The following is a 143,707-nucleotide window of genomic DNA, read 5'->3' as shown; positions in this document are numbered from 1 at the left end:
GGGGTGCTGGGACTGGGGTAGCTCAGAGGAGGCACCTGGACCCCTGTCCCCTTCCTGTGCTGCAGCACACACAGGCCCTCACCCACACCCACCCCCTCACACACACACTGGGGCTGTCCAGAGTGAGTTTAGAACAGAAATATGGTGGGTGTTTGCACTCGGAGCCTCTCACCACCCTCCAGCTCTGAGGCAGAGCTTTGCACCAAGCCCCAGTCTCCTCCCGGGAAGAATGGGGAAATAAGTACTTTATCAGCCAAAGGTAGTGGAGGGTGGTGGGAAGAACATGGTGCCTGGAATCAGGGGCTGGCAGTTTGAGTTCCACTCTGTCACTCACACTCCGTGGAACCTCCATACATTTCTTCCTGGTGTTTTTTTTTTTGTTTTTTTTTTTTATCCTCACCCAAGGATATTTTTCCTTTTTTTTTTGTTTGTTTGTTTAGAGAGAGGGAAAGACAGATAAATATCGACGTGAGAGAAACACATTGATTGGTTGCCTCCTGCACGCTTCCCGACCAGGGCCCAGGCCGGGGAGGAACCTGCAACCGAGGTATGTACCCTTGACCAGAATCAAACCCGGGACCCTTTGGTTCCCAGGCTGACGCTCTATCCCAGGGGTCCTCAAACTTTTTAAACAGGGGGCCAGTTCACTGTCCCTCAGACCGTTGGAGGGCCAAACTATAGTTAAAAAAAAAACTATGAACAAATTCCTATGCGCACTGCAGGCCCGGGCCGAGTCGGCTGCTAAGCAGGACAAGCAGCGGCACCTGGCAGGCCGGATAAATGTCCTCGGCGGGCCGCATGTGGCCTGCGGGCCGTAGTTTGAGGACGCCTGCTTTATCCACAAGCCAAACCAGCTGGGGCCTCCATACATTTTTTTACAGGCCTCAGGTTTCTCTCTGTAAAACAGGATCATTAATCCCTGCTTGCTTGTGGAGCACCTGGCTCTGGGAGCCCATCAGGCCTGACGCTGGGCACCCTGTGGTGCCTGGCAAATCCCAAGAAAGGCCAGACGCTGGGCCTGAGAGGTCACTTCAGCAGCCTGGGCTGGGGAAGCAGCTGTCGGAGACCCAGACAAACTGCCTGGGAGGCTCCAGGCCTATTCCCAGAGTTGGGCAGGCGCCAAGCCTGACCGGCTGCCTCAGGAAATGCTTCTCATGGCTTGGCTCAGAGCCACACTTTCACTGGGATCGGAGGTCTGGAAGCAGGCAGGCCTGCCCCACCCCACCTGCCGAGTAGGTACTTGAAAGAGCAGTGAGCTTGGCCCCCCTGCAGTGCTGCTGGGAGCATCCCACCCCATCTGAAATGTGTGCCAGGCAGAGCAACACTCTGCCAGGTTCTAACCAGCAGGACTCGGCCCTGACTGTACATTGGAACTCAATGCCCAGGTGGCACAGGTCTAATAACATGGTGATCTCTGAAGGGGGCCCAGGCATCAGTATTTTGAAATCTCCGGGGAGGGTCCAATCTGACCAGGATTGGGGACCAGTGGGTGAGATTGGGAATCTGCATTTTGCCCAGACATCCAGGTGAAGCCAGGAAATCCTGCTCTGAGCAGGCCACAGCCTGGAAAGCGAAATCACCGCCCAGGCCCGGTGTTGGGCAGAATGTAACCCAGAGGCCCCCTGCCCTAGGCTGACCACTAGCCAAAGATTGGTGAGAGGGGGCTGGGCCAGGCTGCAGCGCCCTCTGGTGGTCGGAGGACGCAGACCCCGGAGGACTCCCTTTGCACAGGTATAGTGCTGGGTTTTTCATCTATCTCCTGTCATTAGTCCCTGGGGCAAGTTCCTGCAAGGAATGCTGGAGGACCATGTTGCAGAGACTCAGAGACACGGAGGTTACACATCTAGACAGATCCCCTAATATTTAAAGGCTCTCTGGGCTAGTCCATATCTCAACTCCGTTCTCTGGCATTCACCCAACATTATAGTGGCACTTCCTTAATCTATTCTTTCTTAAGGTGGGAATAACTGATATGAGCTGGGAGGTCCCTGTTTTCTGCTGGTTTTAATAGCAGGAAATAGGGGGTGTGCAGTATTTGCCAGGGTGGGAGGGGCTCGTGGGATTCAGGACTCCCACTAATGCCCTTGGCCTCACTCCTGCGGGCTGGGGGTTTATACTTCTGCAGCCCAGCAGGCACCTGCCTCCTCCTCCTCCTCCTCCTGGGCCCCCTCCTGCATCCTGACTGTGACCTTAGATAGGGCCCTGTGTGAGTCCCAACCACCCTCCCAGGCACCTCATCTCCTTGGGGCTGGGGAGGGGGGAGAGGCACACAACTGAAAACACAGAATCTGGTAGCAAAGAAGGGGCAGGGGGGCAAGAAAGTCTCCCAAATGTGTGAGCCAGGCCTGAGTCATGCGGTTTGGGCCCTCCCTGGGTCTTTCACGTGATTGAATTCAAGGCTCACTAGCTGTAGCCTCAGCAAGTTAGGTCTTTGGATGTTTAACACAGCCCCAAAATCAGGCTTCCTAAGGGCCTCAGAAGACCCCAGCCTCTCTTTTCCCGCTTGAAATACGTGCCCTGAAGGCCCTCCTATTTGGTGCTCAGGAGGTGTTTTTCCTTTTCTGTCTGAGAGGGGAGTTGGGCTTTCTGTTGATTTCACCTGTGGCGGTAGGTGCAGGCTGTGGGTGGGCAGCAGTGCTGGGCTCTGTTCCCCAATTCATGCATTCCTCCATGCACAAGTGCCTGGTCTGTGCCAGGGGGGCAAACTTCGGTGGAGTGTGCAGACCTGCAGGGAGAGGACACCAGGCCAGGACTCTGGCTTCTTCCGGAGGAAGAGAGCAGCAGACGGGGGTGCAGAAAAGGCCTGGGGTTCCATCTGGAATGTTTTGCCTCTGACAAACTCTGAAGAAGGTAAGGGAAACCATTAGAAGTTCATAGGCTCGGTGGGGGGGTCTTCTATGCTTGTTTTCATCTCTGTGCTTTATGTTCAAAACGTTTCATAACTTTTAAAAAGTGTTTTTTAAAGGGCAAGTAGGCGTTCTGTCTCTTGACTTAACTGATGGGTACCCAGCGTCCCTTTAAAATGCTTTGTTACTCTGTCCATTTGTTCTATGTGCTTTCTTTATGGAGGTGGCATTTCACAGTTTTTAAAAGTTAAAAGGTAAAACAACAAGAAAGCCCACTGCATGGGAGAACATATTTGCCAATGATATCAACAATAAGGGTTTAATCTCCAACTTTTACAGAGAACTCATACAACTTAACAAAAAGAAGATAACCCAATCAAAAAATGGGCAACTAATCTAAATAGACACTTTCAAAAGAAGAGAGAAGGAAGGCCAAGAGACATGAAAACTGGCTCAAAGTCACTAATCATCAGAGAGATGCAAATCAAAACGACAATGAGATACCATCTCACACCTGTCAGAATGGCTATTATCAACAAATCAACAAATGACAAGTGCTGGCGAGGATGCGGAGAAAAAGGAACCCTCGTGCACTGCTGGTGGGAATGCAGACTGGTGCAGCCACTGTGGAGAAGAGTATGGAGTTTCCTCAAAAAACTAAAAATGGAATTCCCATTTGACCCAGTGATCCCACTTCTAGGAATATATCCCAAGAAACTAGAAACACGAATCAGAAAGGATATATGCACCCCTATGTTCATAGCAGCACAATTCACCATAGCTAAGATTTGGAAACAGCCTAAGTGCCCGTCAGCAGATGAGTGGATTAAAAAACTGTGGTACATCTACACAATGGAATACTATGCTGTAGTAAAAAAGAAGGAGTTCTTACCATTTGCAACAACATGGATGGAGATGGAGAGCATTATGCTAAGTGAAATAAGCCAGGCAGAGAAAGATAAATATCACATGATCTCACTCATTTGTGGAATATAATGAACAACATAAACTGATGAACAAAAATAGGTCCAGAAGAAACCAAGATGGCAGCATAGGTAAACACCTAAACTGCTGCCTCTCACAACAATTTCAAAACTACAACTAAAAGACAGAACGGACACCATCCAGAACCACAGGAAAGCTGGCTCAGTGAAAATTCTACAACTAGAAGGAAAGAGAAAAGCTCACAGAGAATTGGAGGTACGGCAAAGGGTCTTTGTGCGCGCAGAGAGGAAGGGCGGCTGAGAGCCTGGCTGACTTTCTCTGGTGGAAGGGGGAAGGAAGCCCCCAACCGCACTGAACCCCAGTTCTGACTGCACTGAACCCCAGTTCCGGGCGAGCCCCTGGGGACCCACGCTCTTACGGGGGGGGGTGGGGAGTCTGGACTCTCGGGCGGAGACTCGGGAGCTGGGGAAGGCGGAGGACTGAAAGCGCGCGTGTGCCAGTGCACACAAAGGCTGCGGAGGTTGCCACAGGCTTTCCCTAGTGGAAGGGAGTCAGAGGCTCCTGACTACACTGAGCCCCAGTTCTGACTGCAGTGAACCCCAGTTCCAGGCGAGCCCTTGGGGACCCACGCTCTTGTGGGGGGAGTCTGGACTCTCAGGCGGAGACTCAGGAGCCAGGAAGGCAGAGGTCTGAAGGCACGCACGTGCGCGCAAGGGCAAGGCTGACGGGAAGCCAAGACTGAGACTCCACCCCATCCAAGCTGAGCACAGAGGCTATTGCAATTTGGCAAGTCTAATCCTATAAGGCTGTCTCCAGCACCAAACTTCTCCCAGCATAGACACAGCTGATCCTTACAGCCAACTGGCCTGGAGGTCAATTCTTCCCAGTGATACCAACAACAATAAAGACTTAATTACAACAAGGCTGTACACACAGTCCACAAAGGGGTGCACCAAGAGTGTCCACCTCAGGTTAACTGGGGAGGCCGACCCACTGGGCCATATTGGAAACCTAGCACACAAATCTACCTTACCAACTCAGGGAAGCAGTGAAAATGCGGCGTCAAAGAATCAGATCACAAACGAAAGAAATGGAGGAAAACAAACGACTGGATATAGAATTCAAAACCACGGTTATAAGGCTTTTTAAGAATATCCTAGAAAAGGCCGATAAATATAACGAGACCCTCGAAGATATGAAAAAGGACCAACTAGAAATTAAACATACACTGACTGAAATAAAAAATATTATACAGAGACCCAAAAACAGACAAGAGGAACACAAAAATCAAGTCAAAGAATTGAAATACAAAGAAGCAAAAAACACTCAACCGAAAAAGCAAAAAGCAAAAAAAAAAATCCAAAAAGTTGAAGATAATGTAAGAAGACTCTGGGACAACTTCAAGCGTACCAACATCAGAATTATGGGGGTGCCAGAAGAAGAGAGAGAGCAAGATACTGAAAACCTATTTGAAGAAATAATGACCAAAAACTTCCCCCACCTGGTGAAAGAAATAGACTTACAAGTCCAGGAAGCCCACAGAACCCCAAACAAAAGGAATCCAAAGAGGACTACACCAAGACACATCATAATTAAAATGCCAAGAGCAAAAGACAAAGAGAGAATATTAAAAGCAGCAAGAGAAAAACAGTTAGTTACCTAGAAGGGAGCACCCATACGACTGTCAGCTGACTTCTCAACAGAAACTATGCAGGCCAGATGGGAGTGGCAAGAAATTTTCAATGTGATGAATAGCAAGAACCTACAACCAAGATTACTCTACCCAGCAAAGCTATCATTCAGAATTGAAGGGCAGATAAAGAGTTTCACAGATAAGAAAAAGCTAAAGGAGTTCATCACCACCAAACCAGTATTATATGAAATGCTGAAAGGTATTCTTAAAGAAGAGGAAGAAGAAGAAAAAGGTAAAGATAAAAATTATGAACAACAAATACATATCTATCAACAAGTGAACCTAAAAATCAAGTGAATTAAAAACCTGAGGGACAGAATAATCTGGTGAATATAATAGAATCAGGGGCATAGAAAGGGAGTGGACTGATAATTCTCAGGGGGAAAGGGGTATGGAGGGTTCATGAAGAGACTGGACAAAAATCATACACCTATGGATGAGGACAGTGGCGGGGAGGTAAGGGCAGAAGGTGGGGTGGGAAATGGGTCGAGGGGAGCTATGGGGGGAAAAAGGAGAAATAATTGTAATAATCTGAATAAAGATTTATTTAAAAGCTGAAAAATAAAAAATAGGTCCAGAGACAGAGAAACATCAATCAGAACGTGAAACCTCAGGGAAGGTGGCGGGGTGGGGGGGGGGGGGGGGAGAGATCAACCAAAGGACTTATATGCATGCATGTAAGTCTAATCAATGGACACAGACAACAGGGGGGTGGGGGCATGAATGGGAGGGGGGGGTAATGGGAGAATAAGGACACATATGTAATACCTTAATCAATAAAGCAATTTAAAAAAATAAAAGTTAAAAGGAATGAGTAGGCGAGAGGCTGGGGTCAGGGAAGCGTCCCAGGCAGAGGAAGGAGCAGGAGCCAAGGCCTGGGAGCCGGGCGGAGCCCAGAGTACAGGGCCCTGGGAGTTGGAGTCCGGGGATGTGGTCCCCCGAGGGTAGCCCTGCTCTCAGCCCTGGCCTGCCTGGGGTCAAGGGTCAGGCTCTGTGCTCTCTGTTCTCCTCCTGTCCGGGACCCAGGTGAGGCTGGTAGAAAGTGAGTTCTCTCAGGAGAGACGCCACGGGAAGTGAGAGGTATGGGCTTAATCAGGGTTTGGCTGTGCGGCCTGCAGGTGGGGGTTATTTAGAGCCTGGCATTTCTTGTTGGAGGCGGCAGGGGTGGCTGCGCTAATGGGGGAACCCAAGGCAGCAGCAGTGTGGCCATGACAACCGGCTGGAAGGAGAGAGCGGGGTGGCCTGCAGCCGAACCAGGCACAGCGGGAGCGGCCGGTAGGCTTTTCCGGAGTTTCGAAGATTGGGGGAGGCACAGCATAGGCAAGGCGGCTGGGAAAGTCGCGTTTTTCTAGGACAAGCCCAAAACCAGCTTCCGGAAGTTGTTCCTAAAGCTATCTGGCATGCTTTCTGCATCAGCAGTGGGAAGTCATCCCCAGTGGGCCCTGTGCGGGCCCAGGGAAGGCGGGGACCCGACGTCAGGGGGAAGGCTGAGTGCTCTTTTTTTTTTTTTTTTTTAAATATATTTTATTGATATTTCACAGAGAGGAAGGGAGAGTGATAGAGAGCTAGAAACATCGATGAGAGAGAAACATCGATCAGCTGCCTCCTGCACACGCCCCACTGGGGTGTGCCCGCAACCAAGGCACATGCCCTTGACCGGAATCGAACCCGGGACCCTTCAGTCCACAGGCTGACGCTCTATCCACTGAGCCAAACCGGTTTCGGCTGAGTGCTCTTATTAAGAAAACTCTTAGACGTGAAGCAAAGCATAGAGACTGATGCTGCCCCGACTAAGAAGTGAGACCTTAGCAATAAACGTGTCGCCCCTCGTGCCCCCTCCCCAACACACAACCTGATTTCTCTGTGTTTTTCCGAAGAGAACCAGCCCTGCTTGGTGTGGGGAGCATTCCTCTGCACCCAGGCCAGAGGCCCCCCGAACATATCTAGGACTTGTGTTGCATGTTTTAAGCTTCTTGTAAACAGGTGTCTGTGCTCAGGGAACCCTTCTGCCTCCAGATTTCCTCCTGGTATGCTTTTCTTTTGTTTGGGGGAGGGGGGGTTGTTGTTGTTGTTTTCTTTTTTTTTTTTTAATATATTTTATTGATATTTTACAGAGAGGAAGGGAGAGGGATAGAGAGTTAGAAACATCGATAAGAGAGAAACATCCATCAGCTGCCTCCTGCACACCCCCTACTGGGGATGTGCCCACAACCAAGGTACATGTCCTTGACCGGAATCAAACCTGGGACCCCTCAGTCCGCAGGCCGACACTCTATCCACTGAGCCAAACCGGTTAGGGCTGTTGTTTTCTTTTTAAATATATTGTTTATTGTTGATAGTATAACAGATATCTCTCCTTTCCCCCCTCCCCACTCCTCCCAGCCCCTCCCCACTTCCCCAGGTCTCCACCACCCTATTGCCGTGTCCATGGGCTATGCATGTAAGTATATAAGTTATTTGGTTTATCTCTTCTCGTCCCCCCAACCCCACATCGAGGTATGTCAGTCTGTTCCATCCTCTTGGCATGCTTTTGAAATTGACTTTTGCAAAGTCCTATAACTCAAGTGCATTTGTTTTCTTTTTCACCCATTTAAAGTGTACATTCCAGTGGTTTTCAGTGTATTCATAGAATTGTGCAACTACTGACAAGTTTTAAAACTGCTTCATCACCCCCAAAAGAAACCCCATACCCTTTAGTCATCACCGCCTTCCCCACCCCCAACCCCAATTCCCCATTGTGTCAGCCCTAGGCAACCACTGCTCTGCTTTCTGATTGCTAGATTCGACTATTCAGAACATTTCATCAAAACAGAATCACACAATATGCAGTTTTTGTGACTGGTTAAGGCAGTGGTCGGCAAACTGCGGCTCGCAAGCCACATGCGGCTCTTTGGCCCCTTGAGTGTGGCTCTTCCACAAAATACCACGTGTGGGTGCGCACGTACAGTGCGATTGAAACTTCGTGGCCCATGAGCAGAAGTCGGTTTTTGGCTCTCAAAAGAAATTTCAATCGTTGTACTGTTGATATTTGGCTCTGTTGACTAATGAGTTTGCCGACCACTGGGTTAAGGCATTCCTTTTCAGGGCTGTATGATATTCCATCACATAAACTTACCACATCAGGGTGATGTAGAATCCTGCTTTCAGCCAAGATGGAGCAAAAGGCACTATATTTATCTTCCTGCCAAAAAACAACAACAAAACACACACACACACAACCCAGAAAAATTGAAACAACAACAACAAAACAACAGTTCTCCAGCTGCTGGACATCAGACAACAACAGGAAGTACAGTACTCTCTGAGAGCAGGAAGCAAAGAGTGAGCCCCAGGAGTGCCCCAGCTTTCCCACCTGGAGAGAGTCTCCACGCCAAGGCCCAGGGAGGGGAGCCAGTGGACTCCCGACGTTGGAAAGACGGAGCTGTAAATGCAGGGGAGCCAGGGTGGCAGACTGCACAGTGCAGCCCACTGGCGAGGAGAGAGCTGCAGAGGGGCCTCCCCAGGGCTCAGCTGAGTGCTCATCGTGCAGCATGCGAGGAAACCCAAGGCTGGGGGAAAGAGCCATCCGGATGGATGAGAGGGAACGAGCCTCAGCTCCCCTGGGGCTGGAACAGTGCCTGTTCTCAGCAGCCAAGCTGGACATCTCATGTGCAGAGTACCCAGCGGGTGCTGAGTACCAATGTGCAGAGTACCCAGCGGGTGCTGCATCCTAGAACAAAGCCCAAGAGTATTTATGAGGATACAAAAAACATCTGGCACCAAATCGGGTAAAATTCACCATGTCTGGTGTCCAATCAAAAATTATCAGGCATGCCCTAACTGGTTTGGCTCAGTGGATAGAGCGTCAGCCTGTGGACTCAAGGGTCCCAGGTTCGATTCCGGTCAAGGGCATGTACCTTGGTTGCGGCGGGCACATACCCAGTAGGGAGTGTGCAGGAGGCAGCTGATCGATGTTTCTCTCTCATCGATGTTTCTAACTCTCTATCTCTCTCCCTTCCTCTCTGTAAAAAATCAATAAAATCAATAAAATATATATTTTTAAAAAGATATTTTAAACAATTACCAGGCATAAAGAGAAACTGGAGAAATATCAGCCCATTAAAATTGACCCAGAGCCAACACAAATATTAAAATTAGCAGACAAGGACATCAAAACAGTGATTATAACTGTATTCCATATGCTCAAAAAGCTAAGCAGAGTGACGAAGGGGAACACGGGTTTTTTAGCGCAGTGAAACTATTCTATATCATGTGGTGGGTATATAATGATGGATAAATGTCATTATACATGTGTCCAAACCCAGAGAGTGTACAACACTAAGAGTCAACCCTCATGTAAACTATGGGCTTTGGGTGATGATGACGTGTCAGTGTAAGTTCATCAGTTGTAACAAATGTACCGCTCTAGTGAGGGATGTTAATAACGGGGGACGTTATGCATGTGTGGAGACAGGAGGTATATAGGAACTCTACCTTCCACTCAATTTGCCATGAACCTAAAACTGCTCTAAAATATAGAGCCTAGCCGAAACCGGTTTGGCTCAGTGGATAGAGCGTCAGCCTGCGGATTGAAGGGTCCCAGGTTCGATTCCGGTCAGGGGCATGTACCTTGGTTGTGGGCACATCCCCAGTAGGGAGTGTGCAGGAGGCAGCTGATCGATGTTTCTCTCTCATCGATGTTTCTAACTCTCTATTCCTCTCCCTTCCTCTCTGTAAAAAATCAATAAAATATATTTTAAAAAAATAAAATAAAATAAAAAATAGAGCCTATATTTTTATTTATTTATTTTATTTTTTTAGAGCGAGGAAAGGAGAGAGAGAGAGAGAAACATCAATGAGTGAGATAAATCAATTGGCTGCCTACTGCACACCCCCTCCTAGGGATCGAGCTGGAAACTTGGGCATGTACCCTGATTGGGTATCAAACTAGCAACCTTTCAGTATGTGGGACAATGCTCAACCATCTGAGCCACACCAGCCAGGGCTAGAGCCTTTTTTTTTTTTAAGTTAAGCAGTGATATGGAGATATAAAAATCCTAATCACACTTCTAGAGATGAAAACTATGTCTGAGATGAAAAATATGTTATATGGGGTTAGCAGCAGATTACTAGTAGTAGACTTTGCAGATAAGAGCAGAGCACCCGTGAGTCGTGGTACAATTTTTAGCATTCTAATACATATGTGGAATCCCTAGGCAGAGGGGATGATGGTACACAAAAAATACTGGAAGAAATAATGGAAGACAAATTTCTAGATTTGATGAAAACTATAAAACCTATAGTATAGATCGAAGAAGCTCAATGAATTGTAAACATAATAGCACAAGGAAAACTACACCAAAGCACATCATAATTAAATTGCTAAAACAAACAAACAAAAAATGGTGATGAAGAGAAAAGCTTAGAAGAACCAAAGGAAAACACGTGACAGACAGAGGAACAAAACTAAGAATGACAACAGATTTTTCTTTCGAAACAATGCAATTGACACCGTGGGGGCAAATCTTTAAAATACTGAAAGGAAAAACACACAGAGCCAATCCAGAATTCTACAGCCAACAGGGGTGTCGGAGTTTTTCAGACGTCTAAACCGAGATAACTCATTTCCAGCATCTATAGAAAATGTTAAAGGAAGTCCTTCAGGCAGAAGGAAAATTATTCCAGATGTAAATGCAGATGTACCCTAAAAACCGAAAGCACCAGAAGCTGTAACTGTATGGGTGAACTCTTATCTGGAATGGCAGGGGCCGCCAGACAACACCCAGAGGTCACATGGTGGGACATTCCTTTATAAAAGTAAATGTCATGACTGCCATAGGGGTGGCCACAGGCAGGAAAAGGTTGCTGTGGCGATAACGAAATGCAGGAAGCTTCCTCAGCTTAGCGCACTGTGGAGCTGCTCATCTCAATGACCCGCCTTGCTGGGCAGCCTTGTGTGTGGCATCTGCCCCACAGGAAACACTGCGCCTGGCTGTGTGCGGAAATCAAGATGAGCCAGAAAATGCCCGAGGTTTTAAGGATTCCACGATCTACAGTGAATTGCCATGGCGGAAGGTGATGGCTACAATCGCCTTAGGAAAAAAAGAAACACACACACGGGAGGGAGACTTCTCTCAACCAGATCTAAGGAGGGCCATTTCTCCGTAAGCCTCCAAAGCATGAGAATTTAGAAATATGTAGGGAAGAAAGGATGCATCTTAGTTGTCATTTGTTGGCAACTTCTAATTAAGCTGTTACATTTCTGGCCCCGCTGGCATGACTCAGTCGTTGAGCATCGATCTAGGAACCAGGTCAGAGCCTATGCCCAGGTCTCCAGTTCGATTCCCTGTCAGGGGGCGTGTAGGAGGCAGCCGGTCAATGATTCTCTCTCATTATTGATGTTTCTATCTCTCTCTCCCTTCCTCTCTGAAATAAATAAAAATATATTCAATTTCTGGTTATAATATTAAAAATTCTGCTTCCTCCCCCTTTCTGTTACGCTGCTGTGTTTGAAACTGGAGCAAGGGAGAGGGAAGACAGCGCACAGATCCTAGGATGTGACGGGTCGTAAAATATCCAGATCAATAAAGGAGGCATGCGGCCCGCCGGCCGCGAGTGTGACATGCCTGGTGAACTATCTCCGGGAGTGGCTGTGAGGGTGGTGGCCTTGGAGACTGTGACCGCCCCCTGGGCCTGCAGGCAGATTTCTCAGCGGAGGACAGAGAGGCGATGTTTTCGGTTTGAGAGGGGGGCCTAGGAACCTGCAGAAAGTCTGACTGCTTTTCTATTTCAAGTGCTCTAGGAGCTGGTTTCCTTTGTTTGCTCTTGGTTTAGTAGACCCTTCTTTGAGAATTTTAGCCTGTCTTGTCTTGGCTAAGAAAAGCCACAGAAAGGTGGGGCTTGGGACCCGTGGCGATCTCCCACTCTGGTCCTCAGCCCGGTCTGGGAAACCTTGGGCCTGGAGGACATGAATTAGGGCTGGTTGGTCTTTGGATTCCTCTGGACCACGACCTGGGCAGTGGAAAGCGTTTGATAAAATATTGGAGAAGGAAAAAGAGAAGCTCCTCTTCCTGCAAAAGTGAAAATGAAAGTCTTTCCAGGCATAGTTGGGGCCTAAATGATGAAGAAGCATCACCCCAGCCCCCACAGGTGCTCTCCAGTCCAACTAGAGGGAGGTGCACTCTCGCCCAGGTTAGCTGTGCCCTCCTCCTGGAGGCCCTGGCCTGCTGCCCACCCACATACAGCTTATCCTGGTCAAAACCCAGTCTAGCCCAGCCGCTGTGGCTCAGTGGTTGAGTGTCATCTCATGAACCAGGAGGTCGCCGGTTTGATTCCAGGTCAGAGCCCATGCCCGGGTTGTGGGCTCGATCCCCAGTGGGGAGCGTGCAGGAGGCAGCTGATCAATGATTCTCTCTCATTGATGTTTCTATCTCTCCCACTCCCCTCCTCCCTCCCTCTCTCTCAAATCAATTAAAAAAAACAACATATTAAAACCCAGTGTACACCCAAAGGCTTGGCCTAGAGGCCCTCTTCTCCCAGAGTCTCTTCTGATCCCCTCTCCTGCCGCCACCATCAAGCTAGCTCCCTTCCCCCTGGTCCCCATTTTCTTCCTATTGCCAAACTGACTTGTGTTTTCTTCTGCCTTAAGAGTTCAACCACCATCCCAGACTGGGGAGGGATAAGAGGCAGAAGAGGAAGTAGGAGAGTTGAGGAGGAACTGAAAGAAGCTGGCCAGGGGCCTTTACGGCAAGCAGAGACCGGAGGTGGGCAGGAGGCCATTCAGGGCCTCAGCAGAGATTGGGCTTAATCCAGTGAGTCAGGGGGATGGAATGAGTTTGAACAGGAGAGAGCTTGTGTCAGGTTCTCAAGGGTTCCCTGGGGCTGCTGTGGAGAGAATGGGTGAGGTCAAGAGGCAGCTGGAGGCCATTAACTGCTGCTCCGTGCAGGGGCAGGTGCTGGGGGTATGGACAGAGATGCGGGCAGAAGGGGGCACATTTGGGATGGTTTAGGAAGTAAAATCGACAGGACCTAGAGTTATTGGGAGAGAGCCTTGTCCGGTAGCTCAAGGGTAACTGCATCTTGCAATGTCCCTGATGTGTGACGGCAGCCCAGGGTCTCTGGTCCATGAGTCCACCCGTCCCTAGCCCTACAGGTAGGGGTGTAGGTTTCTCCTCCACATGGGCCACTTCCCACTGCAACTTGGGCCTCTGAGGATGATGAAGAGACCAGTTAATTGTTTTTTTGTTTTTTTGTTTGTTTGTTTGTTTGTTTGTTTGTTTGTCTGTCTCTAGACCGCAATGTTTATTGAGTGCCTGCTATGAGACTTTCTTCACTGGCCAAAATGAAGATGTGAAGAAAATGGATAATGGTTCTTTTTTCAGCACTAGAGGGCTATTACTAAAGAAAACGTTGAAGATTTTCACTTAGGAAACCAGTTTGACCCATGTTGCTATTAAGACAGACCATACATCACACAAGGGGAACAAACATGTACTTCAATCCGTGGCGGCTCTTGTGCTGTGTGGACTTCATATTTTGATTTAAACTTTTCTTCCTTTTTCTTAGTCTTTCTTGAGGCTTCATTTTGCTCAGAATCACCACCTTGTGATGCTTTGGACTTTTTAGTTGAGTGGACAATGGGTTTCTCTCTGTTGTAGGAAGGGTCCAAAGATAAAACTTGAGAAGATGATTTGCTACCATTTTTAGGATCTGCTGATGAAACAACCGTCTTTAGGTTTATCACAGAAGTAACAGTTCTAGGGGCTGGTGATGATTCTGTAGGTAACGTCTGACGGACAACATAACCCATTGGCGTCCAGGATAACTCTCCTGTGCATGGAGAGGAATTGGTAGTAGCATTATCAGTTACAGAGTCAGTCGGCTTATTATTTTTCACCACTGTTTCACCCTCTGCTAACCCGGGAGCGGGTTTCACCACTTCTCTCCCAAAGGGGGTGTCTGTGGAGGCGGAGCGCAGAGGCCCCCACTTGGGCTGTTTTGGTGTCTCTAGTATCTCCCTGTTCTCTTCACCCTGCAGTTTAGGAAAATCCAACCCGGTAAATTCAAACTCAGGTTTGGAGGCAGGTCCACACTTTTCAATGATTCTGGATTTCCTGTCTGTTCGTTTACGATAACCATCTGATTTCAAATTAGAGTCAGCACGAAAGGACAAACAATGTGAGCCTTTCACTGACTTTACATCAGATGATACAGTTCTATCAGCCTTTTTACCGGCAAACTTTTGCTCATCATATGTTTTTTTCTTAAACAGAGCTTTCTTGTCTTGTGGGAGAGGGCACACGGGCTCACACCGTGGCTTCTTCTGGAAACCTTGGTAACGACTGGGTTGGCTGAAATCATACTGGGAGCCAGGCACTGGGCAAATATTATGTGCAGACTCCAGGGTGTAAGGAGAAGGGGTGTATGGATGAAGAGCCATCTCGGAAGGTAAATACTGATGTGGAAATGTTGAAGCTCTAAAGGCCATATCTTCAGGATAGAGTGTCTGCTCAGGCACTGGTAGTTCCTGAACACAAGGATAGTACGTGGCTGCACAGCTAGGGAACATGGGTGTTTCTGAAGACTCTAACCATGCCACACTGAGCCCAGCAAATTTGGGAACAAATGGTTTGACATCTGCTGACAACTTGATGCCCTCGCCCGCGGACTCACGCCATGGCCCGCGGCTCAGAGGCAGCCCGGCCCCGGAGGCCAGCAGCTGCCCTGTCGGCTGGCCAGACTAGCGCTAAGCGCTCGCCCACCCTTCTCTCCACCTTCTGGGCGGACGCCGAGACCAGCTAATTGTTGAGGCCTATGTCCCTGAGATTAGCTGAAATGAAATTTTTGGTGGGATTTAAACTGTTAACGTAAAATAACACTGAAACCTGTAAAGAATTTTTATGAGTTTATTTACGCCAAACTGTGGACATATGCTGGGAAGCAGAACCTCAACAAATTGAGATAATGCTCCGGAGAATGGGTTACATTTGTATTTATACATTGCAATCAAAGGAGGGACATAGGTGGGTTACATGAAATTCATTGGTGATAGATTAAGGAGGTGGGATAAAGCCCCTGGGATTGGATAAAAAGTAAAATGATGGACACATACTTAGGTGCGTGCAGGAACAATTAACATGATGATGAAGGAATTTGTGGTATCTGTCCTGGCGCCCACCACATTTGGTTGTGCCCCAGGGGCTCCAGAAAAAGGGAAGTTACAGGTTACCCAGACACTTCAAGGGTATGTTATCATAGATGCAAAAAGACAGCTGTCTCAGTTAAGGTAAAGGTTGACCTTGTCAGTGAAGATACTGGCCTAGGACGTAACTGCCCACCATAACTGCGTTTAGTTCAAGTTTAATTTCAGACCAACCTTTGTGGTTCCTTTAGGTCTCTGAGTTTGCAAGACTGTCATGCAGGCCTCCCCTGAGCTTGTCAGGTCAGCATGTGGCCCCTTTCGTCCACAAAACTTAGATTGTGCACTTAGAGTAAGTGAATTCCCTCTCAACAAAGCTGTTAAAAAAACAACAGCTGTTGCCCTGGTCTGTGTGGATCAGTGGTTAGAATGTGGGCCCATGCACAGGAGAGCCATGGGTTTGATTCCTGGTCAAGGGCACGTACCTGGGTTGCAGGTTTGATCCCTGGTCCTGGTCGGGGCCCATGCAGGAGGCAACCAATCTCTCCCTCTCCCTTTCTCTCTCTCCCTCGCCCTCCCACCCTGCATCCTTCCCAATCTTCCGTGGGTGAGGATTAACAAAAAAACAGAAACCACAGTTGTTAAGCAGCATTCTGAGCTGCTGCAGTGGAGTCCCATGCTTCCTGGGTATTGACTGTTGTCACTCGTAGCCCCGTGCTGAACGCCACCAGCCCTGCCAGGTGCCCTTGCCTAGGACTTGTTAGGCATTGCAACTGTCTTCCCCGCCCTCATCTCCCTACCGTTGTGCTAACATTGCTACATCCCTTATTTCATTCTCACAGCAGCTTTATGAGAGGCCATTATTCCCATTTAACAGATGAGGAAACTGAGGCTTGGGGCCATGACTCCCCCAATGACACAGAGTGACGGTGGGATCAGAACTCTGTTTCTCCATAGAGTTTTGGCCTGTGGAGCTTTGTGCGGTGGCTCCAGCCCTGCCTGTCTCCCTTCCTGCTCCGTGCCAGGCTCAGCCTCCCTTGAGTGGCTTGGGACTGTGAGAAGTGACCAGGGTACCCACACCCCACACCTCCATTGCCACGTCACATGCACGGCTGTGTGGTGGTGTGAGAAAAAGTGGTCTCTGACCTCCCCTCTCTTCCAGCTGAGCAGGGAGGGCCTTTCTCTGGGACCAGGAAAGTTTGTCCTGAGGCTGTTGCCAGGCCATGCTGACCTCCCACTCAGCTGCTTCAGCCATGAGGCCTGGCTGAGCATCAGGCAATGCAGAGCCTTGGGCACTCTGTCCTGGCTTCCCTGCTGAGGGAGAAATGACAGGTTCCTCGAACTCCCATAAGGGTCCAGCTGACTGTGCGGGCCTATGAGGAGGGCAGGCTGGTGTGAGGACAGCTGCCCCTCCTGCCCAAGTCCTGGGGACCATGGCTGCCCAGGGTACATAGGCCCAGCAGGCCCACCCTCCCTCCACGCAGGCCAGGCCCTATGCCCATGGTTCAGGTGCCCTTGTCCCACCACTTGCTTCCCTGCGAGGGCCCATAGGCTCTGCGGACCACGCGACTGGCCTGATGGACCTACACAGGATCTGAGCTCCCTCCACATTCCCCACGCCATTACCCTGTAGGACCGAAGGCCCTTCTACAGGGGGCCTGCTGCACAACCCCTTCTGCAGGGGCCCCAAGGGCAATAGGGTAAAGAGGCTGGGCTCTCTGGGGGTAATAGAGACCTGAGTTTCAATCCCAGCTCTGCCCCTTACTGTGCTGGGGTAACTGGTGTATCCTGAGCCTCAGTTCTAGCTCATCTGTAAAATGGGGATAATTCTGGTGTGAGGACTAAATAAGACGTGTGCACAAAAGCACTGTCTTGCAGGTGTTCATTCATGTCACCTTCACCTCCCAGTCCTGCTGCTCTGTTCCCGGCTGACTGCAGCCCAGTCCTGACAATAGCCCCTCCTCACTGCCCTCTCAGCTCCACGGAGGGAAGGGGGCGGGAGATGTGGGGGAGGGGGCGCGCGGCGGCAGCGCTGTTCCAGGCATTGCAGTACCAGGGGAGACCACCAGGTGGCACACTCTGGCTCCCCTCCCAGGACTGCTGCCTACAGACCTTTGTGCATTTCCTTACTCTTCTGTGGTTTACTGTTGTTATTTTGGATTATGGTCCTGTGGCCCTTAAAGGGATGCCTTCTGAGATTTCGTCCTTGTACAAACATCAGAGTGTACTTACAGAACCTAAATAGTATGATATGCTACTGTACTTCTATGTGCTATACTTTTCTATGTGCTCTGTAGGTTTGTTTACACCCATATCACCACAAACACGTAATTTGTTGTGCTATGAATGTCACCAGGTGATGGGAATTTTCAGCCCCACAAATCTCATGGGATCGCTGTCATATATGCATTCCATTGCTGACCGGAATGTTATACAGCACATGACTATACAAGGGGCATCATCATTATCAGGACCCAGAGCTCTGGCTGAGAGCTGTCCCCTCCCACCCCCGTTGGCTCATGCAGGAGAGGGCTTGCCCATTCCTTTCTTCCTCCCCTGTGGGCTCCCTGGAGCTCATGCAGACCCCCAGGCCTAGTGCTGAAGTCACTTCCAGGTAGTGCTCGCAGGCCAAGGAGCCCTGGCCCGGAGGTGAACAGCAAACAGCACACCAGCCCACTCTTCTCCATCCCTGCTCTTCCCCTGCCCTCTGGTGTTGGGGTGTTGAATGCAGACACACAGCCCCTGGTACAGCCAAACCTGGACCAATCAGTAGCAGAGTGGGAGGCAGCTTGCTGTTTGAGGGTTGGACTGGTTCATTCTGTCCAGAGTGTCAGATGGACAAGTGGACATGTTTACCAGGTGTCTCGTCCCCCCAAGGGCTCTGAAGACTTCCTGGGGACCCCACCAGTAGTCAGCGGCATCCAGCCTCTTTTCTGGCATTAGTTTGTCCTGGCTAGTACAACTATCTCTGCAGATGGTCACAAACAGAGCTGACTCAGGCTGAGCCCAGGTAGCAAGGCTGTGGTCACAGGAGTGAGGGAGCCAGCCGTGGGCACGGGCTGGAGCTGAGGCCTGCACACTCTCTAAGTGTGACAGCAGAAGCTCCTGGGCCAGGGGGCCAGTGCAGAGCCCCAGGCTCTGAGAGCAAGGCCCAGGGACCTGCATTTTAACAAGTTGAGGGGGGCAGTCCTGCACACTCAGGGCTGAGGACTTCTGGTCTATGGTGCAAGGTGAGAGCTGGACCTCCTTGTTAACCTGCCACCTGCAGCTCTGATGCCAACCTGAGGGTCACCTTCTTCCCTGGGTCGGGGGCTGCCCTGTGCCCCTCCGCTTCTGAGGTTACTGGTTGAGAGGATGTGGCCAGGAGCAGGGACAATAAGCAAATGTGCTTCCCCACCCGTGGAGACCTGCGATTGCAGGGTGGTGGGTCCTTGGGGAAGGTGAGGTGCCCTAAGGCACCCCGGACAACTCGGACCTGTGGCAGCTCCCAGCCTCCCTAGGGCAGGCAGCTGAGTGTGAGTGTGAGTGGTTCGGGTGGCAGCCTCTGGGCTGGAAGGCAGATTGCAGTCCACTGTCACCTGGTGGTGCTTGGGTGGGCAGCAGCAGTTGTGGTGGGTGAGGCAGGTGCCAGGAGAGATGATTGCAGAAGGCCTTGGGACACCAGGTCCTGGCCCAGAGCCAAGGGTGCCAACCTCCCCCCCTCCCTCTACCCTTCTTCCCCAGAACCAGCAGCACTGGCTGCATCCAGAAAGAAAACATTTCAGAGGCTGATGGATTTTTCACAAAAGATATATTTGCTACTCCTCTCAGTACTTCTTTGAGCACCTGCCAGAATCTCTCAGGAATGTGTAGAAGCTCCCTTCCTAGGCCTTGGTGACAAGGCCCTTCACAGCTTGTACAATGGCATCCTTGTCAATGCCAAACATCTTCAGCAGTTCAGCCGGCTTCCCGCTTCTTGGAACCTGGCTGACAGCCAGGCGGGTGACAGTGACGCCGGGTTCGCCCACTACTGCAGAGGACACTGCCTCGCCTATGCCACCTGGACAAAGAAAAGCAAGGGATTTAGAGATTCAGTCTCAGGGTGAACAGTAGGTGGGGTCCCCTGGCCCTCTGCCAGCCTGAATTTATTCCCTAACCCAACGATGACAGAGATGGCATATACACTACCCCTTCGCCCTTAAAGTAGCTGTAACAGACTTCACGAATGAATCCCTTTATTTTCTTTTCATAAGCCCAAATGTGGCGTCCGAGTCATTTTAACAACATCATCTGGGCAGCTGTCACCAACGGACTAGCGTCTGCCCTTGTCCCGAGTCTAGGCCCATCTCCTCTCCTGTGGGGAGACGGTGGTGTGGGTTATGGAGGACTGCTCTGTAAGGACTCATGAGACAGAAATCGTGTGTGGCTCTCCCAGTCTGATTCTGCATGGTAACTACTTCTGGGCCACAGGCCACCTTTTTCCCACTCTTAGCAGTGAGATGGGACTCCCCACTGGCTTCCTGGGTGGCAGGGCCTCCGTGGGGCTATTCCAGCAGCTGAGTTCGCTGGGTCTCTGGGCCCAGCCAGAGGCCTAGGAGCCCAGTCCCAGCTGCTCTGAGGACAGCTCTGGGCTTGTTGGGCCATAGCTGTCCTCCCAGGGCTGGGATAAAGGAGGGGTGTCCAGCCTGTGCCCGGCCCTCCCTGCCCCAGCAGTCCTGGCTCTCTGGCGAGGCCCTCACCTTCGTAGTAGTGGTCCTCCACGGTGAGGATTCTGCCCTTGGTAGCCCGGGCACTGTCAAGAATGAGTTTCCGGTCCAGGGGCTTGATGGTGAAAGGGTCCAACACACGAATGTTGATCTTCTCTGTGAGGGCAGAAGATGCAGGGACGTGCTGAGGGCAATGGCCTGGATGCTGTGGGTCTGCCCTTGATGAGCCCCTGCGAGAGGGACTGGCTGGGGTGTCCTGAGAGCTGTCCCAGCTTGCGGCCGGCCCCCGTCCTGGGGACCAGCTGTCCTGTTCCCACTGTTCATGCTTGCCACCCCCAGAGGCTTGCCCCCTTCCTCTGCTGACATGTGGTGCCCAGGTACTCCTGCATCCTGCACCCACTCCTCCTCCCGGGAGCCTTCCTAGCTGTTCCAGGAGCATCTGGTCCCTCTTCCGTCACGCCCAGGGCCAGAGGATCTTGGCCTCTGGATTGTCAAAGAACACCGAATGGCAAGTGTGGGGCCCGCATAGCTTTCCTTCATCCTCCTCCCAGATGCCTTTGAAGATGGAGGGGAAGCCAGAGAGCTCCCAGTGTCTGATCTGAGATAAGCCATGTACTCATGCGATGACGGGGACGGAAGCTGTGACTGCAGGCAGGCAGCCAGGTGTCAGGTCGGTGACAACCAGAATGACCTCAGGAGGACAAGTCCAGCTCCACCACGCCTTCTTCAAACCTCGCCCTGGATTTCCATCCCTGCTGGGGCCGGGCTTCCCCTGGCTTCTCCAGTCCACCCTGGCCCCGCCCCCGCCTTCCTCCAGCTCCTTAGAGCTCTGTACATGCAGTTCCTTCTGCCTGGGCCTCTTCACCCATTTGCCCATCAGTCCTATCGCATCTGAGGTCACTGCCCTAAGAATGCCCATATCTGGCCTCTCCATCATGCACAACACGGCTGAGATGAGACATCTACAGTGATTCTGTTGTAGGGGAGGCCAATGCCTCTCTCCCCTACGTTACACGTTCCCAGTAGCTAACATTTTCAAGCTCTTGATGATAATAATGAGAGGCCCGGCTGACGTGGCTCAGTGGTTGAGCGTTGACCTATGAACCAGGAGGTCACAGTTCGGTTCCTGGTTAGGGCACATGCCCGGGTTGTGGGCTCGACCTCCAGTAGGGGGCATGCGGGAGGCAGCTGACCAATGATTCTCTCTCATCATTGATGTTACTATCTCTTTCCCTCTCCCTTCCTCTCTGAAATCAATAAAAATATAATAACACCAGGTTATTATTTGCTGAATCCCCAAGATAGCCCCACGGGGAAGGTTACAGTATTTCAATTTCACGGATGAGAAAACGGAGGCACAACAATGCTAAATAACTTACTAACTAGCGCCCAGATGAGTGGCGATTCAACCCCACCGACAGGCCCCAGGGCCTCTGATCTGACTACTGTGCTGGGCAACTCAACTCCAGGGCCACAGGGCAGGGACTGTGGCCACTGCAGCCCCAGAACTTAGCATCATGCCGGGCACATAGCAAGTGCTGGTAGGGTAGCTATTATTATTTAATTGGACAAAATTAATTCCCACCCCAAGACCTAGGATGCAGTCAGTGCCCAATTTAAGACTATTTGGGTCCCTCCCTCCTCACCTTTCTTCAGCAGGTCAGCAGCAGCCAAGGCCTCGTGCAGGGTCACCCCAGCTCCGATCACCGTCACCTGGTCATCCTGGCTCTTCAGGACCACCTGGGGGTGACACGGGGCCAGTGAGGCTCAGGAACTGGTGGGCCCTGGCCTCGGGCTCATTCTGTGGGGTCTCCCTGGGCACAAACCACACTGACCTTGGCTTGTCCGATTTGGAAATCCTCGTTGTTGCTATAGATGATGGCGTTTTCTGGGCGGCTGGTCCGGATGAAGCAGATGCCCTGGAATGAAACAATAACAGAGGATTACAGGACGTAGCACATCCCACCTCAGAGAGCGAGGTTGTTCTAGAAGGCTGTCACCTCCCACCCGCAAACATCCCCACCCCCCATCCCCACGGAGGTGTCTGTCAGTCGCCTCGCGTGACCGCTCCTCCAGGAGGAAAGGGACTCTTGCCCTCTGCAGCATGCACCTCTCCAACACTCTTCCTAAGGGACAGTGGCCAACGACTTGGCCAGCCCCAAGCCCCAGACGGAAATGAGTTTTCCATCAGGGAGAGTGGCCACCAAGTGGGGCCGCTCCCCAGGATGCTTGCAGCACGCCGGCCCTCAGCCCTCTAGCCAGGGCAGTGCGGCTCTTGGTCGGGACCATGTTGCTCATTATGTCTTGGTGACTCCAACTCAGGGGGGCCAGACAGGCATCACCGGCCACATTGGCAGGGTTGCCAGGATTCTCAGTGGAGAAAGAGCATGGTGATCAATTAGCAACGCCTGCCCTGTGGCAGGAAGGATGGCGTGTACTTCACTTTTCCTAGTCTAACTTCTGCAAGCTACAGACACCAGGGGAAGGTCAGGAGACACCACTCTGGGGCAGTGAGTGAGCAGCACCGTGCCCGCAGGCTGGCCTCCCCAACCCCTACAACCGCCCCTCAGCAGAAAACAGAACAGCATGTGACCAACCTTTGTATTGGCTGCTAGTTCCACCGCCTTCTCTGTAGACACCCCATCACTTGGGTAGAAGACAGTTGACATGGGGACTGATCGAAACATGGCCAGATCTTCCAGGGCCATCTGAGAGGGCCCGTCTTCCCCTGGGATGTGGGAAAGGACATGCTGAATCAAGACCCTCACCATGGACCCACCTTCCCCCTTACCACCTGGCCCGGAAGTCCAGGGAAAGTCCAGGGGCTAAGCATCCTGGCCCCGGTTTAACTCACCAATGGAGACGCCGCAGTGGGAGCCACAGAGGTTGATGTTGCTCTCAGAGATGGCCGCCATGCGAATCTGGTCAAAGGCCCGTGTGTAGAAGGCTGCAAAGGTGCTGCAGAATGGGACGGTCCTGTTGCGTGTGGCACAGCCCACGGCGATGCTCACCTGGGGGCAGAGCAGAGAGAGGGTGGCTAGGGGTTCTGTCATCCTAGTGACGTAATTCTCCTCCTCTCCAAGCGATGCCTGCACACCATGGACTCCAAAGTCTGTTTCCAAACACTGAACTCCTTCCATTTGAAATAACCATGTTGTCTTTTTTTTTTTTTTTTAAGTCCTCACCAAGGATATATTTTATTGATTTGAGAGAGAGCATTGATTGTGCCTTCTATACGCACCCCCACCCGCAACCTGGGTATGTGCCACAACCGGGAATTGCACCGGCAACCTTTCGATGCGCTGGATGGCACTCCAACCAACCAAACCACACCAGCCAGGGCTGAAATAACCATTTCAGAAGTTCTCTGAAAACGCCTGCCCTGGGGAACAAGCAAAGCCTTTCACGGAGCAGGCTAGTTAAGTTGGGTGCACATGGTCCATCTTCCCAACCTAAGCAATCCCCTCCCCCATCTCCTGGCCAACCCCAAGGCCTTTGCAAAGACCAGTCCTCGCACCCCGTGTGCCAGTGGAGGCTCCGGCCCAGCGGCAATACAGGCATTGGTTCCAGGTTGGCTGTCCCCCCACAGCTCGGAAACCCACGGCTGACGTGAGCCCTCCTCCCCCAGATCCTGGGGCCCCTCAGCCTCCACATCCTGCCAGTCTAGGCCGGGCTCTCCAGCTGCCAAGGCTAGAAGCCACACAGAGAGAACTTCAGGTTCCGCTGGAAAAACCTTGGACGTGTGAGAGCCAGGAGCCTCCAGAGGAGGAAGCTCTCAGTCCCTAAAGGCCTGCAGGCCCGCCTGGGCTGCTTGGCCAGGAGAAGCGGATATTTTGACAAACAGGACAAAACATCCTTCCCATTTCACCACCTCAGTCCCTGAGAAGGCGCTGCTAACCCAACTGTGTGCATGGCAGGGGCCCAGAGCCTGTGTGTAAAAGGGCTCAGCAGACTTGGCTGGCGGGCCCATTGTGTTCCAGCCCACCTTCCCCTTGGAAGGCCCTCTGCCCCAAGAGCCCATTCACCCCACCTGGCTCACGTGCAGCGCTCCTGCGCACACCCGCAGCCCACTCAGCTCTTCCGCGCACACTCATCCAGGACATTTACACCTGGGCGTGGCACGCCCCACCAAGTGTGGGTACTTGAAGTCAAGGTCAGTGCTGAGTCCTAGCTGTTCTGAGGTCTCTCTGGGTACCTAGGAGGCGCCTGGCACAGCCAACGTAGCTGCCCAAAGGGGCAGGAGGGCTCTAGCCCTGCCCCTGCACCCCTCAGACCTCTCCCCCGAGGCTGTGGCTGGCCCTGTGCCCACCTGCCCGCCCCGGCACCCACCATGTTCTGCTCGGCAATGTAGCACTCGATGAAGCGATCGGGGTGCTCCTTTTTAAAGAGGTCCGAGAAGGTGGAGTTCTTGGTGTCCCCATCCAGAGCGATGATGCGGTCGCTGGCGTGGCCCAGCTTGGCCAGGGCCTGCCCGTAGGCCTTGCGGGTAGCTATCTGTGGGGAGGAGAGTGGGAAGGCTGAGCACCGCCCGGGCACCTGTGAGGTGCCGCTTAGAACCCTACACAGCCCCTAAGGGACACTTTTCAGGGAGGAAAGAAAGGAAAATTGGGGCAGAAAAAGGAAGGTCAACAACACAGGACCCTGTGAAAAGTTAACTTGTGTGATGAACTTGGGAGTCCCTGCAGGCCCTTGGCCAGCCCAGCCGAGGGGTTTGAGCTGTAAAAGATGTCCTAACAGCACCCCCTGTTCACAGAGGGAGACTGTGAACTTGCCCCGCTCTGCGCAGGAATACACTGCGTCTGGGAGTCAGAAAGCTTGAGGCCAGCTGCACAGATGCACTCCCCCAGAGGAGGCCCCAGAGCAGGGCAGGCCTCCCTAGCCTTTGCCAGGCCAGACGAAGGCCAGTCCTGAGCTCAGGCAAGGCTGAGGGCCAGGGATCGGGGGGGGGGGGGGGACTCAGGAGCTGTGCTTTGATCCCCGTGGTATCAGTAGCTTGCTGTGTGACTGTGGGCAAGTCCCTTGCCCTCTCTGAGCCTCTGCAGGTAAAGGAATCCTGGGCTGGTTGTTTCCATGAAGGGACTGGCAGGAGCAACCCCTCAGGGTCCTCCTCCCCCTGAAATGACCCCTCTCCTCCCTTTCCCAGTCCTCTAGATTAGACCTATCTTGGTTCCAACCTTGGGGGGCCCCAACCTTGGGGAGCCAGAGAACCACGGCCACCCCACCCAGCTAGTCTAGAAAAGCGAAGCCGGATTCTACCTTGTCCCCAACTTTGTAGCTGGGTGGCGTGGGCATGCGGATGTTGGTGATGTCCACCGAGGGGGCATCCTCCTGAGGGGGAGTTGCCAGGATCTTCTTTTTGCTCTGGATCTGGCTCTGGATTTCCTGGATGACCTGATCAGCCATGTTTTTGGGGAGGGGCTTCCCATGCCAAGACTCCTTATCTTCTACCCCTGTGGGTGGGCGCCATGTAGGAGGGCAGAGGGCCAGGTAAGATGGATACTCCCAGAGGGCCAGGAAGCTACTCCGTGGGGCCTGGCCCCCCCACCCATCGAGGGACAGTCCAGGGGAGAGGGAGGAATAGTGTCATCACAGTCAAGCAGAGCCCTGTGCCGGGCACCACGAGGGTCAGGACTCTACGTGCCTCGTCCCCACGGAGCAGACCCCTCCTCCCCCAGCAGCTCACAGCCAGATGGGGAGGGCGCAGGCACGGGCAGATTGCCCTGTCCCATTCGCTTCTGTGTCACCTCCCCAGCCCGAGCCCACAGAGGCATGTGCTGTAGAAATCCTACTCGGTTTCTTGGCCGGGTTGGGATCCTAGCCATCAGGAGGGAAAGCCGAGGCCTAGAGCAGGGCAAGCACTGCCAGGTCACCTGAAACATCTGTGGGCCACAGAGCAGGCCCACCAGAACCACCAGGCGCTGTACCGTGCAGGGACCTTCAAGGTCGCCTCAGCTGGGTGGAGCCACGGACTGACCCTCCGAGGCAGCACTCAGCAGCCCCACGGACCCCCAGGTCTTCCCCTCAGAAGCTTCAAGGTTTCCAGATCCCACCCAGTAGAGACACCTGAGGAGTGTCAGGCAGTAGCACCGAGGCTGTGACCTCTCAGAGTCCTCTCCTCCCAGAAGCCCCCCCCCCCCTTCTCCAAATAGCGGTGATGCCCTCAATTTCCCCAAAGGCAGAGGGAGCCACGCCCCTCAAGCAGACAGGGGACTGCCAGGGCACCTGCCACAGGAAGCCAGCCGAGCCTGCAGTTAGGCCTCCAGTGCCATAGACTCCCTGTGTGCACATTCAAGTCCCCGACCACTTCGAGCCCCATTTCTCCACCTGGGTGCTAGGGAGCAACATGCTGGCATCACCACGCTCACGCCTGGCGCAGGAACCATCTTCCAGATCCCCCAGGCTCTCCACCCGCACAGGCCTCTGCTCAGCCCATTTCTACTGCCGGAGGCTGTCCCACCGGCTCACCTGGGGGAACCCAGGTTCCCAGAGCCCTGCTGGCCCATCAGCTCAGGGCAGATAGCTGGGGCTGTGGAGGGTGCTCTGAGCGTGCCAGCCAGGGAGGGGAGGTGGGATGGTCTCCTTTCCCCTTACCCATAGGCCCTCCCGGTCCCTCCTCTCCTTCTGCCTACACATGCCCTCAGCCAAGGCCAGCCTGGCCTGGATTTGAATCCTAGCTCAGCCATGCTGACCACTGAGTCCCCAGCCAGGGTGCACTCACTACCGCAGCCTCCCCAGACACATGATCTTAGAGAAATGCCCCCTTTCGTGGAAACCCCCACCCGCTCAGTTAGCCACAGGGCCCATTCCCAGGGGTGGCAGGGAGACTCGTGCATACGGACCCGAGATCCCTCGGCCCTTGAAGGTCTTGGCGATGATGGCTGTCGGCTGGTGCTTGGCCTGGCTAAAGGCCTTGCAGAGCTCCTCCACGCTGTGTCCGTTCACGATGACGGTGTGCCAGCTGGGGACGGAGAGGGGGCAGTGAGGGGCAAGGACCAGTGCCCAGCGACCCCGAGGGGCTCCCAGGGGAAGGCCTGCAGGAGCCGGGGAGTCTAAAACATTCCTGTTTTCTCTTTTCACATCCTTTCACTTCCTCTTGTTCACTTCGTACAGATTTTCCTCTCTCCTAAGTCATTCAAAGCTTAGTTCAATTATTGCCTCTTTTGTTCCTGATCTATTCATTTCCTAATGAAAGCTGCTTTTGGGACGATGCACTGGGTTTGGAATCTATTAGATTCTTGATGAATTTTTTGGCCTAATTTTCATTTGTCTGATCACTCCGCAGGTACTGGGTGTGGTGCTGGAACTTTTTAAACGCATCCACACAGGGACCTCAGCCCTCAGAGCCCTGCACAGTCCCGCCCAGAGTCCTCCAGGCTCCTCAGCCAGGACTGAGCCCTGGCCCTGGGCCCTCCAAGCTCTAACTGCAGAGTGGCTTGTATTTGAGGTGAGAGCCCCGCTGGCTGACACCCACCCACATGGACCTCCCTGCTTTGTAACACGTGACTGAATTCACAAACCCTTTCTCCCATTTCACCAGGAGAGGGGGCTGGCCTCTTCCACAGGCTGGCTGAAGATGGGCACAGGAGGCAGCCCGTGGACCAAGGTTCAGACCCCTTCATGCCCCTTAGCCTCACGAGCAAGTGTGGTTCACACCATGCACCCCCACCCCCACCCCATCCACCCAGGAACAAAGTGAGGATGCGTGAGATGTTATGTGCAGTCTCAAAGCTATCGTGCCACACGGCCACACAGTGGAACTCACTTAAAACTGGGCCGTAGCCCACAAATGCATGCGGTGGCCTGGGCTGTCACTTTAAGCCCAAATGCCCAGAGTCTGAAATTGTGTCAAAACCTGAAAAAGGGACTCATTCGCCTCCAGCCTCAGCCCCTGCCCCTGCCAGCTTCCAGCACCGTGGCTCCCATGCCGGGGTGCCTGGCCACGGCCTGTACGTACCCGAAGGCCTCGCAGCGCTTCTGGTAGACGTCCAGCTGGTGCTGCAGCGGAGCCGGCTCGCTCTGGCCCAGGCGGTTGATGTCAAGGATGGCAACGAGGTTGTCCAGCTTGTAGATGCCGGCGAAGGCCATGGCCTCCCACACGGAGCCTTCCGACAGCTCCCCGTCTCCCAGCAAGCAGTAGACACGGTAGCTGTAGACAGGTGGTGGGGATGAGGCTGGCACCTGCCCTGGGCCACCATGCTCCAGGGCTGTTCCTCCCAAGGAGCCTGCGCTCTGGGTCAAGGACACCCCACGCCCCTCCACCCCGCCCCGCCCATGATGTGCAATAACGCCGGCAGGTGCCTGATGCCGACGCCAAGTCCACACCGTGAGGAAATGGCTGTGGAGGAAGCTGTCAGGAGCTCCACAAAGTACTGGCTGCCGAGACAGCTCCAAGAGGCAGCAGTCTGGTGGGTAAGATGCAGAGCATCGGGGTATCAGGGCAAAGGAAAAGGAATGTTCACTGGGACCAAGGACTCCCATGGGCAGGAGGGCCTTCAACTGCCCGCTGCAGGGGGGCACCCACATCCCCCCCCCCCCGCATGCACCAGGAGTGCGGGGGGAGCCCTGGACTCGCTGGAGGGCCAGAGGGAAAGGGGGCCTTTCTGCTCGAAGAAGCTGGGCTGGGGGGGCTGGGAGGTGTACCAAGCAGCACCCTAGAGGGAGGCCTCAGGTAAAGAATGGGCACCAGCTCCCGAGGGGACTCATGCTGTGACAGGTGCCTCATGTGACCTCTCCCCAAGCGTCCGAGGCTGGTTCCTGCCCAAGACAAGAGGGGCTAGGCCTGCGCTTTCTCCACCCCAGGGCCTCTCCTGCCCTTAACATAGGCAACCACCGTCTTTTCAAAGGCAGAGCGACGTGGTCAAAAGAGCACTGAACTGGGTGTTCCCCAGCTGACCGAACCTTCCCTGGAACTGGGGAAGGGTGGAGCCAACGTGGTGAGGCTAGAGGTAGGAAGACCAGTTCAGGGATCTGACCCCCCTTCCCAGTCCCAACATCTCCCAGATGTGAGGGAATGGCTGAGGAACAGCAGCCACAGGCACAGAAACAGGAACCCCACCCACAGGCTGGCATGTGGCATGTAGGGTCCCTAGGGGGCTCTGGCAAGGTGCTGGGCCCTATCCTCACTAATCCTGCAGGGAATGTAAATGCAGCTGTTATTCCCAGAACACACAGACAAGGAAATAGGCTCAAATGTGAAGGGACTCGTCTAAAGGCAATGCAGTTGGGAGCAGCTAAGCGGGGATTCAGACACAGGCCTGACTGTCCACTCCTTGCTGTCTAGGAAGGCAGGCACGGAGGGAAGAGCAGCAGGACTTGCCCAGTGTCCAGCTGCATGGCCCAGGGAGTGAGGCTGGTGCCTGGCTGGGCTCAGAGGGGACACAGCTGCCCTGCTGCTGCTGCAGCAGGAACCCGTCCTGGAGCCAGAGAAGGGGCGGGGACAGCCATGGCACTGTCAGCATGACTCAGCACCTCCACAGGCCAGCAGGTTAAGGAGGAGTCCCCCATTTTTCCTTCTGTGGCTTCCAACAGGCCAGGCCACCAGTTACCTGGCCGGGAGCAGAAGGTCCCATGGCCCACACTCAGGGGCTTATCTGAAGCTGCGCCCTGCGGGTCAGTAGCTCCTGAAGTCTCCAGCCTGATGGGGCGGAGCCAGAGGCCTACAGGGAACCACTTCCCCAGAAAGGAATTCCAGGGAGGCAGACTGGCTGCTTTCCCAGCCCACACCCACTTCCAAGGAAGCCCAACTGGCCTTTGGGGCCCAGAGGCGCAGGTCAGGAGGGCATCCTGGGGTCCTGGGGAAAGACACTGGAGCCCCACAGAAGTCAGGCTCACCCAAACTCTGAATTACCACCATACAGGGTAGGGACCCTCAACAGAGGGCCAACGTTTGTGGCAGAGGTGTTTGCAAACCTCCCCAAACGTCCAGCCAGATGACTGCCTGAATGGGTTACAGCAGGCCCACAACACAGAATGTCAAGCAATCGTTGTGAGAAAAGGCTCACAATGTTCAGATTTTTCTAAAAAGCAGAATGTATGGGACTGCACATTTGTAAGTTTTTTCTCACGATAATGAGGAGGAAATATGATACACTGAGATTTAAATGGGGGAGTGGTGAAGAATAAAGAAACCTGGCTGCCAAAACCGGTTTGGCTCAGTGGATAGAGCGTCAGCCTGCGGACTGAAGGGTCCCAGGTTCGATTCCGGTCAAGGGCATGTACCTTGGTTGCGGGCACGTCCCCAGTAGGGGGTGTGCAGGAGGCAGCTGATCGATGTTTCTCTCTCATTGATGTTTCTAACTCTCTATCCCTCTCCCTTCCTCTCTGTAAAAAATCAATAAAATATATTTAAAAAAAAAAAAAAAGAAACCTGGCTGGCGTGGTTCAGTGGATTGAGCGTCCACCCATGCACCAAGAGGTCACCAGTTGGATTCCCGGTCAGGGCACATGCCTGGGTTGTGGGCTCAATCCCCAGGAGGGGGTGAGCAGGAGGCAGCCGATCAATGATTCTCTCTCTCCCCCACTTTCTCTCTCTCTAAAATCAATAAAAATACATTTTAAAAAATAGTAAAGAAAATGTCCATTTCTTTTTAATTTCTGTATTTTTCAAATGAGCAGTTTAATCAAAACAAAATTGTTAAAAAAGAAATGAAAGAGTCAATTTGATGCATGGTCCCTATTGGTGGCTGGGCAACATGCTTGGAGGCCAGGTGTGCTCTATCAGGACACTATCTCCGGGAGCCTGGCATGGCCTGATAATCCCCTTGACACTCTTATCTCCCCCCCACACCCCCCGCCCCTCCACATACAGTCGTAGGCCCTGAGCCTGAGCCAGCGCTGCTGCTGGGAACCCAGCCGAACCCCTTCTCTCTACACTGGCTCATTCCATGTTAGGGTGAGGAAAAGACCCTTCACAGGGAATTACTTCAACTTTTCGGACTAATTAACTCGCATCTCTGGTTCTGTGCCAAATAAAATACTCAGAAACATACATCCCATTTTTGTGATTTTCTTCACAGTGTATCACTTCTGGGGACTGAAGGCAAATGCTGTGCTGCCAGGTGACACTGGCCTGGGAGGGTCTGGGACACCTCACAGCCCCAGCCACCTCCTGAAGAGCAGTCTCAGGAGCCCCTTCCCCGGCACGCAGTAGGTGCTCACCACAGTGTGGCATCCAGCCAGGCTCCCTGCAGTCACCTGTCCTTGGTAGGCTGCAGTCACCACCACGCTCCCACTGCCAGGGGTGGACTGTAGGGCACTGGGGAAGCCATGGCTGCACAGCTGGGCCCCTCCTGCCACCTGCAGGCCTAGCTCATCAGCCCCTCCTCTAGGAAGCGTCCTACCCACAGGGCTCCCTGAACCTCCTAGGCTTTGGACAGTCTGAGGACTCTGAATATGGACTCAGGATGCAGGGGTGCATGCCCTGGGTTTAAATCCAGCCTCCACCACATCTTGCCTCAGTTTCCTCATCGGTGGGAGGAGTAACTGTGCTCAGTCACCACTCAGCCCGTAGGGGGGTTATCAAGGTGGAAACCTATCAAGCTCTGAGCACTGAGTGCAAGGCCCCAGACGGAAACAGTATAGAAACCAGCTGACAAGTGATCTCCTTAAAGCCTGCAGGCAACACTTCCCCCCGCCCCCAAATGGAGACTGGGCTGCAGGTCATATGGGGACATGTAGACAGCCTTGTGGCTGAAATCTGCCTCCACCACCTGGCACTGAAGCAGCAAGTCTGTATGATCGGGTCACCTTCTCCAATGTTTGTGTCTTCCCTGGCTGACAGGTGGGGTCAGGGATGCCCAGAACCCTCCAGAATCCACCATCTTCTCCTTTCCCAACACAAAAGCAAGCAGCGGGGCCCGAGCTTGTGGCACTTACACAGACACTGGAGGGTGGGGCCCACGGAGACTTCCAGGGTCCAAGAACCAGGCTTGGGGGTGACACAGGAACTCACCAGCCAAAGCACTTTGGACAAAGCACGTGGCCAGGAGCATGGGCTCTGGGCTCAAATCTGGCCCCACCAGTCACCATCAAGGGACTGTGGACGGTCCCTTCACTCCTTTGAGCCTATTTCCTCCTCTGGTCATGGGCCAGCCTTAGGCCACACACATACTATTACTCAGCTCCGACTCAGGTAAGAGGGAGTGCCTGGTGGCAACAGTGAGGGCTGAACCCCTCCCAAAACTACCGAGGGTGGGGGTGGGAGCGGGAGTATTACCTGGCTTTGTCGAAGTATTTGCCTGTGTAGGCCATCCCGCAGGCAGCCCCAAGGCCCTGGCCCAGGGAGCCAGTGGCCACATCGGTGAAAGCTTGTTTCTGTCATAACGGAGAGCCACAGTCACTCACAGGGGAGAGAAGGCAGCAGCTCACCTCCCGGGGTCCTGGAGAGCCTGCCTGACAGCCACACGCCCACCCAGACTTAGCCATGCACCTAGGTCTGCAGAAGGCTCTGCCCACCAGGCAGGTGTGACCTCAGGCCAGAGACTGAACCTCTTTGGGCCTCAGTTCCCCCATCTGTAAAGGGAGCCCACATTGTCCAACTCACACAGCGGCCAGAATTCATGACAAAACTGACAGAATGAGTGGCCCTGGTGGGTGCCCATATTGGGGGTGGGGGAGTGAGTTTCCATGGTAACCCATGAACTCCAAGCATCTGCAGGGATTAGCACCCTGAGGAGCAAACTGGGTCGCTTCCCTGGTGAACCTGCAACCCGCTTCCTGACACCGGGGTCCTCTTCTCCCGCGCTGTGTCTATATGGTCAGGGAGGCCCCATGGGGAAGGGAAGCTGGGTGCTTGGTGCTTTAGGAGAGTTTATCTCTGCAGTCGACCCCGAGCACCTCGAAAGGCCTCACCCTTCAGCACCAGCTTGGGGTGAATGGAGCAAGCCCCAAAAACACCTGCTTCTTTCCTTCCTCCTATCAATGCCTTTCTCTACCTTTTAATACCCCCAGTTCTTCAATGGGCACCCCTACCCCCCTTCCGACATGCCTTGGGAAGCAGGAAGTGGAGACAGAGGCCTGTGCGGCTCCTGGTGGGGTGCACTTACCGGGACAGGGTGCCCGTCCAAGTCGGAGCTGATCTTCCTCAGGTTTAGCAGCTCTGCCTCGGGCAGGAAGCCGGCTTCAGCCCAGACAGCGTACAGGATGGGAGCTGCGTGACCCTGCCAGGGATGGACGACGGCGGGAGGGGTGAGATGGGGAGCCCACCACACACTGAAACCTGGGCCTGGAGAGCCTGCCAGCCCAGGTATCCATTTCAAGGAAGGAACCAAGTGAAGTCCACTTCCCCTGCTTTCATCCTCTCCAGCCAAGGCTGCACGGGCCCCAGGACAGGTGCAGGGAGAGCACAGCTGTGAGGCCGGCAGAAGCCAAAACCCCAGCAGGCAGCTCGCCGCCCTAATCCCTGGTTTCTGGCACGTGAGCAGGCTTGGACAGACTTCTAAGCTAGGATGCCCCAAGAGACGAGGCCACAGAGCCAGGCCTGGGCGCTGGTGAATTTCAGGGTCTGTGGCATGGCTGGGATTCTCGTGCAGGAGGGGCAGGACCAGGTGCCCTATCCCAAATCCTGCTGCAACACACCATCACTCCAGAGGGAGCAGGCTGTGGTCCAAGGTTGCTGGCACAGCACAAAAAAAGCATGCAAAAAGCCACAAGCCCTAGCCGTTTGGCTCAGTGGATAGAGTGTCAGCCTGCAAATGAAGGGCCCCGGGTTCGATTCCGGTCAAAGGCACGTGCCCGGGTTGCAGGCTCGATTCCCAGTTGAGGGTGTGCAGGAAGAGGGCAGCTGATCAATGATTCTCTCTCATCATTGATATTTCTATCTCCCTCTCTCTTCCTCTCTGAAATCAATAAAAATATATTAAAAAAAAAAAAAAGCCACAAGGCTGCACCCAGACCTGGACTCAAGGCCTGAATGTGGCAAACAGGCACAGCACCTGGCAGACCATTTCCACTGTCCCCTGTGAATTCAGTCATTTATTCCTTAACTTGGGTTAAGTTTGCCAGCTGGGCCTGCACAGAGCAGGACATCGAGGAAGGGCTGGGCCTGTCGTGTGGAAATGGGAGCCTGAGGGGAGCGGGTGGGCCAGGGCTGGGCTTACGTGGGGGCGGGGGTCCCCTTTGAGATGGATCACTGCCAGCACCTTCTCAGGGTCCAGGGCCCACGATACCCAGCCCCGGTGGAAGGCGCAGGCTGGGCTCCTACCTTGGAGAGCACAAAGCGGTCGTTGTGAGGGTTCCGGGGGTCCTGGGACTTGTAGCGCATCGTGTGGAAAAAGAGGACAGACATGATCTCCGCGGTGCTGCAGCATGACGTGGGGTGGCTGTGGCCCAGGAGAGAGACGGACAGGTGCATTATGGCCCTGGACCCCTGATCTACAGGGCTCACCCTAGCCTCATGTTAGAGGCCTAGGGGGTGCCTGTCCCAAGGAGTCACTGAGAGCCACATGCTCCTGCTCCCTGGAGGGTTACACAGCGTCTCAAGGAGGCCGCTGCTAGCAGCCTGGGGGTCGCACCCTCCAAGGGACAACAGTTCACACCCTCAGAGCCACACAACTGAAAACTTCTGGGGCTAGACTAGAGCAAGGAGGACCCAGGAGACTGGACAGGCTAGCACAGACCCAGTGCAAGGCAGCACCGTGGCAGAGGTGTGGCTGGTGCCGGGGGAGCCCCGTTCTGGCCTTGTGGCTCCTAGCAGGAGTCAGGACTCAGCAGATGAGGAAGTGTGCTCCCTCTGTGACTAACCAGTGAGCTACATCCCAGTGGAACTGCCCTCCCAAGGCCAGGGTGCTGGTCCTGAGGCCACAGGCAAGGGGTTAGGCACTGAGGCTCATGGAATGACCACCAACCTCCCAGCAGCCTCCCGGGGCTGGTAGTCTGACCACTCGGGCTCTGGGCTCTCCGATAGCATCATCGGGCTACCTGGCAGCTTTTTTAATGGCATTCTGAGGGCTGCTACAGCCATCAGGAATCATGCTTTAGTGCAGAACTTAAAAGGCAAAACACACGATCTTATCTACCAAAGCTACAATCATAAAAATATAAAAATCCCTTCTGCCTGTGACAAGAGCTGAGGTGGGGCTGCTCTTCCAGCCCTGGAGTGGGGAGTTCAAGGGGTACCCCTTGCATCCTATTAATTGCACAGTTATTTGAATAGCTACTGAGCAAAGGAATTAACAATATAAAGTGCAAGCATTACATCCAAGATGAGACTTGTTCAGGTTCAGGTCTCTCAGGACCCACTTGACTACGCTAGTCCCTGTCCCCAGGAATGGGGCCAGAGGTTGGGGTTCCTGCTGGGACATGGTAATCCCTGGCTAACCCTGCCTGAAGCCCTCCTGCCCCACAGTTTCGTTGAGGGAACGTGCCTCCACATCACTCCACCATGCAGCTCAACGCGGCCCTGACAATGCTCTTTGAGGTCCTACATGTTAAAACACGCCCAATGCCAAACCCAAGGGCACATGCAACATCTGGAGCTCACATATGCCTCCCTCCTCCCCTGCCAGTCGCCCCCCGCCCCCACCCCTGCCACCGGGTTAGGGGTGAGTGTCACTCCCAGCGCAGACACATTAGTAGAGAAATTCAGAACCGTCCATGCTGGTTTAGTACCCACATTCCCAGCACACAATCGTCTTATACTTAACCATTTCTACGAGCTCCTTGGTCATGGGGAAAAGACACTAGACCTGAAAGAGGGAGGTGAGGAAATGTAAACGAGAAACTTCTCTGCCTGGCAGGGATCCAAATTCCTCGTCCCCCGTGCCCAACTTCAGCTGAAAGATATCACGGTCAACACCGGTCAGGCTGACCTCCTGCCCTTCCTGCCTCCAAGAGCAGCCCTGTCCCTGAGGAATCCCGTTTCACAAGTCTTGACCCTGTTACGAGAGCAGTGGGGGAAGGATGTGGGTAGACAGTGGGCCAAACAGCTCCAAGGAGAAAGCAAGGCAGGTGAGCGGCTCTGCCTGCCCTGTCCACATTGTGATCCCGGGGTGATGTCCCCATGGCTGTCAAAGATAAACGGCGAGATACAAGCGCTTGCTGCACGTGGCGAGAGAGAGCTGCAGTATTTTATCCCTTCTAAAACTTGCATCTGGCCACACTGCTGCACACCCACCAAGTACAAACATACGGAATAAAGGATCCTTAGGGGCCAGGTGTCCGCCTCACTCTTTCAGGGACCTTCCTCTGCAAAGTGTCGCAGTGCAGGTATGAGCTGTGTGACCTGAGCAAGTGCTTCACCTCCCCAAGGCTCAGCTTCTTCACTTGTAAATGGGGCAGTGATGTGTGTGGGGGGGGAGGGCGTCCAGGAGTCCCAGTAAGAGAATGCATTTGAAATGCCCGGGCTCACCAGTCTCCACCATCGGCTGGAGGACCAGATGCCAAACCTCTCAGAGCCTCCTCATCTGCAGGCGGGGACTGTGACACCCCCACCCCACCCCCACCCCCACAGGGCAGGCAGGAGGGAAGAAATGAGCCAAGGATTGAGACAGGGCTCTATAAACTGTAAAGTGTTGAGCACACAGGAAATGCAGTTTGTTTGTTTTTAAGTATAACATACTATTTAATTCAATTGAACAAATACTAGCTATTTGAAATGCATTGCTGCTTTTACAAAACTGACCAAATGTAGTGCTAATATCTGAAAAAATCACATATAATTCTAATGTAGCCCAGACAACAAAAAGCTCTAAAGTAGGTATAAGCATATAATAGAAAAGAGAAATTAAATCTGACCAAGGACAAAGGGGAACTCGTAAATGTATTATAAAAATGTATTACAAAAATAAAAAAAATATAAGTTACTTTTAAACTCAACCTATTAGAGGGCCTTCAGGGCGGACAATGTATTGAGCCTGTGGCCTCAGGGCCTGAGCTTTTCCTGCAACACCCCCCCCCCCCCCCCCGCCCGTGGAGACAGCTACAGGTGGAGGCACCATTCCACAGTGCCGTGTATGCCACACACTGGCTGGGTACAAGTGGGGGTGGAGTCAGGGTGGGGGCACTGCAGGGTACTTGACCCAAGACACATGGGAGTTACAAGTGTGTTCAAAATCCCTGCCTTGGCCTGAACAATCCACTTAGAGTGCCAGCTAGTTCAGCCTCTGAAGGTGATGCTGAGCTTAGAGCTGGGCCTAAATAAATTACATTTCTCAAAGACACCCCCACTGGGGGGAGGGCACACATCCTTCCAGATGTTCCCTGGCCAGGGCGTGTCTCTCATCTCATCAGCACCCACTCTGCCTGTTCACAGGTTTTCCTGCAGGAAAAGTGGAGAGAAAATCCCTCACCCCTCTGCTGGCCCCCCCTCCATTCTCAACATACAAGAGCTGTCGGCCTCCATTTGTTAACACGTGTGCACGCCACACACGCTGCTGAGTCACAGGGACTCATCACATGGCTTCTCGGCAAACGAACAAACCAGGGAGGCCAAGCACCTCCAACAGCACCAGTGAAGTCAGCCTTAACGCTTACAAATAAAAAAAAAAAACCGTTATGTAGAAGAAATAAGTACCTTAAGGAGAAAGTAAATAAAAAACAGAATAGCGGAAAACCATTAGCTAAGATCCAACTCAAAAAGTTAGAAAAATAAAGTGGCTCCAAGACAGTAGAAAGAAGATAAAGAACAGAAATGTATGAAATAGGGAGTGAATATACAATTAAAAAAAAAATCAAAGCCAAGAGTTAATTCTTTAAAAAAAAACAACACTAAAATTTAGCAAACTTCTGATAAGGCAGGATCCAGGAAAAGAAAAAGGCAGTGTTAGAAATGGAAGAGAGAGCATAAGAATAGATGATAAAATACTCTGAACAACCTGATTTAAAAAAAAAATGTAAAAAAGGAAAAAATAACTTACCAAAACTAATTCAAGAAATAGGAAACCTGAGTTTAACCATTTAATCTTTTAACCATTAAAATGAAACCAAATCAAGAGCTACAGCCCTAACTGGTTTGGCTCAGTGGATAGGCAGGGGTGGGCAAACTTTTTGACTCGAGGGCCACAATGGGTTCTTAAACTGGACCGGAGGGCCGGAACAAAAGCATGGATGGAGTGTTTGTGTAAACTAATATAAATTCAAAGTAAAGGAGCGGAGGGGAGAGCAAGAGAACCGAATAGAACAGCCGGATCCGGCCCGCGGGCCGTAGTTTGCCCAAGGCTGGGATAGAGCGTGGGCCTGCGGACTCAAGGATCCCAGGTTCGATTCCAGTCAAGGGCATGTACCTTAGTTGCGGGCACATCCCCAGTAGGAGGTGTGCATGAGGCAGCTGATCGATGTTTCTCTCTCATCGATGTTTCTAACTCTCTATGCCTCTTCCTTCCTCTCTGTAAAAAAATCAATAAAATATATATATATATATATTTTTTTTTTAAAAAGAGCTACAGATGCACATTCCCTAAGGCCTAGCAACTCAGCTCTTGGAATGTGTGTCACGCAGCTATAAGAGACACGCACTGGAAGGTCCCTGCACGGGGTGTGACGGCCAGACCTGGAAACCACCACTGTCCATCAACAGAATAGATCATCACAATATATTCAATAGTAAATACTAGGCAGCAGTGAGAATAAGCGAACTGCACAGCCCCAACATCAACCCAGGTGTCCTCACAAATACATGTGAACAACGTGCACTGAAGAAGGATCTGTGTAGCAGAAAAGACCACTGTTGACGAATACATACAAATGTTATAAAAAAGAAAAACAAAGGACTGATAATGCAAAATTCAGGGTGTAATTCATTCTGCCCGATTGCATTTACACGAAAATGTCCAGAAGAGTTCCATTTATAGAGACAGAAAGGAGATGAGTGGTTGCCGGGGGGGCTGGGATTGAAGGTGGGGATGGGGAGTGACAACACAAGAGCACGAAGGGATCTTTGAGGTATAACGTGCCCTAAAATTAGATGTGGGAGGAGGGTGCCCGCCCAGGAGTTCCTCAAGTACTGTAACGTCCTAGTTGTTTTTCTTTTTTAATCCTCACCTGAGGATATGTTTTTATTGATTTTTAGAGAGAAAGAAAGAGAACCATCAATCAGTTGCCTCCTATATGCACCCCAACCGGGGATCAAACTGCATTTTTTTGGTATATGGGTTGATGCTCCAGCCAACTGAGCCACCTGGCCAGGGCTATAACATCCTAGCTCAGGGGTGGGCAAACTTTTTGACTCGAGGGCCACAATGGGTTCTTAAACTGGACTGGAGGGCCGGAACAAAAGCATGGATGGAGTGTTTGTGTGAACTAATATAAATTCAAAGTAAAGGAGCGGAGGGGAAAGCAAGAGAACCGGATAGAACAGCCGGATCCGGCCCGCGGGCCGTAGTTTGCCCACGGCTGTCCTAGCTCTTAAGCCTGGTGGTAGGTACATACAGGTTCATTATTTATAATACATGTACATATTTACATTATATATTTAATGCATACATTGATTAAACTCTCTCTCTCTCTCTCCCTCTCCCTCTGTCTCTCTCTCTCTCCCCCTCTCTCTCTCAGGCTAGAGTCCCAGGATGCCAGGGAGGAAGTGAGCCTCAGAAGCAGCCCTTGGTCTTTGAAATGCCCTGACTCCTGCCTGGAAAAACTCCGCCTCCATACCTCAGAAGGTTTCTTCAGAGCTCTGCCCCATGCCATCTCCTCCAAGAAGCCCTCCTTGACCACACTTCCTCACACACTTGCCACCACCTAACCTTATGTGGCTACTTACTGTCCATCTATCCTACTGTAACTCGAACTCCAAGGGGGCAGGGCCTTTGAGTTTTTTCATTGTTGTCTCCCTGGGCCTTAACAGCACCTGCACAAAGTGCACAAACGAATGGATGATGTATCCCTGCTCCAAGACCCTAGGGATGTGGCCTCTAGAAGCCTCGGTTTCCTCACTGTAAAATGGAGACCTTAATCGAATCTGCCTGGAGTAGGTCGTGTGGGTAAAGAGCTTGGCACAGTGCCCAGGCAAATGGCAATTGCTCAGTAAATATTAGCTCCTCACATACCAGAGATGAAGTCTAACCTCCTCATTTTGAGGATGGGCCCTGTAAGGTCCACAGAAGGGAACTGAAGTGCCCAAGGTCACACAGTCTGCCCGCAGAAGAGCTAGGACAAGAGGAACTGAGGAATGGATAAACAAAAATGTGGTATATCCACATGGGGGAGTATTTGGCAATCAAAGGAAACTAAGTACGGATTCATGCTGTGGCATGTGGGAGTGTCCAAACGAATGCTCAATGGAAGAAGCCAGGTCCCCAAGACCACATTCTGCCTGATTGCATTTACACGAAAATGTCCAGAAGAGTTCCATTTATAGAGACAGAAAGGAGATGAGTGGTTGCCTGGGGGCTGGGATTGAAGGTGGGGATGGGGAGTGACAACACATGAGCACAAAGGGATCTTTGAGGTATAACGTGCCCTAAAATTAGATGTGGTAAATTCACTAAAACTTACTGTAAAAATCGCTGTTCACTTACTAAAGCCACTGAACTGTAAACTTAAAATGCTATGATTTGCAAATTAGACCTTAATAGAGTAGTTAAAGATTTGTTTTTAAAAAGAAGGAAAAGGTGCTGAGAGCCCAGCTGAGGAAATTCTCGGGTGTCCACACCCCTCTGCCCAGTTGCGCAGCCTTCAGAGGTTACACCCAGCCCATGGGTGCCACTGACTTGTGAGCGGGGAGCCCAAACAGTGCGAGCCAGGTCACCCCGACTCCCACCAGTCCACCCCTCTGAGTGGACTCCAGCTCACGACTCAGGATAAGAGCAGAGTCTGCCTAGGGACGCGGCTCTGGTGTGTGGAATGGGGAGTCCCGGATTTTGTGGGAGCAGGCTCCAGGGACAACAGGCCTGCCTGAAGAAGCGAAGTCTAGGGGTCAGAGCTGTGACGGGGCCACAGTGTGGTCAGCTCATGCGAACGTCTCAGCCAGACCCTAACCCGGGGACGGCACCTTGTTTTCAGCTTCAGGAGACACTGGCCATCAGCCCTGCTGCGTTACAGTCACTCGAGCAGAGGACCGAGTCCCTACAGGGCAGCCAGGTATCTTCACACTGGTTGGGAAATGCTGCTGCTGGAGCAATCTCAACGGGCTTCACTCTTGCCTCAATAAGGATGAGGGCAAGGCAGCCAGAATGGAGAAGCAACCCCCGCCGCCCCTCCTTTGCATGGTTTTCTTCCCAGAGACCTGAAGGGGCCTGGGCCATGAAGGGGTGCTCTGGGCACTCAGCCAAAGCATCCCTGAATGCCAGAGCTAAGTACAGGGATGTACTTCCAGCCACTTCAAAGTCACATGGGTCACCAAGATGTGACACCTACAAGCCTGGCAGGCGTGGCTCAGTGGAATCAACCTATGAACCAGGTCACGGTTCAATTCCCGGTCAGGGCACATACCGGGTTGGGAGTTCGACCCCCAGTGTGGGGCGTGCAGGAGGCAGTCGATCAATGGTTCTTTCTCATCATTGATGCTTCTATCTCTCTCCCTCTCCCGTCCTCTCTGAAATCAATAAAAATATATTAAAATAAAAAAAAGTGAAACCTACAACAGCAGGGGATAGGACCCCAAGCTTGCTCACTCTGCTCCCCCTGTCACGCTCCGAACGGACCCAGTTTGAAAACCACCTATCTATGAACTTCTCCTTAAAAGGTGGGGAAATCAAGGCCCTGGATGGGAAGGTCCTTCCTGACAGGGGCATAGCCCCTTGGAATGGAGCTGGAGCCGGGGTTAGAGTCCTGTCTCCAAGTCCACAGCCAGGTCCACCAGACATTAGCTCCCAAGTACCCTCCCACACGCTGTGGGTTAGAGCCCTGGGGACATGTTAAAAGCACAGCCCGTACCTCCCCGCTTCTGTCCTCGGATGACACTTAGCCCTGTTTGGACAATGCCACAGTCTAGCTCTGGTCAGTGAGAACTACAAAAAACGACAAAATCATTACCACCAGCCCCGGCAGCCAGGCCCCTTCTGATAAAGCCAGTGGGTTTCATTTTTTTAAACCCTGATGAGCTGGACCCTTGCCACAGTTCCCTCAGCACGTGGAGGAAGATGACCCCGGAGAAGCTTGGTGCTGCCTGCACAAAGAGCCCTCTGTCCCTCAGCTCCCCTGACACAGAAGCCTGTGTCCTCACTCCCTGGGCCCTGGTGAGGTCCACTGACTAGGGCCAGTGATGGCACAGGAATGGGAAAGCGACTGAGAAATCAGGACCTCACCGAATTCTGAACCTACAGCCTGGGTCCTGACTGATACATAGACTGTCTGAGTCCAGCCTGTGTGGGTGGCCATGAAAGACGACCAGTCCCCCAGAAAAGGGGCATCCTGACAGGGAGATCACATTCCTTTGACTGCCGCCCACACTGGGCCAAGGCCTCAGGACTGAGCCTTCACTTGACGGAACTCACTCACTGCGGTGAGTAATTAGTGAGCTCCAAAACAAACATCTGGTGACCAGAACACTCCTCTGATCTCAAGTCTCCCAAAACTATTTTTGTGCACACACACATAGCTCTTGTTAAACACCTTTCAAAATCTGTGACAGGGGTTGCATAGCAATGTTACTTCCGTCTTCAAAATACGTTTTCACTATGTATTTCCTTCCTGCAATTTTTACCACACTCACAAATATGAAGAAATCACTGTCTTTTAGACTTTTTTTTTTCCTTTTTGCAGAGGGACATTTTGAGTTGAGTTCCTCCCTAAAACTACAATGTAAACCTGGGTGTAAAGTCTCAGTTGCTACATAGTATCTCCCCCCCAATAGAAATCAAGAGTTTAATTACCTAACAAAGACCCAGGAGACCCACTCTAAGCCCCTCTCTTTGGGAGCCCCATAGTTGTAAACGTTTCATTTTCCAAAGTGCCTTCAAACTGATATCTACCATCAATCCACCTGACCTTCCCATTTCCAATTTCTCTCCATTCTCCCACCTGCCTAAGAAGTTGCCCTAATCATGCAAGCCCCTCACTGGGCAGCATGGAACAGCTACCAATGACCAGCTTAGGCAAGTCAGTTAATATACTAGCCACAGTTTCCTCATCTATAAAATCTGTAATAGCATCTATCTCACAGGGTCATTCTCAGAATGTATGACAATATTAGCCATAAAGAATGTTCTGTGTCATACCAGAGACACCAATTTGTCTCAGTAATCCTATAATTGTCTGCAGGGCTCATTTGGCCCTATAAGATGCTCAAAGTGTAACACTGTTTAGATGGTAACTGCTATGTCTCTCCAGCTAGACCTCCAGGAGCTTGGCTAGATAGCTCCTAGCACACAGTAGGGCTTAACAAGGCCCTGCAGGTCAAATCACTCCCTGAAATGGTCAAGGGAAGGGATCCGTAGTACCCAGCAAGCAATACAGTGTGCAGACCTACTGTGTTCCAGGCTGGGGAAGGGGGCCTGGAGACTACACTGGGTCCCTGCCTGGGCAGGCATTTCCACACAATGGGTAGGACCCATATAAACCCAAAGCAGATAATAGGTCCAAAGTGTGCATGGGGGTGGGGTGGAAGGAAAGGACCTGCCAAGAGAGGTCTAATCCCTCTGAGAACTGGGTGTCTTAAAGGCACATACTCACCCTTAAGGTTAAGGGGAAAAAAAAGTGTACTTACTAATAATGTAGCCTGTATAAAATTGGCCAGAAGCTAGAATCTTGTCTTTGTTCTAAGCACACATCTTGGTTGGGATGGTTCTTGGCAATCACCTCCACCCAGCCCCCAAATTCATTTCATGAACCCAGCACATTGCTGTTTCTGCAACCTCATGCCAGGCCCCCAGGGAGCGGCTGGAATTTTGAAACCACCCAGTGTGTAGGAGCTACTATTGTTCCTATTTCAGAGTAGGAGAAACTACCCCACTGAATGCCTCCAGCTGTATAGTGGCCCCCGTTATTATCACTGTCCCTGTTACTAGCCACTTACCTTGGAGGTTTCTTGGGATCAACAGTCTTTCTCCACCTCCAGGACTGGCCCCGCACCTGGCTACTTCCCTGGGACTAGGCCTCCGTTCTCTTAGCCTTGGAAATCTCTTTTCCAACCCTTACCCCCACCTCCCGCCAAGTCCGATCCAAGACCTCCCCTTCACAATGGGTGCCAGGGTTCTGCATCCACGTGGCCGCATTCCTCCCCACTCCCCCCATCCCACTCGCCAGCCCTGGGCCCCAGCAGTCCCCTGCTGCAAAGTCGGACCCTCAACCTTAGGTGGCAGAATGGGAGGTGGCGACGGGAAGGGGCAGTGTGAGGTGGAGAGCAGGCCAGGCCCGAGGATCCCTGCAAGATACTCTCAAGTTGGGCAGGTCGGGTTCAAATTCCGGCTCTCGCCGTATGTGACCTTGGGCAACTGACTTAACTCCGAGCCTCGGTTTCCCCACTCAAGGTATGGAAAGGGTTCCGAGGGCCGCGCGTGCAGGACGCACGGCACATGGTCTGGTTCTTCGCGACAGCGCAGTAATGGTGGCCTCGCCGGCGGAGCCGCAAATGGGTCGCGTCCCCGGCGCCGTAGCGCAGCCGGGTAGCCGGAGTCTTGCTGGGCAAGAGCCGACCAGAGGCGCATGGGGAGCCGAGGCCCACAGGGCGGAAGCCAGGCCGACGGCGCGGAGAGCAGAAGGGGGCCTCTGGCCCGGCCGCGGCGCGCCGAGCGCGGCACGCGTCTCCGCCACCAGACCTGGCCCTGCCGCCTCCCTCGCGGTGGCTTCGTGCACAGACCCGTGGCGACCGCGACCGCAGAGAATGGCTCCCCCAGCCCGGCCCGAGCCCTGCGCTCACCCCGAGCCGGCCGCCGTGGTGGCCTGGATAGAGCTGATGCGCAGGCGGTTGGCCGTGTCCTTCAGGGCCTGCAGCTTCTGCTGGTCAGGCTTGTGGTACCCGTCCATGGCGCGGCCGGCGAGCAGGAGGCTGGAAGACGGAAGACAGGGGCTGCACGACGACTCCGGCAAACAAGCAGCGGCCGAGGCCGGGCGCCGCGCGGGGGCGCGTTAAGACTCCGGGCCCGCCCATGGGGGCGGGGCGCCGGCATCACCCCAGACCGCGGCGCGTCCGAAGCCCCGCCCGTCTCGCGGCCCCGCCCCCGGGAGCGGCCCGCGCTTCAGCCCTCGGGCTCCGATCAGGTATCAGAAGCCCTGGTTAGTGGGTGCACCTGGAGACCCAGCCGGATGCTATCCACCAGCCTAACCTCCGCCTCCTCCAGCTCCGACATTTGCTGGCAGCTAGGGGCTGCCAGGCTCCTGTGACTCAGGCGGCACTGCTTTGCGGTATTAACCAAACACAAATAGAAAGAACTCCAGGTTCCAGGCTTGGCTCAGAGTTTGCCTGTTCATTGCAGACCATTCCGTCTCCTTCCTCCTTCCTCCACCCGGCACTGGGTGGAATAGAGCGGGGAAGCTAATTGGGAATCAATTTGCTACATGTGAGCAAATTGGGATTGGCAAAGCCACAGAGGTCACAGGGCTGGTGGGTGTGGGGCTCTGTCCTGGCCCACCAGTCCCGTCCTTAAGCACTGGCCCCAAGAGAATGAGCCAGGACTGTAGGGGCCTGTAAAGGGATGGGGATTATGACAATGAGAGTAATAGTAATAGTAATAGTAATAGTAATAGTAATAGTAATAGTAATAGTAATGATCATACCAGCTAATGTTAACTGAGAATGTACTAGAGGCAGGCCCTTCACAAGTTTAGGGCCTAATAACACGGCTGACCCTTAGGGAGATTTATCGGGTCTGGTCCCTAGTCTGTAGGGACAGTAACACCCACCTCTGCTGTTGCCAGATTCCTGGCCCCCAGGGGAATGGGAGTCCCCAGAGTGGGGAAAGGAAGGGGACCTTCATCACAGACACTGTCTACCCCACATGCCCCATAAGGTCAATACCATGTCTTACACAGGAGGAAGCTCTGATAATATGGAGAGAGATAAAGGTAGGCTTCTCACACCGGTGCCTGAGCAGGGGCCTGCACCAGATCTGTTTCATGCTGAGCCCCTGAGAAAGCCATGGGAGGCACCAGTGGCCAGGCCCTGCCTGTGTTCCCTCTGTGTCCTTTGCATGGCCCATACTCAGAGCTCTGCAGCATGTGGGACAACTACCCCACCCCTAGGTGCTCCTCAGCTTCTCTCCTGCTGGCCTGGCTCCCAGATGCCCAGCCAGATCCCACGGGTGGCATCCTCCAGCACTTGGCTCCTGCTGGCCCAGCCATCCGAGGTTGGCCCCCAAGCTGGCCAGCACTGCAGGCGGGATCAGAGTGATGTAGCCCTGGGGTATGCCACCTCTGCCCTCAAGCTGCTCACAGACTAAGAAGAGCACACGCCTTTGAAGCCATCTGGAAGCTCTGTGCCTTCCAGCTCTGCAACACTTGGAGTAGTGGTTCCTTTTCCAAACCTCCATTTCCCCATCTGTCTGATTGGACTAATCTTTGCCCCCTCGAACCCACTCTTTGATGGTGGCATGGGGTTCGCTGTGGCTCTGGGGACCCATTGTGATGGAAAGAAAATGTCCTTTCATCAGCCATACCAGGGAGCTCTAAGGACCCCTGGGGTAACTTTTTCTCATCTCAGGGTTCCAAGTGAATGAGACCCAGCCCATCCTGGAGAGTGCAGGGTGGCATCACCATAGCACCTGCTCGGCCTGCAGCAAAGCCTGTGTGCCTTAGCCTTAGCACAGGGCGAGCCAAGGCCCAGCTCCTCCTGCTGCTCAGCCCTGGTCACCCAGTCAGACCTTCGGACCCGAAGGCCCCCACAATGCTCATGCCCTTCGACAGGGAATTCTGAGATGATCCCGAGGGAAGCTCCACCTGCGAACATGTCCACAATAGCAGAGGGCAGAGGCTGGCGGGGTCCTGAGCAGTCATTTACCCCATCAATGTGAAGACCAAAACAACTGAGAAATGGTCTTGCTCTTGGAGACAGAAATTGGACTGGGGAGAGAGGAAATGTAGATCCTTAATGGTCCCAATGACTACAGAACTGCCTGAGCAATTATTAAACACACAGATCCAGGGGCAGCACATCCAATCTTCTGAATCAAAATCTCTGGGGTGGAGCCTAGGACTCTGCCTTGCTAAGAAGACCCTCAGGCAGTTTTGTTGCAGGTTCTGAGAACTTTCCAGAGGAAAACACCGGGAAGACCCTTAGGACCTGAATTCATGCCCTGCTGGGTGCCCCACAGGGCTGAGTGCAGTGTGGCAGGTAAAGCATTGAAAGTCCAGTGCATGGTGGGAAGATGTGATCTGTTGTCAACAGAGTAAAAGCAAAGTATAAAACACCAGGGAGCCCTAGCTGATTTCGCTCAGTGGATAGAGTGTCGGCCTTTGGACTGAGGGGTCCCAGTTCAATTCTGGTCAATGCCTGGATTGCAGGCTCACTCCGCAGTAGGGGGCATGCAGGAGGCAGCCAATCAATGGTTCTCTCTCATCATTGATGTTTTTCTCTCTCTCCCTCTCCCTTCCTCTCTGAAATCGATAAAAAATATATATTAAAAAAATAAAACAGGAGGGAGCGTGATCCTATTTCTGTCAAAAATAAATAAAAGCAGGTGTGTGCTTTTGTACGTGGGTGTGCTGTGTATGTGCCTGTTTCTAAGTTTGCACGGGCAAAGCAGAGCGGATACAAGGGCAGGCTCCACGCTGTGCGGGTGAGGCTGAGGGGGACTTTCAGTCGCTATTTTACACATTTCTCTTTTGTTGGAACTTAGTGCCAATGAACATGACTTTTGCCAGTGAACGTACTCCGAAAAAAGGAAAACCAAAGTTCCATCTTGAAAAAAATACTGCTGAGACTAGGGAGGCGGGATGCATTTTTATGAATGCACTTTCTTTCTTGATTTCTCATGGTTATGTAAAGCTGCCCCTGTGTTTCATAAGCCAGGCTGCTTATGGGTGTTTTGGGGTTGGGAGCAAGCCCATGGGTGAGGGCTCCTCCTGCCCTTGTTTTGCTATCCGCTTGAAACTCAGGGCAGAGCTATCCTGATGTGCTCCTGCATGTCCGCAGAGTGGGCACCGATGAGGCATGCACAGGCCCCGAGCAGCTGCATTCCTGAGTGACAGCGCTGGGCATCACTTTGGCAGGGTCAGCCTATGTGTGTGCTCCTGGGCACACTTGCACTAAGCATTGTTAACGTAAAAAAAAACATTGAAACCTGTAAAGAATTTTTTGTGAGTTTATTTGGGCCAAACTGTGGACATATGCCGGGAAGCAGAACCTCAAGGAATTGAGATAATGCTCCGGAGAATGGCGGGTTACATTTGTATTTATACATTGCAATCAAAGGAGGGACATAGGTGGGTTACATGAAATTCACTGGTGATAGATTAAGGAGGTGGGATAAAGCAAAGGGGCGAAACCCCTGGGATTGGATAAAAAGTAAAATGATGGATTCATACTTAGGTGGGTGCAGGAACAATTAACATGATAATGAAGGAATTTGTGGTATCTGTCCTGGCGCCCACCACATTTGGTTGTGCCCCAGGGGCTCCAGAAAAAGGGAAGTTACAAGTTACACAGACATTTCAAGGGTATGTTATCATAGATGCAAAAAGACAGGCTCAGTTAAGGTAAAGGTTGACCTTGTCAGTGAAGATACTGGCCTAGGACGTAACTGCCCACCATAACTGCGTTTAGTTCAAGTTTAATTTCAGACCATCCTTTGTGGTTCCTTTAGGTCTCTGAGTTTGCAAGACTGCCATGCAGGCCTCCCCTGAGCTTGTCAGGTCAGCATGTGGCCCCTTTCGTCCACAGCATCATGGGCCACAAGCCAGCACAGGGCTTGCAGTGAGCCAGTATTCCAGCCTGAGTTCTCAGAGCTCTTTCCTTGACTCATGTCCAAGGCTACCAATTGATGTGGACCTTTCACATTGATGTTTCTATCTCTCTACTCTCTCCCACTCCCTTCCACTCTCTAAAATCAATGGAGCCCGGCTGGTGTGGCTCAGTGGTTGAGTGTTGACCTATGCACCAGGAGATCACCATTCAATTCTTGATCAGGGCACATGCCCAGGTTGCAGGCTGGATCCCTGGTGGGGGGCATGCAGGAAGCAGCCGATCAAGGATTACCTCTCATCATTGATATTTCTATCTCTCTCTCCCTGTCCCTTCCTCTCTGAAATCAATACAATATATTTTTACAAAAATAAAATAAAATAAATGGGAAAAATATCCAGTGATGATTAACCAGAAACAAGCATACAAAACAAACAAACAAACCATGGTTTGAAAAATAAATAAATAAATAAATAAATAAATAAATATCCATGAAAACATATCCTTGGGTGACGATTTAAAAAAAAGAAGAGCGATTTGGAGTGGCAGCTGCTGGCCTATGCTGAGAGCCCAGCGTGCCCTGACAGCCTGTCCTGCAGGTTTGTGACTTGGCAATTCCCTGCAACAAACCTCCTAACATAGACCTATGGGTTCTGCTCGTCTGGTTGAACCCTGGCTGATACACACACAAAGTAGAAAACGTCAATCCTCCATAACCCTGCCGTCCAGAGTTCACCATGAACAACTTTTTGGTATTTCCTTCCAGTTATTTTTTTTCTCCCTTTTTATCCATGAACATACATATCTTAAGTAAGGCCATGAACCCTCTGCTTGTCTTGCTTTTGTTTACATCACTGTACGGCCTAAATCCTTCCCCAGAGTCTACGTGCTTTCCTCCCCGGGACTATTCCTGGCGCAGAGGAAGGGCAATCGCTGTTCCCCTTCGGCTGGTTCACTCCTGCTGCATTTCTCCGTAACAAACAATACTTGGGCTTGCACTCCAGCCGGCACTGTGCTTCCTGGAGAGAGGGCTTTTCCCCAGGTGATACTGTGTGTCCTTGGCCAATCCCAGGACCAGACTGGGTGGTGGGCCCCCCGAGTCACTCCAGAAGGCCTGGAGCTGGATGGCCTTGGTATTCCTGAAAGGTGAGCACCAGTATTTGGCCCCGCCCAGCCCTGCCAGGCCTACTTTCCTCGTGCATAAAGAAAGGGTGCCTAGTCATTGTAGCTTGCAACTTCAGTAGTGGAGCCTGGGCACCTCCCTGGGCGGGGAGCGGGGAGCCGCCTCAACAGCCCCTGTCAGCTCCTTCCCAGGGGCGCTGTGCCAGGCTGCGCTAGGGCAATGCCATTGACAAGGCACTTTTAGGGCGGTTGGGCCCCACCTTGCATGGTCTGCAGGATGGGGTGGGGAGAGAGCCTCACCCTTGTCCCCTTTTCTTCTAGCGCCTGAGTTCCCCTAAGCAAGCCAGGGCGATGGGGTGGCTCCTTTGTTCCCGTGGATATTGAAGATGCACATGTTTGTTTTATTGTGGGGAGATGAAGTGGGTTTTCTCTGGGTGGATGCTGACTAGTTGAGGGTGGACTAAAGCGCTCTGGAGAAAGGCACATAGAGGGGCTGTTTCATTGTCCCCAGCAATAGCTCCACCAGGGAAACACGGAGCCATTAAGGGTGGGAGGATTAGTCAGGAGATACAAAAGGTCCCAAACCCAGGTTAGTTGCCTTCCAAACACAATGGCTTTTACTATCTTTCTCCCCACCCCCAGCCCCAGAATTAGCAAGGGAATCCAGCCGGCCTCCTGTTCTGGGGTCGTGGACCAGGCAACTAGGACCAGACCTGGTAAAGCATTGCTCTGTGCTACTGTGCAAAACAGAAAGGTGCTGCTGCTGCTGCTGCTGGTCACCAGTCAGGACAGCGAAATGGTTTTGCCATCACTGACCCTTTGATTCACTCATCCATTCATCCGCTTGCTCCATTTACCAAGGCCCATGTGCTGGTGCTGTGCCAGGGGCTCAGGAAGAACAATCCTGTTAGGATTCTTGGCTCTGCAGAGGTCAAAGGTCACAGGCTGGCAGGGGCTGTGTGTACAAAAGAATTGCCTGCTGCAATCTGTGCAGAAGAATTGCCTGCTGAGGCTGCAGATCAGGCAAGGCTCCAAGGAGGAGGTGACCATGGATAGCAAGTTGTCAAATAACAGTATTCCCTGCAACAAAACTATACCTCACAGGCTGGCATGGGTGAGGGGGACTGAGACAGTGAGTCCATTTCAAATTTGAAAACACTGAATTGGAAAGCAGCAACAGCTGTAGTGGGGAAAGGGGTGCTGGGTCCACACCCACCTCCTACCCTGGGCCTCAGTTTCTCTGCTTGGTCAGTGTCCTGGCAGGGTGCCTCTGAGCCTCCTTTGCCCTCCTCTGGTCTAGGGCTGAGAAAGTCCTCTGAAAGCTACACCTGCGAGGGGTAACTGGGAATAATCACAATAGGCCAGTTGTCGGCAAACTCATTAGTCAACAGAGCCAAATATCAACAGTACAACGATTGAAATTTCTTTTGAGAGCCAAATTTTCTAAACTTAAACTTCTTCTAACGCCACTTCTTCAAAATAGACTCGCCCAGGCTATGGTATTTTGTGGAAGAGCCACACTCAAGGGGCCAAAGAGCCGCATGTGGCTCGCGAGCCGCAGTTTGCCGACCACTGCAATAGGCGAAGCAAGCCCTGAACCGGTCAATTGCCCCATCACATGGAGCAATGCTGCTGTCATTTCACAAATGCTCTTTGTAGTTCTCCAGGGACCTAAAGGCTTCCTCCATGTCCCGCAAGCCCAGAGGGAGGCGGCCTGAACAAGTCCAGTTCAGCTCTCTCCTCTGCTGAGCTCTGTCTGGGTGAACTTGGACTGACTGCCTTTGGCAAATTACTCAATCGTCAGTTCCCTCATCTGAATAACAGGTGGTCGTGATGTTGAAATTCACTCTATTCCACAAGTAGTGACAGGCACCTCTACTATGTACCACACTGTGGATACAAAGGGGCGAAAGCAGTCCCGGTTCCCCATGGGGTCACAATTTAATGGGAGCGGTGTGTGTATGTGTGTGTGTGTGAGTGTGTGTGTGTGTGTGTGTGTGTGGTGTGCGTGTCTGTTTGTCTGTTTGTGTGTGTGGTGTGCGTGTATGTATGGTGTGTGTGGGGGTGTGCATGCGCGCGTGCGGGCCTGGGTGTGCATTTGAGGTGTGGTGTCAAGCACACTGTCTGGGACAGAATAACTGCTGCCTCCAGCCCAAGGTTCAGATGAAGATTAACAGGTAGCACCTGCATGGTCTCCTTCCACCTTCCAGCCCACCTTGCTCTGCCCTCTCCCTGAGAGGCTGGCTGATCAAGGGGCTGAGCCTCCAGCATTACACTGAGCCATCGTTTAAAAACTCCAAAGTCCTCCGGGAGCATTAATTAATAACCTCACGTCTTGGGCTGGAGTGCAAACGGCTCTTCCGTCTCCTTTTGGATGGGAGCCCAGTGAGTCAGGGCAGTGAGTGCTATGATCCAGGGCTGTGGGCCATGGCGGATCGGGGAAGCTGATTCACAGGGGCGTTGGGCCCTGGACAGGCCCTTGGTGGGACAGCATCCATCTTTTGGGTATGGTGTGGACAAGTGTCAATGAAGACCAGGGCTTCTCTCCTGGGACATGTTGAGAATTTCTGTAGTTGTGTCTGTTTACTTATTTAATATGGAGCATTTCATTATAAAGTACTCTTAAATTTCTTCTTTATATTACATGTAGGATATACTAGAATTGTATGTGCAGGCATAGGTCACATTCTCTATAAATTCCAGGTCAGGATAATAAAGATGGAATTACAAAATATTTGTTTAAAAGGGGACAATGTGCCTGCTGGGATGGAGGCCCCTGGTGCAGATCACATGGTAAGTGGAGGCCACTGACTGCACACCATTGCTGGAGTCCCCCTTCCCATCAGGAGGGCCTAGGTCGGGAAGCGGGGGTCCAACAGAAGCCAGGGCCCTTCTCAATGCTGGCAGGATGGGAACCTCTCTATTAGCTCCATTTGGGGGGAAAGAACCAGGCCTGGGAGAGGCCTAGGAGGGGCAACGTCTGAGGGCAGGAACACGTTAGAGATAGAAACAACAAAATGGGGCCTGGGTAGCAAAATGTGTTTTGTACTTTCTTCAGAAGCCAGGGCACCGTTGCCAACATCCTGGGAATCCATAGAAAATGGGGGGTGGTTTGCTGAGGGTGCCTCCTAGAGCTTTGCAGGGACTCGGGTAGCACCTGACCCATCTTTCTGGAGTAACAGTGACCTGGTAAGAAAATAGTCCCTGTGAACTGTGGCTGCTTTCCTGGCTTCATATTCTGGGGCCCTTTTCAATCGGATGGACTGACACCTATCTAACCAGGGCCAGTGCCTCTGACCCCTCCCAGGGTGACGGGAAGTTGGTGTTGTATGTTGGGGTCTCCACACCCCTCCACCTCAGGGCTGTGGAGAGGGTTAAATAAGAATGCATACATAATATGAATGTCACACTGTATTATCTCGGTTCAAGCCATTCTACTTCTGGTGGTTAAATTTTTTTTTTAATAGTTTATTGATTTTTTTACAGAGAGGAAGGGGAGGGATAGAGTTTTAGAAACATCGGATGAGAGAGAGACATCGATTAGCTGCCTCCTGCACACCCCCTACTGGGGATGTGCCCGCAACCAAGGTACATGCCCTTGACCGGAATCGAACCTGGGACCCTTCAGTCCGCAGGCTCTATCCACTGAGCCAAACCGGTTAGGGCTGGTGGTTAAATCTTGTACTAGTCATCTTTACTTCTAGCTAAGTTCCATGGGGCACCTGAAGAGATGTGGGTAAGGCTTGCCTGGGGCTGGGAGCCCTGCCCTCCTGCCAGTGTGTGGACAGCAAGGTTCACTGCCGGTCCTGTGTGGCAGCTGTCTTCTTGCCTAACTCCATTTAGCCAACTCTGAGAGGTAGCCGTTAGAATCTTGTCTTGATCTCAGCTCCTTGGAAACCTGTTAGGCCTGCTCCCATTGCACGTGGTCACTGTCTGAAAGGTGGAAAGGTAGCTGGGCTTCAGGGTTTGTTTGAGGGACCATTTCTGCTCTTCCCTTCTGCCTTCCGAGGACCTGCCTTTGTCTAAAGGTGGGCTTTCCTCAGTGACCACCCAGCGATCCAAGTTCTAGTTTTTCATTCAGTAAGACAGGCAGGCTGGTTCCTGATAGTCCTCTGAGACAGTTTCCCAGAAGCCTCAATAATCTCTTATTCAGTCTCCTTACTTAAAGATTAAGTTTTTAGCAACATTTACTCTATGATCCAGGATCCCTAAACAGTGAGTGAAAACATTATTAGAAACAACCAGAAACCACCTGGCCGGTGTTGCTCAGAGATTCCCAGGAGGTCATGGTTTGATTCCCCGGTTAGGGCACATGTCCTGATTATGGGCTCAATCCCCAGTAGGGGGCGTGCAGGAGGCTGTGATCAATGATTCTCTCTCACCGATGTTTCTTTTATTTTCATTTTTTAAATTTATTTTTTATTGGTTTCAGAGAGGAAGGGATAGGGAGATAGAGATAGAAACATCAATAAGAGGTAATCATTGTTCTACTGCCTCTTGCACACCACAAATTGAGGATCAAGCCCACAACCGGGGCATGTGCCCCCACCGGGAATCAAACCTTGACCTTCTGGTTCCTAACTGGAACCACTGAGCCATGCAGGCCTGGTGCCTTGCTCATTTTTGACCTCCAGTAACAGTGAAGTATATTTTTTACAATGAATGGATGTGCATTGACTCATCATGATCAACCAAATTCTATAGTTTACATTAAATTTCACCATTGGTGTGGAATATCCTATGGGTTCTGACAAATGTATGATGGCACATACTCATCATTACAGTATCATAGAGAATCCATTCACTACCTTAAAAATCCTCTATGCTCTGCTTATTCATCCTTCCCTTCCCCCTAAACTCTGGAAACCACTGATTTTATTTTATTTTTTTTTGATGGTAGAATTTTTTTTCTTTCTTTTTTTTTAAAATAAATCTTTATTGTTCAGATTATTACAGGTGTTCCTCTTTCTTTCCTCCATAGCTCCCCTCCACCTGATTCCCCACCCCACCCCATGCCCTTACCCCCCGCCACTGTCTTCATCCATAGGTGTAAGATTTTTTTTTTCTTTTTATTTTATTTTTTTTTAAATAAATCTTTATTCAGATTATTACAATTATTTCTCCTTTTTCCCCCCATAGCTCCCCTCCACCCCTTTCCCACCCCACCTTCTGCCCTTACCTCCCCCCCACTGTCCTCATCCAAAGGTGTATGATTTTTGTCCATTCTCTTCATGAACCCCCCCATACCCCTTTCCCCCTGAGAATTATCAGCCCACTCCCTTTCTATGCCCCTGATTCTATTATATTCACCAGATTATTCTGCTCCTCAGGTTTTTAATTCACTTGATTTTTAGGTTGGCTTGTTGATAGATATGTATTTGTTGTTCATAATTTTTTCTCTTTACTTTTTTCTTCTTCCTCTTCTTTAAGAATACCTTTCAGCATTTCATATAGTACTGGTTTGGTGGTGATGAACTCCTTCAGCTTTTTCTTATCTGTGAAGCTCTTTATCTGCCCTTCAATTCTGAATGATAGCTTTGCTGGGTAGAGTAATCTTGGTTGTAGGTTCTTGCTATTCATCACATTGAAAATTTCTTGCCACTCCCGTCTGGCCTGCATAGTTTCTGTTGAGAAGTCAGCTGACAGTCGTATGGGTGCTCCCTTGTAGGTAATTAACTGTTTTTCTCTTGCTGCTTTTAATATTCTCTCTTTGTCTTTTGCTCTTGGCATTTTAATTATGATGTGTCTTGGTGTGGTCCTCTTTGGATTCCTTTTGTTTGGGGTTCTGTGGGCTTCCTGGACTTGTAAGTCTATTTCTTTCATCAGGTGGGGGAAGTTTTCGGTCATTATTTCTTCAAATAGGTTTTCAGTATCTTGCTCTCTCTCTTCTTCTGGCACCCCCATAATTCTGATGTTGGTACGCTTGAAGTTGTCCCAGAGTCTTCTTACATTATCTTCAACTTTTTGGATTTTTTTTTTTGCTTTTTGCTTTTTCAGTTGAGTGTTTTTTGCTTCTTTGTATTTCAATTCTTTGACTTGATTCTTGTGTTCCTCTATTCTGTTTTTGGGTCTCTGTATAATATTTTTTATTTCAGTCAGTGTATGTTTAATTTCTAGTTGGTCCTTTTTCATATCTTCGAGGGTCTCGTTATATTTATCGGCCTTTTCTAGGATATTCTTAAAAAGTCTTATAACGGTGGTTTTGAATTCTATATCCAGTCGTTTGTTTTCCTCCATTTCTTTCGTTTGTGATCTGATTCTTTGACCCCGCATTTTCACTGAATCCCTGAGTTGGTAAGGTAGATATTTGTGCTAGGTTTCCAATATGGCCCAGTGGGTCTGCTTCCCCAGTTAACCTGAGGTGGACACTCTTGGTGCACCCCTTTGTGGACTGTGTGTACAGCCTTGTTGTAATTAAGTCTTTATTGTTGTTGGTATCACTGGGAAGAATTGACCTCCGGGCCAGTTGGCTGTAAGGATCAGCTGTGTCTATGCTGGGAGAAGTTCGGTGCTGGAGACAGCCTTATAGGATTAGACTTGCCAAATTGCAATAGCCTCTGTGCTCAGCTTGGATGGGGTGGAGTCTCAGTCTTGGCTTCCTGTCAGCCCCGCCCCTGCGCGCATGTGCGCTTTCAGTCCTCCGCCTTCCCCAGCTCGAGTCTCCGCCTGAGAGTCCAGACTCCCCCCACAAGAGCGTGGGTCCCCAGGGGCTCGCCTGGAACTGGGGTTCACTGCAGTCAGAACTGGGGCTCGGTGCAGTCAGAATCCTCTGACTCCCCTCCACTAGGGAAAGCCTGTGGCAATCCCCGCAGCCTTTGTGCGCACCGGCGCGGCGCGTGTGCGCACTTTCAGTCCTCCGCCTTCCCCGGCTCCTGAGTCTCCGCCCGAGAGTCCAGACTCCCCCTACAAGAGCGTGGGTCCCCAGGGGCTCGCCTGGAACCGGGGTTCACTGCAGTCAGAACTGGGGCTCAGTCAGGATCCTCTGACTCCCTTTCACTAGGGAAAGCCTATGGCTACCTCCGCAGCCTTTGTGCGCACTGGCCCGTGTGCGCCTTCAGACTTCTGCCTTTCCCAGCTCGCGGTCCGAGGCTTCCTTCCCCCTTCCGCCAGAGGAAGTCAGCCAAGCTCTCAGCCGCCCTTCCTCTCTGCGTGCACAAAGCCCCTTTGCCGTACCTCCAATTCTCTGTGAGCTTTTCTCCTTCCTTCTAGTTGTAGAATTTTCACTCAGCCTGCTTTCCTGTGGTTCTGGATGGTGTCCGTTCTGTCTTTTAGTTGTAGTTTTGAAATTGTTGTGCGAGGCAGCAGTTTAGGTGTTTACCTATGCCGCCATCTTGGTTTTTCTCCATAGGTGTAAGATTTTTGTCCAATCTCTTCCCACACCCCTCACATCCCCTTCCCCCTGAGAATTGTCAGTCCACTCCCTTTCTATGTCCCTGATTCTATTATATTCGTCAGTCCATTCTGTTCATCAGATTTTTTATTCGCTTGATTTTTATTTTTTTATTATTATTTTTTAAATATATTTTATTGATTTTTTACAGAGAGCAGGGGAGAAGGACAGAGAGTTAGAAACATCGATGAGAGAAACATCGATCAGCTGCCTCCTGCACACTCCCTACTGGTATGTGCCTGCAACCAAGGTACATGCCCTTGACCGGAATCGAACCTGGGACCCTTGAGTCTGCAGGCCGACACTCTATCCACTAGCCAAACCGGTTAGGGCTATTCGCTTGATTTTTAGATTCAGTTGTTAGTAAGTATGTATTTGCTGTCATTTTGTTGTTCGTAATTTTTGTGTTTACCTTTTTCTTCTTCTTCCTCTTCTGAAAGAATACCCTTCAGCATTTCATATAATACTGGTTTGGGCCCTAACTGGTTTGGTTCAGTGGATAGAGCGTCGGCCTGAGGACTGAAGGGTCCCAGGTTTGATTCCGGTCAAGGGCATATACCTTGGTTGTGGGCACATCTCCAGTGGGGAGTGTGCAGGAGGCAGCTGATCGATGTCTCTCATCGATGTTTCTAACTCTCTATCCCTCTCCCTTCCTAAATACTGGTTTGGTGGTGATGAACTCCTTTAGCTTTTTCTTGTCTGTGAAGCTCTTTATCTGCCCTTCAATTCTGAATGATAGCTTTGCTGGGTAATCTTGGTTGTAGGTTCTTGCTGTTTATCACTTTGAATATTTCTTGCCACACCCTTCTGGCCTGCATAGTTTCTGTTGAGAAATCAGCTGACAGTCGTATGGGTACTCCCTTGTAGGTAACTAACTGTTTTTCTCTTGCTGCTTTCAAGGTTCTCTCTTTGTCTTTTGCTCTTGGCATTTTAATTATGACGTGTCTTGGTGTGGTCCTCTTTGGATTCCTTTTGTTTGGGGTTCTCTACGCTTCCTGGACTTGTAAGTCTATTTCTTTCACCAGGTAGGGAAAGTTTTCTGTCATTATTTCTTCTAATAGGTTTTCAATATTTTCCTCTCTCTCTTCTTCTGGCACCCCAAAAATTCGGATGTTGGTATGCTTAAAGTTGTCCCAGAGGCTCCTTAAACTATCTTCAACTTTTTGGATTCTTTTTTCTTTTTGTTTTTCTGGTTGGGTGTTTTTTGTTTCCTCATATTTCAGATCTTTGGTTTGATTCTTGGGGTCCTTTGATCTACAGTTGAATTTCTGTATATTCTTTATTTCAGACAGTGTATGCTTAATTTCTGACTGGTCCTTTTCCATTTTTTTGGCATTCTCATTAAGGTCCTTGAAGGTCTCACCAAGCTCCTCGGAGGTCTCATCAAGTTTCTCGGCGGTTTTTAGAAGATTCTTGAGTAACCTTATAAATGTGGTTTTGAACTCTATGTCCAGTAGTTTGCTTTCCTCCATTTCTTTCATTTGTGACATGTTTCTTTGTCTCCACATTTTGTTGCTTCCCTGTGTTGATGGAGTGGTTTTCTGTGGTAGGTGAGCAGTGGTTCAGCCTATCACCTGAGGTGGACACTCTTGGTGCACCCCTTTGTGAGCTTAGTGCACAGTCTTGTTGTAGTTAAGCCTGATTGCTGTTGGTACACTGGGAGGAACTGACCTCCAGGCCAATTGGCTGTGAGGACCCGCTGTGTCTATAATGGAAGAACTGCTGTGCTGGAGACACGCTTAAGGGGCAGGACTTGCTTCAGTGGGGCTTTGGTGCTCACTGAGTTTGCCTCTTTAATGTGTCACTTATGGATGTGAGTAGTTGAAATCTGGTGTCGTCTCACACTGACCACTAGATACACTAGCTTCTGGATCTCCAATGGGGTGCATGTCAGCTACTGTCTGAGGCCACCCAGCAGGAGCTACAGCGAGAACTACAGTTTTCTCCTCTTTGCTTGGGGTTTGGAGGTTTTGGAGCTGTCTGACCAGAGCTGCAGTTTGTTAGGTTAAGCTGCGATAGGGCAGACCATTTATATGCAAAAGCCACTGCATGGAGCTTGGGTGGGTCTGTAGATTGTGCGGGGTGGGGTCTCAGGGAGTCACTAGGCTAGGGCGTGGCAAACAGCGATGGCTGCCAGTCAGCCGTCTCTGCATTTCCGCGTTTCCAAGTCCCCGCGTCCCATGCCCCAGCGCTGTAAACAATGATTGCTGCGCGCACCTCTGCAAGAAAGCCACCCTCACTTTCTGACCCGATGGCAGACAGTCCAGCTTCTCCTAGTAGGAGTTTGGGTCCCCAGTGTCTCCCCAGAAACTGGAGTTCAGAGTAATCGGGAGCTTGTCTCCCTTCGGGTTGAAAAAAGCAGTGCACCCAGTCGCCCACCACCAGCCCGGTTCGCGCGCCTCCGTACCTCAGCTTTTCAGCGCTTGTGCACGTCTCAATGCTCTTTTCTCTTTCCTTCTAGTTGTAGAACTTCCACTGAGCCAGCTTTCCCGTGGTTCTGGGTGATAGATGTTTTGTCTTTTAGTTGTAGTTTTGAAATTGTTGTGCGAGGCAGCCGTTTAGGTGTTTACCTATGCTGCCATCTTGGTTCAGATCCTCACCAATGTTTCTATCTCTCTTTCCCTTTCCCTTCCTCTCTGAAATCAATAAAAAAATATTTTTTTTTTTTTAAAAAAGAAAGGAATTCTAGACCAGCTCTCTGGTTTGCTTGGCTTCAGGTCCTTTACCCATCTTTGGCATACACCTCAATCACTCTCACCTTCAACTTCTTTCTCCCTAAAATGGGTTATTGAGCAGATCAAGAAAATAATGTGAAAAATAACAAAAACAAAAACCAACCACCCAAAAAATCAAAAGAAAATAATGAGACAGCAATCCTTACCTGTTGAATAAGCATGCAACATTAGTGATGACTGGTGTGTTTTTATTTTTTTCTTCTTCTTTTTTTTTTTTTTAATATATTTTATTGATATTTTACAGAGAGGAAGGGAGAGGGATAGAGAGTTAGAAACATTGATGAGAGAGAAACATCGATCAGCTGCCTCCTGCACACCCCCTACTGGGGATGTGCCCGCAACCAAGTTACATGCCCTTGACCGGAATCGAACCTGGGACCTTTCAGTCCGCAGGCCGATGCTCTATCCACTGAGCCAAACCAGTTAGGGATAAACTTTCATTTCCCACAATGATCACATTTTACTTGCCTCACTCCCTTTCTTTCCTTACCTTCCTAAACGCCTGGCACACATTGACAGCTCAATACACATGAAACAATGACTTTGGGAAATGACTCAGACAGTAAAGTTTCTTATAAACTGTGTTTCTGGTTATGATTAGAACTGTATCCTCCATCTGGGGAAACCTTATAGGAGGAGATGAAATTCTTTGGAAGTCCACTCATTAAAGGCTTCTGACCTGGGAATCATGTGGCCTGCGATCCAGCCGGCTGGAACAGGGTGGAAGCAGGTAGACAAAGGTTTTGTCAGTTTTGTTCTCTCGCCCCACCCCACTTCACCAGTATTAGGCTCTGGCAAAGTGGAGCAACTCATTCCAAAGAATCTATTTCTATAAATTAAATAAAAACACAACTCAAATTTATTAGGTGGTAAAACTTGGTTTCGAACTTTTATTAAAAAAATATATTTGCAAACATATAAAATTTAGGATGAAAAATGCTCATTTGAAAACATGTAATAACTTAATATTTGCAAACATACACAGATGGTATAAAATTCTTACCATTAAAAATGTTAATGATGCAGTATTGCGCTCATGGAACAAAAATCTCGCTGTAATTCCAGAGCTCCTCCTCCCCATGTTTCGGGGGAGCTGGGACTCTGGGACACTGAAAGTCACGAGAGCCACGTGGCCAAAGCGGTGGTACAGAATAAAAACCATTTAGAACATAGAATCACACAGATAAAAGGGAAGCACAATCTTGCATCTTCCCCACTCTAAGTGAACGATATTGCATCTCAGCATTTAATGAAGATATCAAATCAAATATAAAACCAAGTGAAACATTGCACACATCTCTCTTGCTGAAAAACAGGCTCCTTGAGGCCCCAGCACACGCAGGGACACAGCTTTCAAAAGCCCAGTATTAGTTGCTTTACTTGGTGCAGATCTTAACATTTTAGACACCTGAAAACACAGGGCGCAAGGTACTTTGAACACAAGCAAAGAAAACCAAAGACAGGTAAGAGAGAAACACATGCTTAACAGCGAATGTGCAGTAAGAATGCAGGACACATGTCCCTGTGGTTCCTTGTCTTCACTCACGCGGACTGGGCCCACGCGTGTCTGCACCACCTCTCATTCCTCCATGTTTCTGCATTTGCCCAGAGTTACAGTATGATGGCTGATTTTATTTCTTTAAGCAGTTAGGCACCTTCAATTTCATGTTGCATTATTAGTAATACAATGGCAGTTATGGCCTCTACTACCAAAATGAGAAAATTTCAAACTACATTCTTTGGGGAGGAGAGTAATAAAGCTGCATTGTTTAAAAATATTTAACTAGAGGATTTGATGGGGTTTACAACTTTTACAGGAAAACATAGGTGGAAAAAGAACAAATGCTTGACATGCAAAATTGGCTCAGACATAGCCAACACAAAGCCTGCGCATCCTCAGGCAGAGGAGAACTCAGGTCACCTTAGGCTCTTAAAACACCACTGACGGTGACCCAAAGCCTCAGAAGGAAAGCTGTGGACACTCACATGCAGACAGCACGAATGCTTCTCCTGACACCGACAGTCATTTGAAAACATAGGATTCAAAGTCACACCTTACAAATCTCAGGAGATGCACAGTGAGGAGGCGCTTCTGCCTAAAGGAATAAGGTCGTCTGGGAGGTGTGGGAGTCCATTCAAAAACAGCACATTAACTACAACAGAAGAGCGGTCACCCCCCTGCAAAACCTGGCAAGAAGCCTCTCTGTTTTGGTGTCCATTATGATTCAACTAAGGTTCCAGAAAAGACACGGTAGCAATGTAAACATGCAACCCAAGCTAGCATGAGGTCTGGACAGTGAGCCTGAAAGGAATAAGGCAACTGAACGGACTTCTGGGCCAGGATCATCCAACTGCAACTATCCAGGCTTGGCCCGACTTTCTTAGGAACTCATTCTGGCCCAAACTTCCAGGTAATCATAATGGTGAAGTTCTGGCTTCTGAACTTTAAATACATGCTTTGAATATTTAAATTTGGGAGTTGAAACAGGCATCACCTTTTCAAATCTCCATGACTTGGGCACTTAAAATTTACTTTCACATTAAGGAAACCTTATTACAGATTCTCTTTTCTATCTATCATATTTATTCCTTTAGATTAAAGGGTGAAAATTAACAGATTTGATTATAGACCCTCTTAGGATATTCTCTCTTAACTCTCTAATATAATACATACTCAAATCACCATGTCAATTCAAATGTCTATTAATTATAACAAGAATCCCTTGATTCTTCTGCTTACCAAAGCTCACTGAGATTACTCTCGTGTGTGATCGAACCTACTGGTGCAACTATTTTCTGAGAATAGCTGTGTGGCTCCGTGGACAGTCTCCTGGTGTCAGTAACTCTCTGTACCTTACTGTAACTCTCCCTTTCCCTCTTATACACCAGCAATTATTTTTGGTTGCTGAATATACACACTACCTTTGAAAACAAACTATTCCTAATTGAGTATGAGAACTTATAAGGTTTCCTGACTTTTGCACAATTCACAAATAACTAGGTAGACACAATAAAAGACACTAAATTGAGAAGCAGAAAAGTTGCCAGAGAAGCATGTTTAGATGAATAAAGCCAATCAAACAAAGCATTTTTTATGCTAAAAAACTAAGACCAAACTAAAACAAGTATGTAATTCACAGGCAATTTTCTAAAATCTCAACTAGAAACAAAATCCATGGACTTATGACTGAGTTACCATTAAAGCTTAACTGATTGTTCCCGAGGAACCATCACATCTGTCAGCATTATTCACAGCTAATCTTTATGCTAGCTGGTTGAGCCACTTGGGTTTTTACCCAATCATTAAATAGTGCTCAGAAAAGTAAGCAGTGCATCTTAATTGGTTAAATACTACAAAATGACCTGTATCATAGAAACAAAGACACTTTCATTCAAAGAATATCTTAAAATTACTATTGCTGAAATAAACCAAAATCTACATTAAAATATTACTAATCACCATTACATGCCATAAAAGAATAAATATGAATCATGGCAGATTAATAGCAGCATAACAAAGCATCTTTACATATTTTCACACTTTGGCTGCAGAAGTACTCACAGCCTGAATACATTGGTAAAGTTTTAAAGTCGCTTTGCTTGAACTCCATATACTACAATAAGGTAAGGGCAGTGTGAATAACAGCTCCCTTTTCTGCATAGCTTCAAAATTATTCTCAGTAGACTCGAGGAATGGAACCAGAATGGCTTTGTCAGATTGGTCCACTGGTCCTTTGTCAAAGTGTTGAGGAAAACAATCAACAAAGACTTCTGTGTTTACACAGAAAAGGAAAATAAGGCTATGCTTCACACACAAATGTAACGTTTTCAAAACCACTCGAGAGTTTAACTTAAAGTGAAGATTTCTGATAGAATTTGAGCTTTACCAGCCTCAGCCTTTGCTTCAGAGGTGTGATGTGCCTGCTCTCACGCCACCATATGGGAACAAACCTGCTGCATGTCAGCACTAAGGACCCTTAAAAACAAAACACAATTTTCAGAACTTTAAAGGCCCAAATGGAGCACTCACATAAAATATACTTCACTTGAACAAACCAGTCTTAACTTGCCCATTTAAATTCTGATCCTTACAACTGGAAGCGACATTGCACAGAGCTTACTCCTGCACTGCTCAAACTTGACTCTCAGCCTAATGCTCACGTTCCTGGGGTGAAAGAGAGGGCAGGATATGGGCTGGGCTGAACTCTGACTGCAGCAAGGCTGGGGACCCTCCTCCCTAAGACCTCGAAAGCGAAAGCAGTTGAAACTCAGACTCCTTATTTCACACAGGTGCTTACAGCTGATGAAAACACCCACACAACTTAACACAATGGTCTTTTTTTTTGTCAAAACAAAGGTCTGCTGGTGATGCTTCACAGTGAAACCTCCATTATCACCGAGAACGTCACTTGGAAAACATTCTTAAGGAATGAGTCTCTTTCTCATAGGCTCAATTTCAGGATTCTAGAAACTCAATGTTCTGTTCAGAAGTTCTCTTGGTGAGGCCTATATGTTTCTGAGGTTGACATTCTGTTTTCAGGCTGGTTTCTGCTCCAGTCATAGGTTGTGGTTGTCCTTGTTCTTGGTCAGAACCTGCAAGTAGACTTCATGAAGTGTACTGAGGAAGCCGGAGTCATTCTGGAAGAGATGGTAATGTCAGTTACCACATCAGAGCTCATGTCTTATTTTTAAAAAAATATGTTTGTATTGATTTTTAGAGAAAGGAAGGGAGAGGAAGAGAAACAATCGGCTGCTTCCTACATACCCCCTACTAGGGACCAAGCCGGCAACCTGGGCATGTGCCTTGACCAGGTAGCAGTCTCTTGGTGCATGATATGATGCTCAACCAATTGAGCCACACCAGCCAGGGCAGAACTCACATCCTTGGTAACAGCTTAGGAAAAAGCTGTATAAATGATTTATATAACTAGTTACCCAAAGAATCTTACCATCCAGAAACAACCATGATTAATAATTTGGAATTCACTCAGATATTTTTCCACCTATAAGCTCAGGAAGAGAATAACATTACTCCCATCTAGTCCTGAATTAACTTACTGACCTAATTTCTAACAACTTGTAATTTTTTTTTAAATTAAAGAATGAAAATTCAAAGACTACATACCTTTATTAGATGTATTAATGTATCCTGGAGCTGAGACTTGCTGAGAATGATGGAAGGCTTCCTCTGATTTTCCGACGTTCCAACAGTCAGAGGCGAAGGGGAGCTTGCTTTCCTCTCCAGGTCTGTGGCCCTGGTCACTGTCTGCTGGAAAACACTCGGGGACAGCAGCACTGAAGACACTACAGCGGTTGTTGCAGTACCCACTGGAGGACCTACAGCCTGCAGGGGAACAATGGTCATTTCTGAATCAAAGTGCAGAAGCCAGCAGCCAGGCTCAAAGTAAGCAACACCTGATAACCCGATAAGCAGAAGGAGACTGGAGCAGAGTCCAATGCTAACTATTTGGAGTTCAGATAAGCATTCAGTAGAAGCATTTATGTCTGGTTAGGAAACGTGTCAGCTAAAGGATGAAGAGCCCATTTATGTGTTAAGAATTCTGTAGAGTTGTTATGAGAAGCCAAGTCTGATCACTAAAGGGGAATATGATGAATAACCAGCATGGCATGTACACACAGTAAGAACAATCCCATGATAAATTAAAATGTAAATTTTTTTGGGGGGGGGCAAGGAAATGACTGAAAGAGGACACGAGAAAACGTTATGGGATGATGGAAATGTTACATATTGTGATTGGGTGAGGTTACTCAAGGGATAGACATTTGTCAAAACTCATAAAAATCTGCATTTTAGTATATGTAATATTTATTTCAATAAGAAAATAATTAAAAAATCCAGTTACACAGCATTTGTTTCTTTTGTAGTGTTCAATATATCTACTATACTACTGCTGGTATCAAAGATAGAATTTCTTAAAAATAAAATTAACATCTACCTCCTTCCCCATTTAGATGTGCTTCTAGGCTAGTAATGGCTAACCATCAGAACACACTAAGACAAGAATAATCAGTTTTAATAATTCTCATATTTGCTATAATCAACAGAGATCTACATTTCTGTCTGTCACCCTCCTCATGTACAAATAGCAGAGTCTGTCACAGTTTTGTGGGTATAATTTTGGTGTCTGAGCCATTTAGCTTGTTTTTTTTTTTTTTTGGTGCAGCGCCAGGCTGAGAGCTCCCACCAACCACCATGTAGCAGGACAAGCTACAGAAAAGACTGGTTGGCAAGACCAGTCAGAAGCTGGCTTTAGTGTAAAACCTGAGACTTGAGGAGAGGTGAAAAGGCTCAAAGGCAAATGGGAATGTAAAATTTTAGAAATTAAAAAAAAAAAAAAAGTGTGCATTTTCAAGGTTGGCAGGTAATCGAGGGTGGGGGCAATTTTTAAAAATGGGGCAGGGGAGCCCTAACTAGTTTGGCTCAATGGATAGAGCGTTGGCCTGCGGACTCAAGGGTCCCAGGTTCGATTCTGGTCAAGGGCATGTACTTTGGTTGCAGGCACATCCCCGGTAGGGGGTGTGCAGGAGGCAGCTGATTGATGTTTCTCTCTCATCGATGTTTCTAACTCTCTCTTCCTCTCCCTTCCTCTCTGTAAAAAATCAATAACATATATTTAAAAAAAAAATGGGGCAGGGGAGGATAAACAAGACAGAGCATACAGGCCTGGGAGGCTTTGTTGTCAGAGCAATGGGAGGCCAAGGAGAGCACTGTGGCGGGTAGAGACACTGCTCTTTGCTAACTGGGACATCACAGCTCTTCCTGGGCAAAGCATATTTCCTACTCAGAGAAGCAGGCTGCTGTGCTCTGAGCACTCACCCACCCATTCACAAACACTGAGCAAATGTCTACCCTGTGGCTGACCCTGCCTGTGTACAGTCAGGGAAGACATCCACACAGTGATGACTCGAGTCTACAGAGGCCACAGAAATGAACTGTCTTGGGTAGCAGAGGAGCCTGGCCTACGAGGGGGTATCTACAAGTCTAGCTTGAAAGCTATGAACTTTTCAGTCAAGTACAGTGCTTTACTTCACACCCAGAATTTTGTTGTTGTTGTTAATCCTCACCCAAGGATATTTTTCCATTGATTTTTCAGAGAGAGTGGAAGAGAGAGGGAAAGGCAGAAACATCAATGTGAGGGAAACACATCGATTGGTTGTTTCCTGCAAGAGCCCCAACCAGAGCCCAAGTCAGGGAGGAGCCTGCAACCAAGGTATGTGCCCTTGACTGGAATGGAACCCGGGACCCTTTGAGGGTCAAGCCCACAACCCAGCCTATGCCCTGATCAGGGATCGAACCATGACCTCCCGGTTCATGGATTGATGCTCAACCACTGAGCGACACTGGCCAGGCCATTTTAGGGCTTTTTGTTTTTGCCTGATAGTTCCAGAAGCCCTCATTTGACTCAGGACCACTCAAATTATCCCAAGCTTTGTTCAACTCCCAACTCCTTCAGTCCTCATTCAGTGTCTACCTTGTGCATACACACTAGGGTGCCATAAAGCATCCCAGGTTTTGAACTTATTAAATTGTCACTTTGGGCCAGTTCTCTTGGGGTTCTCTGCAGCATGAGGAGGAAGGAGCGTGTCCTACGTAACATTTGTGCCCTAAATGTGTTTGCTGCCACTCTTCCTGTTGCTATGGGAGTGCAGCCATCAATCCTGAATGCCTCCTTTCAAGGGCAGTGTATGTATGTGTACGTTCTCAATTACCTGGCAGTATTGAATTTTAGGGCCCGGGGCTTCATTGAGTTCTAATGTGTGTGCTCTACAACTAGAAGTTCTTTCTCTCCCAGTGAATGAGGACAAGACTTCGCATGTGTAAGCGTGACTCTGGATAAAGGCCGTTTAGTGCCACCTTTCCAAAGTTTAAAGCGCCTTATCCAGAGGTGTGCTGCCAGGACCTTGCACCTCTGCAGACTCAATAGCAACAACATGCTTGGGCTGTCCCAGCTCTTACAAAAGTCACAGGTTTCAGTTTTTTCTTCAGAGACACAGTTAAGGCTTTGCACACACCTCCTTGCGGTGTGAAGAGGGTCAGTATCTGTCTTGAAGCTCTCATCCTGTTGCATCATCAGCTGCATTGTCACAAGTTCCTGTCAGCCTCTTCCCTCAGGTATCTAGGACTAGTTGCTAAAGTTTCCTATTGCTAACCTACATTTTTCCTCAGTATACAGGAAATCTTTATTGAAACGTGCTACATCTGTTCATCTCTCTCTTTTTATTTTTATTTATTTATTTTTTAAAAATATATTTTATTGATTTTTTTACAGAGAGGAAGGGAGAAGAATAGAGAGTTAGAAACATCGATCAGCTGCCTCCTGCACACCTCCTACTAGAGATGTGCCCGCAACCAAGGTACATGCCCTTGACCGGAATCGAACCGGGGACCTTTCAAGTCCACAGGCCGACGCTCTATCCACTGAGCCAAACCAGTTAGGGCCATCTCTCTCTTTTTAAACATTGGTCTATGCAACAAAACCAGGATCCTGAAGTCTTTGCCAAAGGTGTTATCCAGTGCCATTCCGGTAAGAGCTCCCATTTTCTAAAGAACATAGTATGTTTAAGTTCTGCTGGGTGCGGCCCTAGCAAGTTTGGCTCAGTGGATAGAGCGTCAGCCTGTGGCCCAAAGGGTCCCGGGTTCGATTCTGGTCAAGGACATGTACCTTGGATACAGGCTCCTCCCTGACCCGGGCCCTGGTCGGGGCTTGTGCAGGAGGCAACCAATCAATGTGTTTCTCTCATATCGATATTTCTGTCTTTCCCTCTCTAAAAATCAATGGAAAAAGTATCCTTGGATAAAGATTAAAAATAAATAAAATGACTCTGTCTTGCTCTGCTGGCGTGGCTCAGTGACTGAGCGTCGACCTATGAACCAGGAGGTCACAGTTTGACTCCAAGTCAGGGCACATGCCCAGGTTGGGAGCTCGATCCCATGTGGGGTGTGTAGGACGCAGCCCATCAATGATTCTCATCATTGACGTCTCTCTTTCCCTCGCCCTTCCTCTCAGAAATCAATAAAAATGTGTATTTAGCCGAAACCGGTTTGGCTCAGTGGATAGAGCGTCGGCCTGTGGACTGAAGGGTCCCGGGTTCGAATCTGGTCGGGGGCATGTACCTTGGTTGCGGGCACATCCTCAGTGGGAGGTGTGCAGGAGGCAGCTGATCGATGTTTCTCTCTCATCGATGTTTCTGGCTCTCTATCCCTCTCCCTTCCTCTCTGTGAAATATCAATAAAATATATTAAAAAAAAAATGTGTATTTAAGAGAAAAAATAAAATAAATCACTGTCTTGCCCGGCCAGTGGTTGAGCATTGACTCATGAACCAAGAGGTCACCAGTTTGATTCCCGATCAGGACACATGCCCAGGCTCAATTCCCAGTGTGGGGCATGCATGAGGCAGCCAATCACTGTTTCTCTCTCTCTATCCCTCTCCAAAATCGATAAAAGCATATGGTCTTTCCAGTTCCCCCCACTCGGTTCAAGCACCCACCCTCCTGCCAGTACCTGAGGGGGAGCAAGCACCATGTTGCTCAGGGCGGTGGAGACTCTTGCTGCTGCTGTCTTAGGGGGAGGCTCTATGAAACTCTCAGGTGTGGCCAGCTGGCCAGCTGCTGGAGGAAAGCTGGGTGCCACTGCACCCTTCCCAAGTGACTGTGTCTGTATTTGGTCATGCTGTTGGGTCAACCTGAGTTTTTGGAGAAGATCAACACTTGGAAGGGTTGTACCAGCAGTGTTTGTCATGCTCAGTGGGGCCCTGAAGGGGCTTTGGCTGGTAGTCAGACTGGCATGGCTCAGCTCCGGGACTGACTGACCCAAGAGTGGAGACCTCTGTCTAGGCGTGGTCTTCACTGCCTGCATCATGGTGGTGTTTCGGGGTAAGCAGGGGGGAACCTGTACAGTAGGAGCTTCTGCTGGTAGAGTGGGACTGAGCCCAGGGTGCAACGGGATCGCATAGCTTGGGACCTGCTTTTCATTGGACTGTGAGATGGAGGCAGGAGTGATTAGCACCGGGGCGGTGACTTCAGGTTGGGCTGAGTGGTGGGTAGCAGGATGGACACCCGAGTTTTCTGACCGAGGAGTCCCTCCTGACTGCTCAAAGGAAAATGGTAGGAATGAGCTGAGTTCCTTCTGAGGGGCATCTCCTGGCAGCTTCTCCACTTCTTCTGAATCCAGACCCACAACTGTTGGCTGTTCCTTTGGCAAAGAGGTTCCAAATAATTCTTCCACTGTCAGGTGTTTGTGTCCTGATGGAGCAGACTGGAAAACAAATAAAACCACCCAATGAAAGACATCTCTTGCAAACGTGTAACTACACTTTTTCATCAATCCAAAACAGTTTGCAGAAGCAAGAATGGATGGAGTCTGAAAACAAGAAAATGGAACAAAGTGAAGATGTACTAGCGATTAAGGCCAAGATGCATCTAGTCTCCCCAGGTTGGTGGGTAGAAATCTACATTAGTAGCCCTGGTTGGGAGCTCAGTTGGTTAGAGCAGTGGTCGGCAAACTGCGCCTCGCGAGCCACATGCGGCTCTTTGGCCCCTTGAGTGTGGCTCTTCCACAAAATACCACGGCCTGGGCAAGTCTATTTTGAAGAAGTGGCGTTAGAAGAAGTTTAAGTTTAGAAAATTTGGCTCTCAAAAGAAATTTCAATCGTTGTACTGTTGATATTTGGCTCTGTTGACTAATGAGTTTGCCGACCACTGGGTTAGAGCATTGTCCCAATACGCCAAGGTTCCTGGTTCAATCCCCAGTCAGGAGGACCATACAAGAATCAACTAATGAATGAATAAATAAGTGGAACAACAAATTTATGTCTCTCTAAAAAAAAAAAACACAAAAAACCAAAAACAAAAAACATGCACTAGTAATAAAATTCAAATTTTAAGGACTCCAGATAATAGTGTTAGAGCTCACTTTTTTCCTGGGCAAATGACTGATATCAGGTGAAGGGACAATTACCTTATTACAAAGTTAATTGTGCCTATTGCCCCATGTCAGTAACACATGTAGGGAAATAACACTCAGGAGGACAGAGGGACCAAATGCTGATCAAGTAATCCTACTTTTGACTACTCTTGATACAAAGCGAGGCATTGCACCTCAGCTGGGTCTCAAATACCAGAAAATAAATGTAACCATTAAAAAAAAAGAAATAGGTCTTTCTCATCCTACTCCCAAGTCACAGAGTCTTCAAAAAAAGCCAAACATTTGCCTGGCCGGTGTGGCTCAGTGGATTGAGCATTGTCCCCATGCACCAAAAGGTCACCGGTTTGATCCCCAGTCAGGGCACATGCCTGGGTTTCAGGCTCCATCCCCAATAGGGGGTGTGCGGGAGGCAGCTGATCGATGTTTCTCTCTCACATCATGTTTCTATCTCTTCCCCTTTGTCAAGGAGAGACAACAGGGGAAGGAGGCCAGTGCTGAGGACAGAGGACACAGGCAGTTTACAAGTGAAGGGGATGCCCAGGTGAGGACAGTGTCAGCTGCTGGGTGAGGTGGCGGAGCAGGTCTGCAGAAGATGATGGCAGCTCTAAGAAACTGTTGTTGAGGAAGAGGCGGAAGCCTCCCCCAGTTGTAAAGAACTGAAATTTCATATCAAACCATTTTATCTTAGAATATACTCAATGAAGAGAATTCTATTAATTTTTAAAAGCTTACATAATATATCTTAGGAAATTAACGTGACAAGAGGTTTAAGTGAAAGAATTCTCCATTGGCAAATTTAGGTCCCCACTACTAATGCTATAGTGAGACCAGTAAGACTATCTTGTCACAAGGCTTTCTAGTACTTTAAGGGATCTTCCAAATTCTGAATCCACTTCAAATGTAAGGCAGCACTGACATCTAATTGTAAGCTGTGGATATAGAAAAATGCAAGAGATTTTATATGGTTTAGTTTCCTCACATTTTAATTCTGAAAACTGTAGAGCTTATGGTCTGAATCAAAGATACCTAGGTTTGCCCTGGCCAGCGCTGCTCAGTGATTAAATCGACAGCCTGGGCACCAAAGGGTCTCAGGTTTGATTCCAGGTCAAGGGCATGTACTTTGGTTTAAGGTTTGATTCCTGGTTCGGTCAGGGCAGGTACGGGAGGCAACTACTAGATGTGTCTCTCTCACATCAATGTTTCTCTCTCTCCCCCTTCCTTCCACTCTCTCTAAAAATCTATGGAAAAAATATCCTTGCCCTCCCCCGCAAAAAAAAAAAAAAAAAAAATCTGTGAGTGAGGATCAGCAACAACAAAGACATCTAGGTTCAATTCCCAGCTTTTAAGTAGGAAAATTATATAATCTTTCTATTTAGTTTTCTCACCTGAAAAATGGGGGCAATTGTGGTAACCACCTCACACAGCTGTCATAAAAATTAAATTCTCAACGTAACTTCTGGTGCCCAACAAGCATCCAGTAAATGGTAGTTGCTACTATTGTCATATGAATACCATGCAGTTTATTGTTATTTTAAACACCATATAGTCTTTTTAAAAAATATATATTTTTATTGATTTCAGAGAGGAAGGGAGAGAGATAGAAAATCAATGATGAGAGAGAATCATTCATCGGCTGCCTCCTGCATGCCAACACTGGGGATCAAGCCTGCAACTAGGTAGGTGCCCTGACTGGGAATCAAACCGTGACCTCCTGGTTCATAGGTTGATGCTCAACCGCTGAGTCATGCTGGCCAAGCAACACCATGTAGTCTTAATATCAATCATGATAAATCTGTGTTGGGATATGTTCCTTTTTTTGTTACTCCTCACCGGAAGATACATTTTCCATTGATTTTTAGAGAGAGTGGAAGGGAGGTGGTAGAGAGAGAAACATGGATGAGAGAGAAACACACTACTTGGTTGCCTCTGTGTTGGGATAGGTTTTAAGGAACATCAAATAATATGTTAGGATATTAAAAATTCATCAAATTCAGCCGGCCAGTGTGAACCAGGTCACAATTCTATTCCTGGTTAGGGTACATGCCCAGGTTTCAGGCTCGATCCCCAGTAGGGGGCATACAGGAGGCAGCCAATCAGTGATTCTCTACCATCCTTGATGTTTCTCTCTCTCCCTCTCTGAAATCAATAAAAATGTAAACAAAAAAAAACACGACTACATGTCTTTTAAAACTCAATTAAAAATATTAAAAATAAACAAAATAAAAAATTCATCAAATCTTCTGGAATATCATACCCCCACAATGCAAAATAGCAACAATACCACCTGAAGGAATATCAAGGCTGTGATATTATAAATCTTCCTGTTGTTCCCTGATGCAAGGAGTAATTAAAAAAACTGTTGCAATTGTATATGGGATTGTTTAGTTTCTCTTTCTGAGAATTCATTATTGGTGAATAAAAAAGCCATCGATTTTTGGGTGTTGATTTTGTATCCTGCTACATTGCTGAATTCATTTATTATATCTAGTAGTTTTTTGGTGGAGTCTTTAGGCTTTTCTATGAACAATATCATGTTATCTGCAAATAATGAGAGGTTTACTTCCTCCTTTCCAATATTGATGCCTTTTGTGTTTTCTTCTTGTCTGATTTCTGAGGCTAGGACTTCTAGTACTATGTTGGATAAGAGTGGTGAAAGCAGACATCCCTGTCTTGTTCCTGTTCTTAGGGGAAATGGTTTTAGTTTTTGCCCACTGAGTATTATGTTCGCTGTAGGTTTGTCATATATGGCCTCTATCATGTTGAGTATGTTCCCTCTATTCCCACTTTGCTGAGAGTTTTTATCAAAAATGGGTGTTGGATTTTGTCAAATGCTCTTTCTGTGTCTATTGATATGATTATGTGATTTTGGTCTTTCAATTTCTTTATGTGACTTATCACATATATTGATTTGCAAATATTGTATCAGCCTTGCATCCCTGGAATAAATCCCACTTGGTAATGGTATATGATCTTTTTAATATATTGCTGGATCCAATTTGCTAATATTTTGTTGAGAATAAACTTAACCAAGGTGACAAAAGACCTGTACTCGGAAAACTACAAGACGTTGAAAAAAAGAGATAGAAGAAGATAGAAACAAGTGGTAGAATACACTGTGTTCATGGATTGGTAGAATCAACATCATTAAAATGTCCATACTACCCAAGGTCATCTACAGATTCATTGCAATCCCTACTAAAATAACCAACAGCACAGCCCTAGCTGGTTTGGCTCAGTGGATAGAGCGTCAGCCTGTGGACTGAAGGTTCCTGGATTCAATTCTGGTCAAGGGCACATGCCTGGGTTACAGGCTTGAACCCCCAGTAGGGGGCGTGCAGGAGGCAGCTAACCAGTGATTTTCTCTCATCATTGATGTTTCTATCTTTCTCTCCCTCTCCCTTCCTCTCTAAAATCAATAAAAATATATTAAAAAAAAATACCAACAGTATATTTCACAGATCTATAACAAACACTCCAAAAATTTACATATTGAATGAAAAAAGACCCCGAATAGCTGCAGCAATCTTGAGAAAGAAAAACAAAGTTGGAGGTAATCACAATGCCAGATTTCAAGTTATACTACAAAGCCACCATAATCAAAACAGCCTGGTACTGGCACAAGAGCGAGCATATAGATCAATGGAACAGAACAAAGACCCCAGAAATTGACCCAAGCCATTATGCTCAATTAATAGTTGACAAAGGAGGCAAGAGCATACAATGAAGTCAAGACAGTCTCTTCAATAAATGGTGTTGGGAAAATTGGACAGATACATGCAAAAAAAAAAAAAAAAAAAAAAAAGAAAAAGAAAAAGAAACTAGATTACCAACTCACACCATACACAAGAATAAACTCAAAATGGATAAAAGACTTAAATGTAAGTCGTGAAACCATAAAAATCCTAGAAGAAACCATAGGCAGTAAAATCTCAGACATCTCTTGTCACAACATGTTTACTGATAATCTCCAAGGGCAAAGGAAACTAAGGAGAAAATGAACAAAGGGGACTACATCAAAATAAAAAGCTTCTGCACAGCAAAAGAAACCATCAACAAAATGAAAAGGGAGCATGGCCAAGACACACATGAAAAAATGCTCAAAGTCACTGATCATCAGAGAGATGCAAATTAAAACGACAATGAGGTATCACCTCACACCTGTCAGAATGGCTACAAATCAACAAATGACAAGTGCTGATGAGGATGTGGAGAAAAGGGAACCCTAGTACACTGCTGGTGGGAATGCAGACTGGCGCAGCCATTATGGAAAAAGTATGAAGTTTCCTCAAAAATTAAATATGGAATTGTCATTTGACCCAGTGATCCTACTTCTAGGAATATATCCTAAGAAAACTGAAACAGAAATCAGAAAGAATGTATGCACCCCTATGTTCATTGCAGCATAATTTACAATAGCTAAGATCTGGAAACAGCTCAAGCGCTCATCAATAGATGAGTGAATAAAAAAGCTGTGTACATTTATACCCTGAAATACTACGCAGTAGTAAAAAAGAAGAATCTCTTATCTTTTGAGACAGCATGGGGGGACCTGGAGAGTATCATGCTAAGTGAAATAAGTCAGTCAGAGAAAGATAAGTATCACATGATCTCACTCATATGTGGAATCTAAGTAACAAAATAAACTGATGGAGTGGATCCAAAGACATGGAAGCATGAAACAGTGTGGAAGCTCGGAGGAAAGGCGGGGGAGGGGTAATCAACTAAGAACCTTGTAGGCATATATGCATGCCCATGGCCACAGACAATGGGGTGGTGAGGGCCTGGGGCAGGGGGGTGGGGCGGGCTGGAGGGGGTTCATGAGGGAAAAAGAGGACATATATAATACTTTCAACAATAAAGAATTATTTAAAAAAAAACCAACAACACAACTATTTGTCTAAAATTCACTGGTAACATTTCAAATTCATTCACTGTAATTCAAAATAGACAATGAATTCTCACATGGGGCAGAGTTCTTTCGGTCCAGGCCAATAGCTAGTAGAATGCACAGGTTCCATCTCCCAAGCTGACCACTGTGATTTAATTCACTTTTGGATCCCTAACAGCATAAATGTCTATTGATGAGCATAGAGATAATCCCCCTCCTACAATTTCTAAGGATGCTGATAAAATATACATAACAAAAGTTACCACTTTTAACCACATTGAAGTGAAGATCCAGTGGCATTCAGGACATTCACAATGTTGTGTGATTACTACCGTCTATTCCTGGAACTTTTCATCAACCCAAAAAGAAACTTGTACCCATTAAATAATTATTTTTCTCCTCTCTCCACTGCCCTACCTATAGTCCCTAATCATCTCAATTCTACTGTTTCTATGAATTTGCCTATTCTAGATACCTCGCATAAGTGCAATCATACAATATTTGTCCTTTTAGGACTAGCTTATTTCACTTAGCATGTTTTCAGGGTTCATCCATATTGTAGCACGTGTCAGAATTTCATTCCTTTTTAAGGCTGAATAATATTGCACTGTATGCATATATCACATCTTGTTTACTCATTCATCTGATGATTGACACTTGGGTTCTTTCCACCTTTTGGCTATAGTGAATAACACTGCTATGAACATTAGTGTAAATATATCATTTTTAGTCATTGTTTTCAATTCTTTGGGTGTATGTCTACGAACTGAATTGCTGGATCATATTATAATTCTACACTTAACTTTGTGAGGAACTGCCAAACTGTTTTCCACAGCTGTTGCACCATTTTATGTTACTACCAGCAGTGCAAGGGGGTTCTAATTTCTCCATATTCTTGCCAATTTTTGTTGGCCATTTGTTTATCTTATTAGGAGAAATGTCTATTCAAGTCCTATGCCAATTTTTGATTTGGGTTAATTCCTTTTTATACACATTATGTTTAAAACAAAATGATCAAGATGCCTGGCAAAAAAAGTGCTGGAAGACTACACTGATTTTTATTCATTGATGCAAATTATGTAGATCTTTATCATCACATTCGGTTATATATGTACATAGATTTGTATATATGGAGAGAAACCAACATTTAGATATAATGCTTTGAAAAACACAGACGATATAGGGGCTATTTTCCAGAAATGTAAGTCTTTCCCAGGTCAGAATACTATTTTTATGTTATAAGAAAAGGAACAAACAATAGGACATGGAGAAGCCTCAGCATGAAAAACACCTTACACTTCAAGAATGTCAGGATCCCGGCAGCAATTTCTACCTGCATGGTGGAACATCAATCAACTTTGGAACTAAAATAACCTGTATTTACATTTGGAATGTTTCTATACTTACACCTAAAAATAGCTATTTCTAATGGTTTAAAACCTACTTCATATTAAAAATTAAAAATATATGGCGAAACTTTGAACCTGGACTACAAAAGAAACAGAAAGTTTCCAGATTTCTCAATGCTGCCTCCCTAGAACTTCGACCAGGCCAGAAACAGATTCTAACACGTGTGCATTACTCTCTTAATCTGTAGGGCATTACTATTATTGTTGCCATTTTATAGATGATGCCCAAGTACAACATAACCAGACTCTAATCTAGTTCTAACATAGTTCACATTCTTACCATTATGCCACCACACTGAGATGTCAATGAAGCAGACTATAGGTTACCCAATCAACTGAACAGTAATATTAACCTTTGGAAAACAAAGGTGCAGCTAAAGCTTGAAGAACTAAGAGGTGGCTACAGGTAAAGATGGACCAATTAATGGAATAGATAACTGGCGAATCAGTCACAGAGGCTGAACTTTATAAGCAGAGCCTGCTTCTCCACACAAGCTCCCAACAGCTCTACAGTCTTTGCGCCTGAGAGGACCACATGACAAGAAAAACTGGCTACATTTTTCTAGAAACTGGGCTTATTTAGTCATGGACTCCTCTTCCATCACCCATAGAAAAGGTTAAATCTTACTCTTTCCTCATGTCTGAATATGCTTCAGGTTTGGATTCTGAGTTTTATAACGCCTCACTTAAATCAAGTGTTAGTCTGACCATTTCCCTTGGGAGATGGAATTCAGGGAACAACACATATATGGTACATGGCAAAATTTTAATACACTGTATCAGGTTTTACACTGTTCCTTCCTCATCCCATAGCTCTCTCTGTTTAGAGAATTTCGTATTTGTTTAGCTCTATTGTGTCCATGTCAGATTTCCTACCTGGTCAGTAAACTGAGCACACAAGAAGGTATGCATTACCACTAACATAGGAATAAAAACAAAACAAAACAAAACAAAACAAAACAAAACCAACTAGGAAAATAGTCCCAAAGGAATTCTAATAAATGAATTATGAAACAAATGGAATTTAATACTATTAAGGCTTGAGAGCATTCTTTGCTCCTCAGCACTAGATGGCAGTGTTACCAAAGAAATGTACTATCTCTGTGTAGGGCAGTGGTTCTCAACCTTTCTAATGCCGCGACCCTTTAATACAGTTCCTCATGTTATGGTGACCCCCAACCATAAAATTATTTTTGTTGCTACTTCATAACTGTAATTTTGCTACTGTTATGTAAATATCTGTGTTTTCCGATGGTCTTAGGCTCTACAGCAGCGGTTCTCAACCTGTGGGTCGCCCACAGGTTGAGAACCGCTAGCAGGATCGCCTAAGACCATCGGAAAACACAGGTATTTACATTACGATTCATAACAGTAGCAAAATTACAGTTATGAAGTAGCAACGAAAATAATTTTATGGTTGGGGGTCACCACATGAGGAACTATATTAAAGGGTCGTGGCATTAGAAAGGTTGAGAACCACTGGTGTAGGGGCTGATTATGGATTTAATCCATTCCTAAAATTACAACATGAGAGAACTGGAGATAGATTAGTGGCTGTTTAGAGTTAAGGATGAGGAGGGGGGAGGCAGGAAGCGTATGACCGGGAAGTCCGGATGATAATAAAAGGGCAACACAAAGGATCCTTGTGGTGATGGAAGTCTTCTGTATCTTCACTTTGGTGGTAGATACACAAAGCGATACACCAGATAAAATTGCATGGAACTAAATATGTACACACATACACACAAATGAATACAAATAAAATTGAGAAAATGTGAACTAGATGGTAGACTGTGTCACATCCTAGTTGTGATAACTTACTAAATTCTGCAAGCTGTTAACAATGGGGAATGGGGAAGGCTACATGGGATCTTTCTGTATCATTTCTTGTAACTACATGTGAATCTATAATTACCTCAAAATAAAAAGTTTAATTAAAAAACTATGGGTTTTATTTGATATCTGTTCATTTATCAAGCCATCAGTTACAAAGAAAACTAACTCAGTCAACAGGTATTTACAATGCTAGATGCTAATAGAATAGATCCTGAACAAGGCAGACCTAACTGCCTGCCCCTATGGAGCTTACATTTTGGTGGGTAGGAGACAATGAATATATATGAAAACCACAACCATGTTAGTAGTGTAGAAGTCTTAGGGAGAAAATAAAGCATAGGAAAAGGGTAGGGGAGGATTGTTATTTAAAATAGAGAGGTCAGAGAAGGCCTCATCTATATAGAGGATACTTGAGACCTGAAGGAAGAAAGGGAGCAAGCCATACACAGAAGGAAAGTATTCCAGGCCAAGAGAACAACAAGTGCAAAGGCTTGTCTGAGGCAGAAGCAAGTCTGGCACATTTGTGGAAAGGCAAAAGAGCCAGCAAGGCTGGGGTCAAGTGAGCAGGGCAGAGATACATGATGAGGCCAGGGTGTGGGGCCAGATCAAGTAGGGCCTTGTGGGCCACTGCCATGACCTTGGCTTTTCAGTGAGATGGATACCACTGGAGAGTTTTAAGTAGAGGAGTGCCATGATCTAACTTGTTTTGCCAGGATTATGCTGGCAGCTGGGTTAAGAATAGGTAAGGGAGTGACAAGGGCAAAAGCTGGAAACCAGACAGGCTACTATAAAATCCAGATAAAGGACAGTTACGTGGATGAGGGGAAATAACATGAGTGAATATCACTATGCGCTGCCCATACGTGCCTTGAAGATAAATGACATTTCAAACTTGTACTGCATTAAAATCCTTACAAACTGCTACTCTGTGTTTTGTTATCTTGGACAAAGCTGGGGCTTTAGCTGTACACACCTTATCTTGTAACCCGGATGGCGTCTCTTCTAGAGTCTCGGTGCTTCCCAGATTGGAGAGCTGAGTGCTTGGCTGCAGCCCAGGACTGGAGATATTCGAGTCGCCCATTTGATTCTTAAATTAAAAGGAAAAGTATATCATGTGAAAAAGTGTGCTATTATTTGGCTCACACAACAGCAATAGAGGTTATCAGATGTGCTATTTTAAAAAATAAGCACAAAAACCACATCACCAAACAAATGTTTTGCTTTGGATTCTCCTGTAACTTATACAATTTCTAGCAAGTTGAGCACTTCATTTTAGACAATAAGGTTAGCAACAATCGTTATTTTTATAACCCTTTTAAGGAAAAGCCAATGGCATTATTTTAACACATATTTTATTTTCCATTAAAAAACATTTCCCCCAATTTTACTGCGAAATAACTGACATACATCACTGTGTAAGTTTAAGGCATACAACATGATGGCTTGATTTACACATAATGTGAAGTGATCACCACAATAGGTTTAGCTAACATCCATCTTCTCATATAGGTACAATAGAAAGAAAAGAAGAAGAGGTCTTTTTTGCTTTATTTTTAATATATGGTAAAATTAACCTTCTTGGGGGTATATAGATCTGAGTACCTATCACTATAGTCAGGATATAAAATACCTCTATCACCCCAAAAAACGCCATGTGTTGTCTCATTGTAGGCATGCCCTTCCCGCATTCTTAGAAACTAGTGATCTGTTCTCCATCACTCTAGTTTTGTCTTTCTGATAATGATGAAATACTGGCTTCTCTTAGTATAATGCCTCTGAAGATTCATTCAAGCTGCTGTGCGTATTAATGATCATTCATTTCCATTGCTAAACAGTATTCCACTGTATATTTACATTGCAGTTTGTTTATAACTATTCACCCAATGGAGGACATGTGTGTTGTTCCAGTTTTTGGTGCTTATGAATGCAGCTTCTATGAACCTTCACAGGTTTTGTGTGGACAAAAGCTTCATTTCTCAAGAGTAAATACATAGGAGTGGTACCCGGGTCACACAGTAAATATATCTTTCTTCTAAATTTTTAGTTTTATGTTTTACATTTAGATCTATAATCCATTTTCAGTTTATTTTTGTTATGGGTGTGTTACATTTAGGTTAGGATTCTTTTTTTTTTTTTTTTTGCATATGGATGGCCAATTGTTTCCAATTATTTGTTGAAATCATCATATATTCTTTTTTTTTTTTAAATATATTTTATTGATATTTCACAGAGAGGAAGGGAGAGGGATAGAGAGCTAGAAACATCGATGAGAGAGAAACATCGATCAGCTGCCTCCTGCACACCTCCCACTGAGGATGTGCCCGCAACCAAGGTACATGCCCTTGACCGGAATCGAACCCGGGACCTTTCAGTCCGCAGGCCAACGCTCTATCCACTGAGCCAAACCGGTTTTGGCTCATCATATATTCTTAAAAATTAAACTACATTTTAGGTCTCTACAAATCCTAATTACAGATGATAAAAGTCGTAAAGTATTATAAATTCTTGTTAACTTGTATATAACACTAAAAGTGAAAATATTTTTGTTCTGAAAGAGAATACTAAAAAAAGAGATGGAGATGGAATTATGCATTTTTAGAAACTTAAGTTCTATTTGGGCTATCTGATCTGCATCTGGTGAGCATTATCTAGGTCAAAATGAGCACCAAAAACAGTTCAGAACACTCAAGATAAAAAGAAAAGCCTTAAACTTCAAATTCCAGAGACAGATGAATTTTTCTTGATACCATACTATAAATGTATGTGCTTAGCATAGGAATAGATACTCCAATGTTGAATGAATGATATGCATTTTTCTATTCAAATGCCTTAACCCTTATATTATTTCAGAACACCATTTATGAAGTGTTACCCATTTAAATAGAGATGAAGTAGTCTATGAAAGCCTATGAAATATCTTCTAACATATTTCTTTGTGCAATATTACCATCAATCTGTATCAACACACTATGAAAAATGTGTGGAACTGAAATGTATTAGAGCAAACATAAACTCAAAACACTGTTCATAACAAATTCTTAAAACAGTGGTATAAAATGTTCTGGAACATTTTTTAAATGGGGAGCTTTTTTAAAAAATATATTCTTATTGATTTCAGAGAGGAAGGAGAGGCAGAGATAGAAACATTAATGATGAGAGAGAATCATCAATCGGCTGTCTCCTATACACCCCCTACTGGGGATCGAGCCCACAACCTGGGCATGTGCCCCGACCAGGAATCGAACCTTGACCTCTTGGTTTATAAGTCAATGCTCAACCACTGAGCCACACCGGCTGAGTTAAAAATGAGAGGTTTTACATAAATATCCCAGCCTGTCATTTTCAGAGAAGCTGGAAAATTTGGTAACAATTGCCTGGAGGTGAGCTGCAACGGACTCTGTGACATAGCAACAGGCTCCCAGTGTCAGATCCACCGTGGCCCGTAGCAGGCACTCCCATGGCCCACATTGTTTTAGGGACATTTGAGTCTGTAATACTTGAAACTTAACTTAAGCTATGAGATGGAATGTATTTTAAAAGGTCTCCAGGACTTCAAATATTTTTTCCTATGTGTGCAAGGCCATTCTTGAAAGGTTTATTCTGAGTTTTTGTTAATGACAGTTTCCAGTGTTTAAAGGACTGGGGGGAAATGAATAATGATAGACAAACTTTCTTGAGGGAAATTTTACAATCCTATCTAATAAAGAGGGAATATGCTAATCGACCCTCACACCACCACAAAGATGGTGGTGTCCACAGCCAATAAGGAGGGAACATACTAATTTTCTGCCACGCCCTCAAAGATGGCGGCGCCCACAGCCACAACATGGTAGTGCCCAGTCCTCTCAGCACCACCGGGGCGGCAGACGCAGCAAGGTGGGGTGGCCCAGCCGCTCTGCGCACCTGCCTCTGAGTCCCCCAGTCCCCTCAGTCCCCCAGCTTCCCAGGGCCGGCCTGAGGCGCAGGCAAGCCTCAGATGGCAGCTGTCCAGCTGCCCAGGGCCGGCCCGAGGTGCAGGTAAGCCTTGAATGGCGGCTGCCCAGCTGCCCAGGGCCGCCCGAGGCTCAGGTAACCAGGGCTGGCTGAGGCTTGCGCTGCCGGCAGTGGGAGCAGCAGAGGTGTGATGGGTCGTCGCCTTCCCCTGATTGCTAGGTCGCCTCCTGCCCCTGAGGGCTCCCAGACTGTGAGAGGGGGCAGGCCGGGCTGAGGCACCGCCCTTCCAGTGCATGAATATTCATGCACTGGGCCTCTAGTATTTGATAAATATCTTAAAAAATGTCAAAACCCGTTGATCTGCCCTAGTCGGTTTTGCTCAGTGGATAGTGTCAGTCTATGGACTGAAGGGTTGCAGGTTTGATTCCAGTCAAAGGCATATACCTGGGTTGCCTATGTGGGAGGCAACCAATTGATGTGTCTCTCTCACATTGATGCTTCTCTCTCTCTGTCTCCCCACACACCCTTTCCACTCTCTAAAAAAATCAATGGAAAAATATCCTCTGGTGAGGACTAACAACAACAAAAAAATCTGTTGATCTACCAATTCCATTTCAAGTAACTTATTTTGAAAGAAAATGCTGTACATGAATACTTAGCTACAAGGATGTATTCTGAATTCTTAATAGAATCAGAAAAACCTAGGGTGTTGTTCATATAAGACAACAGAAGGAAAAATACACAGCTATTAACATCACAATTCTTTTTTTTTTTTTTAAGTTGTCATTCTATCAAATGAAATCTCACAGGGACTCCCTATGTAATTACTATCATAAAAATATATTGTCTGCCCAGCAGGCATGGCTCAGTGGTTGAGTGTCAACCTATGAACGAGGAGGTAAGAGCTCGATTGCTGGTCAGGGCACAGGCCAAGGTTGTGGGCTCGATCCCCCCAGTGCAAGGCATGTAGGAAGCAGCCGATCAATGATTTTTTTCTCATCATTGATGTTTCTATCTCTCTTTCCCCCTCCCTTCCACTCTGGGAGGAAAAAAAACAAAAAAACAAAAAAATATATATATATGTATATATATATATATATTTGTAAACTATTGTTCTTTGGGGGAAAAACAGGTTACAAAAGTTAATAAAAACTACTTTTAAAACTAGTTAATAAAGCTAGAATACACAAATATACCACACCCACTGGGGCATATTTATATATATTTCTGGAAGGATACATAAGGCATTAGCAGTGGTTATTTCTAAATGATGAAATTATAATTTTTAAAAAATATATTTTTATTTATTTCAGAGAGGAAGGAAGAGTGAGAGAGAGATAGAAACATCCATGATGAGAGAGAATCATGGATCAGTTGCCTCCTGCAAGTCCCCCACAGGGGATCGAGCCCACTACCTGGGCATGTGCCCTTGACCAGAATTGAACCTGGGACCTTTCAGTTCGCAGGCCGACACTCTATCCACTGAGCCAAACTGGCTACGGCTATAATTTTTTTCTTTTATTGTAACTTGTAAATATAAAAGTTTCTGTAATTAATATGTACTGCTAATAACAAGAAAAATAATGGTGCTTGTATTTTTTTAAGAACAAAAAAGTTTGGATTTAAAAAACATTTGCATTTAAATTAAAACAAAATAAACAAATGACTTCTGCCAAAATGCAGGATTACAAATCCAGACTAGGAGCAACCCAGATTGGGCCAACTGTAAAGACTGTGGTTTCAGCTATCTTTTTTTACATTAAAAATAGAAAAGTTGGTTAAAACTAACTATAGAACTTGGGGAGAAAATGTTTATTATAAAGAGTTTTTATGTCCAAAGAGTCTCTATTATAAATACCTCACTAAAAAGTCTGGAATTTCATTCATTGTATTATATACACCGGACAGAGGAGATTTAGAATTGGGATTAAATCCCATCACTGAGGCCTAGCTTTCACCCCTCCCCTTGTTTCTGTCAATCTCCCAAGTCTCTCCTTAAAGATAAACAAAGGGGCCATCTGGAACCATGTGGCAGCTGAGGGGAACCCATCCAAACACTAAGATATGAATTCAGAGGTCACTGCTAACACCAACTCCATTTGGTTAGATGACAGGCCAAATACAGAAAAGAAACAAAACTCATTTATGGAAGCTCTACCTATTTGCAGGCAGTTTTCAAAAACAGAACATATTAAAAAGTAAATATCAAAGTTTTAACTAAATACCCAAAGATTTAGTTTTAATCTAACCATAGATAACATTTTATTTTTTTCATACCATGCAAGAATTTTCTTACAACAGTAATTTCTGTTCTCCCCACATTCCTGAAAGCCCTCTATAAAAACAGAACAAGGCATCTATGTAGATAACATAGACCTCATTAAGGATATGAAAGGAAATTTGGGGAATATAAGGTAACTTAAAAGTTTAGAAAATGGTTCTAGAAATTTATTCTCCATCCAGTTTCCTAAGAAATCAGTGAATTCATTATAGAGAAGACTGCCTTTCCTATATTAATCTTCATAGATCTATAGGTTCCTCCTAATTCTCTATGAGCCATTGAGGAGTTTGGTACAACTTGAAACTTCTCATGGGCTCGAATGTATAGTTTTCTACCCAGGAAGTGGGACTTCCTTTGGTGTTTGAATGCAGGTTTATTGTAGTTTATGGTGGAAACTACCTCCCAGAGCACTGTTCCTTGAACTCTAGATTCTTAAAAGTTAGTATGTAAAAAATGGTGCTATAGTCAAATCAACTTGGAAACTGGTGTTACTGCCTTATTTATTGCAAAGACCTCTCAGAGTCTTGAGCACTTAGAGTCCTATAAAAAAGAGGAGCCATGGTAACAATGTTTTTAACTCACTAGACCAGGGGTGGGCAAACTTTTTGACTCGAGGGCCACAATGGGTTCTTAAACTGGACCGGAGGGCCGGAACAAAAGCATGGATGGAGTGTTTGTGTGAACTAATATAAATTCAAAGTAAACATCATTACATAAAAGGGTACGGTCTTTTTTTTTTTTAATTTCAATAGTTTTATTCATTTCAAACATTTTAACAAGAAGAATGTAAACACTAATTATTATAATTTGAAACTTCAAAAAATGGAGGAATCATAGCACAATAACATACCTTATATTGAAGATGGCAAAGGCAAAATAAAATTGCCTAACAAAGGAAAGGTACAAAAGCCTTTCAAATTAAACTTAACTATAATAAAATAATTTAAAACTAAAACAAATAGAAAAGAACAAAATGTGTAAACAGTAAATTAAACATTTTCTTTAGTGCAACTTCCAAATTATGCCCGGGACGTAGATGTAGATGGCAATGTAGACTGGGTTGAAAGGTTTTTGGTCTTTAAAACATCAACTTCAGTGGGAACAGTGTTGTTGGTCTCCTTTTTAGCTAATGTTCTGATACTGTGCTCTCCAGGGGCGTGTCTCCCTACATCACCACAATAACGTGGCTACACATTCCCAGGGTGATGTCGGGGGACGTGTCCGCGGGCATTACAAGGAGCCTCTGGAAGATTGAGAGGTTGTTCCTTCTACTGAATGGGCGGATATAAATGCGCCCACTCAGAAGAAGGAGCTGCAGCCGTGTTTCCCGACGTTGCCATGTTAACACTGCTGCTGGTGAAGGAGCGGAGGGGAGAGCAAGAGAACCCTCTGCTCTTTCGGCTCCGCGGGCCGAATCCGGCCCGCAGGCCGTAGTTTGCCCACGGCTGCACTAGACCAACTGGAACCTGTTCTCAAGGAATGCCTGTTAAGACCTAGAGGCCAGTGTTAGAGTAGAACTGGGAAATATAGTTTAGAGTGCTTTTTACATTTTGTTCCCTGATCTTTTGGTGAGGATTAAACAAGAAATGAGAAAAAGTACTTAACTCAATGTTAGTAGAAAAAGGTGACAATTATAATTCTGCTGAAACAAAGTGGAAGCCTTTAGTATCACCCCTTGAAGTGTGGGGCTTTTAAATGCTGATGTCAAGTGAAACGCCAAGAAAGTTCCAAAGCTACAAGGTCTGAGGACGGCGGAGAAAATGTCTACTGCTTGGTACACATGGACAGTTCATAAATATGTAGTGAATAAACTAACGAATGCCTACAGCTTCTACTACATTCAACTTTGGGAAGAAAATGTTATCAGTTAACTTTTAAACTAAAATACAAAACACAAAGAAAAAAAAATTCTAGAAAAGCCTCCCAATTTGGGTAAAATTCCAAATGATACTTAATGAAGGCGGTGCACTTACTACCAATAACAGACTGAAGAAACATAAATTCCCGAGACCTAGCAGAGGCTGCAGAGGTGAAGACGAGGCATGAAGCTTTTCCAGAACTACCTGTTGCAGCTAACTTCTGCATTCCACAATCACTTTCTCCCATAGTAGTTTTACAGGAATAGGGGGAAAAATTCTCAATTTTCATGCCAATTCAAAGACTGTAAGGTAAGCAAATTTATTATCTCTTAGGCTTAAAACTAAAAGAGAGGTTTTCTTTTTGAATTATTTCTGCTGGCCCTGGAGGTGACTTCCCCAGTCCATGAGCCCCCTGCAAGTCACCTCCCCTTTGGTCCTCCCAGGGGCATGCAGCCTCACCCTCTCATACTCATCCTTAGCTCGGCTGAGCATCTCCAGGATGTCAATGGGCCTGTGGTCACTGCAACCGTTGGCCTGGCTGGGGCTCTGCTTATCCCGCGCAGCTTGCTGGGAGCGCCGTGTCTCCTCTTCTACCACCCTACAAGACGAGAATCAGGTTTTAGCAACATATGTTAAAACACATTCTGACCCAAGAACTCTTCTGGTGTTCATTTTCCAAGAGTACAGGAAAAATGTCACGATCACAATGTCCTCACAATACAAAACACAGAGCCTTGGTTACCTCACCCTGGAATATATGACTGACCAATTCATCATTTTATTTATGGTACTGCATTGCCAACCAATATATTTCACTGTGAGAAGGACAAAATACAGAATTCCATACCAGAGTTGTTAGAAATAGGTACATTAAAATTCTATGCAGAGCATTTGAGATCTTGCTCCCTGGCATATACTGTCAGTTTGGTTCAAATAAACTCATATACATATTCTCCACAGGTTTGGATATTTCTTACATCAACTCAGATTAACAGGAGGAAATCAGATTTAATACATATGCATGGGAGAATTCACATAAGCATGACGAATTCTAAAAATAGTAGGCAAAATGGGGTATATATGTCATTCTGGGCTAAAGAGAAGGAGGTAAAGGTCTGGGACTTCAAAGGGAAGTAAGGCAATTCACAGGGAAATGAAAGAGTTAATGTTTAGTAAACAAATATTTGCTGGGCCCTCTAAAGACAATGGGTCCCAAGAAGGTCTTTGATCAAATAGGCCTTGCTAGGTATGTTTCTCCCTGTCTGCCCCAACCAGTTCATATTCTGTGGTTATCCATGGTGATAGTTCCTTCTAGAACAGGCCTTCTATCTTAAATTCTTTTAGTCAATTTGTGGGAAGGCCAAAGCTTCTAAGTCTACTGTTCTTTAAAATAGTTATCATGCCGAAGTAATACGTTTTGCAGTGGCAAATTTTGCTTCCCTATTTGCACAAACAAAATTTTTAACTCCAAAACACAGAATGTATGAAGGTGTGTGGGAGGAAGAGACTTTCCTCTACCCTCAAGATTCTTTGGCTCTAATAATGAAGACATGAGACATTAACAACAGAAAATCAGCAAATTTAATTACATATATTATGTATAGGAACCCTGCACACATGAGAAAGTCAGAGATCCTACATACATGAGAGGTTCAAGGAGAGAAAGTTAAAAATTAAACATATATAGCATTCACAGCTAAGGATGAGGTAAGGTGCCCTGGGGCTTCAAAGGGTCACTGCAGGACAGTAAAAAGAGCAAATGTTTAGTAATTAGAAGTTTGCCCTGCCCTATGGGGAAAAGAAGCTCTACTAAATTATCTCTCTCTTCTTTGAAGTATCTTAAAATCAGTCAACTAAATGGTAAAGAAATTTGAAAATGGACAATGCTACCAAGACAAAGGAAGTCTGAACAGCTGAACAACTCACGGTGGAAAGTTTGTAATGACAGCGGGCTAGCAAGAAGAAAGATTAGTTTCTTGAAAATAAAGGTCTTGGTGAATCTTCAAAAGCAAATGATAGCACCACAAGCAAACATAAGGTTTCCCTTTTTCTTTCCTTAAAAATCACTAAGTGGGCAACTGAGGTCAGGTGACTGTGACAATGCTCTTTATTTTGGTTGGTGCTTACACTAATTCTGTACTTGAAAATACGTAAAGCAAGAAACTGAGGGGAATGTCACTTATATAGCCCTGACTGGTTTGGCTCAGTGGATAGAGCGTTGGCCTGCGGACTCAAGGGTCCCAGGTTCGATTCTGGTCAAGGGCATGTACCTTGGTTGCCGACGCTCTATCCACTGAGCCAAACCGGTTTTGGCTGTTTCTTTTATTTTTCTTCAAGCCTGGAATAACAAATCTGAACAAGGCAGCCAATCTTTTTTTGTTCCTTTTAAGATTTATTCAGGTTCATTCCCAACTGTAATGAATAGGCCTACCGGCCAAGGAATATTATGGGCACAGTCACAACTTGATAACTGTATTACCTGAGAATTTCTCAGACAGTGATGACAGGCAATAAAACAACTCAGTAGCAAAAGGCTTTTTGATGGACTAAGAGGAATAGGACAGAATAGGCCACTGTGTCAGTTCCCTACTTTAAAACAGTCCATCAGGAACTCCCAGTGTGAGATGGTTCTTTTTTTTTTCCTGGAAAACATTGGGTTAAACAATATTACACAGATTTTTTTTTTTTTTTAAACAGCAGAATCATTCTGAGTTTTTAATATGCTAAAATGTGTTATTATTCTCTAAGAAGGGTGGGCTTATACATTTTTCAAATGTATTTGACCTCAGAATCTTCTCCTGAGGCAGGATTCCTATTTAGAAAAGGATGGTTTAAGGTAATAATGTCATTAATAGTATTATTATTTATAAAACAAAGATAGAACCATGGACTTTATGGTAGACTGAAAGAAGATAGGCAGGTGATATGAGGATCAGACCAATTAGAATATTGATATCCATACTGGTAATCAGTATTTCTTGGGAAAGAAATACTTTACTGTCGTAACTGTGAGGCCTGTAGCAAAAATGGAGAGATATTCATTGATTCTTTCTTTCTTTCTTTCTTTTTTTTTTTGGTAAATATCACCTTTATTGTTAACATTTACATTTGGTTCTGTAAACAAAGTTGGCAAAAAAACAACAACCTAAGAATTTTTATACATATTTATAAAAATTTCAGTATGATCTATCCCTTTTGAATTTATATTTTTTTAATCTAAAAGCCAGTAAATGTAGAATTTGAAGGGAAAGAGGAAAACATTGATGACAGATTTGAATCATCCTCCCTCCAAATATCAAAACCATCACAGATTCCACCATTTTTGGTGTAGTTTGTGAAACCCAAAAATTCTGATGTTTCTTCACTAGTCTGAAATAAGTTTAGTAGAGATTGTGAACTACAAATTCTACTTTCCTCTTGTGTAATAAGACATTCAGTTTTTTTCTTATCTAAATCCACATTTGGTTCCAGATTTTCTTTTTTATTTCTTCGTAATAATATATTCACTTTCCAACAGATTTTACCAGAAGGTAAGCTATCCATATTCTTGATGTCACATTCATTGGGTTCCCCGAGACAACTTTGGGATGAAGTGTTTGCCTGAAGAGTTCGGTGCTCCTGTGAACTGTTCATTGCTGACAGACTATAATCATGACATATTAAATGAATGTCCTTTTCCTTCAGATCCTTTGCTGGAAAAAGCACAGCATCTGATTTTTGTTTTGGTTGAGATGCACTATTATCTATATTGAAATTAGAAACTTGTATAGATAGATGTCTGTAGCCTACAGACAATGATCTGTTCTTACTTCTTCCAAGTTGTTTTCATTTATAATTAATTTACGTTTAGAAATATCAAGAATGCATCCTGTCTGTTTTTACCTGGAAATAGATGTGTAAAATTTTGTCTTATGTCATTTTCAGCTGGATTTAACGTGGAACATTGATTTGTTTTCTCATCAAGTCCTCTCAATTCATTTGAAGGGTTAGGGATGTGCTCTGAAATAAACACAAGCTTCTCTTCAGGTTGCTGGGTTTCTTTATATAGACAACTCGCTTGATTACCTGTACATTATTTTCCCTGAAGTTTCTCTGAGAAATAGGTTGCAATTCTAGCTTTTCTTTTGGTTCAGAGTTTTTCAGGATATTTGTAGTAATAGGAGAAAGGGATCCAACGCTGTATTTTAATCATTTCTTTTTAGGCATGTCCCTTTCATGTTCCACAAATTCAAAAATTAACTTAGATACAATGTTATCAACAACTTGATAGCAATTACTCTGTGCAAAGTTTCTGTGTTGCTCAGTTAGGAGATGAGTTTCGAGATCTTCATATTTTTGCAAGCAACATTCACAATATCGTTTTTTTTCCTTCTCTTTCAATTGGAGTTGAGTTGGGATTTCATCACATTTATCGCCATCCATTTCGATTCTTAGTTTAACCCGAGTTTGCTTTTGGATGTTGGATGGCTTATCTATATCAAATGGACTGGAAGGCATCTGAATAGAGTAATTTATATAAGGCATATTGGTCAGTTGAAGATAAAATGGTCTATAAAGTTGGCTCATATCTTCCACCTTTAGAAAAGGCTTTTTGAGTCTATCTGTTCTTGTTTTCTGTGTGCCAACACCTACTCTTTTCCCCAAATCTCTTATAGAAGTGCTTGATTTCTTGAGTAAACACAATTCCTTTTTCTTTTGTTCAATGTAGTATCTTATGTCATCAATATGAAGAATTTTTACTCCCCACGATGAGGCATTTGATAATATACTATTTGAAGGAATAAAATCGTGATCCTTGATAGCTTTTTCAGCTAATAATTTTCCTCTGCTCAAACACACTGAATCTGGAGACTTAAATGAACGTCAATCATAGCTGGGATGAGGTGAAGTGGTTTCTGCAGTATATGCAGATTCTGGACTTGGTACAGGAGAGATTTGTCCAAAGGTTTGTGCAAATTTAGCTTCCTTTTTATTTGAAATAAAATAACTGATATCTTTGCTGAGAAATTCTTCAACTCGCCCTCCTAGATCCTTAATGACCTTTTGCAGTTTTTCAGAAATGGTGACAGAAGGTAAGTCGATATAAAATATCTTTCCCCAAAGTGGCTTATATTTGGATTTTTCTGGTTTGTTAACAGTTTTCGGAGATTTCAAAGATGGTCTGTTTTTTTCATTTTTGAGTTGGATTTCACCCTGGAAATTTCCTTTGCTGTGGATCCTCATGGCTCTGGAGTTCATGGCAGCCGCCTGGCACCTAAATGCTGGATCCAGAGAGGGCGTCGGGCCAGGAGGCCGAGAAAGCACGGCTCCCCGAGGCCAGAGACCCACCAGCTGCCTCCCTTCCGCAGACCCGCACACCGCGCTGTCATTGATTATTTCTTGATGGTGGATTACAAGCAATTTCACTTTGCTTGTACTTTTCTTCATTTTCGATTATTAACAGGCACTCCTTTAATATTCAGTAAAAAGATTATTTTATACTCAGTTATAGGCCACCCCCAGCCTGAATCTACCTTCATCAAGGACTCTGGTCACACAGTCTGTTTCTACCACCCCCTGCCATGCTGCCTGGCTTGCCCATGCTTGTATTCACCTCTCCCCTGACCTGGACTGGATCTGTGCTTTTGGTACAAAAGAAGACATTTCTAATAACCCACTGGCCACCTTGGTTACAAAGCTCACCACTGCTGAAAGCAGAGCTGCTGGATGGTATGGAAGGGAACCTCACATGAGGCTTAGACTCTAAGGCCTTTTCCATTCTAACTCTGTGAAGGAGGACTTTGCTTCTCTCCTTTCCTCATAAATTCTCAACTGTGCCCCTAAGATTGTCTGTAAGATTAGGAATAAAGTTGACTTCCCTGAGTTCTCCAAATTTTATAGTTTATGTAGGCAAACACTAAAACAAGTTTTATTATTAAATAGTTTCTGGAAGACTGGATTTCCTCTTTAGAAGGATCAATATTTTTCAAATTTAGTGGATTTTCAACTTTGCCACTGACCAAAGAGAATTTCCAAATTTAGATACAGTATAGGTCTAGAAATTTGCTCACTCTTCCTAAACAGCTTCTCAGTTTTTATACTATAAACAACTTTAGGAATAAATCAATTCTTTACTTGAAGAATTTTTATTCTATTGCAGCTATCAAAACAATTTTTGGTTAGCAGATGTGACATTTAGAAATATGTAGCAAATCGAAGTTGCACACAGGCAAAGTTAGAGCAAAGAAAGATAAAGTAGTCTTTTTTATCTTGGGTGTCCAGAATGCCATTTATCACAAAGTTAATGTTAATATATAAGGTATTCGCTTCAGACATAAACAGGCCAGGCTCTTGAAAACTCCCTATCAACAGTTTCACAAGGGCATTCTCTAATCACTTTCAATACCTCTCCACTTCAAGTAAACAAGCTGAAAGTTAAGCAAATGTCTCTTTTTGGTGGCATTCTAGTGAAAGAACCTTGACTGCTCTTCTTTTCCATCTCTGTTTCCTGTTTCTACTTCCTCATTTTATTTTTATATTCAATACAATTATTTCCAGATAGGCCTTTAGTCTTCAGCTTCATTTACCATCTGAAATTTTACGTTACTTGACTTCACAGAGAAAACAAAGCTCAGAAAGGTTTTCTGTGAATAGCTGTTAGAGCTAAAAAAGCCGGATTCTCTCACTCAGGTCCCAAAAGCTCTCAATCTGCAGGAGAAAGTGTATATACAGTGTATGGACAACATATAGGTAAGGGGGCACCGATTCCCTGCACAGATGAAATCTGCGTATAGCTTTGAATCCCCCCAAAACTTTGCTAATAGCCTACTGGGAGCCTGATGGGTAACATAAATAGTTGAATAACATATAAAAGAAAATGTTATTTTAAAAGATGGTAAAGAAAATACATTTATAGTACTGTATTTATTGAAAAAAATACACGACTAAGTGGGCCCACGGAGTTCAACTCTGTGTTGTTCAAGGGTCAACTGTAGTAATATATTCCAAAGTTTAGATATTTAAAATATATTCTAGATTTCAGGATAATCAAAAAATCAACAAATCTGTGTCTTCTAAGTAAACAGAAGTAAGCTGCCTTTGCTGTTACTTTCAAAACTACAAAAAAGTCTTCAAATAAATGGCTTTGCATTATCTTTTTTAGAGAAAATATGCTCTAAAGAAAGTGTGGTTCTAGAGAGCCAACACGTGTGTTCAAATAAGAGTGACACAGGTTTATATGGAACAATCCTCAGGAGGCACACAGCATTAAACATGGCCTGCCCTGTGGCTACAGCCAAAGCTGGCAAAGCAGAGCTGATTAACATCCAACTGGGACTCCTTAGCCTCGGGTGCTTCTTTTAAAATGAAAACATACCTGGAAGTGAGGTTTTTGGGGTTAATTATTTATTTATATTTTTATAAGAATTAGTTTTAAAATGAGATTATTTTCAACAATCAAGACTGCTTTCTTCTAAATACATAGATAACAAGGGAATCTTGTTTGACACACGGGGAAGAGAGGTCAACATTTCTGAGAAGTAACACTGAAAAGGAACCAGAAGTGCCCAGAATAAGTGTGCCCACTGTTCATTTTGCCCAGAGCTCTCAGGCCCCTTGAGAGCCACAGTGTCTTGGGCACCTAAACTCCAGACTGGCAGTACTAGCAATACAGATAAGCCATGCGGGGTGGCTTCTGCCGGCTACTTTGAGAAAGGACATTGAACCTCCCTTTAGAATAGTAACTCAATGAAAATGGTTTTCCAAATTCCAAATTTCATTCTTACAAAAAAAATCTCTTGGAACACAATACAGTAAATGACTGGTGACTTAGTAAACTAGAAACTTGTTCAAAAATAAGTTCACTCAAGGTAAACATGGATGTGTGCAGGAGTTCTCTCTGGCTACTGAACACAAGTCCCACTTGTTATAGTGAAAATCTGGATAGAACCTAAACTGGATATGGTTGTTAGACTGGGCACTGCACATAGAGGACACCCTCAGAAGGTTCTGGTTAAATTACAATCTATATGTAGGACACTATAGAGGGCTATTTAATGCTTTGAAAAAATGCTGTTGACATGAAACTAGGCTGTACATACAGTATGATCCTATTTTTGTAAGAAACAATCAAGGACATCAACCTCACATATACATAAAGAAAAAGACCAAAAGGAAACAAACTAACAGGACAACACACATTGGGTGTAGTAGTAGGATTATAAAAGACTAGAGGCCCGGTGTACAGAATTTTTGCACAGGTAGGGTCCCTAGGCCTGGCTGGCGATCAGGGCTGATCTGTGGAGTGACAGGTGGGGTAATGGGGTGGGGGGCCCCCCCGCTGGCACCCGCCTAGGCTGGCCTGGGGCATATGGGCAGCTCCTGCATTGAGCGTCTGCCCTCTGCTGGTCAGTGAGCGTCATAGCGACCAGTCATTCCACAGGTCATTCCACCATTCGGTTGATTTGCATATTAGGCTTTTATTATAAAGGATTATATATTTCTTTAGACTTTTCTGCCTTTTCCAAATTTTTGAGAATAAACAGGAAATTAGAGGGCAATACATAATTAGAGGGAGATTAGTATAATCTAGTAACAAAGAGAAGTAGGGAGAAAAGTAATTTTTCATCTCTCATATGTTATTAATAAATCTGTGGAGTAATATACTTACTCAGACATGAGTTTGGCTATGCGGTGACAGTCATTCTTGTCATAAAACCAGATACTGTATATTGACACTTGAAAAACAAAGAAAAAAAAAAGAGGAAATGAGGTTTCAACATATATGTAAGTAACACAGTATTACCATGGAATGCCACAGCATTTATCATCAAATTCTCAACTTGTTAAAGGTTCCTCTAAATGTTTAATAAAACTAGAATAGGTAAAATATTCAAATGAAAAGTGCAAAACCTGCCAGGTAGCTCAGTTGGTTCGAGTGTTGTCCCAATACACCAAGGTTTCAGGTTTGATTCCTGGTCAGGGCACATACAAGAAGCAGCCAATGAATGCAAAAATAAATGGAACAACAAATTGATGTTCCTCTCTCTCTCTTCCCACCCTTCCTCTCTCTCTAAAATTAATCAAGAAAAAAACCCTGCAAAAATAGTTGTTTTAGATATTATTATCAGATCTCATTGCACCTGAAATGCCATTAATTGTAAGATGAACTATTATTTTATGTATTATAAGTGACAACAATTAAACTAAGAATCAACATTGACAAGATGCATTCCAAATAGGAAAAAAGGGTCTTAATTATTGAAAACAAAGTTTACCAGCTAATTGAACACTAAAACCTTTGTCTTTGCAACTGAAAATACAGAATATATGTCACAGAAAAAACAAAGGCAGCCATGGTAGCTGGCAGTGGCAGCAGCAGCATGATGGTATTTGTTTAAAAACAAATACCAGCCCTAACCAGTTTGGCTCAGTGGATAGAGCATTGCCCTGCAGACTCAAGGGTCCCAGGTTCAATTCTGGTCAAGGGCATGTACCTTGGTTGCAGGCACATACCCAGTAAGGAGTGTGCAGGAGGCAGCTGATTGATGTTTCTCTCTCATCTATGTTTCTAACTCTCTATCTCTCTCCCTTCCTCTCTGTAAAAAAAATCAATAAAATATATAAAAAACCCCACAAAAACCAAATACCAGCTCCAGATCCATCCTATGATCATCTCTGTCCATCACACTTATTTTCCCATCTTTTTTATCCCCAGTATGATCAGCACTAAGAAAGCCAACAAAAAAATATTTGATGAATAAATAGATAAATGAACTTTAATATAACAATACTTAAATAAAACTATTTTATGTACTTTTTGGATAAGGCAGAATAGAAATGCTCAATATATACAACAAAATTAAAATATGGGTAGGTATGGCTTATTGCTACCATGTGCACCCACTATGACATAGCTTGTCCTAGGATGCACTTGCCTTTTCATACTTTCAACCACTCCCTGGCACAGAGATAGAAACATTAATCACTCCCTGGAGGGGGGGGGGAGAGGGAGGGAGGAAGAGAGAGAGAGAGACAGAGAGGGAGGGAAACATCAATGATGAGAGAATCATTGATTGACTGCCTCCTGTAAGACCCCTACTGGGGATCAAACCAGCAACGTGGGCATGTGCCCTTGACTGGGAATCAAATCAGTAACCTCTTGATTCCTGGGTTGACACTCAACCGCTGATCCACACCAGCCGGGATCAAATTTGAAAGTTTATTAATGAATGAACACTGGATTTTGTCAAAAAATTTTTTTTTTTTGGCTGGCAAAAGATACAATATCGCCCTGACTGAGTGATTCAGTTGCTTGGAATGTTGTTCTGTAAATTGGAAGGTTGCGGGTTACAGGAGGCAACCAATCGATGTTTCTCTCTAAAATCAATAAAAAAAGTATTGAGAATTAAAAAAAAAAAAGGAAATAAAAATAAGTGATTTACTTAAAAAACATCAATATGATCATATGATATTCCTTCTACCTTTCTTTTAGCCTATTAATATGATGGATTACATTGATTTTCAATATTGAACCAGCTTTGCATATCTATACTAATAAAAGGGTAATATGCTCATTAGGGTGGATGTCTTAGCCGCAGTGTCTGCCCAAGGCTCAGGCAAGTCCCAGTGGCTGCGAGGGCCAAGGCTCAGGCAGCCATGATAGCCGGCAGTGGCAGCAGCAGCATGATGGGAGCCTTGAGGGATCCTGGACTGTGAGAGGGAGCTGGCTGGGCTGAGGGACGCTCCTGCCGCACCCCCACCACCCGCCACCCCGTGCACAAATTTTTGTGCACCAGGCCTCTATTCTAAAATAAAGCCCATCTAGGCATTTTTAATATTTCTTTTCTATTTATTGTTGGTTTGCTAATATTTGGTTGAGGACTTTTTTCATCTAAGTTCATGAGAGATAATGGTATGTAGGTTCTTTTTGTTTCTTTTTTTTTAAACTCTGTCTTGTTTGGGTATTAAGGTAATATTGGCCTTATAAAAGTCAGTTGAGAAGTGTTCCCTCCTTTTCTGTTTCCTGGAAGAAACTGTAAAATTAGTGTTAATTCTTCTCTGAATGCTCCTTTAAATCCATCTAGGCCTGGAGATTTTTCATGGGCCTTAAAATTATGAATTCAATTTCTTTAATGGCTATAGGACTATTCATGTTATCTATTTTATCTTGGTTACATTTTGTAGTTTGTGGTTTACAAGGAATTGGTCCATTTCTTCTAAGTTGTCAAGTTTAGGAGTGTAAAGTTATTCATAGCATTCTCTTAATCTTTTAAAGTCTGGAAGATCTGTAGTAATATCTTTTATTTCAATCCTGAAGCTGGTAATTTGTCTTTTTTGTGTGTGTTTGTTTGTTTTGGTTAGTCTTAATAAAGTCTTATTAACTTTATTGACTTTGTAAAAAAACCAGCTTTTGTTTCATTGATTTATTTTTTCTCTATTTTCAATTTCATTGATTTCTGCTGTCATCTTTATTCTCCCTTATTTTTTATGCTTTGAGTTTATTTTGCTCTTCTTTTTCTAGTTTCTTGAGGTAGGAATTTAGTAGTTTCTCAGCCAGTGTTGCTTGAGGGGGGAGGGGTTTTCCCATGGTTAGGCCCCCTGTGTGTCTCTGGGAGAAGGGGAGCCTCTGACCTTTTACAGACGAAGACCGCTTCCCAGGCCAGGCTGTTTGTGCCGTGACTCCTCCCGGGTACCCACCTTCCCTTCATGGAAGGCAGAAAAAGCACTGTCCTGGTGGCCACTTATTATTATTAGGGCTTCCAATCTTTTCTGCCAGTTTTGCTGGGCTCACCTACTATTGTTGGCAGGACTCCTGTTAGATTTAGGGGAAGAATGAGCCTACCTGTTGCTAGGCTGGATGGAGGGCAAGAAACACCAGGCCTAAGTCCCCTTATTCTGTTGGGTGAGAAGGCTGTAAGACATCCTGCTGCTGTTTCTGTCAGTTTTAGGTTCTACACCAGATAGACTTCTTTTTTCCACCTTTCAGAGTTCTGATTGTCTCTTGTTGTTATTTTTGAACTTTATACATTATAAGGAAAAGCAAAGGGAAACAAGTCTGTGCCATTTTGTTGTATCAGAAATCTCATTATGTACTTTTATTGATGGAAAACAGGCTCACGGAAGGACTAAATGACTCATTAATAAAATCAGAGAAAAATAGTCTCAGAACTAAAACTCAGGTTTTCTCAGTCCTAGACCAGTAGTCACGCAGCTACACATCTACTACCTCATTAGTTTAAATAATAACTTTTATAGAATTAAAACATTAATGAGCTTCAATTATGCTTGAAGATTAAAGCAACACATAAAAGAAATATAAATAATTAAGTTAGATACTACAATTTAGAAAGCCACCGTTAATAAAGCTATTTTAATAGTAAATTTTGTTTTGCTCTGGATTAAGGTAATTATATTTCTCTACAAGACTTCATGGCCAATCACAACTTTCAAAATTCCCTTTTTAATGAAAATAAAAATTTAACTGGATTTTTGTATTGTCAATGTAGAGTGAATTAAAACATTATCGATATACAGAGTAAGTGAATGGCATCATTTTAATGAATCAAGAGTACAAATAGGAATTTTTTTTCTATCCTTTTCACAAGGGGGCTTCTTTAGCAGGGAAACCCCCATTACACTAAAACTGTCCTAAATTGTCCGACCCCATGTCTGGCTATGTGTCCTGTAGGTGACTGCATGCTACCATGAGGCAGGTGAGGCTGCTGTTGGAACCCACTTTCATAGTCCCTCTTCTGTTCACAGAACTTTAAAACACTACTGATGCTTCAAACAGAATCACATCCAATGAATAATAAGTAATTTTGAAATATTTTACATGATGTAAGTCCATAGATTAAATTTAGCTTTGACAGCCCACTAGAGGAGCACAGAAACAGTCTTGTCACAGAAGAGATAATTACTAAGTATTATCTATGTTTTTAGCATCTAAAGACTGCTCCAACATAGAGTAAATCAGATTGGGCTTTGAAGACTCCATATATGGCAATTACAGGCACCTGCCTTTCTTTAAATATGTCTCCTCCAACCTTGGTTAAAGAACTCCAAACTACAAATGATTCTAGTTTTCCTCTAATGCATAAACCCATACAATTGATAGCGATGAGAAAAAGTTTATGGTATACAATACATCAGGCTCAAAGAGGAACTCGTTTTTTGTGTGTGTGTTTTTTTAGTTAAGCAGAGGCATTTAAATATGTTTTCATAGGAGACTGTAAACCAAAATCTTAGGAAAGAATTCCACATTAATAATCAAAATAAATCCATCAGAGCTTTGGTCAACTTATGACAAATCTTCACTTAGGCCTCCCCTTTTCCTTTGAAGAAATACACTATAATTTAGAAATAAGACACATGCCTTCCACTCTTGTACATTATCAAGTAAACTGCCAGAAAGAGCCAAACACTTTCAAAGGCATGTTTGCTGAAGAAATAAAGATAAGGAAGCCGTAATGATAGCTTAATGGGTAAAGGATAACAGTCACACTTGATTCTGCCAAAAGCAGACCTGTAGAGGTTCAGACAAGCATCCAAGAATCAGTTCTGTCTGCCAACGTATCAACTGCTCAGTGCATGCAACTAGCAAGAAGGCCCAAAGACCTGCCACTAAGCCTGTCACTGTCACTAGTGAGGAAAGACAAGTTTGCCAGATAGCTAAAACTGCGGAGGACATTGTCTCCAAACCAAAGCTGAGTATTCTTCCAAGAGAAGTTACACTGTAAGGCCCAATATATTCTGTCAACAATTCACTTGCTGAAACCACCTGAAATAATATCTCTTGATTAACTATATCAGAGGATTTAGGCATTTGGCAATATAGTACTACTTTGCTATGGCAAATAATAATGGCATGCTGTTATAAATGGCTTTTCTCAAGATAAGAGCAAACTAATTATTGAACACCCACCATATATCATAGTGTTAACAGTTGTCCCAGGTAAGTCATGCTGCACAGGCAAATCACTAAAGAGTTAGGAAGTGTGACAGGACCTTTAGCTTGTACTTCCATGAAAAATAGCAAGATACAGAAAAAATATCCATTATTAAATGTTTCCTTTTCTTTTCAAAGTGTGAAAAATAAAACTGACAAAGATGAAAAGTATCTGGATTATTTAATATTGAGAAAATTTTAAAAGCTGTGGGGCAAGAGGTTTCAATTTTCCTCGAGAGCCTGTTTAAAGATCCAGAAGCCCAGTGTGATTTCATGTGATCCTTCACTCTGCTGCTCATCTGGAGTGTTATATGGTATACACAAGGTCAAAAAAATCCAAATTAATTTGGAGCCTTTATAAAATCTCTTTAGACTTCTAGTGATCCTGTGAAATGTCACAAAAACAGAGCTGGGCCCTAACCGGTTTGGCTCAGTGGATAGAGCGTCGGCCTGCAGACTGAAGGGTCCCAGGTTCGATTCCAGTCAAGGACATGTGCCTTGGTTGTGGGCACATCCCCAATAGGAGGTGTGCAGGAGGCAGCTGATCGATGTTTCTAACTCTCTATCCCTCTCTCTTCCTCTGTAAAAAATATATAAAAAAACAAAAACAAACAGAGCTGGGAATCACTCTCATGTTGTCTTTTTGAATCATTTATTATTTAGTTTTTACCTACTTTCTAAAAGGATTTGAGGAGGCTGGAGATTTTCTCAGTATGGTGCCAAGCAGAAAAGAGGATTTGATAAAGTTTTTTGGCAAAGGAGTTCAGAGTAACAAAATTTCTAAAGATGATACTGACCAAAACCCCCTAAAAGGAAACAAAAACAAGAAAATGGACTCTGAACACAGCCAGACCATTTACTCTAGACATAAGGAAGACCCTTCTGATTATAAAAACAGTGTAAGATTGGGACAGATTACATAAACACAAGCCTGCCCTGGTGAGTGAAACATCAAATGCCACTGCCTTGACAGATCATTTAAGACAAGAATAAGCCTGGTGGTTCCACATCAACATCAAAAGGTTGGGAAAGAAAGGCTCTGAGGTGAAGGTAAGAACATACACACATACAGGAGACTGTGGCAGGTGGCAAGCAGGCAGGCAAGGAGAGGCCGTATATCTATACTAATTAAATCCTATGTGGTTGCCACACCCTCACGCCATGATGCCTTCACACCGTAACAATCCATCACCAGGAAGCTGCGTGCGCCACAGGCGCACGCGGGTGGACAGGGACTTGAAGCTGCATGTGCAGCGCGGAGGCGGGTCCCGGTGGCTCCAGCCTAACTCTTTGGGGCAATCTATCGAGGAGCCCTGGATGGGTGGGCAGGGCCTACCTCTTTAGGGAGATCGATCACAGGGCTTCCGCACTGTGAGAGGGCACAGGCCCGGCTGGGGACCCTCCCGCCCCCCCCAAGTGCATGAATTTCGTGCACTGGGCCTCTAGTCTATCTATAAGAAAGGCTGGTAGGTATGCTTCAATGACCTTAGTAGCTTATTCCTTTTGGTCAAAAGAACACCCATTTTAAAAAAACACTGAATACTAACATGGTGAAGATAGAGCCCACTTTAAAATATTTAAATTGCAAATATCTATTTATTGAACACTGATTAAAGACTTGGGCCAGGTAATTTAAAATGCTATTCTGCAAACTCTTTGGTTTATTATTTTGAAATTTGGTACCCCTCTCTAAATCAAATCAAGTTAGAAAATATTTACCAGCAATATTGCTTCTATAGTCCCCGTTAATATAAACTCAGTATAGGATCCAGACACATGAAGAAACCACTGAACTTTTTTTAGGGATAAGAAAATAAACCTAAGAATATCACAACTGATCACTCCTATTTATATTTGTATTTTAAAAGAATAAACTTTTATTCTTTAAAAAAATATATATTTCTTTATTGATTTCAGAGAGGATGGGAGAGGGAGAGAGAGAAACACCAATGAGAGAGAATCATTGCTTGGCTACCTCCTACACGCCCCCTACTGGGATCGAGCCTGCCACCCAGGCATGTGCCCTTGGCCAGAATCAAACCTGGGACCCTTCAGTCTGCAGGCCAACGCTCTATCCACTGAGCCAAACTGGCCAGGGCTAAACTTTTATTCTTAAATGATACGCAAACCCAAATAAAACAGTGAATCACATGAGGGTTTTCTATTTGGATTTACTGCCATTATTGCCACACAGTACTTGCCACTCCCTAAATCAGGAGAGTAACCCCTAAGTGAACACTGCAAGTGATAATGGATGTACCCAAATATTGGAGCCATCCAACCACCACTGGTGGTCTATTCACCCTGGTGTCCCACTCAAATATACTCATTTTTATGTATCACAAGGGACAACAAAGGGTGGGAAGTATGGCTCTTGGTCTCCATGGAGTTGAGTTCCTATTTCCTGGGCTTCGGAAAACAGTTAGGTCAGACAGTAGTGTAAGAAAAGGGAGGACTTCTTTTCTCTCCTTTCCCTAACTTCTCTTCTATATATTTTTCTGTCAATTTACTAAGAGATCATCCAAACCAGGGTTGTAAGGTAAATGCCCAAGAGAGGGGTGTAACAAACCTCAGGGGCTGGGATCCATGAGGCTGTGATGGGCAGCCTTTCCCAGAGCTCTGGCTATTAGTATTCACAGGAATGCAGGTGCTGTGTGACTATACATGCCATTTGTCTCAAGAAGAAAAGGTAGAAACCGAAGTGTAGGGGTATGTATGTGTGTGTGTAAAATATCCAAACTTTTAAATTTTGGTAGCAAATGCTTATCCTATGTCTCCTTTTAATAAAGATAAGAAAAAAGAAAAAGCTGAGCATGCATGGAAGCAGTGACTCTTTAAGTAGCTCAGACCTGCCTGGATCCTGCAGGGTACTGATGCTCACGTGCTCAGTCTGCAGGCTTATTTGGCCAGCTCCAGAGTGGCTTCAAATCTTCTTGGACTATCATTACTCTGTTTTCCAATTTTTACCTCCACGATGAACTTCACTATGTAAACACAAGTGAAAACCTATACACATACATATTAAGAACAAATTTCTGCCACTTAGCAACAAGTAATTGTTGCTTTCCTTTGTGAGTTCTTAAAGAGAAAATCCTATATAATAAAAGGCTAATATGCAAATTGCCCCCTCGGGAGTTCGATCAGCCAGGAGTTCGACCACTTGCTATGATGTGCACTGACCACCAGGGGGCAGTGAAGAACAAAGGAAGGCCCTGGCTGGCAGGTGGCAGCTGGGGGAAGGAAGGCCCCGATTGGCCCTGATTGCTGGCCAGGCCTAAGGACCCTACCCGTGCACGAATTTCATGCACTGGGACTCTAGTATTAGAGATAAATGGTGCAGCATGGTTAACTTCTAAAATCTTTACAATTAAGGTAACACCACAATTTTAAAAAATTGCTTTTTACCTGACAACACTACCTTAGGGGAGGAAAAAAGCCAGTAATTATGAGGCACAATGAAAAGAAAGAACCTGCTTGGGAAATTCTAAAATGTTGATGGGCTCACAAAGTTAACAAAAGGCCCCTGGTGGAGGCTCTACATGCACACTAAGCAGTGGCCTATAGCACATATAAAGCAATACACATTTCTGAAATGTCTGACCTAACAGTGTCAGCAGGTCAGCCTGGGAGTCTAAGTCTCTCTACGTTTTCATGGTGTTTTTTACCTCTTCAATCTACAAATGTGGCAACAGCAAGGCTCTTTCCTTATCTTGGCCTAGAAGGCCAGACTAATGCAGTTGCCACAGCTCCTTTCTCCTTCACCGATTACAGAATCATATCCACCACAAGCAGAGCTGCAGCTGAGGGTGGAAGACGGCCTGCTTTTCCTCAGGCTCAGTAACAAGCCCTGTGCTGAATTCAAAGATCATAAAGAACGAACTGGGGAACTTTTAAAATTGTTTATAAATTTCTTTCAGTTTGGAGGTAGAACTCACACTTTTTGACTTGACAAATTATAAACTTCTCTTGCAAGGAAATTTCCTGCACTGTGCTTTAAGTCTGTGAAGATTCATGCCAAATGCCAACAGCCACCTATCATCTCTACCGTTCTGAGTCTTACCCTTGAACTGAGAAAGGACAAGCAGAGAGAGAGAGAGAGGAAAAAAAAAAGGGCACACACTACAGTATTTCTTCTACTAAAACTTTCCATTTGGCAGCTGCATTTTCAACACTATGGAAATGAATCTCCCTGCTTTTGCTAGTGATCTAATTTTAATTAAAAATGCTCTGTATCAAGAGACTGATGGCCGATATAAAGGAAAAGTTGTAAGTGAAGCGGAAACTAAGGGGTACTTCTCACAGGCATTTGGAGGTAAGTTCTTAAAAATATTAAAAAGCAGTAATATTTTTATTTTCAATTGTTCTTGCTATGGTGATTTTCTGTTGTTGTTAAGAAGGTTATGGAACAACATACTTTGCTCATTTTCCCAAAAGTACTTGTGGATTATAGAAAACATTTTAAAATACAAAAAGTGGCATTCAGTAGGTGATCATGCCATAGGTGTTGGGTGGAAGAAACATGAAGAGTTGTCCTTGTCTCTCTGGTGGATCACATTTTCATTATTACTAGCCTAATCATTCAAATTTACAATGGAAAATTCTCAAATCACAGATCTTAATTAATTGGGTTGTTTTAGGAATAAGCATAGCACTGGGATTAATACAGTATTTCATTAAGAATCCTGACCCTTACCAGAAAGGCAGAGTTTGACAATGAAACTTTTAACCAGTTTTATGACTTCTGCTAATAATTTTTTTTTTTTGCTAATAATTTTTAAAGAAAATACAATAGAACCAAAGGACAAATAAAATTCTTTAAGGCTGGTCCGAGTGCAGTGGTGTCTAGAATTAATTGATCACAGCTAGTTACAGATTTCCTCCCTGGCTGGGAAGGCCCGTTGGTTAGAGCATTGTCCTGATACACCAAGGTTGTGGGTTTGATACTGGGTCAGGGGACATACAAGAATCAACCAAAAAATGCATAAATAAGTAAAACAACAAATTGGTGTTCCTCTCTCTCCTTAAATTTTTTTTTTAAATTACACAACAGTTATAATCATCTTGTTTATTTAAAAGCAAAGTAAAAGACAATATTGAAATAGTTTTTGCAAAGAAAATCATTAAATGACAGAATTGATTTTGCAGAGCTTAACAGTACCAAAAACCTTTATCTTAATATTTTCAATTAAGCAAGTTATATTGTAAACTGTTTAGTTGTAACAAAAACACCAATTTTACTTGCTTTTACTTTTTTATTAATGCAAACACCAAATTTTGGATTTTAAAAAAACTGCTCAGAACCCACTTTACAAAAATATTCTTGGGGCATTTCATAATTAAGTCGTAAGTATATGCTACATACACACAGATTCCAGGTCACCACTTTCATTCTGAAAGGTGCCCACAGAAATGGAAATCAAGGGACTCCTGACAGGGGTCTTGGGGGAAAGCAACTTCCCAGAGAAACACATTAATGAGGTATGTTGCTTATAGCAGGTGCTCGCCAAATGCTGAAGAATAGTGGAAAATGGAAGTATCATTTCTTCACTGCAGAAAAGTGGTCTGTGGAGATATATGTCCTATGATAAGGTCAGAAATGTACAGATCCTATATCTGCTTTTTCAGAGGCTGGCCTCTATATGGAGAACTAACTGTCCTAATACCATTTACTGAACAGAACATTCCTCTCAGAATTTTCTCGTTATGATGGGAGAGATTTTAAATTACTGACCCAATTATTTTTTTTGTTCATGACTTCATTCAGATCTATTTATTCCTGAGTAAGTTTTACTACACTGGTTTTCCCAGGAAACTGTCCATGTAATCTAATTTTAAACTTTCAGAAAAAAGGTCTTCATAGTGGTTTCTGTTTTTAAAAAAATAGGTGTTTTCTACCTTTAGTTGCAATATTAAAATTCCTAATATGCCTTGTATGCCTCCCTCACTCTTTTTGTTGCTATTGGATCAATCATGTTATAGGGGAGAGTTTATTTTATTTAATTTATTGATTTTAAGAGAGAGAGAGAGAGAGAGAGAGAGAAAGAGAGAGAGAGAGAGAACCATCAATTTGTTATCTACTTATTTATGCCCTTATATGTGCTCCGACCAAGGATCAAACTCACAACCTTGGCATATGGGACAATGCTCTAACCAACTGAGCTACCCGATCAGGGCCAGGAAGAGTTTTTAAAAAATATTTTGCGGATTCTTTCTATTGGAAATTTCTACATTTTCCACTAATTTCTACTCATCTATATTTTCCTTCAACTTAACTCAGATTTCTCTTTTTCCTCTCTAACTTCCTGGGCTGGGTGGCCTACATGTAGTAATTTTTATAAAATTCTAATACGTACTTGGAATAAAATGCACATTCTTGAATTCCTGGAAGCAGGATTCTGTACATGTCCATTAGATTAAGCTTAACTGTACTGTTTAAATATACCATAATCTTACTGAGTTGTCTACTTTATCTGTCAATTACTAAGGTGGCCTGTTAAAATATCCAATTATAATTCTATATTTTTAACATTCCATATGTATTTCTGACATATAGTAGGTACATACCAGTTTGGAATTGTTTTATCTTCTAGGTAATTACTCCTGTTATCATTATGTGGTAAATTTTATCCCTGTTTTTATTTTAGAATCTATCATGTCTGATTAACACAGCTACATCAGCCATGTTTGGTTGGTTAATAGTTGCCTGACATACCTCATTCTATCCCTCACCTTTCAACCTTTCCAGGTTTTCGAGTTTTAAGATTTTAGAAAGGAGTATAAATGGCAAATTCTGTATCTTTATCCAATGTCTTCTAACTGGTAGGTTTAGTTCACTTAACATTTGTTCTAATCACTGATTCATTTATTTTAGCCATTTTATTTTGGGCCATTTCCCATGGTTTCTATTTACTTTTTTCCAATCTGGGTTTGTACTGGTTTAAAACTCAAGACATCCTATTTTTATTATGCAGTGGTTACCCTGAATCATTTGAACACACATAGCTTGACTTAAAAGTCTATGATTAATCAATTTATCTCACTTCAGTTTTGGGATGCTTTAGATTTGAACAGCTTTTATGTTGTTGTTATTTAGTATTTTTGCTTCACCTTTATACTACCTCGATTCAACCTAGTGATTTTATTGCTTTATACAGTTACTGTTTATTTTGACTTAATTTCTTTCTCATTGCTCATTATTGTTTCTTAAATTTCATTTCCGATTGCTGTGCTCAGCTTTTTTACTTTTAAACTATAGCCTTTATAACTGCACCATTCAATTTAAATTATATACAATCACAAATTCAGTTCCACTAGGCACATTTCAAATGCCCAACAGCAACATGTGACTAAATGCTACCATACTAGACAGCACTGCTTTAGAAGTGACTTCTGCAGGTCTGTTGGAGACAGAAGTTCTGTTTTGTTGAAAAAAAGTCTTTATTTTGTTCTCTCTATTATTTTAAATAAAAATTTTTTGATGAGAGAAACACCAATTTTCTGTTCCGCTTATTTATCCATTAATTGGTTAATTGATTAATTGCATGTGCTCTGATCAGGGATTGAACCTTCAAACTTGGTTGGTATATCGGGGTGATGTTCTTAACCAACCTTGAGCTAACCAGCCAAGGCCATTTTGTTCTCTTGAATTACTAAATTGTTGGTTGATTTTTCCCCCCTCAATACTCTGAAAATATTATTCCTTTGTCTTCCAAACTCAGTAGCTGCAACTAAATAGGCTGTCTAGGTGTTGCTCTTTGGTAAATAATCAACCTCAGACAGCCTTTGGTTGCTGCTGTCTCTTTGCCTTTGATGATTTACCATGTGCTCAGGTTTGTATTTATTTCTATTTATTATGCTTGGGGACTTATTCTACTGCCTACATCTGAAATTTATATCTTTCATAGATTCTGGAAAATTCTCAAACTCTTCAAATACTACCTCTCTCTAGAGTTTATTATTCTGAAATTCTTCTCTCTCATCTGTTAGACTTTCTAATTCTATTTTCTCTATCAAATTTTTCATTTCTTTCCTACTGTGGGATGCATTCTGGATACTATCCTCCAATGTCTCCAATTTCCCAATATTCTTTCCAATTGTTGAGTCCAGGTAGAGAATTTATTTCAATAATTAAAAATTTTATTTCTAGAAGTTCTACTTGGTTATTTTTTACATATACCTGTCATTTTACTTTATAATCTACACCTGACATTAAAGTCTCTATCTGATCATTTCATTGATTTTAGAGAGAGAGGAAGGTAGAGAGAGAGAGAGAAACATCAATGTGAGAAATATTGATCAGTTGCCTCCCGTACGCATCCTGACTGGAGATTGAACCCATAGCCTTTTGATATATGGGACAATGCTCTGAGCCACACTGGCCAGGACTGATCATTTCAATAACTAAAGTTTTTGGGAAGGGTTGGCCAATCCTGTTGTTTGTTGTATCCTACCTCTCACTGACTGTCAATTATTTTCTTGTACATTTAATAGTAACTCTGGACCATGAAACATATCAATGAGACCCCTTGGCAATTTGGGTTAAGGATGTGTCCCTCCAGAAGGGTTTTGCATTTGCTTTGGCCACGTATTCTAGAATCACCAGTTGAGGATTAATTGTATGTTAATTTTTTGGCCTGGGTAAGAAATTACACCAAATGAATGATTTAACTTAAACTCCAAATCTGAATGAGAGGAGTCTCATGGTTACTGTTTTTAGGGGAGACATGTGCCCATGAGACTCACAGCCCAGACTGAGAGATAAATCTGCCTGTCATCTCCCCAGCTTGGTGGGCCGATTTCTATTTTATTATTATGTAGCTTATTAGGGGACCTGGCTATAGGCTGGTATGTGGGTCTCAACTCCAACTCTGCACCTCGTTAGGACTCAAGGTCTTGTCTTCTGATCCCATATAATTATAATGGAGTCCTTATATTAAGTACAGCTCCTCATCTCCAAGCACCCCTAACAGCTGGCAGCCAGTGTCAGGCCACAGGCTTTCCAGTTTAGCTTTCAGTCTTCATTTTGATGATAGCCCACTGCAATGTCTGCTATTTCCTTTTTGGCTAAACTACACATTTAATATTTTATACAGTATTTCTAAATGTTTGTAGGAAGATTTTATGTCATGCTATTGCTGGACAGAAGTTGAAGGATACTTTCCTTGACATACTTATGCCACAGAACTCCTAGAGGTTCAGAGTCTACAAAGAATGATTTTATAATCCAGGCAGTATGGACTGTTTACAAATGAACACAGATCAGCAGATTGGTAGTAATGCACATGTTCACACAGCAAAGGAACTATGTTGTTTTTTTAAACTAATCATAGATAAGAACTCTCATCAATGTTTTTTAAGGAGATTAAAACATTTATCTATACAATGAAAGCCTAAGTGACTGTTATGGCAGAATGACCAGAACGACCAGTTGCTATGATACACACTGACCACCGGGGGCAGATGCTCAATGCAGGAGCTGCCCCCTGGTGGTCAGTGCACTCCCACAGGAGGAGCGCCACTCAGCCAGAAGTCGGGCTCACAGCTGGCGAGTGCAGCGGCGGTGGCAGGAGCCTCTCCCACCTCTGTGGCAGTGCTAAAGCTCAGTGAGCCGAGCAGTAAGGAGCAGTGAGCAGGTGGAGGTAAGGAGCAAGAGGTCCAGACTGCGAGAGGGCACATGCCGGGCTGAGGGACCCCCACCCCCTGTGCACAAATTTCGTGCACTGGGCCTCTAGTTACAATATAAAGTTTTAGCCAGGAGGCTGTTGTGTTCCAGTATTCTGACAAAAATGAATACCATTCAGATGGGTACTAGACTTATTGAGGTGATCATTTCATAAGTTACATAACTGTCTAATCACTAGGTTGTACACCTGAGACTAATATAATATTGTATGTCCATTGTAATTGAAATGCTTCTCCTGAGAGTTTTAAAAAATTTGTCCTAAGATTTCCAATTTTTGTTTATATTATACTAGAGGCCCAGTGCATGAAATTCATGCACAGGGGGTGTGTCCCTCAGCCCAGCCTGCACCCTCTCCAATCTGGGACCCCTCAAGGGATGTCCGACTGCCCGTTTAGGCCCAATAGAGGACTGGTGCACGGGTGGGGGCCAGCTGGTTTGCCCTGAAGGGTGTCCAGGATCCAGGTAGGATCAGACCTAAACAGGCAGTTGGACATCCCTCTCACAATCCAGGACTGCTGCCTCCCAACTGCTTGCCTGCCTGCCTTCCTGACTGCCCCTAACCGCTTCTGCCTGCCAGCCTGATCACCCCCTAACCACTCCCCTGCCAGCCTGATCGATGCCTAACTGCTCCCCTGCCAGCCTGATTGCCCCTAACTGCCCTCCCCTGCAGGCCTGGTCTCCCCCAACTGCCCTCCCCTGCAGGCCTGGTACCCCCAATTGCTCTCCCCTGCAGTCCTGGTCCCCCCAACTGCCCTTCCCTGCAGGCCCGGTCGTCCCCAACTTCCCTCCTCTGCAGGCTTGATCGCCCCCAACTGCCCTCCCTTACAGGCCTGGTCCCTCCCAACTGCCCTCCCCTGCTGGCCATCTTGTGGCAGCCATCTTGTGACCACATGGGGGCAGCCATCTTGTGTGTTGGAGTGATGGTCAATTTGCATATTACTTTTATTAGATAGGAAGGATAGAGGACTGGTGCACAGGTGGGGGCCGGCTGGTTTGCCCTGAAGGGTGTCCTGGATCAGGGTGGGGGTTTCCTTGGGGTGTGGGGCAGCCTGGGTGAGGGGCCTGTGGTGGTTTGCAGGCCAGCCACACCCCCTGGCGACCCAAGTGGAGGTCCTGGTATCTGGGGTTTATCTTCTATAATTGAAACTTTGCAGCCTTGAGCAGAGGCCAGGGCCGGCCAGGAAGCTTGGCTTCCTCCATCGCCCGGGGCAACCCAAGCCTCCTGCTTGCTTCAGCTCCATGGCTGCTGCCATTTTTGTTGGGATTTATTTATCTTCTATAATTGAAACTTTGTAGCCTTGAGCAGAGGCTAGGGCCGGCCAGGAAGCTTGGCTTCCTCCATCACCTGGAAAACCCAAGCCTCCTGCTCGCTCCATGGCCGCAGCCATCTTGGTTGGGTTAATTTGCATACTCATTCCTGATTGGCTTGTGGGTGCGGCTTGTAGGCGTAGCAGAGGTACGGTCAATTTGCATGTTTCTTTTATTAGTGTAGGTAATGTAAATATTTATATTATATGACAAAATATATTTTATATTTTTATTCATTAAAACATTTATATTTTCAACTTGTCATAGCTCAGGCTGTCTAGTAATGGTCCCTACAACATCTGAAAAGAATATCTGTAAAGACAAGCAGAGTTCTAGCTTGTCAGGGTGCAGGTCGGAAGGGATGGGAAGAAGCACACTATGGGCCTAGGTGATAAAAGAACCTGGGTAATATCAAAGTATTTATGACCCTTCCACTAATGAGATCATTTGGCTTGAGTCCAAGATGGAGACACAGTCTATAATATTTTATATTTGTAATTGCTTGACAAAGTACCTTCACATGTATGATGCCCTTTTCAGATAAGCAGGACAGAGCAGTGGTTTAAGTGATTTATCCACGTTTACAATTGGTAAAATGGCAAAGCCTAGAATAGAATTCTTGTCTGCAAACTAAATCCAATGCCAAGAGTGTTACCATGGCAAAGCCACCCTCAGGAATATCTTCTGCAGTCTTTGTATCTAAAAATCATTTATAAATTTTAAAAAGGAATGACTAAATGGAAGCATAAAAATCTAATTCAAAGCTTCGCAAGTCCTTGTTCAATTCAGGTATGGCAACAAAAGGATGTGGTTGAACATGGATTCCTGCTTTAAATTTCCACTGTCCAATATGGCACTCACTAACCTCATGACTATTTAAATGCAAATTGATTCAAGTAAATAAACTAAAAGAAATTTCCTTTGCTGCACTAGCCACATTTCAAATGCCCAACAGTCACATGTGGCTGGTGGTGGCTATAAGGGACAGAATTGATATAGAACATTTCTAACATCAGAGATCTACTGGACAGCTATGCTCTAGGACAGGGGTCGCCAACCTTTCCCACCTCACGGACCACCAGTGGTCCATGGACCAACGGTTGGCGACCGCTGCTCTAGAATGTGAATTAATGAAGCAATTTCATTGTTGCAGGGGGATAGAAAGAACTTTGGCTTTGAAGCTTGACAGATCTAGATTTGAATTCTGCCTCCATCACTTATAAACTTTGTGACTAGAGCAAGTTTCTTAACTTTTCTTAGACTTGTTTCCTCATCTGTAAGTAAGTAATCAGAAATAAGGTGCTCGGAATATCATTTTTGCTTAGTAACTATAGATTCTGCAGTCTCCCCAACCCTCATTGCAGTCCCACAGGGGGCCTGTGGTTACCAAAAGGCCCTTGCACAGTATATAAAAACATACTGCTTCTGAAAGATTCAAGACAATCACCAAACTCAAGTCCTTGAACAGGGGTAGCATTTTCTTTGTGAGATTTTTACCTTTTTTTCTGAGGGGTGTGATGGTGGTGGTGAGCATTATATATAAATAAAAAAAATAAAACAATTTGGAATTAGAAAAAAATATAGTTCAATTTTCTATTACATTAACTCTAAAAATTGACTTGAGTAAAAGAAGCTGGATCTGAAGGTGTAACTTGAGTAAAATGGGTCAGGTGTCTTGGTGGTATTTCCCACAGGAAAATGACAGAAGAGCAGCTACAGAATCAGGTGTAATTACCTATACATACAATCAGACACTAATTAACTTTTTATTTAAAGAACAAATCCCTGAACAACTCAACAGTTTGCTGACTTGACAAGACTACCTTCTACTTTTAAGATGAGACAGACAAGATACACACTACTGAAGAGAGGCCTTAACACTCCCAGATCACTTTATGCTATCCTGTCACTTCTCCTCGTTACAGCTATTCCTTTAAATATTCCCCAAGCTCCTTTTCTAGACTTTCTAATATACCCACAGTGTTGTACTTGACCTTTTCAGGCCTTTCTCTAGTCTGAAAACAAGTTGACGTGTTCTTGAAATTCTAATTAGCAATTTCAGAAACTGTAAGGCCGTTAGGAGATGATTCAGAGCCCTATTAACTGGGAAGTGAAATGATCTGGTTAAATGAGTTTTCTGTTTACCTAGGAAAACCTTTGTTTCAATCTCTTTAGTTGAAAATCTCTAAAACAAAATGCATTAGTGCAGTTTTCTGCTCAAGAATACTCTAATAAACACTACTGATGATTTAAGATCTTAACATTACAGCAAATTAACCTATGATACTGATACTATGCTGGGTTTAAGTTATAGAATATAGTATTTTTATACTGACCCCAGATTACACTTATTTGCTAGACTTTCACAAAATAAAAATCTAACATTAGCTTGCTTTCTTTTTTCTTTTAAATATATATTTTTATTGATTTCAGAGAGGAAGGGAGAGGAAGAGAGAGATAGAAATATCAATGATGAGAGAGAATCATTGATTGGCTGCCTCCTGCACGCCCCAGTGGGATCAAGCCCGCAACCCGGGCATGTGCCCTTGACCAAAATCAAACCTGGGACCCTTCAGTCCGCAGGCTGACATGCTAGCCACTGAGCCAAACCGGCTAGAGCACCGCTTGCTTTCTTATAATTTGCCTTCATTTCCTCCACACATGGGTATAGAAATATTTCCAGATAAACTGAAGCTCTGATTAGTTACTTTTGGTTAATCATGGTTTCATTATATGTGTGTTAAGTTGCACTTTCAACTGTAAAGGAAACTTTACTTGTGAAAGACATATGCCATTCATTGAGGCTTATACTGAATGGTAACTGAGTCCATGGGCCTCTGATTATTTTAATGATCAAACTGTTCTTAGAAGCAATAGCTAAATTAAGTTTTCAGGTAGTAAAGAGCAGAATTAAACCAATTTCTCGTTTTTTAAAAAATTGGATGTGTTCCTTTGCAGAATTTCCCCTTTAACAGAATTTTCAGCACAAAGAAAACAGCCATCTGAAATAACTCTACTGTTAACATTAGTTTAAATAAATCCATCAGAACTATTAGGTATTAAAAGGCATGTCTAGTATGTCCACAGAAATTAAAATTTCAGAGGTAATTCAATTACCTGGACAAATAGTTTATTAAAAAGAGATAGATTCCATTTTACTTAGATGGTATCTAAGTGAGTTAGGAAGAAGAATTTGGGGCGTTTAGCTTCAAAATAGACCTTGCCGTTTCTCATTTAGGAAATGAAAAGATGCCTAATTTCTAGTAGCTTTTTATATTTTGTACTGAAGACATTCTCCCAGTTCTAGTTACCTCCAAGTCAAGTGAGGTAACTTTTACTTTTTAAGTCAGAAGCAACGTTTCTCTCCAGCAATTTCCTTAGATGATAATTACAGCATAACCTTCTGTCCTCACACATACGTTCATTACCCATATTGAAATACAGAAACCACGCACTGCATACTTTTTAGTACACTACATCTTGAATGGACCATTCTAGTTTTGCCGACTATATCCAACCATTGTTAAGTGTCTGTAAAATGCCTGAAAGGACCCTGGACTATGAAGCCAAAGAAAAAAAAGGTTATTATTCTCACTCTCCAACTAAGTACCTACCACTCAACTCTGAGTCTCAGTTGACTTAACTGCCTGCCTACCCTACACAGGATATTGTATCCTCAACATTAATGTATAACACCACTCGGCCCAGCACTTGTACCCAGCAGACACTCAACTAAACAAACAGATTGAAAAATACCACGATCAGGGCAAAGATAGTACTTTCTTTGTGGACAGAAATATCAGTCTGTCCACATCCTGTGTCTCTCAAACTAAGTCCTATTGCTCAGAGGCATGAGCGGCCAATAATTCAGTGTCACATGAAAAAGGGTGAAACTTACCTTCAAACAATGGGAATATAATGTAATGTTATTATATTAAATAGTATAGTTAACTAAAATAACATAAGTTACTGTATACAAAAGTATTTTAATTTTAGAAGCCCAATTTAAAAGAATTGATCTTACTGAGACTGATTTATAACTATAAAAGAGTATAGACCAAACTTTTTTATAACTTAAAACTCCAAAAATAATGTGCTAATAGAAACTAAAGTCGCCGAAACCGGTTTGGCTCAGTGGATAGAGCATCGGCCTGTGGACTGAAGGGTCCTGGGTTCGATTCTGGTCAAGGGCATGTACCTTGGTTGCGGGCACATCCCCAGTGGGAGGTGTGCAGGAGGCAGCTGATCGATGTTTCTAGTTCTCTATCCCTCTCCCTTCCTCTCTGTAAAATAGCAATAAAATATGTAAAAAAAAAAAAAAAGAAACTAAAGTCACCCAACTTGAACTGTAAATATATGAACTACAATAAAACAGACACACTCGCCTGACCAGTGTGCTCAGTGGTTGAGCATCGACCTCTGAACCAGGAAGCCACAGTACATGCCCGGGTTGCGGGGCTGGATCCCTAGTAGAGGGTGTGCAGGAAGCAGCCAATCAATGATTCTCATCACTGATGTTTTTCTCTCTCCCTCTCCCTTCCTCTCTGAAATCAATAAAAATATTTTAAGAAAAACAACACAAAAAACACAAAGAGATATACTCACAGCTTGCATTTCTATACAGAAGAAATGGTTCATGGAGCTGAAATTCCAAATCTTTATTCACTGGTTCAACAAGATTGTGCATATTCAATCGATTCACAATGGTAAAACCATGGTAAGGTGAAGCTGACCTTAGATTTAATAGAAGAAAAATAATAATCTATTGTCACTGTTTGCAGAAATGTTATTTACTTCTTTATTTCAATTTCTAAGAATGAACTTATTATCTCATTACACAATATTAGCATTTACAATAGTAAACAAAAAAATTTAAGTCAGATAATAACCCTCTTCCTCTCAGAAGTTCCCAAGGACTCAGTCCCTCAGAGTAAAGGCCAAACAAAGTCCCTATTATTAAGGCCACAAGGCCTCAGGTGAAATGTCTGTCCACCCCTTTACCCCCTTCATCTCCTTTGCCTCTTTTGCTCTTCCTGCTGCAGCCACACTGAGCATCTTGCCACTCTCCCTAAATACTTCTCTCTGACTGGATCACTTGACTGACAATACAATGATTTTTCTTGTACCAAAGAGGTCTTTCCATTGTAGTCCCGAGTTAGATAGAAAATGCCTCAAATCCTACAGTAAGAAATGTCTTTGGCTCCCATTCCAGGGTGATTCAGTACATGGGATCAATGGTTCTCTCTCATCATTGATGTTTCTATATCTCTCGCCCTCTCCCTTCCTCTCTAAAATCAATAAAAATATATTTTAAAAAAATACACATTATAAAAGATATTGTACACAATCCAGAACTTTTAGGGAGAGAGTGGGAAAGGGGGCAGAACCGGAGTCACAGAAGATAATCTCTCATTTAGTAACCACAGAGCAGCAGGACTCATCTTCAACTATATGATTTTATGGAGCTAAGGATATGTATTATATTTATTTCAACTATGTATCTTTTTTAATACAGGGGTGTGGGTGGGTGGGGAGGGAGGCATCTGTTTTAAGACTCGTTCATTATTAAAAAATGTTTTCTATTTAAGATGACTTTGCCAGGCTCCTAAATAAGTTCTAGTTCTGTTTGTTCTGAATCACAGGAAGGCTCAAAGATGAGACATAACTTGAGACTCTCACAGCTAGAGATGAATGCGTACTTGAAGGGTCAAGCAGGAAGGTTCCAAAGACAAATGTACAACAGGGTTGAACCACTTCATGTGACGATGTTCACCATGAGATTTAAAAATATGTACCTTTTTTTAAAAACTTACCTTCGATATACAAATAAGGTCCCTTCTATATCAGTCTTCTCCTATAATAGACAATTAAACAATTAGTTTTCCCCCCATAATGCAATCCCAAATATTCCAAAGGAGAAGAAATACTTCATGTTTAAGATAATTTATTTTAAAATTAATCACTTTTGAACAGGTCAAGTTAACTCTCTCACTCCACCAACTACTTTTAGCAATTTCTTTTGTATCCTTTCTATGCTATTGATGCATATTAATGTATATGCAATGTTCAACTTGGCAACATGCCAAAATCTGCAGCATTTTTTCTTCTTTTCAAAAAGTATATTTTATTTATTTTTTACAGAGAGGAAGGGAGAGTTAGAAACATCGATGAGAGAGAAACATCAATCAGCTGCCTCCTGCACACCCCCTACCGGGGATGTGCCCGAAACCAAAGTACATGCCCTTAACCGGAATCAAACCTGGGACCCTGGAGTCCAAAGGCCAACGCTCTATCCACCAAGCCAAACTGGTTAGGGCCATTTTTTCTTCTTTTTAAAAAAATATTTATCATCTTGATTGCCTTAGCTTAAATATCATCAGGGAACTTTTACTTCTTGACTTTCAAATGTTATTCCAAGTCCTTAACATTTGTCTGCAATCCATATTTCACAAATTTATAATTAGGCCAAGAAAAGAAAAACTATTCAGAACAATTACAAACTAAGCCAATGTTTTCTAAAACAGTGACACTTAAAAAAAAAATCTGTAATTTTGTTCTTTGTGGCTTCCCATATGTCCTCCTCTTCCAGGAGGTGAATTAAAGATCTAAAGCAAGATAATTTTGACGACTGTCTTCATCTGAATTAACTTTATAAAAACCAAATGCTTTTCACAAAATTACTGGTTACATGTAACTTATACCTGTATTATATTGTAAAGAATGTGCTATGATGATAATCTTTCCCTGTTTTGTTAGTATAAGAATTATTTCTTACTGAAGTGTGAACATCAGTAATTTATAAATCCAATTCATCAAACATTTACGGATTATTGTTCTAAGTGTAAATAAAACCTATGGTTGAATGCGTTAATTAAGAAGGATCAATTACTAGAAAACAGGAAATTATGTAATTAAAGCAATGAAGAAAGTTTCAAACAGGGACCAAGTCAGTGAACAGACTGAATGTAACTTTTTCGGACCCCCGCCCCTGGGAAAAAATAAAAGCCAAAAAGTATTTAGTCTGATGGGAGCATTCAGGTATGACAACACGAGCAGCACAGCTGGAAGGAGACACATTTATAGCCACTCTTTTCCAAAGATTTCAAGGGAATTTAATTAACATGGAAGCCCTTTAAAGTGCCTTGAAATCTTTTCCAAAACTCTGGAAATCGAACGTAGTTCGATAAAAGCGGGGCTTATCCACACCTCTCTTCCAAGAATTGAAACTAACTGGATTTCAATCTTTAAATCCAAATGACCTCTGCGAAGGGGGCTCTTATTTATGTCTGTTGCAGGGAGGAGGAGGAGCGTTTACTTCGTAGATTATGTATATGTAATTTATCCGATAATCCTCAATCTTTCAGGTATCTTTCTGACCTCACTGGTCTCATATCCCTAACACATCAGCAAAGAAGGCAGATCACCCACCTCCCCGGACCCGACCCCAAGGCACTGATCCTCCTCCAACCTTCCCCTCTGTCGGCTTTTCCCCTGGATGTCCTGGGCCTATTTCTTCAGCTCCTCTTTCCCAATCCCGAGTCCCCGACACCCCTCAGGCGCCTGTCAGGTTCTCCAGTCCTTGGCCTCGTCTCTATTGCCCTGGCCTCCGGAATCACCTCCCACCCAGGGCGGTCCGCGCGGCCCCTTTAAGAGGCGGTGGCCGGGCGGTAGACCTCAGTGGCCTGGGGGCACTCACCCACTGGTTAGCCTTGGGGCAGAAGGTGTACAGAGCAACCTGGCCCGTGAGGTCTGCGATGCTGGTGATGTAGGGGTCGTGCTGCTTCAGAGCCGCTAAGCTCATCTCCTGCCCAGCTCGACTCAGGGACTCCATCTTGAATTCTCTAGCCGAGCCCCTCTGGAGGGGGCGGAGTCGAGAACAGGAAGGTGCCATCGAAGCAAAGTTCCCCCAGCAGAGTCTGCGCCGTCAACTTCCGCCTCTCCGCTGGGCCTCCCGGCTGGGCGGTACTGTAGCTATCATGCTCCGCTGCGCCCACACCCCGGGCACCGGGTTCCGACGTCGTTAGGTCCCGGATCCGGGTTGGCGCACACCGCCACACGGTGGAGCTGGCAGGCAGGGGCCCCAGGCGCTTCCTTTCCGCAGACTGCACTGCCCGGACGCCAGGACCGAGGCTGCCAGCGAGTTCTCTACAAGCTCCTGCCCGACGAGGTTGGAGACCGAGGCGGGACCTACTTCGGCGGGGGCCCGGGAAGGGCCCGGGCGATAGAACGAAGCTCGCTGTGGCAATCTCCCGCGCCGTTTAGAAAGCACAGTCAGCAATTTGGTATTTTTCTTTTTTGTTTTGATTTATACACCTTTATTTAGGTGGTTCCATTTTCACTCCTCAGTAGATTTTACGTATTTCTTATATGCTTCTTCACTCATTCATCTACGGTACTTCTGAAGGGTTACTCCGTGTCATCTTGATCGGCCAACCCTTTTCGCGACAGGACTTGTTGACAAGTCCTGGAACTTCCGCAAGAGCTTCACCAATTTCATTGACTCCTCCTGACCGAGGAGAGTTCACGAGCTTTCACACTTTCCTTTCCAAAGCACCAAACTCATACCAACAAAACCTCAAGATTCCACCTTAAGAAGCGTGTTTGCTCAATTTTGTCCCAATTTCAGGCAGACTACAGTAAACATCTCCCAAAACTTCCTGTGCAAAATTGCTGAATCCCACTGTTCCATACCATTTTGTGTTATCCATTCATATTTCTCTTTTGACATTACCCACCAACAGAAGATTGGTCCCTGCTGCTCGCCTTCAGGCCCCAGGGCAGAGGGTTGAGCGTGGCGTGTGGGGGTGGGGGTAGGGGTGGGGGGCGGTGGAGGTGGGGGGCGGTGGAGGTGGGGGGCGGTGGAGGTGGGGGGCGGTGGAGGTGGGGGGCGGTGGAGGTGGGGGGCGGTGGAGGTGGGGGGCGGTGGAGGTGGGGGGCGGTGGAGGTGGGGGGCGGTGGAGGTGGGGGGCGGTGGAGGTGGGGGGGAGAGCAGGGCACTGCGGGCGCCCACGCAGCTCGCAAGCTACAGGATTTGGTATTTTTCTGAAGGAATTTTTTGTGCTGCACATCGTTTAAAGCTTTAAAAAGTTTGATTTTTTTTTTTAAGCAGACATCTTTTGAGCATTTTAAAGAGTCAGGTACTAGCTAGAGTAAAGGCATGGAGACTATAGGGAGCTCTGTGCACACACCCTCCCTACCCCTTCCAGTTAAAAACATTTTCTCATATTGAAAAGATGCCCAATGTTAATGTAAGAAACATTCAAACCTATAGAGAATTTGTGTGAGTTTATTTGAACCACACTGATAATTGCTGGGAAGCAAAAGCTCAGGGGATTAACATAATGCTCCAGAGACTGGCAGTTTTGCTTCAGTGGGGTGCTCACTGAGTCTGCCCTTGAGTGTGTCGCTTATGGATGTGAAGAGTTGTAATCTGTTATAGTCTTGGAATTGCCCAGACAGGCCCAGCTGTGAAGCAAGGTGGACTGGTGCTGGTGCTGGGTCTTGGGCCTTTAAGTTTGGGGCTCCCTGACCCAGCTGCAGCTTGATTGATAGGTTTTTAGCCTGAGAAAGGACAGACCATTCACATGCAAAAGCTGCTGTGCACAGCTTGGGTAGGTTGTAAATTGGGGAGGGCGGGGTCTCAGGGAATCTCCAGGGCGAGCAAACAGCAATGGCTGCCAGTCAGGCCTGCACCAGGGAGGTCCCAGCACAGGAACAATGACTGTTGGGAGCACCTCTGTCTGAAGAAAGCTGCCCCCGTGTTCCTGCCCCGGTGCCAGACAGTCCAGTTTCTCCCTATGTGTGTCTGGGTCCCCCAGAGTCTCACCAGGCACTGGAGCTCAGAGAAAGCGGGAGCTTGTATCTCCCTCCTGATTAAAATGGCACACTGGGGTGCCAGCCCATTCCAGGCCTCCGCACTTCCTACCTCTCTAGTTATAGTACTTCCACTCAGCCAGCTTTCCTGTGGTTCTGAATGATAGTTGCTATGTATTTTAGTTGTAATTTTGATGTGGTTGTGGGAGGCAATAAGTACAGGTCTTTACCTATGCTGCCATCTTGGTTCTCTCCTTAATTTGAACTTTTAACTCTTAGAAACCTCAATTTCCATTGATGACCAAAAGTAAACAACCCCATTCCTTAGATTGATGTTTATGAGCACATTTTAAACACACGCGCACTTTTAAGAAATACATGTTCAACAAAGCACAAGGCTACATCAACAGTTCCAAGTCCACTTTACAGACTTTAGGCAATAAAAAACCAAAAGCAGATGACCTTAAGACTTGTTTAGCAATCATTGTTTCAGTATTACACGTTATTTTAAAATATCTAGATATTCAATGACTTTAATTAAAATTCACTAATTAAAAAAAATAAAAAGGAAAGAAAAAGTATTCACTAATTTATAAAGAAATAGTTGAAATAATTGAAGTTACTTGCTTAGGTTCTTTTTTTTCCCTTTTGATAAGAATCACCTTCTAGAAATTTGTATTTTTAAAAATGGCCCAGACAAGAGTTCTTGGTGAAGACCAAATATTTGCATTTCAAAGGTCCTAGGACTTTGGTTTCATAAAGCCAATTATCTATAAGCCTCTTGAGATGAACAGGGGAGGTTTGGGGAAGGTAAAAGGATTTGGTGGGCTTTAGATGTTCTGGAACTATGTCTTTAGTCCTGTAAAGATCGCATATGTAAAACATGGACAGTACTTTAATACCGCAACAAGAGACTGACAAATCCATTTACCCAATTTTTGGAATGTTTCTTGCCATTTGGGCACATTTTTCTAGTTTGCAGACAGCACATAGCTTAGGTTCGCCTCTGAGAACCATAACAGTCTTAGATAAATGGAACCTCTGTCCATTTTTCTTGGGAATGGTAAAACTGATCCTAGCTGCAAGAAAATGTTGTCATTAACTGGCCAAACTTCTCCATTGCTCTCTTTATATTGGGATCGGGCTGTGTTACAAAAGATTAGCCTTTTCTTGAGGGACTCAGGGTAAAAATTCTCCCAGTTGGTGAGTATGTACCCCAAAAAGGGATTCTCAAGGCACTGTGGATTGCTTCCCCATCTACAGAGAGACACATGTAGCAACCCCAGAGTTAGAGGCATCTCTGCAAGTCTGGACTGTTTTGGGCCATTATGAGTAGGGCGGGTACCCTGTTAAGCTGTCTCTCAGGCTCTCAAGGAAGTTAAGAATGAAGAAAAGATGGTTAGCAAACATTCAGTCAGTCTCAAGATTAGTTTCCTCTTAGGAGATTCCTTTAAAATCATCATTTCCCCCTTTGGTTCAGTATCTGGTTCATTTAATTCTAAATACATATTCTTCTGGAAAAAGCATATGTGGGCATCACTGATTTCTAGTTGGAAGGAAACAGGTTTTGATTAAAACCAGACATTAGTCAAATATTCCTGTCATTTATACAGAAGTTTTACTCTGAAGGAGAAGGCAATTAGTTGGGTGTGGTTAAGAACAAATAAAGTAGCCTCAGTATATACTGGGGCCTCAGTGGCTTCCCTTTTTATGATAATTTGAACTTCTCCCAAATGATCAGTGAGAAGGGGAAACACCCTTGGAGCAATCACCTTTGCTTTTGTTTGTTTCCTTTTTCTAAATCCTGTTTTAGTTTCCTGTAGTCCTTAAAATGTACAGTTTCTTGAGAAGCTTATTTAGTAATTTTGTTGCCTTTGCTCCCTGGAACCAATAGGTATATTAATTGGAATAGGTTAGAATAGCCAGTGTTAGAAATAAGGCGAGCCTCACAAGTCAGGGGTTCTGGTAGAATACAAAACATACTCGGGAGCCAGGCAGCAAGGCAAACATCTTTACTTCTACATAGAAGGGTGCACACACATGGTCTGGAAGCCCGTGCACACCAAGCAGGCGGGCTGCTTGGCTTTATAATCTCTGACCCACGTGACCTGTCCCTTGCTCTTGATTGGAGCTCAGGTGCACAGTCTTTCGCGATTGGCTAATTGAAAAGGGGCTGGCCTTTACTGTTTCAAGATGGTGGCCCCCAGGGGAGATGTAAGCCATGTGGCCAATATGGCAGCTGCCAAGTCATTCAGTCCAAAATGGCAGCTGTCTAAACTGTTCTTTGACAGAAAAGATGATATGTTTACTCACAATTCCCCCCTTTTCTTTATTTAAACTCTTTTCTTTAAACTCGGCTGACATTCATTGACTTTCATGCTCTGCATTGTCTAGGAGACTAATTTGCTGTTTGGTCAATGTAGTTTCAATTAACCCTTGGATAAGACATGGGATGATGTGACATCCCATCACTGTAACTCCTAATCAAAGGGGTGAAGTGGACACCATTGCTCTAGTGCTTCAGAGAAGGTCCCAGGCTCCAGCTCACTCGTGAAGCTGCTGATGCCTGTAGGGCCTCAGTGACGGTCTATGTGCTGTGTTGTCAGGGATGAATGTACAGCACTGGCCCCAACATTACACATCTTCCTCCTTCTTCTGCCTGTACTCCCAGGGCACCCTGCTGCTGGCATCTAGCTGTTCACTATCCCTTTAACTGTGTCTTGAGTGTAGTTAACGAGCCTTTGCTGGCTCTAGAAAATATAACTAAGCCAACACATTCTTGTTCACAGTGGGCCACCAACACAGGACAGACTCAAACCCTGAAGCAATCTGATTTCTAGCCTTAAACTCCTTGGCACTCCTCCTAGAACCCCAATGTGTGTAGTATATGGGGATCAAAAGAAACCCTTAGACTCTCTTTCCTCTTCCTAGTCTGTCTGTCCATTGAAAAAGGTTTACGATATGCCAACATGAAAGGGATAGCCAATTGTTTCAGAGTTAAAGGTCCACTCCATTTGCTGGGCAAGGCCACAAGTCAGGGTCCCCCATGACACCTCCAGACATCAGCATGGGGTACCAACAGTGCAGCACAATGGGCTTCTGAGGATACTCGGCCATTTACGTGTCCAGATACATTTCTCATAAACTCTGAGCACTGTTCCCCTCCTGGAGAGGCAGGAGGTATAGTTTACGTCAGAGGACGGGCCGGATTGTTTTTGGAGGGGTCCTAGCTCTTTACCTCTGTTGGTTGGGAACAACAGGGCGAGAGTCTTATAGGAAGCATTTCCCCAGGTGGTTTCCTCCGGATACAAGGCAAGCACACATTCCATCCCGTTACTGTCTGAGGTCCAACCGAATGGGAATGGGACCACTTGGGCCTTTAGCCTTCCTGCCACGCAAGCATAACATCCGCTTTTATTCAGGGCGTGTACAGAATATTTAACCCATTCCACCCAAGCATTTGTTCCCTTACATTCTACTTCTATTTACATGGTGGTGGCGGTGGCCTAGGGGATCTTGTCTTGTGAAATCTACTCCTAAATCTAGTCCTAGCCAATCTTTTGACCTAAAGGCTGAAATATCCAAGTCATTCAAGTTATCTATAACCAATAACTTAACCGGGTAAACATGATCCAGATTGTATACATTTCTCCAGCCCACATTGTAAGCCCCTGCAATTTGCCAGATTCCTTAAGCAAATAGAGCCCAGTACATGATGGTTATTAAGACAGCTCACAGTTTTTAGCATCACTTTCAAAGGGATATGTCCTGGTATATGGCTGTTCAAGTTGAGATGTGTCCACCCTTAACCTGTGTGTGATGGGTCCAACCTCGCTCTGCAGTCTGAACAGCAGTCTCTGTGGTAAGCAAGACAGGTAAGGTCCTTCCCAGGAGGGTTCCAACTTGCTTCCCTTTCAAATCTTGACTAGAACAAACGTAGTCTTCTGGTTGATGGTGATAAACCGGAAACTCAAGAGGAGGGCCTTGGGTCAGGAGGCCTTCTAACCTGAGAGAGATTAAAGTAGAAGAGATACCCAGTACATAGTTCTTACGAAATTGGTCCCTAGTTTCCATTGTAGGAAGATCTTGAGGTATTCCAGGCCTATTGGAATCACCTACAGCCAACTCTAGGTAAAAAAAACTTTTCTTAAAATTCAAACCCTAGGAAGGTTGTCAAACTTGATTTTACTAAAAGTTTATATATTAAAGTGTATTAGACAGGAACATAGGCCAGCAAACTTCAGTTCCTATGATTAAAAGATGGTCTTTTTATTAAATACACAATTAATATAACATAATTATTTTACTGGAAAAGAACTAACCAAAATAAGGCTTATTTCCTAACTTCATTTGTCCTTGGGTGTGGACAACAAATGACACTATTTGGATTTCTCCCATCAGTCTTCCTGAGTACTTTGGCATAAGCTATTTATCCTCTGTTTAGGGAGGCAAAATGCAAATCATTGACTCTTAAGTGTCCTTGGTTTAGGGAAGACAGAGTTTTTTAGATGGTTGCAAACTGCTGTTTTAATATTTCAGTTTCCCTGCTCTGTCCTGGCCTGTATCATTTAATAAATTTCCTTTTAACATTTCTTTTATAAACTTCTTATAATTTCCACAGACATTCTTACAACTTTCAAAAACATTTTTACAATTACCAGAAATAACCACCTTTAGAAACCACCTTCTTTTTCCTTCAAAATGCATACCCATGCCTTAGTCCTTCTATTTAGCATCTCCATTCCAATATTCTTTCTGTCACACCATCAGCAATTTGTACAGACCTTTTCTTTTTTTAAAATGTATTAGAATTCTTTATTCTTAGAAACCTTAATTTTTCAATAATTTACCAAAAAGTAAACATCCAGCATTTCTTAGATTAACATTTATCAACACACTTTTTGTAATTATTCTAAAAGACATTAAATTTAAACCAGTTTTAATATTAAAAATTTGGTTCAGACCAATTAATCCTCTTTTTTTAATCAGGCCAATAAAATATTATATCCTAGGTGAAATTTTACCACACATATTACACATAAAGACTACAATATATTTTGAACTATTTTTTCCAGAGAAAATATAAGAATTATTTTTCTCAAAAATGAATTTCTATACTTTATGCATTTTTTACAACCATATAATTTCTCCCAATTTAATTTGAACTTTTAACTTTTAGAAGCCTCAAATTTTAGGTAGCAAGTTAAATACTTAGCATTTCTCATATTAGTAATACATTTATGTTTTAAGGGTATATCTGAAATAAAATACAAGACATATTTAATAGATTCAAATCTATCCTCTAGATTTTTCATATGAGGCAAACTTAGATTAATATTTCATTTTAAAATACCTAGATATTTAATAATTTTTATTATTTAATTCAGCAAACTCCAAAGTTTTAAGTTACCAGACTTTGGAAAATTATGTATAAACTGCTACATTCTTCCTTAGAGGTACATCACCTAAGGTTAGTGCTGCCCCTTCTGTTTCTGGCCCTCCGGGCCAGCCCTTCCCTAGGCTACTTTCTTGAGATGTCAGGCCAACTATTGGTGACAAAATGTAATTTATAATATGCCCCGGCCCGCGGGGCAGCAACGAGGGCACGCAGGAACCACCTAAGAGAATGAAACAAACAAGGAACGCGAAGAACGGAGGCAAGACAAGGTTCTGATCAAGCCTCGTTTTTTTTATTCGAGTGTTGCGGTATATAAGCACTCAGGAGGGGAGGGGTAGGATAAGGAGTTGCCATGGGATGATTGGTTGGGGACTGGGTATCTGTCCTAGCTGAGTGGTTATTCTGATGTGGGGGGTTCTTCTGGCCCTTGGGCGTGCGGGCTTTCTTTGTCCTTGCTCTTTGTCCTTGCTTGTCTTCATGGCTGAATTATTTCCTGCTAATTCCTCTCTGTTGCAGGAATCCACATGGTCCTGGAGTGTTTTTTTTTTCTGAAAATATACAAACATATTCTCGACCAAAAGTTAATAAAGGTGTCTTTTCTATAAATTTGACTTGGGATCCTTTTTATTTTTGCCCAACTAATTTTCCTTTGGCTTATTTTGACACCATGTGTGTTTTTCATGGGTGTCCTGCTGTTAGCGTAACAAATGAAAATTAATTTTCAAAGTAAAAATTTTTCTAGATGTAATTTACTTACAAGGTATTTTTCCTTACATAATATTACTCCACTATCCCTCCTTTTTTGATTTAATTATTAGGAGGCTTTTGGAAAATATATAATGCAGTCTTGATAACTTTAATTTTTTGCACAAAAATATGACTGCTTTAGGTTCATTGCATGTTAAGCAATTTTACCATGAAATGAACTACAAATAGAAATTTTGGTTAATACTTTAGGAACAGCCTTTTGTACAATTAGATTTTCTTGAATATTCCCTTATTTCATTTAGCCAATTTAAATTAATCTGAAAACTTGACTATTTTACTGTCAAATTTAATACTTTAACAACAATTTTAGTTAATGGAAAGGATAATATGCATCCTTGAGAAAGCCCTGAGCACTCCTGGATTTAGGCTAGATTTAGGTATAGGGCAGCTGCCATCAACCACTTCTCTGTTGCCTGGGTCTCAGTCTTAGCTGGGCCAAGTCTCTTGTTGCCTGGGTCCCAATCTGAGCTGGGCATGGGAAGCACGAAGCAGCCATGGGGCAGGAGACCTCCCTCAGAAGGGGCGAGTGTTCAAGCCCCTGTAATGTTGCGGGGGGTGAGGATCTGTGCTACACCTCTGTTGACCCCCAAGTTCTCTCCTGATGGGCCCCTGCGACTGTGCCTGTCTTAGGTTGCCCCTCCCTTGAGGAGTCTTACCCGTCATTGACTAACCAGCCATCCTCCGGGGTCAAGCAGGGTGATGTAAGGTTCAGTTCTGTCTCCTTGGTAGCCTATGCCCCTATGGCCTCCATGCCCAGCACCTGCCTTGGGATCCCCCCACTGGTGGGGGGCCCCGGCATTGATCATATATCTTGGGGAACCCAGGTTTCTTCTCCAGGGAGGGCCCAGCTCACGCCATTGTGCGAGAGACAGATCTATGGTACCATCCAACATGAGGTTTCAACCTCAGAATGAACTGAAAACTCAAGCAACAGCTGTGGGCAATTGAATTGTGAGAAGAGGGTTTCTCTTGGCAAAATGGGCAAGAAGGGCCAATACAGAATGCTCAAGTACCTTCCCAAGGGGCCTTTCACACAGTGGAAGGGATTAAATCCTTTTATGTCCTTTTTATATTACTGCCAATCATTCAAAGAATTAGTTTGTAAGTTTGTTTGGATTAATTGTACAATATGCTCTTTGTAAAATATCAAAAATTATAATGACATTGTAGAATAATATCATGTAAGGATATTCTTTGCTTTAGGCCATGGCAATTCAATTTCAAACTGGTCAATTTCTTTTTGTATAGACAAGGTCTAGTTACATTTTCTGTGCCTCTCAAATTTCTCCTTTTTTATTAAGCTGGAATTTTATTTTTTAAGAGTATCCCCATTAGCTAATTTGCATATACAGAGGGATCATGGGAAGCCTTCAGTAACTTTCTTAGAATACTTAATCAAATTGCTTACAAAGACATTGGCTTATTCCAAAGGAAAGGGTTGGCCCCTACGGCTTCCAAGATGGCGGCCCCAGGGGGAGCGGCAAGACATGTGGCCATCATGGTGGCTGTCTAATCCGTTCCTTTAAAAGACAGTCAAATTTATATTGCAGACAAACAAAAATCTCACCAGCTGTTTCTGGTCTTTATTAGAATTGTTTATAAAAATATTGGCTTTTTATTTAGCTGAAAACCTTGATTATAATTTAAAAAGCTAATTTATTTAAGTAATTAAAGTAGGTATCTTCATTTAAAAAGCAAAGCAAATTTAGTAAATGTTTTTGTCTGATTCACAAGCAGCAAATGTTGCCCCGCCTCTTAGTTTAATTAAGAATGCAGGCAGCTATGGGCTTTTTGTCATTTTAAATTCTGCTGTTGGATTATAAGAAATATTTAGTTACTTCATTTCGCCCTTCTTAGAGGACAAAACCTTCATAACATTTAAAATAAATTTATTAATTTTTATTTGATAAGGCTTTCCATGCAATTTCAAGTATATTAGATCTGTTAAATTTAAAAAGATTTCCTTTAAGAAGAGAATAAATTTCTTGTATTACTCCGGGCCCTTGGAGCTTTCCAAGAATCATCTCTGTTAAAGCCTTGAAATTTTAACATGGAAAAAATGATCAAATATATATATATCCATATATGATTTAAAGATTATAATACTTTTTATAATTATCTTAAGATATCAATTAGATTTTAAACTAGTTTTTGCATAGAAAAATTTGAATTAATCCTCTTTTTTAATTAGACCAATAATAAGCAACTTATTTTGAATTCCTAATTATTAGAGAAAACACAACATTTTATTTTCTCAAAAATAAGTTCTTATACTTTAGACATTTAATTACCACAACTATATAATTTCTCCCAATTTAATTTGCACTTTGAACTTTTAAAGCTGGCAAGTCAAATATATTTAGCATTTCCTAGATTAATAACACTTTACGTTTTTAAGAAAAATACAAGACATAATCAATTAATAGATTCAATTCTGTCCTCTAGGTTTTTTATGAGGCAAATTTAAACTTTACTTTTTATTTGCCAGTATCTCTGTAAAACTCGGTTTGGTTTATTCTAATGTAAATTACCACATTTTTCAAAGATGGTTCCTGGCAGGAAACTAGATTACCTGTCTTCTAGGGGAAGGGCATCTACCCCTTCCTCCATTAACAAAGGGCGTAGCCAGTTACCTGGGCTACTTAGCTCTTTATAATTAATACATTATTTATCTATATTTCAACAATTTCTTTGAGATTCTAGAGTCAATTATAATTATTTTCAAGCATTCACTTTGGATAAATTCTATAACAGAGACAAATTTATTTATGTTCTCGTAGGCCTTAAAAGTTAACTTTTTTAACAAGGTTCATTAGCATTGTATTTTAGCCGATAGGGCCTGGGGCGGGGCTTTAGTTTTAGTTTTTCATCTGTTGGGGGGTGATTTTGTTGAGTGAGGAGTATTCTGTTGGGTAGGACTTAGGGTGGAAAGCTCAGCCTCGAGGGCTTGAATTTCTTTAATAAGTTGGACATGCTCTCGTTTCTGCTGTAAAATTTCCTTTAAAGAAGAAACTTCTCGCGCAAGGGTTATTTTAGCTTGTCTGATGGGGTCAGATGGACGGGAGTTAAAATCTGGAAGAGGAGAAGGATGAACTAGGGAATTGGGATTATAGGGTGGGGGTCTATGAAGCGCCGGGGCAGTTAGGCTCCAAGGGTCATCATGATAGCGAGCCGCCTCCTCATCTAAGGTTTCTTGTCCTTCGGGGGTTAGGTGATCTGAATGATCTCTTTTAAAGGTAAGCGAGGGGTAGATATTGGGGATTTTTTCTTGTGGCTTTTCTGGTTCTTTTTTAATATTTAAAGGTTTTTGGTCTTTAGGGGTCTCTGGGAGTTCTCCTGGGAGATCTATAACGACTGAAGGGCATGTTGAGGGGGGACGGGAGTTTTCCTTAAGAATCTCCTCTCCTGTTTTGATGACCTCTTTAACATCAGGGTCCTGAGAATGGATTTTTAGAATGTCATGAATTAGGTTCCAATAAGAAAAGGCAGTAACGGGAATCTTCTCAGGGCCAAGGGCCCGATAAAAATCCTGTAGGGCATCTCCTACCCGTTCCCAGCGTTTTTGATTAATAGTTCCTTCTAGGGGGAACCAAGGGCAGGTATCATGAACAAACTCAAAGAACTGCCTAAGGTCTTTTCTTTTAACCCTTATTCCTCGCGCTCTGAGGGATATCTTGACACCGTCAAGGAACATTTCATGGGCACTCAAAGAATTCCCCATTATTGGTCGACTGGATGGCTCTCCGAGTGACTCCTTCCCCCACGTAAGCCTCTGGGACGTATAATCCCCGTTCCAGGTCAGCCTGAATTTTCCCGTCAACCCAGGGATTCAGGCGGAATTACTCTCTTTTCGACTCTACCCTTTACTCCCTTGCTTGCGTGCAAAGCAAGCTCAAGGTTTTAAGAGTAGATCTAATTGGAGAGAATTCGAGACAAGAAAGCCGGGCGACGATACTAATTCAAGTGAATCAGAGTTCTCACAGCCAGAGATGGGTACCTTTCATTCTTCCCCAAATCGGCAAGTGAGTGCTTATTAGTGGGCAGGAAAGAATCTACCAAGAGAGCCAATAATAGCAGTCGAGCAAAAAGGGGTGAAATGTTCTGAAATCTTGTTTGAAAAATCGTCTACCTACCTTCCTCCGATCTGTCTCACGGCGGGTGGGACCGTGGCGATCTAATGCTGAGTCTTCACTCGCGGGTCCTCGCGGCGACTCTGGGGGGGTGCCTGGCCAGGGCTTCTCCGGTAGACGTTCTCGTCGGGGGTCCCCAGGTCGCCCCACGTTGGGCGCCAGATGCCCCAGCCCGCGGGGCAGCAACGAGGGCACGCAGGAACCACCTAAGAGAATGAAACAAACAAGGAACGCGAAGAACGGAGGCAAGACAAGGTTCTGATCAAGCCTCGTTTTTTTATTCGAGTGTTGCGGTATATAAGCACTCAGGAGGGGAGGGGTAGGATAAGGAGTTGCCATGGGATGATTGGTTGGGGACTGGGTATCTGTCCTAGCTGAGTGGTTATTCTGATGTGGGGGGTTCTTCTGGCCCTTGGGCGTGCGGGCTTTCTTTGTCCTTGCTCTTTGTCCTTGCTCAATCAGGAAGTAGGGCTGACCAGGAAGTAAGACCGAACTGCTTTTATGGCTCCCGGCAATAATATTTCTTGGCCCAACAGGTCCTCAGGGTCTGGTCCAGAGTACTTTCTCATTTGATCGTTTAGTCTTGGTAAATTTGCAAGACCCTTCTTTGCCTTGTTGAATATTAAAGGCTTTATTTAGGTTCTGATACTGGGGAACTGCTTTCCTAATTTCTTTAATGATTAGCTCCCTAAGGTCTTTCATGTACCCTCTATGGTCCATGTTGTTAAGATCCCACTGAGGCTCCTGGGTTTGGAAATTTTATATCTGCTGGAAGCACACCAGGGCCAGCCACATGCTCCCTTTCCCAGATAGCCTCAGCTGATTTTCAGATCACTCCCCCTTCTTCTAGTCTAGCTAGTCACCTGAGCCACGTGGGTCTTCCAGCAGCATTTTTTTAAAAGACATATTTTATTGAGTTTTTACAGAGAGGAAGGGAGAGGGATAGAGAGTTAGAAACATTGATGAGAGAGAAACATCAATCAGCTGCCTCCTGCACACCCCCCACTGGGGATGTGCCCGCAACCAAGGTACATGCCCTTGACCGGAATCAAACCTGGGACCCTTCAATCCACAGGCTGACGCTCTATCCACTGAGCCAAACTGGTTTCGGCCCAGCAGCATTTTTAACTCCTTTTCTTTTTTACTGCTCCAACTCCTTTCACAGCCTAGAAAAGCTGGTTTCTGGTGGTGCAGTGACCTCATGGTGGTTGGAGCCTTATCAAGATAGCTCATTGTAAATCACCATCTTAGCTCTTCCCTCAGACTGTCCCTGGGCTGCACAGGGAGGGGAAAGCAGGACAAGGGTCTCATTCCTGTCTGCTCTTGTTCTCCTTTAGATTTTTACTGAAAGCTTTATATCTTAACAACTTTGAGATTTTTTAAAAGCCAATTATTATCTAAAGCATTTTCTTGACTAATTTTGTAACAGGGTTTTGAATTATGCTGTTAACTATGATTGCCCTTTCTGTTCAAAGAAAGGACTAGATAATCTGGCTGGGAGTCCTATGCCTCCAGGACTACCCTTGGAATGGGCGGTCCATCCCCATTCAAGAACCGCCCATTCTCTTGCTGCTGTGCCCCCAAGGTCAGCCTTAGTTCTGCCTCAGCTGGCCTGCTTGGGCTTGTGACGTCACAAGCAGGCATCAGCCACCCACTTCCCGTCCCGGTTCCATTCTGGTCCCGTCCCTGCATGTTTAATGGACATGATGCTGGGTGGGGTTTTGCAAATTTCTCCACCCTTTCCAGTTCAGCAAGTACCCAAGTACCGCCTTCCATTCTGCCACTTGGAAAATTCCGGCTTTTTTTTTTCTTTCTTTCTTTCCCTTCCCGCTTTGCCTCAGGTCGGGGAGATAATGGTTTGTTAACCACAAGCAGTCTTGGAACTGGCTGGCCTTTGTTTTAAACTCCCCTGGATTGAAACCTTTACAAATGTTATACTTTTAAATTAATATAAGACATACAGACAGAAATTTCACTAGCTAAGTAAACAAATTAAACAAAAAAAAAAGACATAAAACATCAACACACACTCTCATACAGCCGGGCACAACACTAAAAGTTTACACCAAGAGCAATGTCTCTGTCCCTGGTTCGGGAATTTGCCTCCCCAGAACCTCACCATTCTCCCAATGGACTATTTTGGGGGAATGTATTCCTTAGGCCTAGAACTTCTATTTCCCAGCCTTGGCAGGTCCCTTGTGACTATGTACTCAACCCCCCATGTTGGAGATTTCTTGTACTCCCCCAGATCTGCTTCATCCCTCTCTGGCCGCTTTCCTCACAGGAGAACGGAACCACAAATCAGAACTCCACACTTGCTTTATGTCCAAGACACATCCCAGTCACATATGCCCGACCTCCGAGGACACCCAATCACCAAAGTAGTACTCAGTCCATTTCCTACCTTGGCTCATGCATGAGGTTACCTGATTGCCGTGGGTCTTGCTTGGGCCCTTCCTGCATTGCTGGCTGACTCTCGATCCCAAGCTCGTAGTCGGCCCAGGGGTAATGGCTGTCCCTCCTCACTGAGGCCGCCGCAACATGGCAGCGGGGTGCACTGCCTCAGGAGAGGGGTCCATTTTCCCTATGGCGACAGACAGTAACCCGGACATGCCCCCAAATTGTTAGAAATAAGGTGAGCCCCCCCAAGTCAGGGGTTCTGGTAGAATATAAAACATACTTGGGAGCCAGGCAGCAAGGCAAACATCTTTACTTCTACATAGAAGGGTGCACACACATGATCTAGAAGTGCATGCACACCAAGCAGGTGGGCTGCTCGGCTTTATAATCTCTGATGCATGTGATCTGTCCCTTGCTCTTGATTGGACATCAGGCGCACAGTCTTTTGCGATTGGCTAATTGAAAGGGAGGGTTTGGCCTTTGCTGTTTCAAGATGGTGGCCTCCAGGGGAGCTGTAAGCCATGTGGCCAATATGGCGGCTGCCAAGTCATGCAGTCCAAAATGGCAGCTGTCTAAACTGTTCTTTGACAGAAAAGATGATTTGTTTATTCTCACAGCCAGGATTACATGCTTTTTTTTTGTTTGTTTGTTTTAAAAATATATTTTATTGATTTTTTACAGAGAGAAGGGAGAGGAATAGAGGGTTAGAAACATTGATCAGCTGCCTCCTGCCTGCCCCCCCCCCCCCCCACTGGGGATGTGCCTGCAACCAAGGTACATACCCTTGACTGGAATTGAACCTGGGAACCTTCAGTCCACAGGCCAACGCTCTATCCACTGAGCCAAACCAGTTAGGGCATACATGTTTTAACAGTTAAATTTTGTTGTAAACCCATCAGGGTCCCCGATAAAATTGGGAACAATGGTTGGTTCCTCTCTAGCTGAGACCAGCTTTTCTCCAAAGGGAGGTGTTAGAATTCCTATTCTCATTTTCCCTTCAGTCAGTATGGAACGATAGTGGAGGAGATAGAAGGGGAAGAAAGAAGGGAAGGGAAGAACAAGTCTGGACAAAGAAGCTCAGAGAGCAAAAGATAAAGTGGAAGAGCTATAGAAGGGAGAAAATGGGGTGTAGTTATTAGCTTCAGAATAGTTCAGAGACAGTCTCTAAAATTTGTTATTAATTTCTTTAAGAATTTATCTGTCCCTCTCCTTAGAAGCTTCTAATTTCCAAATCAAGATACAGTTCCCATTCATTCAGTTTAATTTTAGAGCTGGCATTTTCTGAATTTTTGCATGCAAAAATTTAATTTAAGCACCCAAAGACAACTGCATTTTGGCCATTTAAAGTTGATATCATTTCTAGTTAAATCTTCCCATTTCTGTAAATCACTTGCAAGTAAAGGATTCCTATTAGTATTAATGAGGGCGGGGGTCTGGGAGTTCTCAGCCTTAGAGATAGACTTCCCACGTCAATTTTAGTTTGTTGTTGTTTTTTTCCAATATATCTGCAGAGTCTGAGCAAACTTTTGAAGGTATTTGGAGGCAACCAATTGCTGTGTCTCCCTCACATCAATGTTTCTCTCTGTCTCTCTGTCTCTCTGTCTCTCTCTCTGTCTCTTTCCCTTTCCCCTTCCTCCCTCTCCACTCTAAAAATCAATGGAAAAAATATCCTGGTGTGAGGATGAAAAATAAAAACAAAAATAAGAAAAACCAAAGTTAAAAACCAGCCACCCATTTTTTCTGTCTCGCTTTAGCCTGCGTTCTGTTAACCCTTAACCTCCAGGATTTAAAAATACAGCTCAAATAAAGTCTCTACCACAAGCAAGGGAAGGTCCTGGATCCAGGAGAACTCACCCAAGTTCACCCAATGGGCAGGGAGCTGGCAGGTTCAATGGGCCCTTCGTTGGATCCTGGCACAGGTCCGGGTCCGCAGGGTGGTCCTGGGTGAGCTTTGGAATCCTGACGCACTATGCCAAGTACCGTTAAATGTCAGCATAGAAAAACATTGAAACCTATAGAGAATTTTTGTGACTTTACTTGAGCCACACTGACAATTGCTGGGAAGCAAAATCTAAGGGGATAGAGATAATGCTCCGGAGAATGCCAGTTTTGCACCTTATTTATACATTACAATCAGAAAAGGCTTATGTAGATTACCTGAAATTCATTGGTGCTAGATTAGGGAGCAGAGAGAAAGCAAAGCCTGAAGGGACGGAAATCCTCTGGGATTGGATAAAAAGTAAAAAGATAGACATACTTATTTTACATAGGTGGGTACAGGACAGTTTACAGTCAACAACTAACAAGATAACAATAACAATGAGAGGATTTATGGTTGCACTGGTTGTGCTCTGTAGGATCTGGAAAAAGGGAAGTTACCCTGACATTTCAAAGGAATGTTATAGTAGATGCAAGACAACAGATAGGCATAGTTAGGTAAAGATTGACCTTCATCAGGGAAGATGCTAGCCTACAACATGAACTGCTTTTAGGTAAAAAGTTTTAATTTCAGACCACCTTTTGTGGTTACTTTAGGTTTCTGAGTTTGCAAGGCTGCTATGCAGACCTTACCTGAACTTGTCAGGTTTATAATGTGGCCACTTTCTGTCCACATCAATGAAACTTAAATTTTTGAAAGAAATAAAACCCCATACCATTTGTATTGTTTATGACCAGCGGTCGCCAACCTTTCAGACCTCACAGACCACCAGTGGTCCGAGTACCACCGGTTGGCGACTGCTGGTTTATGACTACATCCCAGCACGATTTTTTAATGGAAAGAGATTTCATGTCTTACATCCTTTTCAGAATCACACAAGAAGCGTGTACAAATGCAAACAAAGAAATAGGTATTCATTAAGCAGGTATTTATTGAACTCCTGATTGTAAACTGGTAACTCCTTGGGAGCTTCAAAGACTGTTTAAGACAGCTTCCTGGTTCTGGGAGAAACTGTACTGGTTAATGGAACCACCAACTCCACCTGGTCAGGAAAGACTAGGAAGGCCTCATGGAGGAGGTGATGTTTGAATTAGTGCTTCAGGGATGAATAGGAGTTCAGAGAAGAAAAGCCAGGGCTCCTTTCATTTCACAGTCTAATGGTGAGTAGAGAAGATGTGGTCGTCCTTTTTTGACAGATGATTTATTTAATGAAGCTGGGTGAGAAATCACTGTTAAAGTTCCACACTTGTCAGGGGGGATCTGGTATTAGAATCCAGGGACTCCAGCTGAGATAGGCTCGTAAGGCCAGATAAGTGGACTAGGGAAATAAAGACAAATAGTTATATAGCAGTTTGCAGTCATCTAGTAAATCCTATCTATTTTCCCTAAACCAGGGAGTAAATGGTTTAGCCCCGTCCCATATTGCTCAGTGGTAGAGTGTAGGTCCGGGCACCTGAATCTCAGCTTCGATTCTCCATGAAGGGCACATACCTGGGTTGCAGGTTTGATTCCCAGCACACGCAGCAGGTAACCAATCACATTGATCTTTCTCTCTCTCTCTCCCCCTCCCTCACTTTCACTCCCGCTCTCTGCCCTCTCTCTAAAAATCAATGGGAAAAAATACCCTTGGGTGAGGATTAACAACAACAAAAGAGTAAAGAGTTTACACTTCTCCCCAACCAAAGGGAAAATAGCTTAAATTACCCTACTTGAAGATAGATAGCAGAAATCCAGTTAGTGCCATTTGCCAACCACACCCAAATAGTACAGGTAAAGTTAAGAGAATAAATCTCATTTTGGTACATCAGCATAAAACTGAATATTCTATTGATCCTTCCCTAAGACCTCTCTTAAAGGCTCAGCCTTTAAAATCCTGGAAAGATTTGAGCACTCTCCCTCCCAGGAGTACTCTTGCACTTACCCCCTTTGTTACTCTACAGATATGCATCTCTTAAACTCTAAGGAACCCCCACAATTCGTGCATGGGGGGGGGGTGTCCCTCAGCCCAGCCTGCACCCTCTCCAATCTGGGACCCCTCAAGGGATGTCTGACTGCCCGTTTACTGGGATCGGGCCTAAACGGGCAGTCAGACATCCCTCTCACAATCCAGGACTGCTGGCTCCCAACTGCTCGCCTGCCTGCCTTCCTGATTGCCCCTAACCACTTCTGCCTGCCAGCCTGATCACCCCTAACCACTCCCCTGCCAGCCTGATTGACGCCTAACTGCTCCCCTGCCAGCCTGTTTGCCCCTAACTGCCCTCCCCTGCAGGCCTGGTCACCCCTAACTGCCCTCCCCTGCAGGCCTGGTCACCCCTAACTGTCCTTTCCTGCAGGCCTGGTTCCCCCCAACTGCTCTCCCCTGCAGGCCTGGGTCCCCCCCCAACTGCCCTCCCCTGCAGGCCTGGTCACCCCTAACTGCCCCCCCCAACTGCCCTCCCCTGCAGGCCTGGTCACCCCTAACTGCCCTCCCCTGCAGGCCTGGTCCCCCCCAACTGCTCTCCCCTGCAGGCCTGGGTCCCTCCCAACTGCCTTTCCCTGCAGGCATGGTCGCTCCCAACTTCCCTTCTCTGCCAGCCAGGTCACCCCTAACTGCCCTTCCCTGCAGGCCTGGTCGCCCCAACTTCCCTCCTCTGCCGGCTTGGTCACCCCTAACTGCCCTCCCCTGCTGGCCTGATCGCCCACAACTGCCCTCCCTTGGAGACCTGGTCCCTCCCAACTGCCCTCCCCTGCTGGCCATCTTGTGGTGGCCATCTTGTGTACACATGGGGGCAGGATCTTTGACCATATGAGGGCAGCCATCTTGTGTGTTGGTGTGTCAATCTGCATATTACTCTTTTATTAGATAGGACAGAGGCCTGGTGCACGGGTGGGGGCCAGCTGGTTTGCCCTGAAGGGTGTCCCGGATCAGGGTGGGGGTTCCCTTGGGGTGTGAGGCGGCCTGGGTGAGGGGCCTGTGGTGGTTTGCAGGCCGGCCACGCCCCCTGGTGACCCAAGTGGAGGTCCTGGTATCTGGGGTTTATTTATCTTCTACAATTGAAACTTTGTAGCCTGGAGCTGAGCCAAGCCTTCTGCTTGCTCCGTGGCAGCAGCCATTTCCGTTGGGGTTTATGTATCTTCTATAATTGAAACTTTGTAGCCTTAAGCGGATAAGCGGAGGCCTGGGCCGGCCAGGGCTGGAGAAACTTGGCTTCCTCCATCGCCCCGGGCAACCCTAGCCTCCTGCTCTTTCCAGCTCAGTTGCTGCTGCCATTTCTGTTAGGTTTTATGTATCTTCTATCATTGAAACTTTGTAGCCTTGAGTGGAGGCCTAGGCCGGCAAGGGCAGGCGGAAAGCTTGGCTTCCTCCATTGCCGGGGAAACCCATGCCTCCCTCCTGCTTTCTGTGGCGGTAGCCATCTTGGTTGGGTTTATTTGCATCTTCGCTCCTGATTGGCTGGCTAGCGTGGCTTTGTGGGCGTGGCTTGTGGGTGTAGTGGAGTGATGTTAATTTGAATATTACTCTTTTATTAGATAGGATATATATATATATAATTTCAGAGAGAAAAGGAGAGGGAGAGAGATAACGTCAATGTTGAGAAAGAGGGCAGCTGGTGTGGCTCAGTGGTTGAGCATTGACCTATGATCCAGGAAGTCATGGTTTGATTCCCCGTCAGGGCACATGCCTGGGTTGTGGGCTTAATCCCCAGTGTGGGGCATGCAGGAGGCAGCCAATCAATGATTCTCTCTCATCATTGATGTTTCTCTCTCTCCCTCTCCCTTCCTCTCTGAAGTCAATAAAAATATATTTAAAAAAATTAAAAAATACAAGTAATTAAAAATATGAAAACTTAAATTTCAATCACCCAACCTCACCTCTCTCCCACTGAGTGGCTTTGTGTAGGAAATAAAACTTGCTATTTAAAATCATGGGGTCTAAGGTAAAGGACACTAGAATAGAAGGCAGAAGATCAATGCTTTAGTTTCATACTTATCTGCTATGTAATCTTACCAGTTAGTCACAGACTTCCCATTTCTCTAGTGTAAAATCTAGACCTTGCCATGGCTCAGGAGACATTGCTCTCTGGCCTCCTGCTGTCTTTCCATCTCCATTTTCTATGAATCACTTTTCAGTTAATCCACCCTGATCCTACCCTAGAACCTCCATGCTATTCCTGCACAGGTGCCAAATGAGTCTTGTCTCAGGGTCTTTGCAGTTGTTCCCCCTTCTGGAACATTATTCTTTCCGATATCCCAATGATATCCGATAGCTCATTTCTTCACTTTCTTGTCCAAGTAAGAATGTTCAAACCTGTAGAGAATTTTCATAAGAATTTATTTGAGCCAAACTGACAACAGTATAGGAAGCAAGATCTTAAGTGCTCCAGAGAATAATAATTTTGCTGTTTCTTGTATAGGTATGCATTTGAAGTTAAGGAAGGAAAATTATATGAAGGGGGAAGAAAGTAAGTTACAGGATAGTTAACAAGATTATGTGCTCCCTCGAGGGGTCTGGAAAAGAGGATTACTTCTGGCATTTCAAAGATGTGTTAATCTAGATGCACAAGACAGGGCTTGCTTAAAAGCCTTAACAAACAAACAAACAAACAAACAAACAAACAAACACCCAAATAAACCCTTTATTGAAGAAGTTATAGGTCTGGGGCATCACTACTCACCTTGACCTGCCCAGTTAGTAATTTATGATCAGATCACCTTGTGTGATTACTTTTAAAAAAAATTAACCTTTATTATTGAAATTATTACAGAGGTCCCCCCCTCCCCCATAGCTCTCCTCCATCTGGTTCCCACCCTGCCCCAGGCCCTCACCACCCTATTGTCTGTGTCTATAGGTAATGTATACATGCATATACGGCCTTTGTGTAATCTCTTCCTGCAACCCCCCACAAGCCCTTCCCTCTGAGAATCCTCAGTCTGTTCCATTTCAATGCCCCTGATTCTATTCCATTCACCAGTTTATTCTGTTCATCAGATTTTTTATTCCTTTGATTTTTAGATTCAATTGTTGACAGATATGTATTTGCCATCACTTTGTTGTTCATATTTTTTATCTTTACCTTTTTCTTCTTCCTCTTCTTAAAGAATACCCTTCAACATTTCATATAATACTGGTTTGAACTCCTTTAGCGTAGAAAATGGAGATGGAAAGACAGCAGAAGGCCAGAGAGCAATGTCTCCTGAGCCTTAGCTTTTTCTTATCTGACCTTTAATTCTAAATGATAGCTTTTCTGGGTAGAAGAATCTTGGTTATAGGATCTTGCTATTCATCACTTTGAATATTTCTTTTTTTTTAAATGTTTTTTTGTTTTGTTTGTTTTAAATATATTTTTTTTATTGATTTTTCACAGAGAGGAAGGGAGGGGAATAGAGAGTTAGAAACATCGATGAGAGAGAAACATCCATCAGCTGCCTCCTGCATACCTCCCACTGGGGATGTGCCCACAACCAAGGTACATGCCCTTGACTGGAATCGAACCCGGGACCCTTCAGTCTGCAGGCTGACGCTCTATCCACTGAGCCAAACCGATTATGGCACCCTTGGCATTTTAATTATGATGTGTCTTGGTGTGGTCCTCTTTGGGTTCCTCTTGTTTGGGGTTCTCTGCGCTTCCTGGACTTGTAAGTCTATTTCTTTCACCAGGTGGGGGAAGTTTTCTATCATTTCTTCAAATAGGTTTTCAGTATCTTGCTCTCTCACTTCTTCTGGCACCCCAATAATTCGGATGTTGGTACACTTGAAGTTGTCCCAGAGGCTCCTTACACTATGTTCATATTTTTGGATTCTTTTTTCTTTTTGCTCTTCTGGTTGGGTGCTTTTTGTTTCCTCGTATTTCAACTCTTTGACTTGATTCTTGGGATCCTCTAGTCCTGTGGTCGGCAAACTGCGGCTCTTGAGCCACATGCAGCTCTTTGGCCCCTTGAGTGTGGCTCTTCCACAAAATACCACAGCCTGAGCGAGTCTATTTTGAAGAAGTGGTGTTAAAAGAAGTTTAAGTTTAAAAAACTTGGCTCTCAAAAGAAATTTCAATCGTTGTACTGTTGATATTTGACTCTGTTGACTAACGAGTTTGCCCACCACTGCTCTAGTCTACTTCTTTTTTTTTTTTAAATATATTTTATTGATTTTTTACAGAGAGGAAAGGAGAGGGATAGAGAGCCAGAAACACTGATGAGAGAGAACATCGATCAGCTGCCTCCTGCACACCTCCTACTGGGGTTGTGCCCGCAACCAAGGTACATGCCCTTGACCGGAATCGAACCCGGGACCCTTCAGTCCGCAGGCCGACGCTCCATCCACTGAGCCAAACCGGTTTCGGCTCTAGTCTACTTCTTTATTTCAGTCAGTGTATGCTTAATTTCTGACTGGTCCTTTTCCATTTTTTTGGCATTCTCACTAAGATCCTTGAAGGTCTCACTAAGTTCCTCAGAGGTTTCTAGAAGATTCTTGAGTAACCTTGTAACTGTGGTTTTGAACTCTATATTCAGTAGTTTGCTTTCTTCCATTTTTTTCATTTGTGACATGTTTCTTTGTCTACGCATTTTGGCTGCTTCCCTGTGTTTGTTTCTATGTATTGGGTAGAGCTACTAAGTCTCCTTGAGTTGATAGAGTGGCCTTGTGTAGTAGATGTCCTATAGGGCCCAGTGGCTCAGCCTCCCCAATCACCTGAGGTGGACACTCTTCATGCACCCCTTTGTGGGCTGTGTGTGCAGTCTTGTTGTAGTTGAACCTTGACTGCTGTTGGTATCACTGGGAGGAATTGACCTCAAGGCCAGTTGGCTGTGAGGATCAGCTGTGTCTACAATGGAAAAGCTGCTGTTCAGGAGACACCCTTATGGGGCAGGACTTGCTTCATTGGGGCTTCGATGCTCATTGAGTCTGCCCCTTGAGTGTGTCACTTATGGATGTGAAGAGTTGTAATCTGGTATGGTCTGACACTGACCACTGGCTC

The 143,707-nt window shown here is 45.3% G+C and overlaps 3 protein-coding genes and 1 pseudogene across 4 annotated transcripts; all 4 read right to left on the bottom strand.

The window, feature by feature from the left end:
• Window positions 1–13,915: 13,915 nt before the first annotated feature.
• On the bottom strand, window positions 13,916–16,694 carry LOC308251833 (selenocysteine insertion sequence-binding protein 2-like; the record flags this gene model as incomplete). Its single annotated transcript, XM_080675500.1, has 2 exons — window positions 13,916–15,186; window positions 16,676–16,694. The coding sequence occupies 2 exons, from the start codon at window positions 16,692–16,694 to the stop codon at window positions 13,916–13,918; spliced, it is 1,290 nt and encodes a 429-aa protein (XP_080531626.1).
• Window positions 16,695–19,374: 2,680 nt separating this feature from the next.
• TKT (transketolase) lies at window positions 19,375–45,483 on the bottom strand. The gene is made up of 14 exons (XM_080673146.1): window positions 45,017–45,483; window positions 34,487–34,604; window positions 33,330–33,443; window positions 32,501–32,598; window positions 28,241–28,432; window positions 27,126–27,244; window positions 25,543–25,736; window positions 24,616–24,780; window positions 23,141–23,297; window positions 22,884–23,014; window positions 22,122–22,205; window positions 21,933–22,026; window positions 20,320–20,442; window positions 19,375–19,640 (listed from the first exon to the last, which is right to left on the bottom strand). The coding sequence occupies exons 1-14, from the start codon at window positions 45,121–45,123 to the stop codon at window positions 19,465–19,467; spliced, it is 1,872 nt and encodes a 623-aa protein (XP_080529272.1). The 5' UTR covers window positions 45,124–45,483; the 3' UTR covers window positions 19,375–19,464.
• A 15,623-nt stretch (window positions 45,484–61,106) lies between these two features.
• On the bottom strand, window positions 61,107–120,173 carry DCP1A (decapping mRNA 1A). Its single transcript, XM_080675939.1, has 9 exons — window positions 120,009–120,173; window positions 118,126–118,166; window positions 116,918–117,045; window positions 96,043–96,109; window positions 87,855–87,993; window positions 80,296–80,409; window positions 69,768–70,520; window positions 65,367–65,585; window positions 61,107–64,879 (listed from the first exon to the last, which is right to left on the bottom strand). Exons 1-9 carry the CDS (start codon window positions 120,141–120,143, stop codon window positions 64,799–64,801), a joined length of 1,677 nt encoding a protein of 558 aa, XP_080532065.1. The 5' UTR covers window positions 120,144–120,173; the 3' UTR covers window positions 61,107–64,798.
• On the bottom strand, window positions 90,612–95,242 carry LOC308252039 (protein DBF4 homolog A-like; annotated as a pseudogene). Its single transcript has one exon. The product of its transcript is annotated as a protein DBF4 homolog A-like (transcript).
• Window positions 120,174–143,707: the final 23,534 nt, after the last annotated feature.

Source organism: Plecotus auritus (genome assembly GCF_963455305.1).
Source record: "Plecotus auritus genome assembly, chromosome: 6".
Lineage (NCBI taxonomy): Eukaryota > Metazoa > Chordata > Mammalia > Chiroptera > Vespertilionidae > Plecotus > Plecotus auritus.
This window is presented reverse-complemented; position numbering and strand designations above follow the sequence as displayed.

Bases quoted from the DNA above. Each gene is read 5' to 3' on its own strand.
- TKT (XM_080673146.1), bottom strand. From the start codon at position 45,123: ATGGACGGGTACCACAAGCCTGACCAGCAGAAGCTGCAGGCCCTGAAG. The intron at 22,206-22,883 runs GTTGGTCACATG...GTTTCATTCCAG, and splicing joins AACTAGCAGCCAATACAAAG to GGCATCTGCTTCATCCGGAC. The intron at 19,641-20,319 runs GTGAGGGCCTCG...TTCTTTGTCCAG, and splicing joins GGAGGACCACTACTACGAAG to GTGGCATAGGCGAGGCAGTG.
- DCP1A (XM_080675939.1), bottom strand. From the start codon at position 120,143: ATGGAGTCCCTGAGTCGAGCTGGGCAGGAGATGAGCTTAGCGGCTCTG. The intron at 87,994-96,042 runs GTAAGTATATTA...CTCGTCTTGTAG, and splicing joins ATAGCCAAACTCATGTCTGA to GGTGGTAGAAGAGGAGACAC. The intron at 65,586-69,767 runs GTACTGGCAGGA...GTTCCCCTGCAG, and splicing joins TGGTGCTTGCTCCCCCTCAG to GCTGTAGGTCCTCCAGTGGG.